This window comes from Diceros bicornis, chromosome 10 (assembly GCF_020826845.1).
Source record: "Diceros bicornis minor isolate mBicDic1 chromosome 10, mDicBic1.mat.cur, whole genome shotgun sequence".
NCBI lineage: Eukaryota > Metazoa > Chordata > Mammalia > Perissodactyla > Rhinocerotidae > Diceros > Diceros bicornis.
In genome coordinates, this window is record NC_080749.1 from 61,442,224 (window position 1) to 61,564,119 (window position 121,896).

Consider the following 121,896-nt stretch of genomic DNA (forward strand, 5'->3'; position numbering starts at 1 on the left):
CCTTTTAAGAACAGAATGGGAACAGGAGGTCATTTAACGTTAGGAATTCAGAATTTCAGATCACATCCTCAGACCGACCTGCTCTCAGAAGGCTCTGAATTTCTCTCGGCTACAGAGTCTTTGCCTTCATGAAAGCCTGTAACCCTCTCATTGTCAGAAGGAATAAGTGACGGTAAACATGGCTGGACAGGAGGCACCATGTGCAAGCTCGGTACAGAGCAGAAGCAAGAGGTAGACTTTTCTTTGGATCTCAGTTCAGCTGCACGTAACAGAATTTTAGAGAAGAGAAAAACCAAAGCTATTTCCAAGCAATGGTAAATGGGAGTCTCCATCGTTGTTGGCCAGTCGTGGTCACGGTATTCCTTATCTATTATTAGTTATCTACTGCTGCTTAACAAATTACCCCCAAATTTACATCTTAAAACAACACCAAACATGTATTATCTCACACAGTTTCTGTGGCTCAGAAATTCAAGCGTGGCTTAGCTGAGGTGGTTTGGGCCGGGGTGTCTTATGAGGTTGCAGTCAAGATGTCGGCTCACTCGCATGGCTGTAGACAAGAGGGCTCTGTTCCTCGCTGGCTGTTAGCAGGAGGCCTCAGCTACTTGGCACATGGGACTCTCCAGAGGGCTGTTTTTCATGGCGTGGCGGTTGACTCCCCCCAGAATGAACAACCAAAGGTCAAAGTGAAGCCTCAACGACTTTGCCCTAACCTTGGAAGTCACACTCTTTTCATGTCCACAATAGCCTGTTGATTACATGAGCCTATTTGTTACATGTCAGCCCTATTCAGTGTGGGAGGTAATTATAAAGGACAGAATTACTAGGAGTTGAGGACCACAGAGCCGTCTTGGAGGCTAGCTACCACAGTGGTTTATACACCAACATCAAAAGTTCTGCCACTTATACTTTTATTTATTTAATATTTTTCTTTATATGACCTTTTTTAACAAGCCCTTCTTAGGCAATAACATCTGCCAAATCATGGATTTGTTGTGGTCTTTATGCTTGTTTTAATGTAAGAATTTCCAAATAAACATATAACTATTAAAAGAAAATACATTTTTTCTTGTATCTTCCAATAGCAGCTCAGGCATCATCCATGTTATATGCACTACCTTTGGGAAAGCACCACTAGCCACAAACTCGGGCTGGTCTTGCTTGAAGGAGACCGTTATAAGTCTAGCGTTAAGTCAGGGGGCATTTGTTTCCTATGACACCCTCACTTACATTCCCTAGAAGTCTGAGATAATAGTATTCAGGGTGGCCTACGAGCTACAACAAAGTCCTTTTGCTACAGTCACTTGCCAGCTATCGTTTGTAATTACTTAAAACAGAAACAGTTTAAAGAATTGAACCATAAGGTTAAAGCAGATTGTTCTCTGGACATAAAACTAAACTCACCTTATCATGTATTGTTACACTGCTGTCCACTCTCATTACCAAAGGCCATAAAGCAATTTTAACTGTTCCCTGGAATGTCACCAGCAATAAGCGTTTTTCTTTACTGTTCTATTGAGCTGAATGTAATAGATTTTAGAACTCTTACAGCTGGGAAATCTAGAAATGCCTTCTGGTCTTTGTGAATTCATTAAAATATTTGGTTTGGGTAACCTTGGTGTTACCTTAAGTATGGTTGGGGAAATCATGTCATAATCACTGAATTTTAGCCACCAGCCCTTTTTAATCATAAAATTCAGTGTTCTGAAACCTAGAGCCTGTTCTGTCCGGTGCTGGTGACTTTATCTCTTCTCTTGGCCGTGTGTCCATGAGCCCTCATGAAGCTTTTCTGAGGGTGCTGTATTTACTGGAGTCCTTCGTGGCCAAAGGTGACGATACAGACAATGTACGAGTGTGGCTCATGGGAAGAACATCTATGCTGAGTTCACAGAGCAGCTCCCATCCTTCAGCACGGAAAGCCTGTGACCACGTGCAGAGTCGAGATTCTGTGATTTTATCACAGACCTGTCAGCTTTACATTTTTACTTCATTTGAGAAGAAAATAATCTCTTTTACTTTAATTCTAAATTCTTATTTGCATTAAGATAACTGTTAACGTTGTTGGGTTTTCTTCACCATCCCATTTCATAAAATGGGGGAAGTTGTGAGGAACTGTGAAGCAGTACATGTATCCACCTCGTGTATACCATTATTTTCCAGAGTATTCCCTCTTCCTTCATCAGTTTCCTTTTACTAGGGAATTTAACTTCCAAGAATAAGAGTTTTGCAACTGAAAACTATATATGCGCAGTCTCTGCTTCACTAAGACTAGGGAGAGAAAGATCAGCCTGGATTATTCTAGAGGCAGTTAATCCTTGTCTCTGTTATACTATTTGTAACGAATATATTTGAAGGTGATTTATACAATTATTATTTTCCTCTTCCTTTACAACCATACACCACACAAGTGCAGTGTGTCTTCATAATCAAAAACTCATTAAAGCTAAATTAAATAAAAAGAGATGTATTATAGGGCTATAAAGGATCATTGTGCAAGTGTCTAAGAAAAGAGACCAAGCAGAGCTGGGGCTAACGGTGGATCTGAAGGTCATGCTTAGGGGTTATTCTTTCTATCTCAAACACTGTGTGTTTTCTATCATCCTTGTTTCTCTCTTTACTTCTCTGCTCTCAAACAGCTTCCTTTGCTTGCCACTGGTCCCCCACCCTTACGCTCATGACTATTTCAATGCCAACTCTCATCTAACAAATATCTCTGTGTCTCCATTCAAGTTACAGAAAGAGAAAGAGATCTGAATGTTATTTATACTTTCCTTGTAGAGAAAGTATATATCATCTAAGGAAGATGATATTAATGATAATTCCCTGTTTATTGAATGGAATGAGGAATATGGAAATACCAGATTTCATAAGGAGAGAGATTTTAAATTGTTCTGGGACAGAGAAGGAAAAGTTGAGAGAGATGAATTGTCTTGGTAGCCAGTAAGAAACTTGATGAGTCATTGAGAAGGACATTAATGTTTAATCAGGACTTTTGTTGTATATTGTGTAATGTAATTCTCTTTTTCGTTTCCTCATCAAATCTTCTGTAATATTTATTTTTGCCAGCTTTTGTATGATCAAGAATGCCTTCTGGGGACTGTGATTAAGTGTTATCTCAAGGTAAGGTTGAGAGCAAAGAGGCTACACTCAGCGGTGCAGTCATACCTGTGGGACAGAAAAAGGACCCACACTCCTTAGTTTCCTGGCTCAGTTTTCCACAATTTAGCATATATCTACTTTTCCAGCTTTATTTCCCAAGTCATTCTCACGCAAAGTCAAGCTGGGATGAAATGGTTTCTAGATTCCCTTGTTTCTTCTTACTTCTGTGACTTTGCTTATGTTGTTCTACCTCCTCATCAAAAATTCATTTCAGCAATTCCAAAAGCTGCTCTACATCAAGACTCAACCCAGATGCTACCTTTTTTTTTTTTTTTTTTACAGTTTTATTTATTTATTTTTTTGGTGAGGGAGATCAGCCCTGAGCTAACATCCGTGCTTATCCTCCTCTTTTTGCTGAGGAAGACCGGCTCTGAGCTAACATCTATTGCCAATCTTCCTGCTTTTTTTTTCCCCAAAGCCCCAGTAGATAGCTCTATGTCATAGTTGCACATCCTTCTAGTTGCTGTATGTGGGACGCAGCCTCAGCATGGCCGGAGAAGTGGTGTGTCGGTGCGCGCCCGGGGTCCGAACCCGGGCCGCCAGCAGCAGAGCGCGCGCACTTAACTGCTAAGCCACAGGGCCGGCCCCCAAATGCTACTTTTTCCAGCTGACGTTAGCTTCTCCTTCTTCTCAACTCCTATAGAACTTGGTTTAGTACTCATAATATACTTTTATCACATTGTGCCTTGCACTAACCTTGCTGCTTGTATGCTTCCTTTACCCTAACAGAGTGGAAGCAACATCTTATTCATCTCTCAAATTCCCCACAGACGCCAGGCTCAGTGCATGGCACGTATGAGCACTCGAATTGAATAAAAAGGTCAGTAACTCAGTTTACCCTGTGGTTTGCACAGGGTGTGTTTTATCCAGATTTTTCAGTGTAGTACTAGAAAATAGTAGGCTAAAACACGTGTGCTTAAATAAATGCATTTTCGTGATGAAGATTTGTTGGCTTCTTGCAGATAAAGTAATGAGCTTTCCTTTACCTACCGCATAGTTTGCTCTGAAGAGAAATGGGAGCATGAACATGCAAACACTTTGGGAAGTAAAAACATGCTACATAAATAAGAGATACTGATTCTTTCTGCAGCTACTGTATGGAGTAGGATCCATATAACTCAGTGTCTCTCTGTACTATGGGTAATCGTGATACTTTAGGCTAATCTGAACCCTCCATGTCAATGCTACTCAAATTGTGAGCCATAGCCTGGTGCTAATCCTTGAACTGTTACTGGTCTATACTGAGACAAATGGAAACATTGGGAGTAAGCATTTTAATAACTTTTATAGCAATTTGACAGAACAATATGACTACTGAATTTAATAATAAAAATGTGGCTTATTTCTGTATGCCTATGTTTTATTAATTTTATTTTGCCAGCAATTCATTTTCATTGTTGTACAATAGAATTAATCCCCAACACATTGCAAACAAAAACAAAACATCACAAAAGCTAGTTCTTTAACACAGATAGTTAGAGAAAAACTGCTCTAAGTAATTCTCTCCAGAAAGGAAGATACCCACATTATCTCCATAAGAGTGCTGGGGGAAAAGAGGAATGTAAACTTATAGATATGATAAAATACTGGTATCAAAAAAAGTTGACATAAAAGAATGGTATAGTGAATGGTAGTAAGAAAAAAGCATCTGAAATGTGACAGTTCTGATTCGTACTGTTTGTTTTTTTTTTTTATTTTTTTTTTTGGTGAGGAGATCAGCCCTGAGCTAACATCCGCCAATCCTCCTCTTTTTTTTTTTTTTGCTGAGGAAGACGGCCCTGGGCTAACATCCGTGCCCATCTTCTTCCACTCTATATGGGACGCCGCCACAGCATGGCTTACCAAGCAGTGCGTCGGTGCGCGCCCGGGATCCGAACCAGCGAACCCCGGGCCGCCGCAGCGGAGCGCGCGCACTTAACCGCTTGCGCCACCGGGCCGGCCACCGTACTGTTTGTTTTAATCAAGGTCTGTCTAAAACCTCTTGTGCATTTCTAACAATCCTCTATGCGGACTCTTCTCTCTAGTAAGTGAGCTCAGATTCTGGAACTTCTAGAGAAAATAACATTCTCCCCTATTGTTAATTGAATTTGGGGGTTGTGTTTGCTTGAAGAAAACATCTACACACCCACTTAATTAGCAAATAATAAATAACAATAACTTCCCAGTTACCTGTAAGTCTTCTCCATGAAAAATTCGTTCAGGATGTCAGTAAGTCAATATGTCTATAATACAGCTGAGCTTTGGTAATAATCCTTTGCTTTTTCAGCAATTTGACATTGACATTTTATGGAAAGTCTTCTTAATGTGGATCAAGATGATATTTTGAGCAAATAATATGTGCTTCTCGTTGTCAGAGCATCCTGTTTTTCCAGACTACCAAGGTAATATGTTTCACAGGGGTTTAGAATATGTTCTAAAGATTTCTCATACTATTGAAAATAATATTTGCCAGTGTCTTAAAATTTCATAGTCGTGTCACAGATTTTGATTTGCGGAATCTTGGATTCATCATTTAGGTCACAAAATCAGAGGGCAGGGACTGGATTAGATGTCAGGTTTTATGTTGTGTTCTGCAGTAGGGTTGCTCAGAAGCAGTTCTTAACACTTAGGAGGCAGAGTCCTTGACACTGCAACAATCTAGGCAGAACAGGAGGGGTTTTTGGTCCATTTATAGTGTAATTTTAACTTTCCTATATTCCATTTCAGTTTTCTTTCCTTCTCCTTCTAGGCAAACCCGGCCCCAGGCTGCTCAGGTCCTTTATGCACTGAAATGAGAACCTGGGCAAGGCCTGTCTTGCGGTCCTCTGGGACCCAGTCTCCAGCTCTATCTCTTTCCTCCTGCTTTTCAGACTCTGATTTTCTTAACTCATTTTGCAAAGTAACCTATATTTCCAGCTTTTTCTTTAAAAAGAAATTGGAATGTTTTATAAAGCTGATGATGCTCCAATAAGGAGAAAATCAGCTTCCTGCTAACTAAATTGCTTCGTATAATACATTAATATCCAAATCTGTTCTAAATGACATGTATTTGAAATTACTTCTTGTGTAACTGTTGGTGGGGCAGGGTAGGATAGAGAAAGTCTAGGTTACACCCACTAGAAGTTCTGAAAGCTCTGTTAACTTTTAAAATTCTTCAGTTCAGTAAACATAGATTTAAATCCAAGGATACAATTTTGAACAGACGAGATGGCTTCTTGATTTTTCACCTTATCTTTGCTTCTTGATCTTGCTATCTTAGGAATTCTTGATGGCTCTTTCCTGAATGTCTTTCCAGTCTGATTTTGCTTGAGACTCTGATCCCAAACCATGCTATATCTTTAATGAACTTTCTTCAGCTGTGAATTTAGGAGCAGCTGCTCCAGAATGCTCTCTCCACCTATACACCCTTGGACCTACAGGCATTTCTAGCTTCCCCAGTTCATCAGGCCATCCCTCACCAGCCTTCTCATTCTCCTGCCTCAACTGTCCCTTCCAATGACAAATCTATCACTTTTGATTCTAGATTTTTCTCTCTACCTCCTTAGATATAATGTTTTAATCATATCATATCTTTGTCTCTGTCCTTGGTGAAAATTCAGACTCCCTAAACACGTAGTAGCTAGTTCCATCTCCACCATAACCAAGTTGTCCCTTTTCTTTTAAATTAATTTCCATGCCTAAACCCAGTTCTGGCTCCAAATGCTTGAGAGGGAAATCCAGACACCTTGAAATATTATTAACGAGACCCAGAGCCTGAGCATTTGATGATATCAGCAGTGGCCAACCTTTCTCTGGCTCCTTCCCATAGTTCTCTCTTGTCCTTGGTTAAATTGTGAGTTCTGTTTTGCTGAATGTAGTTGTATTAACAGCGTTGCTTTACCTACACCTGACCACATACTAGAACTTAAATAACCCTGGAAAATCATGCCCCAACAGAAGTGAGCCGAGGCAAGCCTGATGTGTCTGATTGCTTGTTGACATAGTGCTTCCAGTGTACTTCCATCATCTCTGCTTATCTACTCTTGACCTTTAAAAAAGGTACCAATTCAGAAACCCAAAATACCACTTCCCACTGCGCTTTCCACTTTCTGCCCTGTGAGTCTGATGTCTGTACGTTGCCCTAAATTACACTCCGCCTGTTGGCATCCGATGTGAGTATTTCACTTGGCACCAGCAGCAGCTGCTCCCTATGGCAAAGCAGCTGTGAAAGCTGATCAGTCAGGCTTTTTCACTTGAATCAGTTTAAACTGAGCACACAAAGATGTGGCAGACATAACTAAACACGTTGTCTAGCCATTTCTTTCAAATGTACCGTCTTAGCCTCATGCTTGGAGCAGTATGTTTGGTCTGTGCCTCGGGTATTAGGAGAAATACCAAAAGCCTCCCGTCGCCGATAACACCCTTTTCCATATTCGCCCTTTGAATCTCAATGGATTTTTTGAGAACAGCTAGAATTGACTTCCCCAGGGTCCGGCTTCTCTCTCAGTGGGTGACACTATAACACGTGTCATCATTTTGAAGTGAGCAGTCTGTCAGTTTCAGCACATCATTTCTCCTTTCCTCCTATATTTACATCTGTTGCCAAAACTGATTTTTTTGACTTACCAGCAGCTCTCAAAAGAAATAGGTCTTTTATCTATCTATCTGTCTGACTACCCACTTACCTATTTGTTTGTTTATTTAATATAGTCACTCCGTTATCATCTGTGTTTTGAATGATTTCATACCCTTTCTCTTCTACGCCCCCTGAACCTGTCCATTTGATTCTTCTTTCTTTCAACCTTGTGGCTCCTTTCCTGGCTTGCTTTCACCAGGCTACCCAGGACTGTCTGGCTCTGCAGCTCCCTCCCTGTGCGTCTAACATAACTCTATTTGAGTCTTTCATTTTATTATCCACTACCATGTGTGAGCCTCATATCTGATTGGATACCACCTCCCAGATGCCACTCCTCTACACCTAAGCAGATCTTCACTGTCAAAGGAAACAGAACTGAATCCTGTCTACCATTGTCTTCTTGGGAAAGACACTTCGGTATGATTTCCAGGGTCCCATATCTATGTTTACATTGTGCTTACACTGGGGAGGGCCATGTTCTAAGTGCTCCACCCACAGGGACTTATCAAATCCTTATAGCACCAGGAGGTATGGAGCATTGTTATCCCCCATTCACAGGTAAGAGGCACAGAGGGATAAGTGACTTGCTGGTCACACAACTCATCAGTGAGGAACCAGGGTTGACCAGGCAGTTTGGCCCCAGAGGCTGTGTTCCTATCCACCATGCCCCGAAACTGTGTTTCGGCATCTAATGTTTCTGCTTTTCATCTCTTCTCCAGGTCCCCTAAGTTTCTTCTACCATGTCAGGCTCCTCATCTGGCCACATTCTGACAAACCAGAAAAAAATAAAGATTCTCTCTTGAACTGATGAAATATCATGACTTCCTCTTTACTCACCACACTTTCATTTCTTTGTACAACTTGAATTCAATTACTTTATCTCCGTGGCTTTCCTCCAGAGACTTCCTTCCAACTCACTTTACTGAACATGGACAGACATTTGTAATCCTCTTATGGATGTTTCCTGCCTCGAGGTGCAGCTTCAGAAAGAGCACAGTCTCCTCTGGGGATGCTCACAGCCCTCCTCTGAGCTCCCAACTCTTGAGAGTCTAGAATAAAGTTCCTTATTTTCCTTTTTGAACGATTTGGTGACCATTACACAGTTTAGGTCATTTTGAAGCACAGAGGACTATTTGTAATCCCTCATCTTCTCAATCAGGGCTGAAATTCAAGGACATAATAAGGCAGACTCAACCAGAACAGCTGGTATGGTGGCAAAAGAAGGAACATAGGAAATGGCATGAATTTAAACATTTTAAATGACTGCATAAAATGTTTAATTTTCAAAAAGTGAACATTTGAACTTGATGATCCCTTAGCCATATGTTGTGCAAAGGTTTAGCGGCATGAACTGAAAAGTCTTGGCCTGATGTCAAGCTACAAGACTCCTTCTCCTGAAAAGTCCAGACCCCTCTCTTCTACTTTTCCTTTGTTTTTGTAGCAAGTGAGTTCATCTGTCCACCTCACCAACACACTCTGCCCAACTGGCCTGCTTTCTGTTCCGGACCATTCTCAAGTCATTTTTTCCTGCACCAAATATCACAAATCATTGCCTAGCCCCATCTCTCCCTCTCTCAGGTGTGCTCATACTGTTATAACAATGAAGGGTTACATATGCAGGGCAAATTCACACTGAGAAAAACTTGTCTTTTCCACTGACAACCCCTCTTTGAATGGGAGGAGCTGGTCTTTGGAGCCTTATGAGTATGAGCCATAAACAACCAGAAGAAAGGTTTAAAAAGGATTACTTAGCATCTGGTAGACAAAAACATCCTGTTATATTTTAGAAATCTTCTACACCAGTGTCTGTGAGTAGAGATTTCTTTTTCCTTTGTAACTAACTTGAATTAGATATCATATATTTATCATTTTCCTACTTCTTTGTTTCAGCATGAAAATATAATTGTTTTAGAGATTCTGCCATTTCAATGAGATGCTAGTGATCACTTCTTTTTGAACAACCATCAAAGCTAAGGCTGGAGTTCCATTGGAGGTCACTGCAGGATCAACGTAACAGTTGGAAGAACAATAAAAATTTCAAGTCTTTATTTCAATATCATATTACAAATACTTTTGTTGCTAGAAGAAGATTGAAATCATTCCATGTCAACCTTTAAAAATTAAACTCCATCTTTAACAACAATAGCTAAACTCTAAAAATTGTTCCAGTTACTTCCATGTAAACACAAGACTGGGAGCTTCTCCTAGACCCACGTTTCATGTTTCATCAATTCAGTCAGGAAATAGTTTTGGAGCCATTTCTACAACATGCTAGACCATGTTCAAGTCTTGAGAACAGAGCATGGAACAACTATGTTTCTCCTCTCACCCAGACAAAACTCTTCTATGATAATGAGAGCCTCTGCGAAAATAATAATTAGGATACTTGAGAGCACAGTTTTCCAGACTTGCTTGGTAATAAGACTTGCCTAATTGGCTTATTAAAAATACAGATTCCTGGGCTTGTCTCCTGGAGATGCTGATTGATGACATCTGGGGTGAGTCCTAGAAATCCATTATTTTACACATAGTCCAGGTTTATCTTATCAGGCAATTGTGGGAAGCATTCAATAGAGAATCCAGGGGTGGAAAGGTCTGGAAACACCTACCAAGGAGGTGGTGTTTGAGTTGAGGCTTGAATGATGACAAAATAGGAAGGAAGTGGATTCCAAGCGAAGAGAATAGAGGCAAAGGCCCTGAGCACAGCGTGAGGTTGTCAGGTTTAAGGAACAGCACAGCAAACCAGGAGGATCACAGCTTCCGAGTCAGGAAAACCTTGGCCAAAGGAGGTGTGAGAGGAAGGTAGGAGGTATACTAAGAAGTTTGGAAAATTTCCAAACTCAATGGGCAGCCATTGGATGGTTTTAGGTAGAAGAATGACGATCTGATAAACATTTCAAAAAGATCTATTCAAAAGGATGGTTCATCAAAAGAGACTTGAGAATGTACTTCAAAATCGCTTGGGATGATTTCTTTAAAATGTAGTTTCCTACTTCATACCCCACATCTTCTGAACTAAGGCCCGGAAATCTGCACTTCTACCAAGCACCCCAGAGGATTCCATTTTGCTCTGAAGTCTAAATCATACAGTCTCAGATTAGAAGCCCTGTGAGGGTGTGGACTGTATTTTATTTACCACTGTATATCCAGTGGCTAGCATTGAAGTATTGGGGATATTACCTAATTCCTGAGGATCTTGTGAAATGTTTTTAATGAATATATAAACAAATAACCAATTTTTTGGTGTTCAAAATCAAAGTGATTAGCTTTTTAAAAAAAATGAGATATTTTAAAAAGTGAGTAGCATAATCAATAAGATTGTTAGCAGTAATAACATATTTCAAATATTCCCTGAACTAATAAACCATAATTTAAGCTAGTGCTTTAATAATATTCATTAATATATGAATATTATATTCTGGTTCCTCTAATTTACCTAGGTGTGGTCAAAAAATCTGTCATTAGAGAAGATTATTAATGAGTAGATCATTGTTATAGGTTATAAAATGTAATAAAGCAATAATCGTGCTTGAATAGTTTTAGTTGCTGAACACTTAGTGTTTGGTCACATCTATGGCATCTATAATCTGTCATGGTTGAGGGGAAAAACATATATGAATGAAGGTAAAACCCCATAGTTGGAATATCAGCATTTTTTTTCTAATTTTTCTAAAATTCAGCTCATAGACATAGACATGGAGAGTTTTTGCATTTATATTGTAGTATTTGTTGATGATTGCAAATATTCTTTTTTTCCTAGGATCAAAAGAAATGTTATGAAATATAATAATCTGTAAAACTTGGAAGAAAATATAAATAATCAAACGTATGTTTAATTATGCTCTGGGTCATAAAAAGAAGAACATAGAAAGATATACTTTTCATAAAGTAAATAGGAGTGATGTATGAGAATTAGTGTAAATTATAACCAAAAACTACTGAGACTTTTAAAAATTCTTGGGAACAGCATAGTTGGTTTATAAAAAAATATTTCCAGTATGAATATACATTATTTCTATAGGTAATATACAGAACATTAAATGTAGCTAGATCAGTTACAAACCCAATCCATATTGGGCAAATCCCATATCTTACTCACTTTATCTTCAGGGATTAACACATAGTAGACCTTCAGTAAATGTTTCATGAATGACTGAATGATTGTCACAGTTGATTTGTATCATGAAGTTAATGAGACCAAGTTCATGTTCATTCAGCTGAGCATATCTGTTTTCTTGGCCACCAAGACACACTGTATCTTTATTTCCATCTAGAAATCCACTTTATCCTTATACCATCACCCAAGTTCCTCACGAGTCACAAAAGAAACTGGGCAAGAGAATGTTTCCAGTTTAATATAATCCACCACAACTTTTCAACAGGTGTTAATAGTGTCACCTTCATATACCAAGACCAGGATAAGTATACTTAGATCCAGATCTAAATTGATAGATCTAGATCTAAATTGATTGATACACACACACACTCACACACACATATATATACACACACAAAGTACCTATATATGTATATTTATCTATATATCTGAATATGTGTGTATGTCTATAAACTTAAAAGATGTGAATCAATATTATTATAATTATTATATAATAACTTGTTATGATTTCAAAGGGGAAAAAATTAAGGCTCATTATCGTAGGCCTGATACACATTATTGGATTTTGAGTGTGTGTTCCAAAAAGATCCTGTTTAAGAGCTAAAAATATTTAAGGCTAATAAAAATAAAAGATTTTTTGAAAAAAATTATATTGAAGCTTTTTACACAACCACTTTATTCTACTTTCTGTCAAAGCTTATGAGCTTCCAAGGGAGTACAGTACTTTGTGCATTTTCTATTTTTAAATCCTTCATTGTTCTAGTTAAATATTATGAGTGTATGCCAATTCCTAAAACAGTTATGCAGAGATAGTAGGTGTAATTGTGTTGTACTCAAAATAAATTCATGGTTAAAGCAAATATTTAACAACTGTCAAATACTGGATTGCATGTAGAAAAACTAATCCTGTATAGCTCTGGTAAATTAAAACTTTAAACCAAACCTTCCTTCTGTGCTTTATAATTAGAAAACCAAATGAGGAACTTTTCTGGGCAGCCTGGTTTAAGAAACCCACCTGTTTTCTCTTTTTAAAAATATATTTTTGAAGTTAATATGTTTAAGTAAAGGATTTCAATGGCTCAGAAAACTGGAATTGAATTGTACACTATAGAATAACCCTCTTACATTTAAACATTACTATGTATATTTGTGATGTACTGCAATTTGATAACTGGTTTAGGAGGTGTTAATTGTAAATAATATGTACTGAAAAACAATCAAGCTCAGGTTATGCAAAGAAGACATCACATGAAGAGTGGCGACCATCGCCATGGAAGACCCATCAAGCCTCATGTCCAAATACCCTTTATGTTTTTTCCACATCAGCCACCTACCGTCATGGCCTCACGCCAGACCTTGTCAGTATTCAGCTGACGAGCTATACTAAAATTTAAATTTGGGCATCGAGCCCTCTGATCCCCAATCCCATTCTATTAGCCCCACCACATCTATCTTCAGTCATTCAAGGACATTTAGTCTCTCGACTCCTCTCTTCTCTCCCTATCACTATTTCCTCTACCCTAATTAAATTCCGTGCTCCATTATTTCAAATACCCACTTCCTAATTCCTCAAACCTCTTCTGCTACTGCCTTTTAGTCTAGTACTTGGAAAAACCCAGCCTTGGCTCAATCTAATTCTTCACCTTTTCTGAAGTAATACCTACACTGCTCAGTGCCTCTGGAGAAATCTCATACAATCTTGCAGACTAACTGCAACTTAGTGCCAGCCTAAATGCATGATTTGCAAACTCAACTGGGTTCTCAAAGAGTTCTGACAATCTTATTTTTTTTTTCAAAATATTTAGAAACATCTCTTTTCTTCTTAAATCTCTGGTCCCATCACTTACTCTCACTTTCAAGTGACCTTGCTTTCAGCTTCACAAAGAAACGAGAAGCCATCAAAGAAGAATAGCCTCAATAGTGCCCATCATACTTTCGTCTTTCCCTCCTATGACTAAGGAACAGAGTCTCTGTCTAAGCCCAGTCCTTCTATTAGGGGGATCCTATTTCCTCTCAACTTCTTAGGGGACCATACTCCAGTTGCTAGCTTCTTTTTCTACTGCATCCTCAATCTCTATTTCTATATTGACTTATTCTCACAAATAATGAAATGATCAAGTTTTCCCAACATAAAAGGAAAAAAACATATAAAAACTCTCTGGATGTTTCTCTGTGGCCCCTACCCCTTCCCTCTGCACCCTTTAATAGCTAACCTTTTTGAAAGAATACACTACTTGTCATTTCCCTTTCCTCATCTCACATCTGTTATTTAATCAATCTGTAATCTGGCTTCTGCGTCCATCACACCACCGAAAGGACCCTCACCAAAGTCACAAATGATCATCATGTCAATCAAGATTCCAGCAGCAAAGAGATGGGACATTCAAGTTTGGATAATTTGAAAAGAATATAGTAAACAGGCTACTAAAAGCCATTAATAGACTATAGTGAACCTTCGAGGGATAGTACAGTACTCTAGAGCTAATAAACTCAGAAAGCTCTTTCCCACCTTAGCCCAAAAGGAGTAAGCAGAGAGAACTGCCTGACAGGTGACATTAAATCAAGGAATGGACAGCCTGCAGCAAATCCACAGAGAAGCAGCTGAGGGGAAAATATCCCCATTGATTCTCCTCCCTTCTTCCCTCCTTCTCATCTCCTGCCAGTCTTCACCATTGGTCTAATTCAAACAGAAGGGAGAATGCAATAGAGTTCATTGAGGCCATCCATACTGGTCAAAATCCTGGGTCATGAAGCAAGATGAAGAAGGATGGGGGCAAAGAGAAGATAACCAGCACAACCTCATTGCTAAATCTATTGTGCAGCTTTGGGTCTTTATCTTACTTAGGGTCTTAGTAGCACATAACAATATTGGTCTCTTCTTGAAACTCTCCTTTTTGTGACCCTTCTGTGTTACTGCAATCTACTTATCTTCTACCTCACCTTCTTTTGCAGAGTCTATATGCTATGTCTTCTTCTAAATGCTGATGCTCTTCAGGGCTACGGCTCTTCAAAGGCTGCTTCTCCTCTCATTGCCCCTTAGTGGCCTCATCCATTCCTGTTGCTTCAGTCACTGCCTATAGCTTCATGATTTCCAAGACTAAATTTTGAGGCCAGATCTTTCTCCTCAGCTTCAGGTCCACTTCCTCATCTATCAATTGTGCGTCTTCACTTAGAAGTCTTCTAGACACCTCACGATCGACAAGTTAAAAATTAAACCATCATATCTAACCTCAAATCCATTCTGTTTGTGTTTCCTATTTTAGTAAATGATATCATCATTCTTGCAATTGCCCAAAACAGAAACTTGGGATTCAAACTTGATTTACCACATTTACAATTAATTAGAATTCCTATCATTTTTATCTCAAGTATTTCTCAATTTCATTGATTTATATTCATCCTCACTGCCACTACTCAAGTCTAGGCCACCATAAACTCACATCTGGGTTCTAGAAGCATCCTCATACCTGCTCCTCTGCCTTTCTCCTTGGCCCATTCTGCACCCATCAGCCAGAGTGTACTTTCTATGACAAATCTGCTCATTGTATTTTCCTTCTTTAAGCACTTCCAATAGCTCTACATTTTTTGTAGACTAAAGTCCAAATTTCTTATCTTGGCTTGCAGGATTTATCCTCTTCTTTATTAGGCACCACTATACTACATTCCAACAGAGCAAAATTTCTCTCAGTTACTTAAATAGGCCATGCTCAATCTCACCTCTGGACCTTCACACATTCTTTGCTTTCTTCTTGGTGTACCACTTACCCACTCTTCACCTGCATAATTCCTGCTTTACCTTCAGGCCTCAGTGTAAATGTCTCTTTGTTTGAGAAGCATTCTTTGATCATCCAAGACTGGATATCATGCACCACTCGTATCCTATAGCATTTTGTACTTCCCAACATGAAACTCGTTTTGCTTGTGTGCATGCCCCTCTAGATGTGTGCTCAAGGGCTGTGTCTTTTATTTTCATTGCTGCATCCCCAACATCTAGCAGAATTTCAGGCATTTTTTAATGAATGAATGAAATTGCCTTTGAGGAGATGAAGGCATTTTACAGAATAGGCATAAAGGGTATTATTAACAAGGTTCACATAGGCTGCATCATAGATGGTGTTATAGTTCTGTCTGAAGTCTTATCTTTATCCCGAGGGCAGCGATAAGCCACAGAATATTCTTAAACAAAAGAGTGATAAGCAGAAGTTGTGTTTTAAGGGAGAGTAATTTTCCTTCTGTGTGTGGGATAAACCAAAAGAGAGGAGAACTTGAAAGTTGGGAAAACAATTTTGAAGACTGAACAAATTTGGGCAACAGGTGATACTTTATAAGACTACAAAGAAAGATACAGCTATGACAGCTGTTTGAAAAATAGGAAGGGTAACTCTTGGACATTAAGGACAAAGTAGAAGAAGTAAAATATGACTATGATTTTGATCCTAGTAATGAAGGAAAATAGTTCTGTCATTTACCAGAATAGGGAAGTTGGAAAGGGTAATTAATTTGAAGGAGACATAAAAAGAAAATTACAGACTGCAATAAGGTCATAACATCTAAGTAGAAATGTTCTAAGAAATGGGGTATAGGACAAGACTGAAATGTCTCTATGGTTTCTCAAGGGAGAACATCTTTTTTCTGACCCTAAAACATGTGTTCTGGCACCAAGAGAAGCACTCTAGGATCTGAGTTCTTTTTGTGAGCTGCTGCCTAAATTCTGAGTCCTAGAGAAGACTATTAATGATGGTGCACAGAAGACAGAGAGGTATAAACTGCATCAGGTATGTATGTCCCCTCTCTGATCAGAGGTAGTTGAAGAACAGTCAAGAAAATCTCAAATCCTTGTTTTTCTGTTGTAAATCACCACCTAGTTGAAACTCAGGTTTCTAATTACAGCTTTAGTTCTCTGCACACCGCCTTTAATGGATGCTCGCTAATTAATACAGATAATGCTCAAAACAAGCAGAGAAGTGCTCTTTAGTATTCAGATGTTGGGGGTCTGTGTCCATGTGTGTGATACATGGGCCAAAGCATTTTGTAAATAACCTCCGTAGGCTCTCTCCACGTGATAGGAAGGCAATTTCCACAAGCAGCAGTCCCCTGACAGAAGAATGCCCACTGCACGTAAAGATATTTGGGTGATTTTTAAAAACAAAGTAGAACTTATATTTACGAATTACAAAACAGCCTTATCCTTTTTCCTCACAGCCATGCAAAGCTGTTTCGCGGGGCTAGCTCTTTCCTTCCCCTCAAATGTCCATGATTTTTTAGTTCTCTGTGTTCGGCAAGTGCTTACAGTGACTCTTTTCTCTTATGGATATTTTCTTGGGCTCTTCTGAGATGCCTCATCAGAAAAGATGTCGATTTACATCTCTCCACTTCTTCAGCTAGTCACCTGTCACTTCTCCTGGTTATCTAACAAGTCACCTCCAGACTCTCTGCTGAGACCTCCTTGACCCTCCAACATCCTTGATGGGAAGAACCCAAGAAAAATCCAGATATCTCTTGTATGTGATCCCATCTGGGCCTCTGTCTGTAGGCCCTGTAGTTGCTTCCAAGAGCAGCACTCTCCTCTGTCACCATAGGTCACTTCAGCCAGCCATCTGTCCTTATGAGACTCTCAGGCATGACTACAGTCCACCATGCCCTCACAGTTCCAGGAGATACATATGAAACTCTGTGTGGCCTGCTCGAAGCCCCTCTCACTTGACTTGAGGTAACAAGGATACGCCTCTCAACCCTCTCCTCACCAGAGAGAGTCACAAGTACTCCGACGCCTCTCTCTAAAGAATCCTCCTGGAAACCCCTTTCTTGAGCTTTCCAAGCTTCTGTGTAAGCTAGAATCAGGTAGCTAGCTAAGGGTAGCAAAAGCCCTCTCCTTTACAAGTCCAGCTGAAGTTGGTTAGCACCTCAGGTGTGAGGTAGTAGTACATTTGTCACCTCTAGTTTGGGCCTCAGCTAAACGCAAACAGGAAGAGCCCTGTTTAACATCCTGTCACCATTGAGATGTAGAAATATATTAGACACTTGTCAAAATCATAAAATTAATATTTGACTGTAAGGCAAATCTGGGTAAATAAAGCCTAGAGAAGGCTAACGAGGAAAACTATGACTAGTAGGAAGACAGACAAAACTCAAGTGCACGGGCCATGTAAGACTCCTCTAACCCCACCTGTGGTGCATGTTTCCATAGAAACTACACTTTCAAACCCATATTGCACTTCAAAGGGGAAAATAAACTATACTCTACATCTATGAAGCATAATTACAAGAGAAATAAATGTCATATGATTTCCTTTCAGAATATTTACATGTGTGTTTTGTGTGAAAAACTAGAGAACAAATGAGGAATGTTTATTCCAGTAAACATGAAGTATGTTCCACAAAATTATTCAATGAATGAATAGAAAAAGACTACACATTTCTCTTTTAGATTTTTTTTTTTTTCTTTTTTAGTTTCTTTACATGCGGGAGGACCTACATGATCTGAGAAGAGACCTGACCTTTGAAAACCTCATTTCAATCTCAACATGTGACCTCAGAGAAACTCATTTGCTCTTTGGAAAGTTTTTAAGATTTACAACCAAGGCATATTCATGGAATGAATGATTCCTGAAGAACCACATTACTGTGGGTTGAATTACGTGTCCTCAAAAGCTATGGTGGAGTCGTACCCCCATCACCTATGAATATAACTTCATTTGGAAAAAACGTCTTTGCAGATTTAATCAAGTTAAGATGTGGTCATACTCGAATAGGGCAGGTCTTAACACAACACGACTGGTGTCCTCATAGGAAGAGGCAAATGCCATGTGAAGACAGAGACACACAGGGAGAAGGCCAGGTGATGACACGAGCAGAGATTGGAGTAATGCATTTGCAAGCCAAGGAACACCAAGGAGGCCAGCGTAGTGGCGTAGTGGTTAAGTTTGTGTGCTCTGCTTCAGTGGCCTGGGGTTCACAGGTTCGGATCCTGGGCTCAGACCTACGCACCACTCATTAAGGCATGCTGTGGCAGCATCCCATATACAAAATAAAGGAAGATGAGCAGAGATGTTAGCTCAGGGCCAATCTTCTGCAGCGGAAAAAAAAAAAAAGAACACCAAGGATGGGCAGCCACCACCTGAAGCTAGGAAGAGTCAAGGCAGGATCTTATCCAGAGTCAAAGAGGGAGCATGGCACTGCTGACACCTTGATTTCAGACTTTGAGCCTCTAGAACTGTGAGAGAATAAATTTCTGTTGTTTTAAGACATGTAGTTAGTGGTACTTTGTTAGGGCAGCCTTAGGAAACTAACACACACAGAAAAGAGAATTTCAGTTGCCAATGCAGAAACTATAAGGTAGTTTTCTTATGAGATTCAGGCCTCCACTGAGTAACTGCCTGATTGAGAAAGTTGCTTGGATTGATGGTCTTTTTCTGAAGGAGCAGTATTTCCAATTTTGGTGCTGATATATAGACCACTGTTGGAAACAGTTGTTTTGTTTCAGCAACTGGTCTTGTCCTTTCTGACTTGAGTATTGATCTAAACAGATTCCAAGCCCTGTCGCTCTTTAGCAGGAATAAAGGGAAACCATTTCATTTCTCAGAATGATGAAAGAGCGCCTTGTAAAATTATTTGTAGAGACATGAACTTTTAAATATTTGCTTTTTCCTCTCGTAGGAAAAAAATTCTTCAGCATGGGCAAATTCTGATGCAACATAAAAGTAATTTGGTTAAAATTTCCATCATTGCCATGGTTTAGCGGTACGCTCACAACAACCACATTTACCCAAAAATTCCATCAATTCAGTGATAACCAAGAATTCTACATATTACTCTGACTACAAAAATCCATGAATTAAATAATAACTGTTCACATTAGAGCATGTGTAATTATATTTTTACATTGTATTCTTAAAAAGGAGCCATTTATTTGTTCTTCTTTCACAAATTTAAAAATCAAGGACTTTTTCTTTATGGGATGATGGAAATATTCTAAAATCAGATTGTGGTGATGGTCTCACAACCTTGTAAATTTATAAAAATCATCAAATTGTACACTTAAAATGAGGCAATTTTGTGGCATGCAAGTTATGTGTCAATAAAGCTGCTTAAAAAACAAAGATTTTCCTCTCTTAGTAGGAAATATCAGTTCTGCAGAACTCCTTATAGAGTCAGGGTTTAGTAAATGACAATTGATGATGGTGTTTACATTGCTCTGGTAGTAGTCCAAGCAAAACAAAGATGCCTGCGTATGTTGCAATTTTCTCTTGCCCAAGGATGAACGTGGATGAACCAGGACTCTGTTGGATGAAAGAAATTCCAGAGACAATGGCCCTCCAGAGGATAAATAAGTGCTTTTCCTGTGGTGGATCTAGAGCCTGGGATTAATTAATCTTTTGAAGACCTTTCAAGACACTATCTTTACAAGAATTTGCACTGCCCCTAACTACACACCCCCTACCCCATGCATGTACACTGATCGCATAAGAAGGGTTTAGTCAAGCAACGATACAATCTGTCACCTTGGAACCAGTAAAGAGATGTTTAGATCTACAAAGGGTTCAGATCTATGAATCTGACCACAACACGTTGGCCTGTTCCATGACAAATATGTGGGCAATGTTAGTTCTCTGAGCAAGTGGATAGGGGAGAAGGAGTGAGTGAGGAGGCTGATTTTTTTAGGAATTAAAAGACGTCTCATATATTCAGGACAGAGGTGTCCTGCGTTCCTCCTTAAAGAAGTTAGGCTGATCAACAAACTGCCAAGATTTCACAAATCACCTCTCAGAAACATTGACACTGCTCTCCATACGCCTTTACTCAGTGATTTTTCTTTTATAAACCACTCTCAGACTACTCAAATTTTAAGAAATCTGAGTGTATTGGACAGTTTCACTCCTCCAGGCCCGTTCCATAGGCATCTCCATCCTGCTCTGGGTGTTGGTAGGCCAACTTCTACAGGCTACGTCCACTACGCCCCTGTCCTCTGGCTCTGGTGGGTCTGGGCCATTGGGAGGCTCTGGCAGGAGATTGGAGAGTGTAAGGGAAAGAAGTTGGGGATTTTATTCCATGGCAGACCATGGGCTGTCAGCAACTTGGTTCTCAACAGGAAAATCCTCCTATGGTGTAGCTTTCCATCAGCTCTGTCTCCCTCTCTCTCTGGGACCCAGTAACATAACTGCTTCCTTTCTTGCCTCTCAAGTCTAGTGGTGATACTGGCTCTCCACCGTTCCTTTTTACCTACCTGTAACCTTGACCGCACACTTTTAAGTAGTCCTTTGATTAATTATCTTCATTTACCCTTTTTGAGCATGCCATCTCATTCTTGATAGACTGAGGCCATCCTTTCCACAGAAAATTTCCTGTTTGCCCAATTCCTCCTTGGGCAATCGTTGGAGTTTCTTGAGCCTTTGTATACTTAGAACTCAGTCCACTATCAAATTATTAGAGATAACATCTTCAAGAAGGCCAATTGACTTCATATGTATCTATTTAGGAGGCCACAAAATATTTTCCACAAAATTACTATGTACAAGTAAACTTATAGCTCATGGATATAGCACAGCCACTATTCACATATTGCAAATAACAAGAAAATGCTAATCTAGAAATTTCCAAGTTCAAAGGCAAGCTTAAGGATTTTTTCTCAGACAGAAAAAATATCTGCAATTCTGGAAATTCTTCCTTATACCCACCCATCTAACCTCCACTGATGTTAATGATCCGCCAGGTTGGGAGGCCAATGGGCTAAATCTCCTTGGTGCCTTGCAAGGGAGGCACAAGAGACAAAGCACTAAAAACCACCTGTGACCCCGATTTATTAGGAGGAAAATGTGGTCTGAAAAAGTAGAAAGGTATTTACTCTATAAACCAGCAGGACACAAGGGTTGCTGTCTAGAGATCCTGCTTCATTAAAAGCAGCAACGGTTTCTAGTTTCCATATCAGAGGTCCAGCGGAGCGGAGCAGGGTGGCCTTTGTCGGTGCGGCGGTTACAGTGTTTGCACACTTCTCAAGAGCCTCAAAACAGTCTTCGTCCAGCGCTAGGCAGGGCGCTCTTCATTTGCTTAACAAGCTGCTCTCCTTCCTCCCCTCCTTTCCCTCTCCTAAAAGATAAGGCAAAAAAGATAAACAGTGCTCCAGGCCAAATTTGAATAATCACAAATTTTATATTAGAGAAGTCTGAAAACTATACTTTATTTTCTTTGTCCTTTTTGTTTTTTGCATATTTTTCAATACTGTGCTCACAGAAACCTTGTGTCTTAGCACAAAATAATTTATTTTATGGTGCAATTTTAGTGAATATGTAGAGCCTGTAGATTATCTGAAAACCATTTTTCAGTAATATTACCTAGAAAAAGGGCAAAGCACTTTCATAAAGCTTTCAAATCTATAATAATGGGCTCTCGACTGAAGTATTAAGAGCATGATCTTAGAATAACTAAAAGTATTATATTCTATTCTTAAGACATGAGTTCTGATATTTTATCTTTTTTTATTTTTAAAGTTAGTACTTTTGAATAAATTAATGAGTTTACAGGTTATTCTCAGAAGACTGATTTCTGAAAAGCAGGATATTTTAGAGTTAAAAAGTTAAACTATTTTTCAGAACAATATAAATATTTTCATCTGCTCGTTCTTCATTCACGTTTCTGCTCAAATTTTCTTTTTATTGCAGAATAGACAATGGTGCAGTTTATTAGTTAAGCTCCTGGATATGATCATTCATAAGGTAAACTAGTGTGTCAGTATTTCTAAATAGGACAATCAGTCAGGAATTTCTCCTTTCCCTTGATTTATGTTTTTGAGTGTGTTGCTGAATATTTTATACATTTTAATATGTACAATAATTAAGCAAATGCATCTAGTATAAGTAATTTCATCTGGAATATAAACAATGTTATATGTAAAAATCTAAAATCTAAATGTAGTATGCAATTTACACTAAGATGTTTGAGTTCTGCCAAGTAATATGTATTTTTTTTTTTTGCATCTAGAATAAAAATTCTTCCCTAACCTCCTCCCCCTGGAAGATAATCTATAGCAGAATCTAAGTGGATCTGAGCATAAAGCTGACAAAACTTCTTTCATTGCAATAAATAATCCATCATCTAAGATGTTCAATTGTACGTTGGTGCTTTCTTGCAAAGGAATTGCATGATACTTTGAGAAAGTACAGCATGAGATTGTCCATGATTAACGAAACTTAAAATTAGAGGCCGTATGTTTATCCCGTGTGTTTAATTCAGTTGGTGACTATAGACAAATTTTTATCGTGGAGGCAGTTTTTTTTCTTTTCTGGGCATTATTCTTAGTAAGCTGGGGCAATGTTGGGACTTGGGGATTGATTTTTAAAGAATTAGAGAGAATTAAATAATTTTGTAAAAGGATGGTCCTGGAACCAAGTCTCCAGTACATAAAGGTGTATTTATGATTCCATGGCTCTGAAGCACTTTCAAGATCAAGTCAAGAGACTCTGCACAGTGACGCTAAGGCAGTAGGCAGGCCCCACAAAGAGGGGCAATCCTGTTTCAAAACAAGGTGATGGGCTGAAGCAAGGCTTTTTAAAACTTTGTTTTTAATGGTAAGAAATATATTTTTGCACCACAACCCAGCACATATTAACACACACATATCCTCACATTTATGTACAATTGAAACTAAATTTCACAAAACAATACTTATTGGAATTATAGCCAAAGCACTATTTTACTATTCTATTCTATTCATCCTATTTTTTCTGTGTCAATCATGACCCAGTAAGTTATTCCATGTCCCAATAAAGAGTAGCACTCAGCATTTGAAAAGCACTGTAACATGTGTTATAAAGAATGACATGTATAGTGAGCAGCTGTTATTCTCTGATTTCCAAGTAGAGGAGGCCAAGAGAACATAAACTTTCTTTGATAGGTGCTTCTACAAATTCTTTCACTTTTAGCCTCACAAAGTCTGTGTTGGAAAATCTAAGGCAGTGCTCAGAAACTTTGAACTTCTAATTTATTGAGATAAGTAAATGGAAACCTCCGAAACCTCAGTTGAGTTACGCAATCTCATTAGTTAAATTTACTTACAGAGAGCAGGTAGTAATTCATATTTATTTATTTCATGACTGTCTGAAATGATAAATTAAACCTATGTTTCTCCAATTGAAAACTGGGATAATCTCTTACTTCTAGTCACCTAGAGAAACAGTGGCAAAGAGATGAGATGAAGAGCCTCGCCACCGTTTTGTTCTCTCTCTGTCTTGGAAGGGGCGGCTGAGCCCTGCTGTAGCCTGAGAATCTGGTAGGAAAAGATTCTTTCCTTTTCATACACAAGAGGAAGTCTAGCATTATAGAATACAATTGGACACACACTGGAATGGTCTGTGACCTTCTGCCTGAACTTCTACCAATAAAAAGTCCGCTCATTTGGATTTAGTCACAACTCTCAGGGAAAATAAGTACCTTTAGGAGAAGTAATGGCCTATAAGCATCTAAAAAATTGACTGAGTTTATCAAAGCCCTTTGAAAGTGCCTGATAGCTAAAAATAAATGCAACAGGACTCAGGACTCAGCAGTCAACCAAGCTGAGAGCGTGAAGGAAAGAATCCAGGACAGAGCACACACTCAGGTAGCTCCTTGAGGGTCCTGGTGAATGAGAAGTCACCATGAAGACAGAGCAGAACACAAAAGGGGAGTGGGAGGGCGCCAAAGATGGCTTTGACCCCTGTAGTCGTTAGTGTAAAAGGCTCAGCTGCTATAGTGCTATCTCGGCGAGTCTTAACCTAGAGCGACTCTCGTTTCTTCCTCACTTACCATCAATCTGGGGCAAGTAGGCAGGCTGCTAGGCTCCACACAGTCAGGCATCCAGGCTCCTTCCATCTTCCTTCTCCATTATCATCTGGGGTATTTCCCTTATCCCCGTAAGGAATGTTTCCTAAGGAAGCTTCCTTTACATAGAATTTGTTCCAGCTTGGTTGAGCGGGAAAATGCGTGAAGGAGCATATGCTCGGTGTTTTAAGACTCAGGACTGGAAGAGGCACACAACGCTTCCATTTATTTTCCCCTGGTGAAAATGAGGTCACGTAGCCATGTTTAGCCGCAAGGACTGAGGGGGCGGGGGTGGCAGTGCTAGAAAATGTAGTCCCTGACTTGGTGGTCAGATCCCTAGCCCGATCGAATTACTAGGGAATAACGGGAGAATGAACTCCAGGGGATAGCCAGCAGTCCCTGCCACAGCTGCTTCTTAGTCAGCCCTGGCTTATAGAAGATTTCTGTATCTACTGTCCAAAAGCAGACCGTGGTGTATTCAGGATGCTGTGACTATGTAAAAAGAATTCTTTTTTTTTAACTTAGGAAGGTTTGTTCTGAGCTAACATCTGTGCCAATCTTCCTCTATTTTGTATGTGGGTCACCGCCACAGCATGGCTGACAAGTGCTGTAGGTCCGCACCCGGGATCTGAACCCACAAACTTGGGCCGTGGAAACAGAGTGCACGAATTCAACCACTAGACCACAGGGCTGGCCCCTATAAAGCATTCTTAATAGTGCAAATTTTACTTGAACATTTATCATCAGGTCATTGACATAACTACAAAGCCTTTTGAAAAATAACCTCATATTAATTTTAAATCAATTTTTCTATTAGCTTGGAATGCTTTACACTGCTAATATAAAACTTCTGGGACTAAGGCCATAAGTTAAAAGTGAACATCTTTAATCAGTTCCAGATTTCCATTCTAACTTCTAATATAAATCTTGCTCCTTGCATTTAATATATAGTGTAAGAGACAAGGTATGATAGACAAGCCATGAGCTTCAAAAATATTGGTTTGAACAGAAATCAGGCTAAGTGTTAAGGTCTGACAATATCATTTGTACTCAAAATATTCTTGCATATAAGGAAAATTAATTTGTGTTCTTTGTATGTAAAACAATGCATAGCCTAGATAAAATTGTCTGCTAAATTTATAAATAATCTAGACTTGAATTTTAATTCTTAGAAGACTTTTTTTTGTGTGTGAGTAAGATCAACCCTGTGCTAACATCTACCAATCCTCCTCTTTTTTTTTTGCTGAAGAAGACTGGCCCTGGGCTAACATCCATGCCCATCTTCCTCCACTTTATATGGGATGCCGCCACAGCATAGCTTGCCAAGCGGTGCATCAGTGGGCACCCAGGATCCAAAACAGCGAACTCCAGGCAGCCACATCAGAGCGTGTGCACTTAACCGCTTGTGCCACCGGGCCAGCCCCTAGAAGATTTTTTTTTAAGGAATATTCCTTCAAATAGAATTTGAATGTAAAGGAAGGACCAGTTTTAGCTAAGTGGAAAACTGGAATTCAAAACCCAATACTTGGAGGACACCTTAGATTCTAATTCAGAGTATTTCTTTGTCCATTTAAATCTGTGATATTCTTTAAGAATCAGTGCCTATGTCCTAAATCTTTATAGGTGGCTCTCCCTTGTACTGATGAGATAATCCTCTGGTTCCAACATCAACAAGATCGTGTGGTAGATGTGAGAGGCGTCAGCAGAAGGCTCAGATGGGGGTAAATGGAATTGAAGGCATAGAACTTCAAAATCAAGCTTTGCAAATGCAACTTTTTAGCCTTGCTAACACTCAATGAATTTAGCCTCATCCCTGAGTTCAAATGAGATCAAAGACATCAACAAGGTCTTTGCTATTCAGAGTTTTCATTACGAAGGTCTCCAAATCATTTCTCCTACTCTGTAAAGTTCTTATTAAAAAAACCATCACCTTCTCTTTTAACTGGCTGTGATAATTTTCTCTTTTAACTTTATAGATTTCATTCATTCATTCATTCTACAAATATTTGGAAGCCTGCTATGTGATGCACTGTTCAATGTGCTGAGCATACAGAGATGGACAAGATTAACTCATGTTTTCATAACCCAGTGAACACAGAAGAAAACAGACAAGTATGAAAGTATATGACAAAAAAAAATCTATCAGAAAAATAAAGCAGGTATTCATAGAGCCTGATCAGGGCAGTTCTCCCTGAGGAGGTGACATATGAGCAGGGAATGAGGGAGCAAGTCATGTGAAATCTGAGGAAAGAAATTTCTGGGAAGAAGATAGAAGTCCCAAGGGCACATGATTAAAAATATATATATGTAGTCTGGTATTCTGGAAGAACAGCAAAAAGACCAGGACTAGAATGAACAGAACAAAGCATGAGATGAGGTTGCAGAAATTCACAAGGCCTTTCGGCCATGACCAAGGGGCTGGAGTTTATGCCAAATGAGATGGAAACCCATTGGAAGGGTTTGAACAAGGAAGTAACGTGACTTGATTTATGTTTTTAAATGATTACTCGGACAGCTGTGTGGAGAATTAATGGTAAGGGGACAAGAATGAGGCACTAGCAAAAAGGCTTTTACAGAAATGAGACAAGAGGGTGATTTGAATTAGTTTGAAATGGTGCAGGTGGTAAACGCATATTTTTGAAAATCACACATAGGCTTTGTTAGTTGCCTTCCCAGAAGCCACCCTCACTTTCATTCCTTGCTAACAGTGCTCTGACATTAATTTGGTGCACAAGCCCGAGGGGATGAATTATGGTTGGTCTAATCGTATCCTGACTATCCCATCCTCCTTGTTAGACATTCACTTGCCTAACACAGCTCAGAACATCCTGGTTACCCAAAAAGATTTCAGAGAGAGTCATCTGGTGACACTTCTGTGAAGGCTTTCCTCTTATTGAAGATAGAAGGAAAGAGATTCTGTCCACCTCTCCTTCAAATCAAAAACTTAATCAATATGGAAAAAGATAAAAAATGGAAAAGGGACACATTTCCCAAAGGGTACTCTATGAAAAAATAAATTTGAGAAACACTGTGATAAAGTGTAATAGATTTATTCTCAGAATTTTTCAAATATTTATGTGTTTTATGGATGTCCAATAGAGCTAAGAACCCAGATTTTTTCCAACTTATATAACCATAGAATTCCCATTTGGAGAATAATAATCTGGTTCACAGAATCAGTCTTCTTCAGAACACCATTATGTAATATTGGACAAAGGAGTGAATTTTGTAGAATCAAATAGTATTCTTCAAAATCATGGTACATCATTAATGTGCTCAGAGAGCCCACAGGAGGCTGCAAACAGCCAAAGATTTAAGTGTTCAAGTCTTCTGAGACAAAAATAGATCAACTACTTGGGAGAATCTACCAAAGTAGATGTTTGATGTTAAGATTCAGATTCTCAGAAATTTTATTCATTCTCAAGAATTAGAAGACTCATTCAAATCAAAGTTTCAATAAAGATACAGCTAGAAAATTGCTTCCTGGTTTTTTTCCTCTTATTAAATAAACTCATTATGAACTTTATGAGTTATTACGGAAGCTGCTAGCCTCTTCCCAAAAGAGAAGGAAGGAAGGGAGAAAGGATAGAAGGAAGGAAGGAAAGAAAGAAAGAAAGAAACAGCTAACTGTCTTCTTTCCAGATAGTCCATTTTGTCAGTATTAAAAAAGCATTTAATTTAAATAGAGAATCTGAACTACACTAGAAATTTTACCATGACAATTTACAGACAATTATAGGGAGAAATAGGATTTCTAACTATAATTCATTGAATCTGGTAGTAAAAGATAGCATGCTATGAAATTTTATCTCATCGTAAGAAAGGATTAATATGGCTTATAACTAAATGTCAAAATAGATTTTCATTACATAGTCTAATTTAATTTCTCAACCACAAGATGTTGGCAGCAAAGAGTGATTTACACTTAGCTGCTCAATTCAGATTTTCTTTGCTAGTATTTCTGGCAGTAGACTTTATAGTTTACCGGTATAACTGTGTAATGAAAATCAACGAAGAGTATTCTCTTAAAACCTTACTACTCAAAGTGTGATCCATAGCCTAGCCTAGCAACTTTGGCATCACCTGGGAACCTGTTAGAAATGCAGAATCTTAGGCCCCACTTCAGACCTACTAAATCAGAATTTGCATTTTAACAAAATTTCCAAGTGATTCATAGGCATATTAAAGCTTGAGGAGCACTGTCTTAGAAGACATTCTCCAGGTGTTTTACTATCACTGAGGATTGTTCTGCCACCACCTGGGGTTATCAGCAGGTTTTCCTAAGAATCTGACGCTGGGATTACAGTTCAACCCTTTCACGGTTTACCCACTGATAATGTAAGATCTACAATAGTCTGAAAATACTGTTTAGAGTGCAATATACATACCACACTTTGTGAGGATCTGATGTACAAATGTGGAATAGATAATTAATTTCACATCTTACCTGTGTAGTCTTTCTTTATTAGGGCACAAGTTTACAAAGCTTTGTGTGTGTGTGTATGTGTGTGTGTGTGTGTGTGTGTGTGTGTGTATGAGAGAGAGAGACAGAAAGAGAGAAAGTGAGAGAGAGAGAGAGCTGCCTTGACTCCAAGTTCACCAATTAGCAAAAATGCCAACAGCCAGGTCTTTAGCCACTGAATTTCCTAGAACAAGACCCTCACATTATTAGAAGTATTTGGCTTCTTTGAAATACTTCCACACTAGATTCTGAACCAAGTTTCTCTAAAATCCCCAAGTTTATTCAAAACTTAGCCCACTCTCAAACACATTATCAGACTACCTGGGTGGCATGAGCTCAGTTAAAATTTCAAGAAGCTCTGATCTTCTCAGAGCCTGAAATTCTCTGTGCACCAGACCACAGGGGCAGTGATACTAGGGAGATTTGGCATCTGACAATATGGTCTGGTGTGTTATGCTGAAGTACAGTCAGGTCCTTGACTGCCTTCATTCTGCCCCTGCTGAGCCCAAGACTTGGCCTTCCCTTGTAGACCCTCTCGCTCCGCCTCCTTTTCCAGTAGTCTTTGTTACAGCTACATTCTTCACGTGAGGTTTGCAAGCACTAAGATTCATATGTCCATCACCTCTTTCAAAGAATCAACTCCTCCTAATTTGAAGAGACTGAGGTAGCTGGAATTTGGGGCAGTGAAGTTGTTCATTGTTGTTCATAGTGGTAATCCTTAGTTGTCATCCTTAAAGGAAGAGAGAGGGAACTAAAAGTTAGGACCAAGGCTCAGGCTGATAGAGTGGAGATTTGAGTGAGGGCTTGGTATCTGGTAGCATCAGGAGAGAAAGAAGATGAGGCATACGTTGGCAGAAAAGGTGGGTAGGAAAATGAGGAAACCAGCTACTATATGGGAAAGCCAACATTCAGAGGGAACAGTCTTCCTTTCCCAGGACTGATTTTTGGCCTTAACGCTGGTCCTGTGTATAAACATGTGATGATCTAAGAGGGCCTTCACTCAGTCCTCCCTCTTGGATGGAGCAGACACATACTCCAGGGTCACCCTCAAGACCCATCTTTCTCACCCAGCTTTCCCCAGACACCCTAAGTGTTTGAAAGCAGTCTTATAAATCATACGTCTCCAAAGAGCCCCAAATTGTTAAATCCCCATAGTACTTGGCCTGTCACTCCCATTCCACATGTAGGACATTTTCTTCTTAATAGTCTCTACTCTTGGTCATCTGAGATATGACATTTCCCTGGTTCTCTCACCTCTCTGATGATTCCTTCATAGACCTAATTGTGCATTGCTTTTCTTCTGCCTGACCCAAACCTTTGGTATCCTCCAAGATTCTTCCCAAAGCTCTATTTTTTTTTCACTTTCCATATGCTCTCCATCATCCATCTGTATGATAATGATGCTACCAAGATGATACCTTTAGCACAGGTGTCTCTCCTGAATCTCAAAATAGTCTATCTAATTGTCTCTGGGACATACTCACCTGGATGTCCCTCAGAAATTCAAACTCAACACAACCAACCCTGCTGTAATTATCTTCCCATGCTAGCCTGCTCCGCTCCTTTACACCTTATCACAATGAATAGCAACACCCAATCACCTGAGAAGTGTGGATACCATGCTCAATTCCTCCCTTGCCCTCACCCCATCCTTCTCTACCTAGCCCTTCAAGACTCATTTAATTCAGGCTCTTGGCATCTCTCTCCTACACTAATATGTTAGTCATTTAACCAGACTATCTGCTTCTAATTTCCTATCACTCTGATCTCTCTAGACATGTTTTTCTACTGGATAAAATAATTTTTTCTGAATGTAATAAAAATTCACACTCTTTAGCGTGACATATGAGGTTTTTATAATCTAAACCCTGCATACCTCTTCTGTGTCTCTTCCTACTGCTCCCTGATCTATGCCAAATGCCTCAAGTTCCCTAAATGCACCATGTGCTTTCACGTTGTCCTGTTGCTCCACCACCCTATCCAGTAAGCACCTAATCATGTTGGAAGGTTCCATTTGGATGGCCCCCCTCAGATAAAGCTTTTCCTGACTCTCAGAATTGCCCATTCTTTTCTTTGTTCTCACATGGAATATTACACTTTTAGAAAGTGTAGTACTTGGGGTCAGCCCCTATGGCCTAGTGGTTAAGTTCAGCGGCACACTCCGCTTCAGCTGCCTGGGTTCAGCTCTGGGGCGTGGACTTACACCACTGTCTGTCAGTGGCCATGCTGTGGAGGTGGCTCACATACAAAAAGGGGAAGATTGGCGGTGGATGTTAGCTCAGGGTAAATCTTCCTCAGCAAAAAAAAAAAAAAAAAACCCCAAATTGTAGTATTTTATTTATGTCATACAATGTTGTACAATTTATGTATGTATACTGTAATTTCCTTGAGTGGGGGATCCTGTCTTGTTTGTATTTGTATTTGTAGCACCAAGCACAGTACCTGGCATAAGGTGGGTGTCAGTAAATATTCACTGAGAAGAAGGATGAATATATAAGCATGAAGTGAATTCAAGGAAAACAGGGAACTTGTCTGTAGTTTTCTTGCTGATGCCTAAAATTTATCATGACAAAGCCGAGTCTAAAGTGAAATGCCTCTGGTAGACTGAACAGCATTCACAGCATGGGCTAAAGGAATGACATCAGTGTCATTCTTGCGGTGGGGACCCTGAAAGGAAGCAGATCTTCTAAGGGTGTGGGCACTGACAAGTGGTCAGGGAGGTTCCAGAAGAAGAGGGGCAGATTTTATCTGTTAACAGATATCTGAGTTACAAATAAGAGGAGCATAAAAGAGCAAGAAAGCCTAGCCTCAGACAAATGTTTCTCTCTCCACTTCAATTCCCATACAGGAGACCTTTTGAAGTTGTTTACAAGTCAGACTATCATCTCACTTCAAACAATATCCGTAGCCTGTGTACACCTCCTATCTCTTTTAGCTGAGTGCTCTCTTGTGAAAAATGAGGAATTTCCCTAAATTGAAGTCAAAAGTCATTTGGAAGTCCTGTCTGTGAAGCTATGAAACCTGGGATTCTTTTTTTAAGACGGTTCTCCTGCCTTAAAAAAAATAGTCTGGTGCTACTGATAGTGTGGTTTAGAATGAGAGTCTGTTATGAGGGTAGTGGAAAAGGTTTAATCCTGCCCCATTCCTCTTCTGCTCTATGGTTTTTACTTTATAAACGGCCTAAGGGACTCAAAGTCTCTAAAATGTCCATTGGCAGTAACTACTGTCAATACAGACATTGATCCCAAAACAAGGATTCATTTCAGTCAAGCCACTAAAATTTCATTTGATTCAATGAAAATCTTTTCAGTGGCGCTATGAAAGCATTTTTGCCCATTCCCTAAACTATTACTAGTTGGAAACTGAATTGGATTCATAAAGATTTATGAACACTTCCAAAATAACTTAACAGCCAAAAGCCATATAGTAACTTTTTCCATGTCTGAATAAAACGTGAGGCTTGTAGAAGTGGCAGTTGTAAAAGGGCAGGGAGATTAGATTTGGATCATTTCCACCCAGACCTTGCTCAGTCTACTGCAAGGCCCATGTCTGCTGCCCTTAAAGTATTATGCAAGCTTGCTGAAGCCTTGGAGTGCAGTCTTTATACTATTAACTTATTGGAGTTCAATTAAATGTTAGTATAACCCACCCCCAATTATTGGCAAAAGTGTAGAAGGGTTAACTATATCTCAAGTGTGAATAACCTGAAAATTATTCTGAATAAGGGCTGAAATGGATTTATTTTTACATTTATACCTGCATATGGGTAGGTCAGGTGGCCCAGGAATTATTTTTAATGAAGTTTCATTATTAAGATTTAGCTTACGTGGATCTAGAAAGTCTTCCTGTTTAATTTCTTTCCTTCAACCTCATTTCCAGTGCTTAACTCTTATGCACGTGAAAAGCACTAGGCTAAGCAGAGTGGCTTCTCAAAACTGCCTTGATAGAGAGAGTGGTTCAGGGTTTGTATTCCCAAGGCTTCTTTAATTTACAAGGAAAAAATTGTGACTCTGAAATCGACTAAGCTAGGAATTAAACAAGTAAGTATTGTCAACATTTAAGGGCAAGATTTCTTGGAGAAATCATGGATGATTACTCAGAGTAGACTCATTTTCTGATGTCTTCAGATACCAAGCTTCTCTTCTCTACACACAGATATCATAGGCCCTGAGGTGTATTGGAAAGAAATAGTAAAAAATAGTAAATCTGAATAGCAGACCAGAACTTGAATCCTATTACAGTCACTTATTAATACTATAACATCCTCTCCAGGCAATCTCCATGTCTTTAAGACACCAAAACCAGTCTAGACCAGCCATTTAGCTCTGTTCACAGCAATTGCACAGGAACATTTGGATCTGCTCCTGTTTTGTCAGTTTCCACCTGTTTCCTGAACCTTAGTTTTGCGTTCTGTTTTCCCCCACTTCTGTTCTTCGGTTGACTGGATTAATCTTGGTTACTCTAACTCGAACTTGAGGAAGGTCTTTCTATTTTTTCCCAATTCTGTTCCCAGAGACCCAAGCCCTGGCATCCACTCTGATAGCTTTCCTTCAAGATGGGTCAATCCAGTCTCCTTGTAAGGGAATGTGAGAGAGTCAGGAATGCAGTCACCTGCCTTGAGGAAGCCACTTAACACTTTGGAAGCCATTGTCTCATCTCTACAATAAGAGAAATCATTCTACTTAACTCAATATTTTCTTCTAAGGATCAATAGAGTTAGTGTACATAAACCTGTAATATAACCTTTATTTAAGTAGATAGGAATAGGCCTTGGTAAGACAGCATTACCTCCTACCTAACTGGTAAGTATTCTAGGTAGCAGAGTACTGACTGTAATTTTTAGTTGAGATGCTTCTAGACCAGAACTCTACATATAATTAAAACTGGTGTCTCAGTACTTTGTACTAGTAATAAAAGCATCCACTAGGATTGACTTAATTCACAGAAGAACGTGAATTGCATGTAACTTATTATACTACTAACTTTTAAAAAAATCAGCTAGGGAGTAGACTTCTGATACTAATTTTCAATCTCTCCTCTTTGAAGAATCAATGATAATCTTTACTCAGTTTTGGCCAAGAAAATTGTTGTTAGCATAGTCAATGCTTTTTCTTATCTAGTCTCTTGACCTAGTTCCGGTACATCCTTCACCTCTATGCCCCAATTTGTACTGGTATCACGTTAATGTGACCTGGGATAGCACTCCCTTTTATTAGGAGTTATTCCTAAATATAGAGGCTTCCCAATTTTTTCACATGCAATTACTCAAAGCTCAGTCTGTCGTAATAGAGGTTCCAGTCCTCTCCAATTATGCTACAAAATCGTCTTTAATCGGGTCTGTGTTACTCCAGGAATGTTCTGTCTTTGCAGTTCTCCCTGTTCTTGAGATGTCTGTGATCTGTCTAGGTGTCTTTTGACATTGTGTCTCCGAGTTTTGCAGTACTTATCTTACTTGCTCACTTGTTGATGAGAAGAATAACTTCCAGATTAAGCCTAAAATGAAAATCATGTTCTCATTTTTTTTTTCAATTTAAAAATGTAGTCTTGGCTACCATGACGCATTTTGTATCATTTCCTTTTGCACCATACAATGTCCCTGAGATCTCAAGATTTACTGATAATTACTTCACATTTACTTTAGTGCAGCTGGGAAAATGTAGTTTGTAAATTGTATAGTTTCATACAAGTGAAATTTGGTTTTGGTCATTTACCAGAAGACCACATATATAAGAGTACAAAGGGACATGAGTCCTGGGGAAGGCAATTGTGAAACCCTGGTAAATGAAAAAACTGTTTCTTTTCTCTCCACTAATCACTTCACAAATGTGTGGGTTTTCCACACCAAGAAATTCTCTAATTCTCTGAAGACACCAACTTGGTGTCCTACGATTTAATTCAGTTCTGACACTAACCACACAGAGTTAGCACAGGCCTCAGGGGTTAAGGGCTCAGTCCCACAAAAAAGATGCCTTTCACAAGTCTGGGCCTCCTGTACTTCTGACTGACCAACTAAAAATCGGAGGTTCCCACGACCGCCTCCTCAGGGTCACTAATCTGCTGGAATGGCTCATAGAACCCAGGGAAAAACTACTTGTGTTTACTGGTCTATTATAAAGGAAACAACCCAGGAATAGACAGATGGAAGAGAAGCATAGGGCAAGGTATAGGGTCAGGGAGATGCTCAGAGCTTCCATGCCCCTCTCGGCTCACCACCCTCCAAGCACCTCAAAGAGTTCACCAACCCGGAAGCTCTCCACACCCCACCATTTAGAATTTTTTTTAGGAATTTCCATTATATAAGCACAACTGATTAGATCATTGGCCGTTGGTGATTGAACTCAATCTCCAGCCCCCTCCTCTCTCCTTGGAGGTAGGGGGATGGGGCTGAAAGTTCCACTCTTCTAATCACATGGTTGGTTCCCCTGGCAACTAGCCCCCTGTTCTCAGGAGTTTTCCAAAAGTCACGGTTATCCCTCCAGAGCTATTTCAGGAACTGGGGACAAAACCCAAATATTATAACAAAAGATGCTCCTTTCACCTTTATCACTTAGGAAATTACAAGGTTTTAGGAGCTCTGGTCAGAAGCTGGAGAGGAAGACCAAACTATGTATTTCTCATTATATCACAGTATCCCCACTAGAAAAACTGTTATTCAACATTTCTGGAAAGAAAAGTTAAACTTTTCTATTCTGCATATACTTAACTAAGCCAACATATAATAAGATAAATGATAGATAGATAGACAGATAGATAGATAATCTAGATAGATAAGATACCCAATTATAGATATTGACATATAGACATACAGATGTTGGCATTTATTCAAGATTCATATTTTTCTTCTCATCTCACCTTCTTGAATAGAGTTATTAACTGAATTGAATGCCGTTTACCTGCCTATCTGCCTATGTGTGGTTTCTGATTCCTGTTGCAGGCTCTGAAAAAACAGCTTTCTCTGGCTGTGTATGGTAACTTAAAACAATAACATTTTCAGAAATGGAAGTAACTTTAGTGACAATCTAATTGAACTCTTTTTATTTTAATAACAAAGAAGATGTAAAAATATAAGGGCAGTTCTAAAACTGGTTTTTATAAAGCTTGCCAATTTTTATATGAAGCATGAAAAGAGTAAGAAATATGTCTACAATCCACACACACAAAATGTTTATATTATTATTGTATTGAATTAGTATTACCAGCCTTTAGACAGTAATAAAAAGATAGGTCTGAAATTGATTTTTTCACTTTTATCCACAATTCTAATGAGTTCCTTATGAACAACATGTGGTTTTAAAACCAAAATAGTTTTTTTCAGTTTCTATAAACAGAGGAAATTTACTTTACTGAGTCAATATACTGTGCAACTGTTATAAACAAACTGATTGTCAATGTATACCAAAAATAGAACACCCAAGCTGTCTGCTGGTCTTCCAATAGATAGACATGAGATAGAGCTGAAATTATTTTTGTATTTATAGTATTAATCATCATATTTTACTAATCCAAATTAGAATGATTTTTCCAAAGTTCCTGTAGGATTTTAAACAATTTAGGAAATTTCGATGCATTAAATTATTTCTATTTCCCACTTTTGTCCTTACAAAGTGGTATAGCCTTTTTCCACTATTTACATTCTTCCTACTTACTGATGCTATTTTAGTATCTGATATTCTCTTATCTCTTTTATCTAGTCTACAAAGACTAATCTCTGTGTTACTCCAATGTGGTCTTGTTTAAAAAAGGAAAAGAAAGTTATATAAATGTAAGATTAAACTAAATTTATTTCCTTGAGTCCAACACAAAACATTTTGCTGCTCTGAAAGCATCACTGTTACACTATATAATTTGTGCTATGTTCACAACTTATTTGGTAAGTTGCTTTGAAATTGTTTTCTGGTTTCAAGTTTGTATGTGTTCTAATCAGATGCCAGCTATTCAAGAATAAGAACAGATCTTTAACTTCTTTTGTGTCTTCAAAGTGCTTGGGACATATGTACATAAATGTTTGTTGTGTGATATAACTTTACGCATGATTAACCAATTTTACACTGTTTATTCACCATGTCCCCTTCCAAAATGCCAAAATACTGTGTTTTTCAAGATGAGATCATGCGTATGAGAGGCTTCAGATAAGGCACTGTTGTGTAGCTCTTTATTTATTTATTTGTGGGGAAGATCAGCCCTGAGCTAACATCCATGCTAATCCTCTTTTTGCTGAGGAAAACCAGCTCTGAGCTAACCATCTATTGCCAATCCTCCTCCCTTTTTTTTTCCCCAAAGCCTCAATAGATAGTTGTATGTCATAGTTGCACATCCTTCTAGTTGTGGGACGCGGCCATGCTGAGGCGGGAGAAGCGGTGCGTCGGTGCGGGCCCAGGATCCGAACCCGGGCCGCCAGTAGCGGAGCGCGCGCACTTAACGGCTAAGCCGCGGGGCCGGCCCTATGTAGCTCTTTTATACGTGGATTCTAACCTCTGACAATAGAAGAGTGATACTATAAACTACCTATCTGTGTGTCTCGTGAACCTTTGAGATTCTGTGGGGACCAGTTGTTAAACCATTCCAGTGCACAAATCCAATCTTCCAGGTCAGATTACTTATGAGATAAAATGCTGTCACATAATAACTATGTGTTCTGAAGGAAGAATGGTTTTATACCAGGTTCTTTATACACTGTAACAAGAGAAGAAATTGTTTCTTCTTCTGAACTGAAGCATGAAATAGACTTGGTTTAGCAAGTTATAAAGTATCAGTAGTTTCAAGAGTTGTGAAAAGACTGGTAAAAAGCGAATTTTCTCAAAATTGCCCTTCTACTCCAGAAAAATTGCCCTGAACACCCCAACCAGAAGAAACCTCTCTGTCTGGTGAATTTCTCTGTTATGTACCATTTTGTATAGCATTGGGTACCTATTGGCTTAAATAGTTATTTCTTGGTCTGTTAATTTCCCAAACTAAAGGGAACACTTCTAGAGGGAAGAAAATTAGTTTGAGGCCAAGCATGGAGGGTATTAAGCCCCAGGCAAGACATTCTAATTTATTTGGGTTGAGTTAGAGGAGCCATTAGGAGTCTCTGAGCGGGGAAATAACATTCATAGTTGTACTATAGAAAAAAATCATCTGCTTATGAATGTCAATGTCTGAAAAGTGACAAGACTAAAAATTGGAAATATTTATTGAGTATTGTTTATTGCCTGGTTGCCCTATTGGAATGTACATCTAAAAGAGGATAAGAATCCCAAATCTGTTTACCGTGTTATGCACAGTATCTCTCAGTTACATATAATAGGTGTTCAATAAATATTTGTTGAATGAGTGAATAAATAAATGTAAGCAAATAGAGAAAGAAAATGCCTCATTAACTTAGACAACCGTCCACATATAAGTCACTGGCCCTGAGCTCAGATTTGCATACATAGATTATTTCTGTAGGTAGTTCATTTCTATATAAATTATATCGGTAATGATGATGATAATGAGAAGAAAAGGAGAATGAAGGAGAAAGGGCTACTATTGATTCAGTATTTATTACGTGTTAAGCTCTGTATTAAGTGCTTTACCCACACTCGTTTTCCCCATCCGACCAGAGAAAACTTAATATAAGAGGTTGAAAACCAGGTTTGAGCAACGCTAACAAACAGCCCAAGGTTTTGATTGGCTGTTGTGGCAGACGCTGTCGATGCCCCGCCCCCTGGGCTACCTGAGCTACCCACTGCTGGGTAGACAGTTCCAGCAAGTTGGCAGCTTCCCAGCGCCTATGTCTCTCATCTCCCTCTGAGGACTCCTCCCGTCCCTGGGAGCGCTCTTGTCTGCAAACAGGTGCAACCTGTAAGTGTGAGGAGGTTAACCCTCTACCAGTGGAGGACGAGTCCTTAGACAAATGCCCCAGCCTCCCGGTCTTGGCGGGGATGGGGGGAGTCCCAGGTGTGTTTCACATTTCACAGTTTCTCCGCAGAACACTTATAATTGAGGAGATGGTCTTGTTTCATATTTCTTTTAAAGCAAGCTTGTCATTGATATTTATATTCAAGCATCAGGAAATTTGGTCTAATATTATAGATCAGGGTAAAAGAATCAGAGCTTCTTGTTTCCTCTTGAAACTTCATTACTGTGAAAAAAATGATCTCCTATTGTCTTAGTTTAGATCCCCTAAGAACGGACCTTGAAACAAGCACTTGGGTGCAGTCAAGTTATTGGGGGGCAAAAAGGTGTCTCAGAAGTTTGGATTAGAGGGAGGCAGAGAGAGATTGTCCACATTTTCTTTATGAATCACTAATTGTTTTACATTTTACATGCTTCACTTTAGTAATTAAAAATATCTAATAGAGAAAAGTAAAACAAGCGACCAAATTTAAAAAAAAAAAAAAAAACCCCAAACACTACTTGCCAGACATGTCTATGAATGTTCCACCAACATCTCAGACTCATCTCTAAAACTCAGCCAGCATTATCCAAACACACTCTCCGTTTTCTCCCCATTCCAATTCTTTCTTCTGGTTGTTTTTTTTGTTTAGTTTTTTCACAGTACCACCGTTGTCCCAGTCACCGGCCTAAAAATGCCAGTCATATTTTAGTTCTCCATATTACCTGCACCTGACTACTCATGTCTATTTTTTCCCAGTGTATTTTATCAGTTCTTTCATTTTCTCTTCCCTACTCACATTTAGTTCTCAAGACTGCCCTTTATGCTGACACCATTTGTTAGCAAGCAATGTCTCTTCTCTTCCCAATGTATATGACATTCACATTTGACTCTATTGTCTGGTTCTCTAAGGCATATCACATCTCTCCTTGTAAATTACAAGCTGTTTGAGAGTAGGACCTATGTTTTACATATCTTTGAATCTGCCAAAGGACCAAACACATTGTTTTGCATATAATAATGCATAAACATAAACTTATAAATATCCAGATTTTTCTCAGTTTATGACATTAATGATGTAAAAAGTCCAAATCATTTAAGAGCCATTCAAAAATACTTATTGAGCACCTGCTGTGTGCCAGGCAGCATATCAGGTGCTGGAGATATAGTGGTGAACGACAGCTACAACATAACCCATGTGTTCTGCTCTTGTATTCTAGAGAGGAAGACACAATGAAAAAGTGAATACATATATGATTATACATTAAAGAGCTCTGAAGAGAATGAACAGGATTGTTTGTGAGAGAACAATATGGTGACCCATTTTAAGTGGATGGGCAGGAAAATCCTCTGTGAGGAGGAGACCTTTAAGGTGCGACTGAAGAGAGGAAGCATGGGAAAAGTCAGAGGTGTGTCCAGGCAGAGGGAACAAGATGGGCAAAGGCCCCGAGGGTGACAAAATCTTGATGCACTTGAGAAAATCAAGCAAGGCCGATGCGGCTAAAGCAAAGTGATCCTGGGGGAAGTGGTCAATGGTGAACAGGCAAAGCAGTCAGAGGCCAGATCGTAGAGTCCTTGCAGGCCACGTTAAGTGTGGTCTGTATGGGAAGAGCAAATGGGAAACTATTTAAAGGATTCAAGGGAGGGAGGGGCATGCATGATTTGATTTAGAATTTAAAAGTTCACTTTAGCTTCTGTGTAGAAAATTGATGGTGTGGGCGAGGGATGAGTAGGTAGCAGATTGTTGAACAGCCCAGACAAGATTACTGCCCTTGGAAGAGGGTGGTAGCAGGACAGAAGAAGATAAATAGGTGATCTTGAGATATATTCTGGGGGTCAAATTGATAGAACTTAATGATTGATGGATTAAATATGGGGAATAGGGGGAGGAAAGATCAAGGATTTTTCCCCAAATATCTGATCTGAACAACTGGGCAGATAGAGCGCTATTTTCTGGAAAGTGAGAGATTGGGTGGAGACATAGTTTAGTCGCAGGTAAGGAAACCAGAACTCAGTGTTAGATATGTTATGTGCACAGTGCCCACTAGACATCCAAGTAGAGACATCGGGTAGGCAGTGAAACATAAGAACCTGGAGCTCAGAAGAGAGGTCAAGGCTGGAGACATGGGTTGGCTACTCACAGTGGTATCTAATGGTATTATGTAGCTAGTATTTAAAGACACGGAAAATGGGTTAGATCTCCTAAAGAGGGAGGAGGGAAAGAGAAGGAAAGAGGGCTCAGAAGGGAGACCTCAGGCTTTCCAACACTTGTGGTGGAGAAAAAGAGCCAGCAAAGGAGACTCAGGGTGGCCAGACAGAAAATGAGGGGAGCTCAAAAAAGGCACTATCATGAGAAGAGAGGCTTTCAAGAAGGAGAAGTGCTCACTCTTGATAACAACTGAGAAGTTGCGTGAGCCCATAATAGAATCCTCTCTACTGGGGAAAACTTCCTACCAAGGATAGAAGCCACTTGTGTTTTGTCTTTTATTCTTATTTGAGTCCTTTTTGCAGCTCCTGGCACATAGTGGGCACTTGATATATAGTCGAGCGTCACTTAATGACGGGGATATGCTCTGAGAAATACATTGTTAGGCAATTTCGTCACGTGAACATCATAGAGTGTACTTACACCAACCTAGATGGTATAGCCGACTACACACCTAGACTATATGGTACTAATCTTAAAAGACCACCCTTATATATGTGATCCATCATTGACTGAAACGTCATTATGTGGCACGTGACTGTATATTAATCAAATGACACATATTAATTGAATGAATATTTAAGTTCAGTTGAGGGTGAGTCATAGGCATAAGTAGCTTTTAAAAGTCCTCCTCTTCTACACCTTCATGCCACACAGCCCCACACCCAGTTGTCACACTTGCCTACAAAAGCATTGACTAGAGAGAGAGCAGTATCTTCAGGCTTTGTGAAAGCAACATTAAACATCCTTTATTCTTACGGACTTAGGAAAAGTGAATTGTTCTCTAAGCCTTGAGGGAAGAAAGCTCAGGGCTAACACAGCATGTGAGGTAGTAAAGGGTGGCTGTTTCTGGAAAGGTGGTGAAATCATAACCATAACTGCAATCGTAGAAATAAGGTCCTGCCCCATCAAGAGCGCTACTGGCCGCTACTCGTCTTAATCACGCTATGAGAAAAATTGTGTTGAGTAGATTTCATTGTACAAGATCTTGGTGAAGGGAGGGAAAGAAAGAGGTAGGGTTTCAAATCAGTGGCTCTGACATTGTCAGAGTCTGGAGGGTGTGGGAGTGCCTTGATATACCTGCTTCCCCGGCCTCACCGGGAAATTTTGTGGCTGCAAACTAGAGGGATTGCTTGTTTCAGAGTGATGACAATGTGCTCGAGTTGTAGAACTGGGTTGAAATCAGCACATAGATCTACTCAGAAAGAAATACACCCTAAGTGGAAAAACAGAGCAGGACCATTCCCCATGGGCCCCAATAGCTACTTTTCTGGAAGCCATTTCCTTTTTACAATAGATGTATCACACACCATTATCTGACTTTTACTTTGTTGCAAATAATGAGAGGGTTACCTTCCTCCTGTTTTGTGTGTTGACAAAAGAGTAAAAATAATTGGGTGGGGTTTGGCTAGAATATTCCATAAACATCTCAAACTCCACCTGTCTAAAACCTAATTCATCAGTACCCTCCATCTGTACACATTCACACACACACACACACATGCATGCATAACCTCATTCCTCCAGTGTGTTTTTCTCTATGAATTAGCAACATATACCCAGATCCCAAACTCGGAACTTGGGCATCATCCTGACTCCTTCATCTCAGCTCTTCATTGGTATTTACCAATACTGTCACCGAGTTCTGTTGGGTTCTATCTCTCAGATATCTCTTGAATCTATATTTCCTCTATCCCTTCTGCTCTTTGCTAGTTCAAGCCACCGTCATCTCACTGCTCATGACTGCAGGAACCTCCAAAATTAGGTTTTCTGTATTCAGTCTTTTCTTCACACTTCTGAAAACCCACAGCTGACCAAGACAAATCCTTGAACAGCTTCCTGTCAGCCCCAGGATAGAGTTAAAAATTCCTAACCTGGCTTAAGAGGTTCACCATGTGTTCCTACTTCCCTGCTCAGCCTCCTGTCATGCTAACCTATGTGAGGGCAGCTCAATGCTCCACCAAGACCACCTCTTCCAGTTCCTCTACCTGGCCCTGCTGAGCCACACCTCACTCCTCCTCTCAAACTGCTTAGCCTAACTCAGCCCTCCTTGTCCTTCAAATCTCTAAGTGTCGCTAAAACATTCAGAACTTTCTCTAGTTAGTAAAACTTTGTCTCTCTACCACTTGGGTGAAAATTTTCCTGAAGGCTTCTCCTGCCTTCTTCACTGTGGTAATCTGTGGGCCTAGCAATGTGTCTGCTCAATGAATGTGCTGAATAAATGAGTATTTTAATTATGTGTCTGCCATTACAGCTTAAGACGTGCTATTTCAGTATCGTTTTAAGGCACACACACACATTCTTAGATGAACCCTCTTTCTTTCTTCTTTTGTGTTTTCATATAGCAATAATTAACAACTGGACCTGCATCTCCTGCAAATATTGGCCTAATCATCTAGGGCTGTCTCTCTGGTTGTTCTAGACAGCAACCTGAGCCACGTCTGGATTTCATTAGGATGCGAATCATCGCCCAGGTCAGGTGTATTGTGCTGTGGGTCTCCAGTGCATTTTCAGAGGCTGATTATGGTGTCTGTCTCTTGACCTCACACTGGGTGTACACCCCCGATGGCAGGTGTATCCGGTGCAACTGGGTGGATGTGTGGAAACGAGGAGCATTGAGAGCCTGAGAGAGGAATCCGTTGAAATGAGGCGAGTCACAGTGCTTCCTTAACCCAGCCTCGCTGTTGGACCCAGCAACGGCCTAAACCGCGTGCCATTCAGCCTGAGCGCGGCTGGTCTGCCTCCTCAGGCGGGCAGCCTGGATTTAAGAGGAAGTGTAGGCAGGAAGGAAGTGGGCATAGAAAGGTGCAGGGCTCTGAGTCTTGAAGTGAATAGCCATAAGGTCTTTGTCACCAAAATGTTCCTCAGGGAAACTCAGGGAGTTCCTTTTGTTTGTTTTTAATTTGTGCCCCCCCGGTTAATGTTTCTCGCGGTTGCTTCCGTCCCAAAAATCAGATACAGCGCTTAATTATCAACGTAAGATCGGATGGTTCCCCGCCGAAGTCTCGGTGCTCGGATTTGTAGCTGGCCTTTGGGCCATGCCGGGCAGGCCGCGGAGCCTCTGCGCTCATAGTGGGGTGCGCGCGGTGTCGGGTTGGGGCCACGCCGCTCCGCATCCAGGCCGCAACCACAGTTAAAAGGCGAAGCCCCGGGCCCCTTTCAGCTCCGCTCTTGCAAAGCCCCGGGAGCCCCGAAGCATCGCGCTCAGCGGGCTGGGAGGCCCCGGCCCGAATGCGCGTCCCGAGCAGCCAAGGTCCCCTAGCGCCCCCTACAGCCGTGCGCGGGGGCAGACGGCGCCCGGTCCTGCGACTCCGCACCACGCCCGGGACCCCACCCAGCGGCCAGCGCCCCGGGACCGCGCGAGCACCCGCACCTCCCGATTGCAGAACCCAGGCGTGGGGCACAGAGGGCGGGCGGCATCCAAGGCAGCCCCCGATTGCCCCGCCCGCGGCGGCCAGACTTCCCCTCCCTCCCTCCGTCCCTCCCTTCCTCCCGCCCTCCTTCCCCCCCGCCGGCTGGCGCCGGACACGCTGCGCCTCTTCTCTTGGGGCGTTCTTCCCCTTGGCCGACCGTCGCATCCCGCTCAACTGGGGACAGTGGCCGTTTGGTGTTGAATGTTTCCCTCCGAGAGCGCATGGCTGGAGAAGCGAGGCGCGGGCTGGGCCCCCGAGGGGCCACCGTCCGGGAGGCGGTGATGCTGCTGCTGTGCCTGGGGGTCCCGACCGGGCGCCCCTACAACTTGGACACCGAGAACGCGCTGCTCTACCAGGGCCCCCCCAACACCCTGTTCGGCTACTCCGTGGTGCTGCACAGCCACGGGGCGAACCGATGGTGAGTGGAGTCGGACTCGGGCGCTCTCGGCATCTCACAGCCGGCGTGTGAAGGGCTCCTCAGGGATTCCCTGCCTGATTCAAACTTTCCCCCCTCTGGAGGAGGCGGAAGGGGAGTGCTGCGACGGCCAGCTCGCCAGAGATCTGCTCTGGAAACTAACTTATCTTGGGGGTAGCAGCGCCCGGGGTGCGTTCTGGCGCGAGGCCCTGGAGCTGCGAGTTACGGGTGGCTGGTTGGGTGCGCGGGGTGGTGGGCGGAGGAGGAGGTGAGGGAGCGGCCCCGCTGCCAGCTGCATGTCTGTTGAGACCAAGAATTCAGTGGGCAGCACGGCTCAAGTCTCCGCGCACGTGCACATTTCTCGCTTTAGGCTCGTGGTGGGGGCGCCCACGGCCAACTGGCTTGCCAACGCTTCTGTGGTCAATCCCGGGGCGATTTACAGATGCCGGATCGGAAAGAATCCAGACCGAACGTGCGAACAGCTCCAGCTGGGTGAGTTGGGTCTGGGACCAGGAATGAATGACCTCCCACTTGTGGACCCCACCGTAGCACAAGTCCTGGAAGACCTCAAGTTGCCTGTTACTTCTAGTCTAAAGCGAATGATTTTCACTCTTAACTCCACCCCATCTTTCCTTCTTAACATAAAAGTGGCTTCCTTCTTTCTGTCAACATTTTTCTCCCTTTTGCTTATGACAATGATTGCAGTACCCTGACAAAACTATGTAGAGGAAAGTTCCTTACGATACATTGTCTATCGCCTCTTCCTCTCTCCTCCCGTGTGTAAAACACGTTTTAAAGTCTCTCAGCACATTAAGGACAGGATCCAGCTAAACCAAGACTTAAGAATTTTATTTCCATCTTTGACCTATTAACCTTGTTGAAGAACAGGCTAAGGGGCAGATCAGGACTAGCAGTTGGAATTGATCCCACATCCTGTCATTTAGCCTAAGAGCTTTCTAAAAAAGAAAATGATATAGCTTTACTTAGAATATGAAATGTAAAAAACGAGCACAAAGGAAAAATTGGCATCTCCATTGTTACTAGAATTATAGTGAGGCTTAAGGTATAATTATTAATTTTCCTGTCCCAAAACTCTCATGTTAAATGATACCTCTATTCACAGTCATTTCTTAGTGCCTCTTCTTAGATTTGTGACAGTTTGAAAAATGTGTTCTGATGGGGGAGGGGGGAAAGTTCATGTTTCAAAGCTAAAGCAAAAGCAAATTTGCTTCTCTCAGACACTGGGGGGGTCGGGGGAGTGGAACGGGAAATGGAACTAATGTCAATTCAGACCTATCTTGTTCCAGACACTGTTTTATTGCTTAAGTTTTTTTCCCTCAAAGCACCACTGGGTCATGATTGGCATTGTTCCTGCCCCACGTGAGGACTCTGTGACTCAGAGAGTTGCAAGTACGTTTTCTGAAGTTACTCAGCTAGTGAGTGGAAGATGGTATCCCAAGTCAAAGTCAGGTCCCCTTGGGTCTATAGTCCAAGTCCTTTCCCCTCATGTATGCATTTTCAATGCAAATAAAATTAAATGAAGAGTCCAATATGTTGTCTGCTGAGCTGATGAGTCATCTGTAAATTGTGAATAGGAGGTCACAATTGGTACTTTTTTCATATTTATCTTTGCTATCAATGGACTTTTGAGATTAGCTAGTAATTGCATCTTTATCCCCTTTTTCTTTTTACAAAGTAGTCTTTGCTTCTTCTCAAACTGGGAAGCTGGTTCTCTTCATTTAGAATGAATTCAAATAGAGTATGCACATAATGGAATTTTTATTTTTAACTCAGAGAGCATCCATAAAAGTCTAGGAGTTGTCTGTAGCATGTAGAATAAGCCCCAGTCTCTCATTAAGCGTCTTCCATCCCAAAAGACAGACTAGGAAAGCACAACATGTTCTCAGACCTATCCATTTAGAATAATTCTGCAAAGCATAATTTACATTGCATGGGAGGGTTGTGGGATGAAGAATTAGGGAGGGGAGCAGACAACTTTGTTCTGCCAGAGGATCTTGATGAGATCTCCAGAGGGAAAAATTTCATTTCTGTTGTCCTGTCATAGTTTCCTATCCCTGACATTATAACTACTGTTATTTAGCCTCTACTCCCTGTCTGGAAGGGCACTGAATCAATTTCTAGGTGTCTGTATTTAACTGGAAAGATCATGTCATAATATTATATAAAATTTAAGATAATTGTGCCTGTCAAAAGTGAAGGAAAACCTAAATTCTTTGGGCATGTGGAGCACAGAGATTGACTACAGAAATATCCTCAGAGAAATGTGAGCATGGTAGATGTGCAACAAACATGAATTAAGTGAAGATTTATTGGATAAATGAATACAAGCAAAGTGAAAGTTTGATTGTCATTAGCCTGAAGGGTGAATAAAAGAACTAATTAGAAATAGCAAGCCAAAGTGATTTTTTTTAACTTTCAAATTTTTGGTCAATAAAAAAGGTATTTACTGAGATGAAAGGCAAAAAGGAAAACAAGATTTCTAGTCCATCAACTGGTTGAAACATAAGAGCTGTAGTAATAGCTTTGAATATTTGCAAGAGAGGTGACAAGTTATTTCTCTTATAACATTTTAAACAATTTAACTTCTCTTCTTTATATAAAGAAACTGTCTATTCAGAACAAACTCAGAAATAACTTAAAGCTGTAAAATAAGGGATTGAGTCAAAAGTCTAGGAAGGAAACACTGAAAACAATAAATTGGTAACCAAAGACATTTAAAGATTCTCATGTTTGTGGAGTATGTACTATTATTCCTTATGATGAAGTTTCAAGAAAAAAAAATATATATATATACACACACACAATCTTCTATATAAAATGGCTTCGGTTGTCCTGTCTCAACTGTGAGTGACAATAATGTATGGAAAATGCTTAGCTCAGAACTAGACACATAACAGACATTCAAATAATATTAGTTTATGTCTTCTTATCTCTGTCTTCTACTTAAATCTATATCTGTGTGTTATTTGTTATAAGCAGATTGGGGTTAATAAATAGGAACAATTAATAAACTAAGCCAAAAGTTAATTGTATAAATCAAAAAGTAACAGTTGAAATAAAACACAATAAAAAATGTTTTCCTGTGGCCCAACCAAAAAATGTTATAATAACTAAAGATTAAGCTATGATTGCCATATGAGTAAGGTGTTTTCTTTCGTTTGAAGTGGCTTAACTTGCTTTCAAGGAGCTGACAGTAGAAGATCTCTTAAAATGGTGTCCATCTCTTACACAATTCCAAATACTATCCGCTTGGACTAGTCTTTAGGTCTCAGTTAGAATTTAGGATCAAAGTTTGATTCAGATGGAGTTCTCTCCTTAAAAGAGGAGATCAATACCCCATCCCTCTACCCGCTGTGGATAACGTTATGGCGTACTGTGGTATATTCACTGTAGCCATAATCAAAAGTGAACAGCAATGACCATTTATCTAGAGTGTTCAGAGTGTGAGATGTTGAGAGTAAGATACCCCTTTTAGTGAAGTAAATTGACTATAGAAGAGGTGCTTTTCCTCCTGCCTGCAAACAGGCTTCCTCCACCTCCATCCTGCCTGAGAAGTGTCTCTGCTCTCACTTCCTTGGTACTTCCCTCTATGAACCAAGGGAAGGTAGTTTCCCCATCAGGAGAGTCTGAGCCCTGACTTGTTCGTGAAGACTCCATGTCTGAGGAGACCATGTTGATTTCCACATATCCAGTTCTTTTTCTACTCAGGTACTCTGCATCCTTGCTGAGGCTTTTTAAAAGGAAACTTTGATCATGAATGCTTGCTAAATTAAGGCATCACAAATAATGACTCCATCACTATGCTTAATCATAGTCCATTCATGAATTACCAATATTCAAAGAATTAGAACATAATAAAACATGCTTGTAAAATTATAGTAAAAAGATTATCTTTATTTGGTTATTCAAAAGACATTCCAGATCTTTCATTACTTTGGAGTTGCCCCTAATAGCATCGCGCACACACACACACTTAAACTTATCTGGGTAATAGAGTCTAAAGTTACACAGTTACATGCCCAATACAGTAGCCAGTAGCCACAAGTAACTATTGAGCACATGAAATATGGCTAGTTTGCAGTGAGAGGTGCTGTAATGTAAATTACGTACTGGATTTCAAAACTTAGTACGCCTCCAAAAAGTAAAATATCTCATTAATGTTTTAGATATTGATTACATGTTGAAATACTTTAAAATTAATATTGATTACATATTTAAGTGATAATATTTTGGATGTATCAGGTTAAATAAAATATATTGTTAAAATTAATTTCACTTATTTCTTTTTAATGTGACTATTATACAATTAAAAATTTCATATGTGGCTTATATTATATTTCTATTGGACAGAACTGCTCTAGAGAAACACAACTTTTGTATGTAAAATAACACTAATTTTTAGCAAGTGCTTTCCCAGTGTCTATGTGTAAATGAATAGGACTTTCATTTTTCTTTTCCAGACCAAGTGTTGTATAGTTACCAGACCTTTAAACACCCTATTTGTGCCTCTCTTTTTCTTACTGGAACAAACAATGGTCCATCACAAGTTAGTCACCATTATTCCCCTTCATAGTTCTTTCTGGAAATTATATTACCTTAACCAGCCTCCAGGTTTATATTACATACCCTATCTGGAAAAGATGAAGTTAATTAGCACTGCATCATTAAACTAATGATTACCTCACTCTGACTTCTGCCTCATTTGCAGGAATTATTAGCTTGACATTAAAAGACAAACGTCCCACTGTTGAAACTTCAAATATGTTCTTGATAACTTTTCTTTTTCATTTGCAATACTCTTTAAATTGTAGCTTATGAAGTTGAGATTGATGTTGACTGGTCATTTAGAAAAATCATCCCTGAACATAGGTTGTTATGCTAATTATGCAGAAAATCAAGACTGAGAGCTTCATTAATAAACTATCATGTTAAGAGAATTAAGTTACCTGATTTCCAGCAATTTCCCAAACTTCATCTCTAAAAGAATGATTTCCACCTAATTTGAGAGATGAGATTTTCTAGATGCATTTTATTTTTTGCCTTAAGTTTACTTGATCACTGAGTGATATTCCTAATGACTAAAAAATATCTCCCCTTGGGAACAGTTCTGTGGCCAGATATGGTAATCCATTGTATATGTGGGTAATTTATTCATTCAGTCATTTATTGAGAGATGCTGAAGGGCCAGAACCCGGACATACAGAAGAAATATGGTCCTGGCCCCAAGGGGTTTACAGTCCATTGGTTAGGTTGTTATAGGAAAGTGTGGTGAGAAGATCTGCTCTAGCTAGGAGAATAAGGTAATGTCTTCCCAAGGAACTGATGTTAGAGTGGGGAACTGAATGAAAATCAGGAGTTAGCCAGAGGAAGAGGTTGTGGGAAAGGGTGCCAGGCAGAGCAAACAGTGTACATGAAGACCTTGAGATCTTTGAAAATAGGGCATCTTTGAATTGAAAGAAAGATGCATACAGTTGGACTATGAAGTGTGAAGTTGTTGGTAGGTTGGAGAGATAGGCAGAGATTATTTTTGGTACAACTTTATAAGCTTTCTTTAGGAATATAAATTTATCCTAAGGTGTTTAAAGCTGGGGAGTTATATGACCAGATTTGTGTTTTAGATAGATATTTCTGGTTGCAGGGTAGTGAGTGCTTTGGAGTAAATGGATCAGGACTGAAGGTAGGGAGACAGTTGTAAGAAGACTGTTATAATTTAGGCTAAAGATGATAGGGCTTATACTAAGACAGTGACAGTAGGAATGGAGAAAAACATAGAGATTTTATAGTTATTTAGAAGACAGATTCAGTAGGCCTTGGTATTGAATGAGAGAGATGAAGGAGAAGAAGGTTTCAAAGATATTACCCAAGGTCCTGACCTGGGCTGTTGGATGGATGATGTTGCTATGTCCTGTGAGATATGAATTAAATATCTAGTAACCAGTTGGATCTATGGGTCCAGTGATTAGGAGAGGTCTGTACTAGTAATTCAGAGTTGAGAGTAATTGACATAGAGATGGTAATCAAAGCCACGGAGGTTAGTGAGGTTAACCTGGGAACTCTCTAGGCTGAATAGATCAGAGGGCCCAGGATAGATGGCAGAGGATTCTTACAATTTGAGAAGTGGCTAGAACAGTGCTGTGCAACTCTGGGTGCAAATTAGATTCTCCTGCAGAGCTTTAAGAATACCAGTGCCAGTCCTCATCCCAAACTAATAAAATCTCTGGGGGTGGGTCTAGGTAGGTGTACTATTGTGATTTATAATAAGAAATATATGTTTGGTCTTCTTCACTGGAATTTTCTAAGTGATGAGAGTCATAAAGATGTCTTTTATTATGTTAATGAGGTGACTTTTGGACCCCACCTAAGGATGGGGACTGGTTGCCAGTGGAGCCAACCAAATAATCGGAGAGTTGAAACTTTCAGTCCCACCCCCCTGACCTCCAAAGAGGGGAGAGGGGCTGGAAGTTGAATCAGTTGCTATTGGCAAATCTTGCCTATGTAATGAAGCCTCCATAAAAATCCAAAAGGACAGGTTTGGGAAAGCTTCTGGGTTGGTGAACACATGGAGATTCGGGAAGAGTGGTGCACGGGGAGAGGGCATGGAAACTCCCGGCCCCTTTCGCCATGCCTTGCCCTATGCTTCTCCGCCATCTGGCTGTACCTGAGTTATATACTTTTATAATAAACTGGTAATCTAGTAAGTAAAATGCTTCTCTGAGTTCTGTGAGCCACTCTAGCAAATTCATCAAACCCAAGGAAGAGGTTGTGGGAACCTCTGAATTATAGCCAGTCGATCAGAAGCACAGGTAACAACCGGGACTTGTGATTGGCATCTGAAGTGTGTGTGTGTGTATGTCTGGTGGGGGAGGCAGTCTCGTAGGATGGAGTCTTTAATCCGTGGGATCTGACACTATCTCCAGGTAGAGAGCATCCAAATTGAGTTAACTGTAGGATACCCAACAGGTGTCGGAGAATTGCTTGGTGGTAGTGTGGAAACCACCCCCCACACACATACACACACACATTGGAATTGGGTACGAAACCCTTAGTAGGGCATCAGTATTTTGCAGAGGTCTCCAGATGATTCCAGTATTTATCCATGGTTGAGAACCACTAGAGAAAAGAGGAGGCTGGAAAAAAAGACTGAGAGGGAGAAGCCAAAGAGGTAGCAAGGATATCAGTTCAATGCAGCATTATGGAAGTGGAAGGATGAGAGACTTTGAGAAGAGATAAATGGCTGGCAGTATCAAAAGTTGCCAAGAAGTCAAACAAGGTAAGAACTGAGGAGGTTTCATTGAATTTAGAGAGACTTGGTTCATTAGTAACCTTAGTAAGACCAGTTTTAGTGGTGAAGGCAGACTGCAGAGGGTTGAGGAGAAGCGAGGAGTGAGAAAATATTGATAACAAGTGTCAACAACTCTTTATCTGCCTTCATTAATTAAATAAATTTTATAAATTACTTATGCTAGGTATTGGGAATAGAAAATTGAATAAGACATCACTGAAGCACTCAAAGAACTCAGTCTAGATGACAGGAGAGACAGGTAAACAGACAATTACTTATGAGAAAACGTAATAAACATGACAATAGAGACTCATACGGTGGGGAGAAGAAATTGTGTGGATGATGAGAGAAGGTCTCCTGGAAGAGGAGACGCTTGAGTAATTGAGCCAGTTCTGACCAGTTTTTGTTTTTGTTTTTGTTTTTGTTTTTGTTTTTGTTTTTGTGAGGAAGACTGGCTCTGAGCTAACATCCATTGCCAATCCTCCTCTTTTTGCTGAGGAAGATTAACTCTGAGCTAACACCTATGCCCATCGTCCTCTATTTTGTATATGGGACACCGCCACAGCATGGCTTGATGAGCTGTGAGTAGGTCCACACCCAGTATCTGAACCTGGGAACCCGAAGACGCTGAAGGGGAGCATGTGAACTTTACCACTACGCCACCGGGCTGGTCCCCAGTTCTGACCAGTTTTGATAGGCACATAGTAAAAGCTCAATAAATATAAAATGGATGGATACACTTCTCAGATATGGGTGGGATCCTCTGCTGCACACTTCAGCATGATTCCAACAGGTCTAGGCCAGCCTTGGTTTCAAAGACTGCCTACACTCACCAGGCAATCTAAACAATAACACCCACTCCCTAGAAGGGGAGCTTCGAACTGATCATCTTTAAAAACAGAGATTTTTTAATTTAAGGGTAGCTGGAAACATCAAATTGGAAATAGACTTACAAGTGACAGGACTGGGCTGAGAAATGCACTGTATTCATTCTGATGCTTTCGGTTTACCCCCCAAAATTTTTTTTAAATAGGGGTAATAGGGCACATTTGCATGGAGATGAATGACAATTAGTCTTTGGGTGGTGAACATGACACAGTCTACACAGAAATCAAAATATAATGATGTACACCTGAAAAACCAATGTTAACTTCAATTAAAAAAAGATAGAAAACCTTTTTCATATAAATTATATGAAATATCATAACTTACAATGAATATGTTCAGAAATAGTAAGACTGTAGATTTAATTGTCAAATCTCTTTTGTGGGAAATACTTTGTGAAGTGGATTAGACATGTCCTTTTTAAATTACACTCTAGGTGGAAGATTCTTGTCAATGTATACCCTCTGTTTGTGAAAGGTAGACCTCTTTCTAGGTCTACCTCACCTCGATACAAATTTTTGTTTTCTTGTGAAAGTTTTCTAGTATTCATTAGAATATCATTATTTTGACTGCAAATCATTGTCTCTGTAATGTCTTATTCCACCCTTTGAAGTTTGGATAGTTCCTCATCTCAGTCGGACCCTCTGTTGATACAGGACAATGCCATGGACTCCCTGACTGAGTTTTACTTCTCTCACACATTTTTTTTTTTTCTCTTGGATGATGTTCTTTTTTTTTTTTTTTAATTTTTTGTTTATTGCAGTAACATTTGTTTATAACATTGTATAAATTTCAGGTGTACATCATTATACTTCTATTTCTACATAGATTACATCATGTTCACCACCCAAATACTAATTACAACCCATCACCACACACATGTGCCAAATTATCCCTTTCGCCCCTCTCCCTCCCCCCTTCCCCTCTGGTAACCACCAATCCAATCTCTGTCTCTATGTGTTTGTTTATTGTTGTTATTATCTACTACTTAATGAAGGAAATCATAAACCTTGCTATCTTCCTGATCTCCTCTGTCCTACCCTGTGAATTCCAAAACCAAGCACAGAACTTCAATATCGACCTCCTAGCATTAAGGGAGAACAGGTTTCCCTGGAGTTCTTTTCTGTTTACATTTTTGTATTGTTCTTGTTTCAGGGACACTAAAAATGGTATCCATTTTGTGATAGTTTTTCAAATGAATCCTTAAGTCCAAGAGATTAATTGAAAACCATGGAAGTAAAGAACTTTCTTATTTTCTAATGCTGGAAATTAATGTCATAATATTATAAGAGTAGGTTATTATAGAAGTAGAATTAGTATAGGATTATTAATAATGTCAATATTTGGATTTTTTCCCTGCTTAACAAGGAAAAATACTAAGGGTAAATCCTTGTAAGATAGTGTAGGGTGGAGGTTGACAGTTTGAGTTTGAATCCTTCCTTCCTCCAGTTCTTAGGCGTGTGACTTTGGGCAAGATGCTTCATCTCCCATTACTTCAGCTTCTCCATCTGTGCAATTGGGATAATGATAATAATAATACTTACTCACAGGGATGTAATGAAAATTAAATAAGTTAATATATATGTTTACATATATTAAAAGTGTGCTCGGTACATAGGAACTATGTAATGAATATTTGTGATTATGGTAAGACTGTGTTCCTCTAAACTGTGCTCACCAACTATATCAGTTGTGGTATATTTTTCTGCTATAGTTAATAAAAAGACTTGTTTAAGTTTTCTGCGGGAATTTGAGGAAGTTTGGGCCTAGGGTCTCTGGAGGAGACCCTGAACCCAGCACCAAGCTCACAAGCGACCTGCTTTTCTAGAGCTCTGAGGCCGATTGCTGACTCAGGATCAATGCAGATTTATGAAACTGCAACCCTAAAACGTGGCACTGCTCCCTGGGACCTTTACCTCTATGTTGAACTCTCTTTCTGAATATAATAAAGTAAAATAAAGAAAATAAAATGATAAAGTAAAAGGGTATATAAAATAAAATGAAATGAATTAGAGGACTGAAATAACTGGCTTTTCAGGTCTATGATTATATGAGCTGTTTCTCACATAAATTAAGCATGATGATTAGCCCATATCAGATTTTGACTAGGAAGTCTGAGAATATGACATTTAAATACATGTTTTCCAGAAAGAAAATACTTTGAGAATGGTTTCTAATTTTGATCTTTATTTTGATATTTTGACTCTTTTGTGCCACTAGACGAGCTGGAAGAAATGGTCTTAGAAGTTTATTACTTTCGTCTTTTGCATCATCCCTAAAATTTGGGGATTTTACTTTTCATTACTCAAAATTATTACTATTGAATTCATAAACATCACTGTTATCTTTTAGAAACATCACTACCACGTGATGCATGGGAAAAGTACATACTTTAATACAGTAAACATAATTTAGTAGATTTAATTGTAATTAGAATTTGATAAGAAAAACTAAAAAAAGGGGGCCACTTGACTTAAAGAGCTGAAGGCTGCTGATCCAATCTCGCAGCACTGCGAACTCCCTCTGCTGGTGTAGCCCAGATCGACATGATGTGGGCGTGCTGGGGAGCAGAAGCATTTACCATTTAGTGAACACCTGCTAGGTCCCAGGCAGCCTCTCATGCACAGACATACATTTTCTGTTATCTTCATAGCCGTGCAATGGCAGGTCTTATAATCTTGTCATATTTGAATTGATTTGTTCCCTTTCAATCCCATATGTTTTTCTAATATCCTGAATTTACGTAGAGGAAGGAATTGTTTATATTATAAATTATAATTATGTTATATATATAATTATTTTCACTCAGTAGTTCTTTCTTCTACAAATAAAGATATCTTGAATGAATGATTCTTTATAGAACATAGAATAGAATAAAGGTCATTCATTTTTCAGGATTATTTGAGAAAAATTTAGGGGGGAAGAATTTGAAAGATATAGGATTCATCTTTCAACGGAATAGAACTTCAGCTTCAAAAAAAGCAATCGGGGGAAGTAAGGGCTTTCACTATTTTTCTGAAACTTGAAATTCCATCACATGTTTTGAAAGATCAGATGAATTTGTTGTCTCAGTAGCTAGAAAACGAGACTGAGAGCCTGAGCTGATGGGGAAGCCACAGCACTGTGACGCAGGCACATAGACGTGTCCTTGCACCCAAAAGTCCCAGGCTCCCTGCCCACAAAGTGTTTCACTCAAGCTGTCAGCAAGTTATAGAAAGAAGAACTTTGAGTCTGATCTTTCTCCTTGGTCCTTCCTCAGTGGAAATACCAGAGTACTGAGAACTGATCTGAACTGAGGGAAAGGGCAGGGCAAGACAGGAACCATGTAAGTGACATTTTTCTGGAAAGCTAGAAAGTTGACTGTACAGCCTGTGGGCAGATTTGTGATATTTTACACATTTTCAGCTGAAAAAAAAGATTTAGAAAATGAATTTCAGAAAAAAAGATGTAGAAAATGGATTTCAGTTAAGTGATAGTTCTGAAATATTTGTGGAGTTCCTTTTTATATTCTAGAGTAGCGAGAAGTAACAGATCTTTGCTTACGGACAAGTTTTGATTTTTGATTCTAATCTTTTCCATTTAGCAGCCCCATGGATTCAGGCAAGTTACTTCTTTCAGACTCAATTTTCTCATCTGTAAAATGGGATTGATAACACAGTCTGCAGCTACAGTGAGAATCAAATGTGTTAATGTGTATGATTAAGGCCTTACTGACAGCCATGTGCCACAAATATTTTATGGAGGAGGATATATGCCATCACATGTGCAGCTAAATCATATGTTTAGCTTGCTCCTTAAAATAATAATAATGTCAACATTAACTAACATTTGTGTGCTTTCTCTGCTAGGCTGTGGCCCAAGCACTTCATGCGTATCTCATTTACTCCCTACAGTCCTTGCAGAAACCCTCTGAGCTAGGCACCTCCTGTGGGTTCCAGCTGATTCTCAGTCTTTAATCGTCCTACTTGCATATCACACTTTGTAAAGATCTTCAAATCTGCAAATGCCGTTTCCCTTCAGACCATCTGTTACTATCTTTAAAACCTAAGGGAATAATATTTTGGAAGACAAGTAAGGAAGAAGAGTAGTGAAGGAACACATCTCCAAAGCTAAAATCCCTGAGAGTTTGGTGAAGATTTTGCAGTAATACCATCTAGTAAAGGATTTTTGAGGGGGTATAATATATTTCAGAATTCTCTCCCTCTGCAAATATGTATTTCATTCCTGCCTACTGCATGTAAGGCCCTGTTCTGTGCAGTGTGAATGCCACAGTCAACAAAATAGTCCATTTGCCCTCGTGGAGGTGACATTCAAGATTGAATATCTAGTCTTCCACAGTCTCTGTCATATTTTGGCAATTGGAGCAGTGACACTAAAACTGGTGATGTGAATAACAACAACAAAACAAGGTGGTGGTGGTAAAGAGTGTGCCTAATTGGCTCTGTGCCAACATCTTTTATATTCGTCTATTAAAATTACTGCTTTTCACATTTATATACACATGTATGCACTGATACAAAATCAGTAGATGGAAATAAAAAACTGAAGTAGTAAGCATACATCTTTATACTTTCTTTCTCAAATGAAAAAAAGTGGAAAGAGAAAGATGGGCTTAATTTTTAGTATAAGGGATATTGTTTTCATGTGGCTTTGTATTTTTAATGTCTAGTGGGTAAATGCATTCAACTACGCTATTAGTCATTCTAGTTGTATAAAAGCATGGAAAATGATCACATGTTAATTTCTGCTGACCTCTTTCTTGTTAAACTATGTAAAGTACTTTTTCAATTATGAGGCTGATTTGATTGACTAAGAGTTTAGATTAGTAACGTATGAGCTGAATTGAAAACTAGACTATAAATCATTTCAGCATGACATTTGGATAAAATATAAAGATAATCTGAGTTTATTTATGATGTTCTGTCAGAGAAATTCATGAGAATTAGCTTTCTCATGACAGTTCTAATAATCATCATTTCTGACTGAATTAGAAATACTCTATTTTGACATGAAGAAAATTTGCTTAACATTTGATATCATATTTCAATATCTAGCTGAAACCAAGGAGGACATAAAAGGTATGACTACTATTTTAAAAATGGAGTAGTCTCTTTTCAAATATGGTATAACGCAGGAAAAGGCATAACCATTTACACTGTGGAGCAGTTGTTCATAAGCTCAACTACACACTACACACAACCACCTGGGGAGCTTTTCAAAAAATTCTGATATCTGGTCTCAACCAACACCCACCAAATCTGAGCCTCTGGGAGTGGGGACCAGGTGTCGGTCTTGGCTCAAAACTTCCCCCAGATGATCCTAATGTCCAGTCAAGACTGAGAACCCCATATTAAAGGAGGGGACTCAGGAGAAAGCAAGGGTAATAGAAAGCTCTGGAGAAGGCCCTGAGTGTAAGTTGATGATGATGTAAATGTCTTCCCTCACTGCCAAGATTCTGCAAGCGTTACAGAAGAAAAGGGTAAAAAGTTCCTAGAAATGAAGAAAAGACCCAGAGCAGCAGTGGGGACTCACAGGCTGTTGTTTGAACTGATCCTGTCTTGTAACCAGTGCTGAAAGGACCTCACTGAATTGTATGTTGGTGCCATAGGGTGCTACCTATGGCAGAAGCAGTGTTAGGAAGTGGAAAGGAGAAATAAATCTATGTAAATGTGAGTCTGTGTGTTTGTTCACTTATGTGGACAAATAATTGTTTCATGACTTTATCGTTTTCATCAATTTTCTCTTTGCCTGTGCATTCATCCTTTTATACACGTTTCAAATTAAGATACAAAGCACAAATAGAAGATACTTAGTCAAACCACAATGGAAGCTTCGAACGGTTTTTCATTTATTGATCCTTCCATTTTCATCACGCATTTCTGAGCTGTGTGTTGGGGATGAGATAATGATGAACGAGATGCAGTACTGGGCAAGACGAATTAGGTCATTATTTACTAAGCCTTGGAAGTAGACAGGATAGTTGCGAATAAATAAATGTAGTTGTATTAGTCAGGGTTCATCAGAGAAACACAACCGATAGGGTAGGTAGGTAGGTAGGTAGCTAGATATGAGAGGAGATTTATTATAGGAATTGACTCCCTCAGTGTGGAGGCTGAGAAAGTCCCATTATCTGCCATCTACAAGCGGAAGAACCAGGACAGCTGGTGATGTAATTCGGGACAAAGGCCTGAGAAGCGGGAAGCGGTGAGGGGTGCGGGGAGGAGCAGGGAGTGTTGTGTAAGTCCTGGAGATCTACGAGGTACTCAGACTTGGAGAGAAAGATGTTTGAGGGAAGCGACATTAATAAAGTGGGGAAGTTTGGCTATGATGTGTGTGAATCTAATCGTGAGATTCTGAGCTGTGCTGACATTATGATGTCACCTGGTGGAGCTACAACTAAAACAGAGAGGATGCAATGTGGAATCAACCATCCCAGAAAACAGTTTAATAACACAAGAGTTTCTCTAGTCTTCATTTTAAAATGAGAGAGCTCAGCTAAGGAATAGACAATAACAATTCACTATTTTTGTGCATAAAAACTTCATGGCCATTTTCATCAAGCAATTTATATGGTATTTTGCAGTTCTAAACTATTGTATATTTCTATTTTTAAACTTTTGGGTGACGTCTCTACAATGGTAAATTTGTTTCTAAATATTGGGTGTAATCTTGATGAAAGTGTCCACATTTTATATATATAATATACCACATTTTAATAGACACAATGTGTTACTTGTGACCTCTGTCTTCTCCTTAATTTTCCTTCTGTTCATTTGCCTTAGTTAACTGAGTATTGACTATAATTTTAGAAAGACTTTGGTATTTTCAGAGAAGATATTTCATGGAAGTGTATGTTGTGGTATACAATAGGATCTTCAGCTTCAGGTAGATGGAAACTACCATTTATCATCTTTTTTTTGTGTGTGAGAAAGATCAGCCCTGAGCTAACATCCAATGCCAATCCTCCTCTTTTTTGCTGAGGAAGATTGGCCCTGGGCTAACATCTGTGCCCATCCTCTACTTTATATGTGACGTCACCACAGCGTGGCTTGACAAGTGGTGCGTCGGTGCGCACCCGGGATCCAAATCTGAGAACCCCGGGCCGCCACAGTGGAGCTCGCGCGCTTAACCACTGCGCCACCGGGCTGGCCCATATCATCTATTTTTGAGAGTAAAAAAAAAAAAAGGCGATTTTAGTGAAAAGTCAAACTGAAAATTGCATCACGATGAAAATTAAAATTTTTTTTGTAACTCTTTCACTTTCTTTTGATTATGTTGGCATCAAGTAGCCACAATAACAACTTGCTATATTAATCCTTACCCACCCAACACACACAATTGCCTTTCTCTCTCCCTCCTGCCCTCTCCCTCCTCCCTTCTTTTTTTCCTTTATTAATTTTAATATAGAGACCTTATATTTCCACCTGGACCATCCTTTATCAAGGTTTGGGCTGCAGCAAGATTCCCTTCCCATTCCAAGTAGACATTGCCAATCAACCCCGACATTCTTTTTCCAGATCTATCCTTAGTCATCTTCCTTTCAGTCTCAAGCTCCAAGCAGCCACTACGGATTGATGGGAGTCGTCATTATTCTACAAGAAACCTGATCAGAAAAACCTCGCCATTATCCACGTTCCATTTTAACGATGTTCCAGACCATGAGAATCACCCACGTAGTCAGGTGTTCACCTAGACTCATGAATCACTCTCCAGAGAAGGGCTAGGAAACTTTCTTCGGTTTAGCTGTGTTGAGGGTTTTGTTATTTCTTGTGAAGAACATTTTGGAGAACAAGCAAATATATATACAAACATCTTCCTACACTCCTTAAACAGACAAAAATCTCTCCTAACCAGGACATTTAGTGCAGATAATTTCACTTCCATAATATTAGCCTTATCTATGTAGGTATTCTGAGTTTGCCCAGGAAGCTTTATCTAGGGGTCAAGGTTATAGGAGACAAAGTGCCTAATGATTTAGAGAATGGTCACTGTACGTGTATGAAAACTTGGTATCAGTGACCGGAGTTCAAAATTAGATAAACCCAAGTTTCACATCCTTCTCTAATCAAATCGATGCAAATATATTTACCTGCCTTTGGAATTGAGCACAGGTGGAATAGAACTGTCACATGGCAATTGAAGAGGGTGAAAATCAAGACAGCAAAAGTAATCTTAATCTGCTGCATCTTATTCTCCCCCAAATCATTTATTTGAAATCACTTTAATACGGGATCCCTATATTAATAATCCTTATATTAATAAAGCGAAGAAGTCACTCTAACAAAAAAAATGATCACTGGGAAGATCACTTTTTCTTGTACAGTTTAGAAGTACTATATTGCCCATGAATAATATTTTATTTATGTTTGGCTTTCTGGCTATTCATGCATTTACCAAAGTGCCTATTGAATTTTTTTATTTACCACTGAAAGTATCTGGTTTTTCAAGCGTTTTTTTCTTTGTTGAAAACGTGTCACAATCCGCTAAATGTAAACCACAGGGCAGTTTGTTTTAAATGCTAGGATTGTTAGTATGCTAATTACACACAGCTCCTTTCCACATGCTCGATCATCACCTTCCAGCTTCGACCAAGTGTGACTTAAATGCTAAGGACTATATTGTAGTCTTTCTATTTCTAACGTCTCAATATAAGAAATGTTTTAAAAAGTGCTCTGGTAATGTTGCTTATATTGCTAGATAAATGGTCAAAACAAGGTGCAAATTCTTTGCCAAGCATTATACACGGCAGTTATATTTGCACAGCCTATGTTGGTTTAAACTGCCCTTCCCCCTTAGTCATGTTGGTTAGCTGTCTCCTACATCAAGGTCGTCTCTTCATGGTGTTACCATTGGAGGTCATTTCTACAAACAAAAATCACCTTGTGAGAGAACAGTTATGTTGGTACAGAGTAACTCATGGTTACCCCCCCACAGTGTGCACTGAGTATGAGATAGACAAGCAGGATACGAGGACATTTCACATATGGCTGAAGGAAAAAACATTAGGGATAAGCATGCATGTTTATTTTCTCTGCTTTCGTAAAATAACATTGTTTTCAAGATACATGAAATTATTTTCATATGCTGTAGGTAGCCCTAATGGAGAACCTTGTGGAAAGACTTGTTTGGAAGAAAGAGACAATCAATGGCTGGGGGTCACGCTTTCCAGACAGCCAGGAGAAAATGGATCCATCGTGGTAGGTTATTGGAATCGGTCCACTGATAACATCATGAATTCAGATATTCTTGTGTGACTTTCACATCATTTGGTCTACTTTTATGTTTTATTCAGACTTGTGGGCATAGATGGAAAAATATCTTTTACATAAAGAATGAAAATAAGCTCCCCACGGGTGTTTGCTATGGAATGCCCTCTGATTTACGAGCAGAGCTGAGTAAAAGAATAGCGCCATGTTATCAAGGTAAGGTATGATTTTGATTTTAACTGGATCAAGAGAAACAAGGGAATGCCTTTAAAATTTTTCTGTTTTCAATTTGGGATGTGCAGAGAGGGAGACCTTTGAAATAGCTATGTTCTTTTTTAACTACTCAAAGTATTCTTTCCTTTTTTACCCAACTGTACAAGTATTAGTTTTCAGAAATGTACTTTGTGTTTTTAGGAATAGAAATTCTACAGTTTAATTTGAATAATTCTGGAGTCTAGTTGATAATTACCCACTTCTGCATTGAATTTATTTTCAATTCAGTATATGTGACTTTAATGCCCCTCAAATATAAGACACTTAAAATCATTAAATCAGATTGAAAAGTCTGATCAGAAAGGAGAGAACTGTTTAGGTTTCTTGCTTTACCTTTAGCTTCCAAGAATATTCAGAAAGATTTAAAGTATAAGTGTAAGTAAATCTTTCCTACTCGCTATTTCTTTTTCTTTTTCTTCAAATTCATCTTTTCCTTGAAACAGCAAGGAATTGGTATCTTAAGTTTGAAAGATCTTTCCCATGAAAAGTCTAGGCCATAGGTAGCATTAGTGAGTACAGAGCTAGGACTTAACTGAAGTGAGCAGAGTTAGGAGTGAATGTCGATAGAGCATTAAAAATGAGATCTGTAACAAAACTAAAATTCTAAAAATATGTCTTTGGAAAACTAAGAATTAAATATATATGAATGCCAACTTCCCATTTTTCTAACCAAAACGTTTACCCCAGTGGCCAAAGCAAATTTCTGTTACCTGACAAAACTTTGACTAAGTTTGCAAATTCAGTTATTAATTTGATTAATATTGGGGTCTTTCCTCTCTGGAGTTTGACGTCACAGAGAAGTTATGTCATATATCCCTAATATTCCTTATATTTGCCTTTGGATACCAAGAAGCTAAAAGGTGAATTTAAAATTTTCAATTTCAGTGAAACTCAGTCTAGATTTCTGTATGTTTATTCTTTTTCCTAATGATTATGGTTTATGCCTTAAAACATTTTCACAATAAAGTTTTATTTTTGCTCAGATATATCCAGCCACATTCTACAAAAAATTCAAGATGGCATAAACCTAAGACACCTAAAATTATGGCAAAATGTATAAAAATTAAAAATGAAATAGGAGTGGGGAAAATATAAAAAGGAGTGAAAAATCACGAGAGGGAGTAGTAATTATAAATGACTTAGCAATTTAACTTTTCTGGTTAGCAAAGCCATAATGAAGATGTGGTCCTGATTTTTATTTTTGTAGAGGTTTACTTATGTCAATTCTTCAGGAGAAGCAAAGCTTTGTTCCCACAGTAAGTTCCGAAAGCATCCACTTAGGGAGACTTTGTAATAAGAGACCCCCATCTCCATGCAGATCTTGACTCAGTCTGTTATTTTCAACTGAGCAAAATCTAGGAAGCCTGTTTTAAATGGCAACCTGGACTGGAAACCACAAATCCTACCTCTGTCTTAGATACTTGGTAATTTTTTTTTTTTTTTTTGGGTGAGGAAGATTAGCACTGAGCTAACATCTGTTGCCAATCTTCCTCTTTTTGCTGAGGAAGATTGGCCCCGGCCTAACATCCGTGCCCATCTTCCTCTACTTTATATGTGGGATGCCTGCCACAGCATGGCTTGATAAGTGGTGCATAGGTCCACGCCTGGGATCTGAATCCTCGAACCCCAGGCTGCCAAACTGGAGCATGTGAACTTAACCATTACACCGCCATGCCAGCCCCTCGATAATTTTTTTGAGTGTACGCCACATGTTCTTCCCATGATAAAGAGGCAGGGGTAAATGTTTATTGCTATTTCATAGGGATATTTTGAAGATTAATAGGGAAGAAGTTTGTGACCTTAAATTTTATCAAAGTTACTATTATTTTTAAAATGAGATAGTATTATATATAGACCTTATGAGGTATATTTGTAAGGAGATGTAAGGTAAACAAAATTGTGCAGATTTTGTCTTTATTTTTAAATGAAATCCTGAATTGTTTTTCTACTTCATTTTAGATTTTGTGAAAAAATTTGGGGAAAATTTTGCATCATGTCAAGCTGGAATATCTAGTTTTTACACAGAGGTAATCGTCCAAAAATTAGCTGCTATGAATGTTTACATATAGAATTTTAATTCTTCTGAAGACTTAGAAGAGTGATACTGTGCTTGAAAGTAAAAATTGTATGGCACCTGAATAATATGTCTCTTAAATTTGAGAATATTACAACTTAATTTTCACCACTCAATGTTTCACATATACTTCGAGAAAATGTTAATAGCTGTGCCACATAACACCAACTAAAAGTTTATACTAATGAATATTAATTTTATCAAGAATTTAATAGAAATCAAAAGTAGCTATAGTTATTTGTTACCTTAGGCATTGAAAATATCTAAGTATGTTATTTTTAATTACTAGTTGAGGGGGGAAGGAAGCATATGAATCCACATTTTTCATAAAATTATGAGAATTGGGAGATTGAAGAACTTAATAATATCCTCTTAAATCAGATATATTCCCAAACTATTATTCTCTAACACTCTAGGATATACGGTAAAAGGTCACAGTTGTACTCAACCCCCAAATCTCCCAGTTTCTCTTAAAAACCCATTATGAATTTGTGAATGTTTTCTGAATCTATGTAGACAGTCTATATGAAGCCTTGGGTTAACAATTTCCACAAATATTACCCACTGTGTAAAAAAAATATGTAATGCTTTCTTGAGTTTACATTTAAGTTGACCTTTTTAAGTTCAGGATTGTTTAGGAAATTTAGAAGTGTATTAAATAGATTTGATCGCTGAAAGTTATTATGTTTCACCAGACAAGTGTCTGATCATTCCAACTTTCCCTCTATTTCCTTTTCCTAAATTTGTATTTATTATCAAATATGCCACAATTCCATTAGACATTTTTTTTTTCTAAGCTAACATTGTTAAGGAAACTAGTCAATGGCATTTTTCAAATTGAAGTAAATTAAGTCCACTTTTTACTCTGGCAACACATAATTATCTCCCTAATGAGCACTAATGAATTACCCAGATATGATTTACTTTAATAGAAACCACATTGCCTGTCTCTCAAATGCTTACTCTACTATTCAATGATTCGACCTTTGATTTTAAAGTCCACTGATGGTGTAAAGTGAGAGTTTCAGAGTTTCTTCTCTAAAATTCTACTTTTAGGTGAAAATTCATTAGCTAGCTCCTCTGGTGTTTTTTCTGATATGTTTTTATACACATAAAATTCTCAGATTTCAGAAATTTATTATAAAAATGTATTCTTTTCACTATTAAAATGTATATCTGGAGGAGGTTTTGGGTGGTGAGGTTAAACTCTTAAATAATGATAAATTGTTTTTGTCTTACAGGATTTAATTGTGATGGGAGCCCCAGGATCGTCTTATTGGACTGGCTCTCTTTTTGTCTACAACATAACTACAAATAAATACAAGGCTTTTTTAGACAAAGACAATCAAGTAAAATTTGGAAGTTATCTAGGTACTACAAAAATTGACAAACTCAAATTATCTCTGCCTTACAGATACTAGTAATTTTAAATAAGGGAAATTATATTTTCAAAAGATCAGAATGCCCAGTAGCAATTAAAGAGACAGTTAACTTAATATTTTACATTTACATATGTGACTATAATCATCAATATATAATTCTTAGACTAGAACCCCTAGCTTAGTTTACTCTTTGCAGTAAAATACTTGTAAGCTTGTATCTTTATGTAGTCAACATACTGTTAAATTGGTAGCATCTATTGAGTGCTTACTATGGTAAGCAGGAACCAAGAACTTTTGTAAGCGCTTGATGTGAATTAACTCATTTAATCATTTATGAGTAAGTGTAGTTTCTTAAAGGACTAACTGTAGGTCAATGGGTCTGTTGACAGCATTCTAGACAAGGGGTAACATTATGAAGCATGGATCTAAAAACGACTCATTGACCTTCACCTCATAAGTTCTTAGAATATTTCCCAGAGCTTAACTATTTTTATCTTCCTTCTGTCCTCCTGCTCCAACCCCGCTTCCCCCACACCCTCCCATACCCTCCTATCTCTATCTCCTCCCATTCCCTCCCCATCGCCTCTCCTCCCTAATAAGTTAGCAGTGGATGCTTTATAGTCTATATTTCTACAGAAACACAAGATTTTTCTGGCATTAATCCTGTTATAGTAAAAGGAATGCTTTTCCCATAGTTTCTTAGAAAATACAGATTTGTTTAAACCATATGTGCTTCACATGTGAGCAGCCTATATTCAGAAATAATTATAATAAGAAAAGGCAGTATTATTTTTTCCCATTCAGACAGAAGGAATTCATTTTCAAACAGAGGGAACTCATTTACAATTCAACATTTACTTGTTTATGGTTGAAGGGTATCTTGAAGTATTATGAAGAAGTGTAACTTGGTATTATGCTTTTTATCACGAAATAAAAATATTTTACCTTTGTATCATTATAAAGTTTTATCACAATAGGAGGATTTCATGGCAAAAAGTTGACATTTAGGAAGATTTTTTTTTTAAAAGTTTAAAATGTTATATTATAAATATTCTAAAATATTTCTGTTGTAATTCTAGAGGCTAACATGTCCTAATACTCACCGGTACTAACAAACTAAATGTGAAGGTGCTATCTTTAATTTCTAGAACTTGGAAATATAAGCCACGTTGACTAGTTTCATAACACACATATTAATGATTGCTTAAAACATAATAAATGACCAATATTGAATATTGCTATCCTAGAATTCAGTCTCATTTAATTCTATGAGTGGATTTATGATATGTTTTATCCACTGCAAATGATAATTCTCATACTTTTCTCCATTTTCTTGGAGGATACTCGGTTGGGGCTGGTCATTTTTGGAGTCGGCATACTACCCAAGTAGTTGGAGGAGCTCCTCAGCATGAACAGATTGGTAAAGTAAGAATTCCATTTTTATATCTATTTCTTTGCAAAGGTTCAAATAGACTGCATGAGAGAATAAGATATTAAAGGCAGAACTGCAAAAATTCTAAAGAATGAAAGCTAAAAATTATGAGCAGTGTGCTACAGTCAGTGGAATTGCTGAAAGTTGTATGGCTTTTAGGTAAAATGTAGCAGAAAATCCTGAAGGAAAACTAAGTCAAATGAGACTTTTCCTTCTTACGAGTAAGTTGTTTTTGAGATAGAATTATCTCAAGATGTCCAGGGAATGTATTTATTGGTTAACAAGTTCACAGCTGAAGGGAAATGGAGGCAGCTACATGTTTTTTGGTAAAACCAGAAGGAATAAGATGTTATTTCTGGTTCTGGTTTTTGTTATATTGTTATGTGAACGTTAGCCACTAAATTTTTCTGAGCCTTACTATGAAAAGTGAGGCCAACAACACTTTCTGTGCTCTCTCTCAGGATTCATAAGGTAGTTCCTGAGAAGGTAGTTTTGCAAGTAAGGCAAGTTGATGTGAACGTGGTACCTTAAACTTTTTATTTCACTCTTGAAAGGATTTTTAAAATATATTTGAGGAATTACAAGTTATGAAAATTGATCTTTTGATCAAACGAAAAAAATTTTTCAGTCTAACTTTTTCTAATTCTTTTCCCAATTGCAGGCATACATATTCAGCATTGATGCAAAAGAACTAAATATCATACATGAAATGAAAGGTAAAAAGGTAATATATCTCAACCTTTGGTATCCCTGAGGGCTTTTGTGAGTAGCCCTGCTTTTTTCTCAATGACCGGATCTGGTTTGCTTTGGGGCAGCTTGGCTCTTACTTTGGAGCTTCTGTCTGTGCTGTGGACCTCAACGCAGATGGCTTCTCAGACCTACTCGTGGGAGCTCCCATGCAGAGCATCATCAGAGAGGAAGGAAGAGTCTTCGTGTACATCAACTCTGGCTCGGTACGTCTGATGGCCTGCAAGCTGGAAGCCATTTATGGGTTTCTGATCAAAAGTGAAGCTGTTCTTATTCCCGAATTCTGAGACTATAGATTCTTAGGCTTATTTTATTGACAAAAGTCAAAATTCTGGTATCATACTGATGCTCTAGAAAGGAAAGCAAACCTGATGGTGAATGGGCACCTGTCCCTTTGGGATATTTCAGGCACATGAGATCAACTGTTCTAGAGTTTCTCTATTCACAGCTTGTATGTGTTCACTCAAGTAGTTGAAGTTTCTTCCAGTTTTATAATGATGTAAGTCTAATTTGAAAGAATGATTTTTATATATCTCTCAAAATGTGGATTTCTTTTGGTTTGGTTAGTGAATGTCCTTATATAATTCAATAATGATAAAATATTACTAGAAGTAGAAGATAAAGTATGAAATCTTTTCAGTTTTGTGATTTGAAAACAATCAGAAATAAGACGTTTTAATAAAATGTTAATTCAAACAATTCATATAGAATATATTCTTGATAAGAATATTAAATTGATGTAGTTTATTCCAAAGAGGATATAGTAGTTGTAGAAATAGATAATTACTGCTTGTGGTTGAGTTTGAAATTATGAGGGATATTTTGAAGTAGAAACTGACCACTTGACACTTCAATCTAAAGAGTTCTGCTGGCCTTATTTTGCCAGCCTAGTTTCTTTTCTTTTTTTTTTTGCTAGGGAAGATTCACCCCGAGCTAACACCTGTTGCCAATTTTCCTCTTTTTTTTTTGCTTGAGGAAGATTCACTCTGAGCTAATATCTGTGCCAGTCTTCTTCTATTTTGTATGTGGGTCGCTGCCACAGCATGGCTGAGGAGTGATGTAGGTCCGTGCCTGAGATCTGAACCCAGTCTGCCAAAGCAGAGTGCACCGAACTTAACCACTATGCCACAGGGCTGGCCCCCAGCCTGGCCTATTGACATTAAATCTAAACAAAGAACTGATAGAGCCTTAATGGGGTCTTTTTGGCTTGTTCCTTTGATTTAAGGGCAGGAACGGGTTTGTGAGAAAATTGGTTCATTTCTTAAGGATTTAACAAAGTCAAGTCTATTTCAGGAAGGTATTTGTAATCTTATTTAATCAGTGGTTTCAGAACATTTAATAAATTCCTATATTAAGCATCGGACTAAACTCTTTAGGATTTGAGAGGAAACATTCTAGTCTTATAAAGCTGGGAGATTCTCAAAGGTCCAAATATAGAGCAAGAAAGTTATTTATGCGTGGGGATTTCCTAGACTGTGTTTAAACCTAAATTTAATAGTAAAGGCATATCATCTACAAAGTGGCCATTAGTGTCTCATTAATAGTGATATCAGGCGTTGTTTTTCTGCCGTAGACATTTCACATTTCCCTATCCATTAATAGTCTTCCTTATACCAGCTATATCCTCACTCTGCGTACTTCTCTTTTCTTTCTCTTTACAACTAAACTTTTTGAGAACAGTTTAAACAACATATAAATCTAAAATAATGCAATAAAGGACCTTTTTTCCCTTTGAAATCTTAAGCATTCCCAATATGAAAAACAGATAAAAGTGGAGCTTCTTTGCTTAAAGGGGGAGGGGGGAGCCCTACCCACTAGGCTATCCTCTTGTCCTTCCCTCGCTTCTACCCTGAGACACCACTTGACCACTGGAGTTAGTTTCATACCTGACTTCAGCTCTTAAAACCTCTGACATAGATTATTCTTCTTTTGTTCCCTCCTAACTTCCTGTTTCTCTAAAATGGCACTAACCGCTACCTGGCGTTCTATTATATATTTATTGGTTTGGTTTGCTATTGTCTGCTCTTCTGCTAGAGTGTAGATGTCATGTGGAGAAGATTTGTCTGTCTTGTTTACTGCTCTTTTCTCAGGGCTTGAAAGAGTCCGAGATAAGTACATGCCCAGTAATTGCTTCTGAATGAACTCAGTGATGCTTGAATGAATCTGGGGCTTCCACTTACTTCTACTAAAATAGCTCTCAGGGGTCCCCAGCAAACTCTTGGTCACTATTCTCTATGACTGGAGAATACTTGAAGAGTGATCACCACTTCTTCTTGAAACTCTCCCCTGAAACTTCAGCGTCATTGTGTTGTCTTAGGTCTGCACCTTCTTGTCCTCCCTGGAGTTTCTTGTCCCCTCTGCTCTTTAAATTAGGTATTTCACTTGGACCTAAGCTCTTTTATCCTTTATTCCTTTGATAAAATCATTCACTGTGTTTGGCGCCAGTGATTGTGTCTACAGAGCTGATTCCCACACTTAGTTCATTTAAAAAAAAAATAATAACATTCAGTGAGTATCTGAAATGCAACAAAAACTATGAAAAGAGCTGAAAATAATCTTAGTCCTGACCTCCAGGACCTCGGAATCTAGAAAAGACACAAACGTGAGTAAACAATTAAATATAACATGGTAAAAAACACATTATTAGTAGATACAGAGTGGAAGCAATTCATTTTGGGTCCAGAAGGTTTCACAGAGAAAGTAGTATTTGAGCAAGACAAGTGTAGGAATTTTTTAATTGGAAAATACAAGGTGAAGGGCACTTCACAAGGGGAAGAACGTGTGTGCTTAGGGAATGATAGATAGACACGTTTGAGAAGAGGAAAGGATCTGTGATGAGTGGTGCATGGATTTTTTTTTTTTTTTTGCTACAAGGGAAATGACATGATCAGAATTTGTAAAGAGGTCTGGTAGCTGTTATTGCAGAAACTCATTACTACAACATTATTGAATGTCTTGTAATAACTCATCTTCTAATTTTAGAGATAGCAGTTGACCAATCCATGCCCCATTGCTGCTGGAATAAGGTTCCAAAGGCGAGCCTCAGTTGTGTCACCTCTCAACTCAGAAACCTTCAGTGGCTCCCTATTGTTCCCTAAATTGAGAATAAATTTCCCCCAGTATCTAAAGTCCCACACCATAAGACTCCAATCTGACTTTTTTTGTCTTGTTCGTTAAACGTACCATTCATTATAGCCACATTATTTGAGATTTGTTTTGCTGATGATTTTCTCTGTATTTCAAAGTTATGCCCATCCTTCAATAGCCACGTTGAATACCATCTCCTTTATGAAATCTCTCTTTGCTCTCACAATTACATATGCTCTCCTTGCTTCTTGATATTGCAAAGCGATACTTCTAAGTCATTTCCAGCTTGTGCTAAGCCTTCCCTGTAACTGTGGGCTTCTTCAGGAAAGGGAGTGTGTCTTACACACACAAGGCCTTGCCCATTATTCCTTCACTCTTTGCACAGTGCATTGCTTTTAGTAGGAAGTTGATAAATATTTGTGAAATTGAATTATTGAAATGATTTATTGGGTTTTCAAAGCTAGAGATCATGAGTTTGACAATTTTTTTGTGTCCTCTGAGCTCTAATCATACTATTATGTGTTGACATACTTGATAAATATGTATTGAATTGAACTGAGATTTGTGTACTAAGCTCAGCCTGTAGTTTGTCCAACTTGTTTGAAGCATTAGAAAAAAATCCATATCCAATTACAACAGTAAATCATGTGTAAAGTCGTCAGGGAGTGTTATAATGACACCTTTTCTTCTCCTTTCTATCTAGGGAGCGGTAATGAATGAAATGGAAACAGAGCTCATTGGAAGTGACAAATATGCTGCAAGATTTGGGGAATCTATAGTTAATCTTGGCGACATTGATAATGATGGCTTTGCAGGTAATTAAAAGTATCTAATTTCGTACTTGATTTCCACTTTTAAAATGGTACATGGAAAAGAACATGATGGGATTTTATGTTTGCTTTTCTATAGAAAATGGAGCCAGGATGGTGCACTGTTTTTTTCTTTTTAGTGTCACACCTAACTTCTCCTCAATTGTCAGCTATTGATTCTTACTATTGTTAATATAGGGTGATAGTCAAAATACCTTATTTCACTGATTCTACAGCACCATTGATTATAAGTTGCATCATTGTTTTATGTGCCTCCAAAACTATGGTACCTATTGAACTGTGACCCACCATTTTTCTGTTTTAAGAAGGATTCTGATTTCAGAAATGTGAAATGTGAAAAAAATGTGTATTGTAGACTCATTGGACCATAGTATTTAACTATCAGTGCAGTAAAGACACTGACAAAACCCAACAGAGGCTGGCTGCAGAGCTAGAGCAGGGTTCTGGAAGCCCCCTGCTGTTCCAGGCATTCCTTGTTCAGCTGCTGCTTTGTGGGGGGATTTGGGGGATCCCAGGAGAGAATCCTGAGCAGTATTGAGGGGGCAACTGGCAGACTCAGGGACAGTGGCTATTTACCAACTGATATGGAAGCATTTCAATAATGGAATAGGTGGTGACTATTGCCTGGATATCAGCCCTGTTATTGAAGAATATATCTCCACCAGCCTTCCCTCTTAAAATTTGCTTTTTTCAATCTAGTTCTGAGTAGTAACCAAGTCTGTTAACACTGTGCATAAAATGATGAATGAGGGGCCAGCCCGGTGTCATAGTGGTTAAGTTCACACACTCTGCTTCGGTGGCCCAGGGTTCGTGGGTTCAGATCCCGGGCGCGGACCTACACACTGCTCATCAAGCCATGCTGTGGCGGCATCCCACATACAAAAAATAGAGGAAGATTGGCACAGATGTTAGCTCAGGGCTAATCTTCCTCAAGCAGAAAAAGAGGAAGATTGGCAACAGATGTTAGCTCAGGGTGAGTCTTCCTCAGCAAAAAAAACAAACAAAAAAACAAATGTCAATGACAAAGCTGAATTATTCTTATAATTAGGTTGAGTTGTAAAAGTGTCACGGACAGTAGGCAAGTTCCCTTATCAAAGTCACTCCAATACTTGGGAAGATCCCAGGCAATTTTCCAGTGTTGTGACAGACAGATGGAAAGTGTTCTGTCTGTGAGACTTAGGAAGAGGAATTGAGAGGGGACCCACAGGGCACGGTGCAGTCTTTCAGAGTTCATATAAGAACCTGGTTTCAGACAGCACTCTTTGTTTTGCAGTCCTCAGCACTCAACTCGTAAGGGTAATGTCTTTATCTTTGGAAGATAATTATTCAAATGATAGTTTTCAATATTTCAGCACATTTTTGTGCTATTTATAATTCCATTTATAAATCACAATATATTTACATTTAGCGGCCAGATTAATGCTGATTCACTTCAGTTCATATAATACCATATATCTTTTGCTACTTTGTCTAGTTTTAATTTTTTCTTTTTTCTCAGTTTTATTGAGATATAATTGACATATAACATTGAATAAGTTTAAATTATACAACATAATGATTTGATATATGTATATATTGTGAAATGATCACCACACTAAGTCTAGTTAACATCTATCACGTCGCATAGTTACAAAATTTTTTTCCTTTTGGTGAGAACTTTTAAGATCTACTCTCTTAGCAACTTTCAAATATACAATACAGTATTGTTAACAGTAGTCACTATGTTGTACGTGAAAGCCCCAGGACTTATTTATCTTAGAACTGGAAATTTGTATCTTTTGACCACCCTCACCCAATTCCCCCGCTCCTCAACCTCCCCTCCCCCACCTCTGGCAACCACCAATCTGATCTCTGTTTCTATGACTTTGGTCTTTTTCAGATTCCACATGTAAGTGAGATCATACAGTATTTGTCTTTGTCTGTCTGATTTACTTCACTTAGCATAATGCCCTCAGGGTCTGTCCGCGTTGTCACAAATGGCAGGATTTCCTTTTTTTAGTGACCGAATAGCATTTTTATTTTCCCCATGAGTAGGCGTTTTCTACATTTTAAATATTAACAAGACCATGCTGCTTTGGAAGTAGCCTCAGTGTGTTCTCGTTCTTCACGGAGCTCTCTCATTCCATTCTACCACATCTGCCTGGGTGAGACAGCAGGGCATCTGCATTTTATTTTTCATTATGTGTTTCCCTCTTCCTTTTTCTCATCTTCTGTCTTAGTTTATTTTCCTGGGATAATGGATGACGTTACTTCGTGTTCATGGCAGGGCGTGTGGGATTGTATAGAAAAAAGATGAAAACCCCACCTGTTCTTTTTCCTTGCACCTCCCATCTTAAATGCAAATTAGACTTAATGTCCCTTTACTTTGCACAATTTTGTGGTGCTTTGCATAGCAGACCTCAGTTATTTTGGCATTCATCATATCGTTTTCTTTTTATTGTTCTTCAAAAGGAAGAAATCAGCTTATACTTCTTGTGTCCTTAGAAAAGAAAAGCAAGCCATTTTCTAAGAAGATAACCAATCAATCTGGCAAGAGTCCAGTGTAAAATTCTCATCAAATGTATGAGAAAGTTACAGAATAGGTAGGTAATAAATAGACAGACCTACTCGACTGATGTGACGAGACAGACAGGCAGAGAGATGGCATTTTGGATTTCAGCCATAAAATAGATTTGGCAAGACCACTTGTTTTTGGTTTAGGTTTTTCACCTTGAGCCTTATCACCTGACTTTTAGACTATATGTTTGAATATTTTTTGAGCAGAACCGTAATAAAGTTCTACAATTTTAAATTAAGATGTATTATTATTTTATGTGCCCCTGAAATAAATATTGATATATTATCAAATCAATAACTGAACACTTCTTTGACACACAAGAGCAAAAGTTGCGAGGAGGGAGAACACGGGGCATCACCTCTATTGTCACTGATTTATAGAGCGTGGTGATGGAGCCCACAGGCTCTGGAGCCAGGCTGCAGGGTTAAATCCCAGCTCCACCACATCCTGGCTCTGTGACTTTGAGCACTCTGTGCCTCAGTTTCCTCATCTGTAAAAAGTGGGGATCAAAAAGTATTTGTTTAATCAAAAAGTATTGAAAGTTACGCAAGATACATGGGTAAAGCTCCTAGCACAGTGTCTGCATTGTCAACATTGTTGAAGGGTCATAATCCCTTTTGTGACAAGGGTCACAAATATTATTAATAATAATTGTTATGATTTATACTAACAGAATGAAATAAAATGTTCAGATGAAAGTAAAAACAGTTGTCAAATATCTTGGTGTTTGTTCTGTATGTTGGTCCCAAATTGAGTTGCATAGGCGTGGAAAAACATTACTTATTAATAAGTATTTTCCTCATTTCTATAATGATAGCTAGAACTTGAGTATGTTATATAATAGATCTAAGTGTAATCCTAGGAAGTAAGAGTTTGGCTCTATATATAAGATAGCCAAAGACTGGATATACCCATATGGCTTCTGTGTGGAATTAAATGGATCTGGGCCTTTTTAATACTTCAGCTGAAAAAGCTTATCTATATTGTTTCAAGACGTTTGCCTTAATATAGATTACTAGTGCTAATAACTGATAGTGCAAGAATTTCTGTGTATCAACAACTTCATAACCAAGATTTCTTATCTTTTCCTATATTATCATCAAGAATCAAGGTATAGAATTCTAGTTACTAAGGAGTAGCCACAATGGTTGAAGTATAAACCTAGCCCTGATGAATGAAGTTGCTAACTGATCTTGTTTTCAGTGGCTGCAGGATACTTCTTCTCTCTTCCGCTCCCCTTCTCTCTTTCTCTTCCTTCCCGCTCCTCCCCCTCACGTTTCTGTATGTATTTAGTCTGCGCATATATGGCTGCAGCGATTCCAGATTAGTTGTCATCTTCCTGTGTGCTGTGCTGCCTCTTGCTCCCCTGCTAGTGCACAGGCTGTTTCCTCTGTGTCAGGTGCCTTGTCTCTTCCTCAGTTGAAGACCTGGCTAAGACCTATCAATACTTTAATCTCAGCTTGGGCATCATCCCCTATGAGAAGTCTTCCCTAACTCCCACCACCTTCTCCTTGCATACTGTCTTATTATTTTGTTTTTACTTGCTGTTCTTCCCCATAGACTATCAGTTCCTTTTGTGTACTGCCCTGTATTGCTAGCTCCTGGCAAATGCCTGGAATACAGTAGGTACTCAATAGTTGTCCACTGAATGAATAAATGAATAGGCGTATTTGTATATGAAAATTTAAAATAGTTTGCACAAGGCAAAAGAGGCTAGCCTTAGTATGTCTAAACAAAATCAGTATAAGGTGTGTCTATCATTTAATTTTAGATGCAAATAGAAAAGCTTTCATGTTTAAAATTGTATGGCATTTGGCATAGAGTTTTATATCAAAGATGTATTTATTCCCACTGAAATCACAGTCAAAAATTACTATTGTAGTTGTTAAAAAGGTTTTAGATCTGATAAACAGCGATAAGTAATGAGTACAATGAAAGCAAGCTTTCTGTATTTTAGGTTTATATTAAAGTAATAAGAAAACATTGCATACGAAGAAATGTGTGAATATAATCAAATAAACATAATACTTGGTAAAAATAATGAAATACTCTTGCAACTATAGCATATTATTTTTCTCCTACTTGTTATATATTTATAGCACTTAAGCAACCATGTCATTCATAGTTTCTATTTTCTCTTGATTTCTTATGTGAGTTGCTCAAATCTATTTTTTCTCCTGGTGTCATAATCTGATGTGAATCTTAAAGTCATAAAGGTGACGCAGTCATTATTTTACAGAATAAATTAGTTTTCTGAAACCTTGTGTGTGTGTGTAAATATAGATATCCTTAACAAATTCCTTGATCATATTCATTGGAACAGGAATTAATTTGGAAGTCATTTTGCAAATAAAATACAGCCTAGAGCTCAAAATAAGGATTCTTGTGTTTATAATATTCATAGATGATAATAACTCATTATGTGCTACGTACGCTCTATGTACTTTACATGAGTTACGTCCTTCTATGCTGAGGGTGGGTACTCTTCTGCTCCTGTGCTGCAGGTGAGAGAATCGAGACACAGAGAGGTTAAGAAATGGACCCAGTGTAGCACAGGTGGGCACGAGGGCAGAACTGGGGTCAGGCCCCAGCTGTCTGGCTGTAGAGCCCATGCCCTTAGCCATTCTGTTAGACTGCCTCTAAGACCAGTTCACTCTGCTTCTTCCGCACACAAACTATTCTGTACAATTCTGTATATCATGAAGAAGATAGTATTTTGTAACGTTTTTTCTGTCTAATGGGAAAACTGTTAGTTTTTGATAAGAAGCAGTTTTCTTATATTGTACGATATGAATTAAGGAGCACGGAGGTTAGTTTTGAGAGTTGCCTTCTTTGTATCAAGAATTTATTTTTCTGCCATTTAAATTCATGAATAGATATTGCTATTGGAGCTCCACAAGAAGATGACTTGCGAGGTGCTGTTTATATTTACAATGGCCGAGCAGATGGGATCTCTCCAGCCTTCTCACAGGTAGGGTGCTATTATATTTTCAAAAGAAGCGCTGGTAGCAAAAGCTTCCTTAAAACTTCTGGTGTTAATGTGGACTTATTTTTCTTAATTTGCTCTTTCAAATGCTTAATACTCGATTTCACCGCTTTCTTTTAAGTAGATGGTCTCATTTTTAGGGTCATTAACAACTCTTTGAAACCATTTTTCTTTTCATAAATAAGAGTTCTAGTTCACTTCCATTCAAGTTTGTCTTTAACCTATTAAATATTTCTCTCGGGGCCGGCCTGATGGCGCAAGCGGTTAAGTTCGTGCGCTCTGCTGCGGCAGCCCTGGGCTTCGCCGGTTGGGATCCCGGCCGCGCACCGATGCACCGCTTGGCAAACCGTGCTGTGGCTGCATCCCATATAAAGTGGAGGAAGATGGGCACGGATGTTAGCCCAGGGCCAGTCTTCCTCACCAAAAAAAAAAAAAAAAAAAGATTTCTCTCTCAATTTCATGAAATTTATGTTCTGAGGGAATATCCATACTATTCCAGATAAACCCATTTGGATTTGATTAACTGTGTTTTGTCTTGTGGCTAAAGCTGCATATTTCATGGAGATTGCACAGCGAAAGAAACACTCATATGACACTGTGTGTTCCTTCCAGTGCAGAGCAGTAAGACCATCGCACTTGAGCCAAGGTCCCTGATCTAACTCTGACTTCGCTTTTATCTTCTGAAAAATCAGGGCATTTCAGTGCATAGAAAAAACTACATACGGATGTAGAGAAGAAAAGTTTTCCCAAAGGTAGTTTTATGGAAACATTAGCTAATACTGTTATTTTTGATTAGGCAAAAATAGGCAAATGGTTGTCTTATTTAACATGAAAGATATATACTTGTCTAGTAAACAATACTGATTTTCAAGTATGGATAACAGCCTGATACTTATAAATCAGTGTCTGGACGTGAAATTGGACACGTGAAATGGGGAGCACATATCTGACTTGAGTTGTCCTTGTCAAATGCTAGGAAGCTATCTGGCTAAGTAAGGTGCCTTTCATCTTAAACCTGAGTAGTAGGCTCCACTCAGTTGTTACCGATGTCTAATTTCCCAAATTACTTGTTTGGTTATTGACGTTGGTCAGGAAAATAAATACAGGGCCTGAGAGAAGACTGGAGAGAGGGAGACAGGACTGTTCTAGAAGATCTATACCACATAATTTTCCCTTTGCTCACAAAGTAAAGAAAGTAATTTTTTTTCTTGTCATAAAATGTCAACTGCCCACTTCAAGCTGGCAACTTTTGTTTCTCTTAGACACAAGTATTAGACTTAACTACAATGCATTTTGTTAATAAATGTGCCAGGACATGGGAAGGCTCATTATTTAACTAAATCACTGCTTCTCTGGGATATTAGGTGTTCAAAATTGCGTCCCACTCAACTTATCTATTTTTCAGAGAATTGAAGGACTTCAAATCAGCAAGTCGTTAAGTATGTTTGGACAGTCTATATCTGGACAAATTGATGCAGATAATAATGGATATGTAGGTGAGTTAAAATTGACTGTATTTTATAAATGGGATGGGCTCTACTGTGGGCGTTGCTTTATTGTGAAGCACATTACGCTAGTATGGAAGAGTTTTAACTTACTGATTTTTTTCCCTTCATTTTTAAAGCTCTTTTGAATTCAAGGATGGCTCAGAAATGATCAAGGAATTCCTGAGCTTTACACTGGTAGTTACTTAAGGTTTTAGTCCTTGTTCTTGAAAAAATGAAAAGCATCCGTGAAAATAAATCAAACATATAATGATAAAAAGAAATTTTTTTTTTTTGTAATTTGAAAGGATATTTCTGGGTGAATATTTTTAGTCCAAAAATTGAATTTTGTTTTAGTAAACCTATCTGTATAGTATCATAAATTTATATCATAAAGTTTATGTTATATTACAAAGGGATGAATGTCATTGTAAATGAGTAGATTCAGACGAATATGGAATGAATCTTAAGACGTAAGCATATCTTTGCTAATTTTCTATGAATAGTGTTTTGATATAGTCAAAAGGTGATATGTAGTTAGGTATTTATGGCTGAAAAGTAATTTTCTTTGACTAATGGTGATGATTAATCTGCGTTGTTTTTTATCCTTCAGATGTAGCAGTTGGTGCTTTTCGGTCTGATTCTGCTGTGTTGCTAAGGTGAGGGTGATAGATCTCACTGCTTAATGACAGTTGGGCTTAATTGTAAATGATGGGAGGCAATTCTTAAAATCAGCAGTGGTGGTGACCTCATAATGCTCTTTTTGGTATTCTGAAATTTAATTATTGAACGTTAGGGTACTTTTCCCACTTTACATAGATTAAAATTAAACAAATCATTAAAGTCAATATTTGTAGAAATTTAAATGAAAATTGCTCTTCCAACTACATGGAAATGTAATTGAGTATATACGCACATCCTATTAATAAAGCAGTTCTGTGAAATTACTTGATCAGTGGAAACTGACAAAACAAATGCAATTGCCTTCTTAAGGGAAAATAATTATGTAATTAATATTGCTAATTTCATTTCCTCCTTAGGACAAGACCTGTAGTGATTGTGGAAGCTTCTTTAAACCATCCTGAGTCAGTAAATAGAACGAATTTTGACTGTATTGAAAATGGATTGCCTTCTGTGTGCATGGATCTAAAACTCTGTTTCTCATATAAGGGCAAAAAGGTTCCAGGTTATATTGGTAAGGGTGCCCTTACAGAATTAACGCCTGAAAGAATGTGCACTTCGCTTCACTCATTAATCTCCTAATCATCTTTGGAGCCCTCACTGTGTTGCACCATGGAGGTCTTCTTTAGGATAGGAGAGAGCAGCCACCTGATAGTGCTTTCTTCCTCATCTTCCATATTCTCACATTGTTCTCACCAATGAGTGGAGCCCGTTAAGGCTCTAGTTGTTTAGAGGTTATAGCAAGATGCGAAGCAAGAGTATCACTTGCTATATTATTTGAGGTGAATGAACTGGGCATACTCTGGTCTCTTTAGAACAGAAAGAACATTACCACAGCTCCTCCTCCATTTTACTGGGCTCCTTAAAGCCTGGAGCTGGCTTAAGCTGGAAGGCCTGAGTGGGAGAAGATTCTTTTCTTCATGTCTTATCCTGTTTGAGTAATTGAAGAAGCTTATCCAGAGTCTACACCCTGATTCTAATTCCGATAAATAACACACATCTCTTAAGGATTTACTATGACTATCAGCTCCTGAGAGCCATGCCCATTTCCCTATGCATAGGCAACTCTCAATTATCTGCTCTGGAGAAATAGCATTGATATGGCTCATCTAAAACTGTGGTTAATCCCAAATCACATATATGTGACTTGATAAGTATTACATTTTTTCTAGCAGGTTAATGTTCCTAATTATGTTACATTTAAGCTAATATTAGAATAACTACTAATGAAACTAGCTCATGGTAGGAGAGAGGTATACCTGAGTTTGTCATTTGGACGTTACTAATTCACAAAGTTCACGAGCCCCACAAGACCTATCAAGAGATGATTAGTCATCATCTTAACATCCTGAAGGACAGCAAATACTTATTGAACCAAACTAAGGATATGTAACAGAGGTCTCAGTCTGAATTAGCCTGTAATGAGAAGTACAGAATGAGCCTGGTATCTCTACTTTAGATCAGACTCATTTTTAATAGTGCTCTGCAAAAGTCTTTTGTTAAAGATGCAGTGATAGGACAGTGGGCAAAACCTTCATCTGGTTATTGATTGGAGAAGTGGCAGCTGGAGAGCGTGACCCCAGTAACACAGACAAGCTGATAGATTATCTGAAAGATGCATGTTAAATTGATAGGATAATTTCTCTTTATGTAAAATCTGTGCTTATTGTACTACCAATTCCATTGTGACCAGATAGTTTTTAAAATGGTTGAAAACAAATATATGAATCATAAATGATCACGGCATTGTTACAAAAACATGCTTTATAGTTGTCATAAAATGACTCCTTGGGAGAAATAATTCACATGGTAAGCCTATTTAATAAAACCAGGACATTTTGCCTCTTACTGTGAGTGGATTTTTATTCACCCTTTTTTCATTTACTTTTTGCCTGAAGTCAGGGTGATGAATTTATAGATGGCTATTTCAATTGCAACTCTATCTCCGAGGCACGGAATTTCAGTTATTGTAATTTTGAAGCCAATTGATTTGGACTTTATTATTTATTTTCTAAATAAAAGAAAGGTTGAGAGATTTATTTAAAATTTGTAGGAGTAATACAGGTTTTATACTTATGTTTCCTTGAAATAAGTAGATAAAATCCTTCCAGAAGAGTGAGTTACTCCTAAAATGTAAACGAACACTTGAGGAATTATATAAATTCTTTAAAAACCACTTATAATTATTGCTCCTATATAATGAATGACATCTCAGAAGACTATTAGATGTAGCTTGCTTTGCAAAGAATCCTTTTTTAAATTTGTTTATTGAGGTGTAATTGACATACAACATTAAATAAGTTTTAGGTGTACAACATAATGATTTGATATTTGTATATATTGTGAAATAACTACAATAAGTCTAGTTAACATCTGTCACCATACAGAGTTCTAAAAAATTTTTTTTCTTGTAGTAACTTTTAAGATTTACTCTTGTAGCAACTTTCACATACGCAATACAGTATTGTTAATTATAACTAAGCTGTAATTACATCCCCAGAACTTATTTATATTAGAACTGGAAGTTTGTACCTTTTGACTCCCCTCTACCCATTTCGCCCACCCCTACCTCCTGCCTCTGGCCACCACCAATCTGACAAAGAACCCTTTTAGATTCAAGAAATAGCTCTTACTTTCTTGGTAAGATCTGGCTTGGAGTTTTTGATTGCTTGTAAATTTCCATTATTTTTTTGCTTATTGAAGGTCTTCTTTAGCAGGTGATTAAATTTTTACCGAACTGCCAGAATATTGATTGAGAGAATGTCTATCTATATTTGTTTATTTTTGCACGAATTAACACTAGAAGGTCAAACTAGAAACCAGTAAAAACATGGAGGAGAAATAATCGGGGCATAGGGCTGGAGAGGAGATGTCTGTGAGTCTACTGTTTCCATAGATTTGACTTTTGAACCATATGTTCACTGTACAGTAAAAAAATATCTAAAGAAAAATGACAACCCCTCAAATTGGAAACAAACAGAAATTAAAGAATCTAACTATATATGAAATTAGTTATGTAACCACACAAGATAGAATTATTCTAAGTGATGTTTGAGCACAGTACTCTGCCTATACTTCCTTAGTGGAACGTTCTAAAGACAAAAAGAACTCAAAGAAATCTGAAACTTTATCCAGGACTTTTATTATTAGTAACAATTTTGATATTGTACTTTTGAAATGTTCATATATAGGAGGATTAAGCAAATAACTAAAGATGTTAATATTAACAATAGAAACCTAGAGAAAAGTTAATAAATCTTTTTTAATTTATAAAAAATTTTTGAAATTTGTAGTTTTAAGTTGTTCCCTCTTTCATATTTCAGGTTAGTTTTTAAAAAGCTATTTAGTGAAGAGAATTTAAGACATTTCCAGTATTCTATATAACTTTGACTATTATCACTTTGAAAATAATGAAGTAAATGCCTTTAGATAATTATTTATATTAATTGAATTTCTTTCTACATTTTTGCAGTTTTGTTTTATAACATGAGTCTGGACGTGAACCGAAAGGCAGAGTCTCCATCAAGATTTTACTTTTCTTCTAATGGGAGTTCTGATGTGATTACAGGAAGCATAAGAGTATCAAGCAAAGCGGCTAGCTGTAGAACCCATCAAGCATTTATGCGGGTAATGTAAACTAGTTTTTTTAACGAATATGTAAACTTCAATATTCTCAATACGCTAAAAATCTTATTGCGTTGGCATCTTCTTATAAAATGTTGTTAAAAGCAAGTGTTATCCCCTCCTCAACTAGCTGATCTGTTGTTCCAGAGTCAAAATGTTAGATAATCCTGTCACCTGGATAATTCAATGTCTACTTTTTGTTTCACATTTATCACATTTTACTGCATCACTATTTTTAAAGATTTGCCTTTTTTTCCTACAATTGCTGTTTTCCTATCCCTGTTTATATACTTGCCTAGAAATGTACATATTGAGTAGCTCTGTGGAGCCTCAGATCTATTCTCCCGTAGGGTTTTTAGGGGAGTGGGCGGGAGGTGGGGAAGTTGGTTTGTTTTTCATGTGACTCTGATGAAGCTGGATCCAATATGACTGCTTTTGGATTATGTCTTTGTCTCCGTGCCAGCATTGTCAGTGGTGTCAGTGGGAACTTGCACAGTTGTAGCGTGGCGGGGATCATCTGTGGGCAAGGACCTCGGCTCTCATGATGGTTTGGGGTGTGTCCTGCCAAAACATAGCTGATTTCATGTTTCTTTTATTAAAACACTCATTCCCAAACTGATCATCACATTCCTTGCACTGGTCAAATTTTATTATATGGAGCAGTGCCAGGTCTTTTTCATTAGGGAATGGTGTACTTCATCAGAAAATCTATTGTCACAAAAAAGCCAAACTATTCCCAGGAGCCCTTTCTGGGATTTTAAATGGTAGCCTCAGCTTAGAACTTAATTTTCCCTTAGATACTTATTCCAAGCGAATGCAAACTAGCATCAGGACTCCAATGCACTATTAAATGCTAAGAGCAATAATCCCTATGCTATTCCCTCATTTCCCTTAACAGTTTTTATCATTGTACTAGAATTAAGCTATTAGATAGTTGAGAGCCAAAAGTATAGGATGATATTAAGGTAACCATCATTTAAATGGTAGAGATTAAAGAGGTTCTTTTTGTTTAACCCTACATAGTTGTGATTTTATTTAGGTTGATCAATTTTAGACTAACATGGAGACCATTTTGAAGGTAATAAAAAGGCCAGCATTAGACATTCACAAAGAGACATATTATTTTGAATTTGTATAAATGGCAACAAATTGATCTGATTTATTTAGTCCTGTTTCTTGGCATTATTCCTATGACTAAGGGTTCATCAAAACTGTACACTTTCTTTGGGATAAATTTGTAGTAGAAATGACCGTTTAGCAGAGGTTTCTGTGTTTGTTGCACATATACTTGTAACGTTACCATGGTGTCAACGGCAGCGGGTACAGCCATTGACTTTAGGCCTCTTGTCAATGTCAAACAAAAGCGCTTAGCTCTGGGGTTGGCACATGGTAGGGACTTTTTAAAAAAGTGATTGTTTCTTCCAATATTTTTTCCCCTGTCCTGAATTACCTTGCTTTTGTTTGGCACATTTTAAAACTCATATATAGAAAGACAAAAGGCGACTCCAACCCTCTCACTTGCAACAAATCCATGGTGGATGTAAGAACCACAGAAGCAGCTGCCTCAACCTTGAGTTCTGCCAAGGAGCTCTAGCTGTCCTTTAGGAACGTGTGGGGATATAATGAGTGCATTTTCCACCCCTACCAGCATGGTGCCCGAGGCATTCAGAAACATATTAACACTGTGATGCTTCTATAGTCTGGAAGAATAGAACAGCAACCTGAATTTTCTTCTATCTTCCTAATAATAGAAGAAAAGAGGGACAGTGGTCAGGATGCCTGGATTTTTCCTTTGTTCCGTAAAACATGTCCAGGATCAGGAATGTTAATATACATATGGATTCTACCTCGGCACCCCTTACAATGAAATGAGGTGACACTTCTTTATTATGCACTTAGGCCTGCAGCCCCCACCTCTCAGAGGGCTCCCTGCCTGCTAGTTAAGCATGCTTTCCTTGTATAGTTGTTCTTATTGGCTATACCAATTAAGCTCCATTTATCCATCCACTTAATTAATTCAAGAGGTATTTATTGTGTTAGAATCTGTTTGAGACACTTCTGTAGATCAGCGAATGAAACATAAAAAGATGACTACCCTCATGGAGCTTATAGCCTAGTGGTGTGAGACTAACAATAGCATGACAAGAATTAAATTTTATGGTATTTTAGAAGAAGATAATGATGGAAAAATGAAAAAAGAAGGCAGAGTACAGGGAATTAGGGAGTGCTGTAGAAGGAGTGAAGAGCGCAATTTTAAATGGGGTGGTCAGAGTTGGCCTTATTCAGAAGGTGACATGTAAGCAAAGACTTGAAAGAAGGAAGCGAGTTACCAGTATAGGTGTCTAGGATAGTGGTTCTCAACTTTAGCATTCAACAGCACCACCTAGAGGGCTTGCTAAAACACCAATTACTGGGCCCCACCCTGGAGTTCCTGATTCAGTAGGTCATCAGTGAGGCCTGAGAATTTGCATGTCTACAAAGTTCCGAGGTGATACTGATGCCTGGAATCATACTCAGAGAATCTCTGATCTAGGAGAACAATATAGAAAGAAGAGCTAGGTAAAAATCCCTCAAGACAAAAATGTGGCTGGTGTTTTAGGGAACAATGGGGAGGCAAGGATGGCTGGAAAAGTGCCCTAGGGGGAGAAAGAGTCAGATCATATAGGACCTGTGACTTTTTCTCTGAGTGAAATGAGGCTCTATTGTAGAGTTTTGAGCAGAGAAGTGACATGGTCTGACTTAGTAATAAAAAGGAATACTCTAGCTGCGATGTTGAGACTAGACAGTACAGGCCTAAGGGTTGACACAGGGAGAAGAAAATACTGCAATAACCCAGGTGAGAGATGATGGCTCCAATGAAGGTGGTAACAGTGGATATTGTGAGAAATAGTTGGAAGACAGAGCCTACACAATTTGCTGACAAATTGGAAGTTTGGCATTTGAGAAAGAGAGGCTCCAAGATGACTCCAAGGTCTTTAGCTCAAGCAACTGGGAAGAATGTAGTTTTTATCAATCAAGACAGAATATACAAGAGAAACAACTTCTGGGTGGAAAATTCTGGAGTTCAGTTCTGGACCTGCTGAGCTGGAGAGACCTGTTTTACTTTCAAGTGTAAATATCAATTAAGCATTTGTGTATACTCATCTGGAGTTGGAGAGAGGCCTAGAGCTGGAAATATAGCTTAATGCCTCTTCGGCATATGGATGGTTTTTAAAGCCATACGAGATGGCTGAGGTCACCCCAGGAGGAGAAGAAGGCCAAAGTCTGCACTCTGGATACTACAACGTGAAGAGGTTGGAGAGAAGAGAAGGTTTACAAAGGAGAAGAGAAGAACCAATCAGTAAGTAAGAAAGAAAACCAAGAGCTTGTGGCATCCTGGGAGTGAAGCGAATAAAGCAGAGCAAGGAGGAGGGCATGACAATGTTCTCAATGCTGCTGCTCTGTCAGATAAGATGACGACTGAGAACTGACCATCGGGTTTAGCAATGTGGAGGCTCTTAGTGATCATGACAACAGCATTTCAGAGGAGCAGTAGGGGAAGAGGAGGAAAGGAATTGAAGATAGAGAGTATAGTTATCCTTTCACAAAGCTTTGCTCCAAAGGGAACCAAAGAAATGGAGTTGGGAGTCAGTAGCTGACAAGAGAAGTGGAGTGAAGCGTTCTTTTTTTTTTTTTAAAAATAAGAGAAATAGCATGTTTTTATGCTAATGAATGGCCTACAATAGAGTGAAAAAGTTATGACATAGATGAGAGGAGAGAATAGCTGGAGCAAAGTTCTTGAGAAGGCAAGAGGGGTGGGATTCATTGTACAAATGAGAGGCTTGGTTCCAGATAGGCACATGTGTAGTTTATCTGTGTATGGGCTTGCAGATGCTGGGTAGATGTGGTGGGAGGACTGTGGTGTCCTGAATCGTAAAGCAAACTCTTTCTGATTGCTTTAATATTCTCAGTGAAGTGAGAAGCAAAGTCGTTAGCTTGAGTAGGGATAGGAGAAGTGGTATTTGGAGTTTGGAAAGAAGATATGAAATCGTCTTCTCGGAAAGTGGGAGAGTAAGGAAGTACACTGGTTGTGAGATGGCATTAGGGTATAACTTGCACTCACAGTCATAAAGTGAGATTATCAGTATGACTGTGGTTTTTTCCAGTCACATTCAACCTTACAGGTGGGAATAGATGAAGAGTTACAATTAACCAGGGCTGTGGTTTGCCAAGAGCGTGAAGCAAAGGAGGGGCAAGAGTCGAGGGAACATGCATGGGAGTTGTTATATTGTTGGCCATGAAGTTTAAGCAAGGTAAGGCAAGGAGAGAGGACATTGAGAGAATGAAGAACGGGGTAAAAAAAGTTGAATTGGATGTCCCAGTGGGATCAGCAAATTGTTAGAATTGAGTATTAAAGGGAATGAGCTGGAAAGATCTCATCAATATTACAACACGTAAAAGCCACTGGGGACCTGAAGGTGAGGAAAAGATTAAATTTTCTTTTTATTTTTACTCATAATTCCTTGATTATCTCATGCAAATGAAAGTCTTTAAACCTATTTGTATTTATAAAACCTTTCATGTTTTTTGACTGTAGAGTATTTGGCTGTTAAAAAAACCCCAAATCTCATTACCAAACTTGAGCTTTTATTAAATCCTTCTCTTTTAATCATACATTCTCTAATTCCTTGCTGGATCTTCTAGGAATATAGGAGACATTTTTAACAACCTAAAAGCATCTATATCACTAGCAGGTACATTTTCTGGTATGTTGTTTTTCTGAGAATATATGGTCATTTATCTGGTTGGTAGGCACATCAGTTTTCTCAAGTCTTCTCAATCTACTCATAATTAAAACAGTCTCACAGGATTGTTTTACTTGAATGGTCAAAATTTGTTCCTCAGAAAATAGAAAGGAAAGTAGAAATTATTTTTTTCTTAAAAAACTCTATCATATTTTAGTTGTTTATAGTTATGTCAAGCTTTAAATTTTGCTGTTAGAGGCATAAAATTATTAGATTTTAGAAAAGCAGAACCTAGAATTTAGAGTTGAGAGTTCATAAAAGGTTTCTAGGATGTAAGGGAAATGGTTAATTTTTTTATACCTTATAGTATTTTATCTATTGAAATTCTCTTCTATTAGTCATCACTTTTCTCTCTATGAAAATATATTTCTCCATCCACGTAAGCATATGAAAATGAATCTTTGTTTTTGCCGTATTCAAATACACAATTTTATTAGATCTTAGAGATTTCTTAGGACAAGATCTTAGGACAAGGGATAATTTTGAGGCTGTTTTGATTTAGGGAAACCCAATCAATTACAGCAGTTTTTAGATATGTTGGAGCAGCCATGGTAGTGAGACTTCCCTTAAGGTTTTTATAGATGATATTTCTTGGTTGATCTTGATGGAATCTCTGCATCAAAATACTCACTGATATTTGAGAAGAGAAGAAGGGTGCTACATTGGGATAACAAATGAAGTAACAGCATTCCCTTCCTGCCTACAACATTTTCAACAAAAGCTAGAAATAGTGTAGCTTAGTCATTGGCCCAGGAATGCCTGTCTATTGATATTCTGAGATCCAATGAGTTCAGTGGCCTTAGCATGTTGTATAAAAATCATGAAATCAACCTGCCTACCTGTATAGTAGATTAGTTAATTTTTTTCTTTCCCTTGGTTTCTCTAATTTCTGGATTTTGGATTTCTGAAGTAAAGGAATTTTATTTTGTTATATGGGTCTTTAGATGACTTCTAAAACCCATCTGTTTCAGTAACAACTTCAAGCAAGTGAAAGTGTATTTGATTAGTAAATATATTTTATTTGTATTTTTTATTTGCTTATATTGTTACTATACAAGCACATAGTTTAATGGAGCACCATTTGCTCCAAAGTGGTTATATTTTAACCATAGCACACTATGGACTGATCCAGATATGCATACATTTCTGCTGAAAATCTAAGTGCAAGCAAACTATATAACTATACTGATATCATGGTATTCTAGAAGTGGACTGATTATTCCAACATGTGTTAATTCTTTGTTCGATTGCAAGATCTTTGAAAACAGGATATTATCTTTTGCGTGTTTGTATTCATCTTAGAGCTAACACAACTCATTACATAAGGCAGAAGGCCAATAAATATTTAGTAAATTTATGGATGATATGTTCTTGGTGTTATTTAAAGAATTCTGTAAGAGAAATTCTGAAAATGTTCCACTGGTATAATGGTTAAGGCATCTGTCTTGGTGTTGTCTTTTCTCAGTGGAAGTGTCAGATGTTTGACAGTTCTCCATCTTCTGAACCAAGCTTACTAGATAAAGTGATTACAATTACACATGGTGCTGCTGGCTCAGGTTCCAATCTATGCCTTAGTCTTACCTTCTCCCACCCCAACCCATACTCCACATTGGCACTAGAGAGGTATTTCAAAAACACATACTTAAACGTATTCCTTACACTTTCCCTTTCAGGTATTGATTAGGTTGCCCTCCTTTTTCTGTACTTGTGTACACATATATCAGAACACTCAGCCCCCACACTATATGTGTGGATTTACGGGTTACGGACTGTGACATAGGTACTAACTTTCAGTTTTGTATCCCTAGAGCCTTCCTTGCACACAGTAGACCCGTGAGTAGATATCTATGTTTATACCTCAACATCATTTTTCATTCAGTAACACTTTATAAATATTTCTGGCTCCACCCTTTAAATAAATTCCTTCATTACATAAACACAAAAGGACATGGGCCTAAAACTCTGTTCTCAAGTTGGCCATAAATACAAATTTCTATGAAAGTCAAACAAGAAGGCAGACTTTGTGTAATTTCAGGCATGTGCTAATTTGCATGCTTCTGGGTGCCCTATATTATGTAATTGTCCATAAAAATGTGGCACGGAATCTTCATTATTTTTAATATAGATAGCACATGCCTATCCAAATTAAAAACTTTAAGCAAATCTACTTTTTCTCTCCCAATACTTAATTAGTCACTTCAAGACATTTTTGGTATTACAGCTTTTGTGTTTAGGTGGAGCTGTTAAAGTTAAATAAGTGTGAGTATCTGTCAAATACAGTTCTTGCAAGAGTGCACGTACATTTTATATATTGTGAGAAAAGCATAATTAATAGCTAATTAGGATAATGAAAGTAATATACACCAGATGTAGAGAAGACCTTGTGGAAAATTAGTATGAATTAGATAACATGTGATTTGGTCAAAGCAAGCTTGTTGAGAAGAACTAAAACAGTGGACATGTGGAGGGACAATCAGTGGCTGTCTAGTCCCACACCTAGGGAATAATTTAATCAAGTTTGCTATTGTAATACTCAGGGCTTCAAGCTGTTCCGTTTTCATAAGTTGATAACTTGGGATTTGGGCCTTGATTTTCGGCATTCCTGTTTGGTCAAGGTTTCATGTTGAGATGATCACTTATCAAGGAAATTAATAAAATCATCTCCATGTATAAGAATGGAAAAATAATGAGAGATCTTGAGTACTCTGGTTCATGCTCCAACTCTTCCAGGTACCTCTTAATTAATACACTTCTAATACTTGTTGCATAACTCATTTTCTATTTAATGTTCATTGGTTGGCAATAGTCTAAGTTTCTTTTTTCTTATTCCTTCCAAATGTTCACCAGAATTTCTTATTATAAGAAACTGAAAGTCAGTAATTCCTTGGTTGGCTTATATAGGTACATTTTGAAGCAACATACACATAATAATGATAATATCTAAGATCTATTGAGACCTTAACAAGTGCCAGGTATTGTGCTAAGTGTTTGACAGACATCATGCCACTGAATCCTCACAATAATAGGTGTAGGCATCATCACCATCATCATTATCACTATTCCCATTTTCAAATGAGGTAACTGAGCTATAGACAAATTGAGTAATTTGCCCAAGGTTATAGAGATAATAAGTGATGGACCTGAGATTTGAGACCTAGTAGTCTACGTCCAGATCACTTGTTTTTAACCACTGTATACGTATATTGATAATGTTGTAAATGACAAGAAAAGAAGAAAAAATTACATCCTTTTTAAATAATTACATAAAGACATAGAATAGATGTAGGCTTTTATGTGATATATGTCATCTTTATTAATTTACTTCTTTGATTTTTATCAGAAGTTATTATAAATGGAAGTAGCATAGCAATAATCTGTATCATAGGTATTTTTTTCTATCCATTAGGGGTTATTAATCAAGGAGCTTTGGAAATCTGTTCTTTACTTGCTTTCCGGCAGTAATGTTTAAGCCATATTCCAATTGTGAGATGTCTATAGATGAATAGAAACCTGGTCGACTGACATTACTCACTAGAAGGTCTGTCAATTACTGTCATGGAGCTACTGAGGAACTCCCCAAGTTAATATAAATATAAACCTAAATTATGATGTAAGTTACTATGTCTAGCCCGGATGGAAACACTTGAATCTCTTTCTTTAATGGTCAAGAGGGATTTTGTTGAATCTATTTTTTTAAATGAGAAGAACCTGTAGGTTGAAATGGGCATATGAAAAGTGGAGTAAAACTCAGATTTACAATTAAATTGTGAGTATGAGAGACATTCAGGCGTGTGACCAATTCTTCAAATATCTTCCAACTATAGTGACAATTCTAATACCAAGAAAAATACAAACTGCATAGTTCCTGTATAGATGGACTGTATCTGCTGACTGTGACTGCCCTCTCAAATCCTGAGATCATTTCTACCTTCAATTTTTGTTGTGCTTAGAATACTTGTTTTATAGATTTGCCATCAACATGTCTTATTTCATGTAATTTAATTAAATTGTCAACCGAATTCTGTTATAAATCCTCATGGATTACTTTATAGTAAAATCTTATTTGCCCACCCTCTTAGATAAGCAAAGAAAAAAATAGTCTGTTTTGTTCAACACACTTTGAAAATCTCATTTCCGTCTAGGGAAGGCTCAGAAAAGTGCTTTCTAAGAGATGCCATGTCTTATATCTTATGTGAGTCCATATATATATATATATATATATACGTGTATATATATATATACACGTATATATATATACTTTTTTTTTTTTTTTTTTTGCTGAGGAAGATTTGCCCTGAGCTAACATCTGTTGCCAATCTTCTTCTTTTTTTGCTTGAGGAAGTTTCTTCCTGAGCTAACATCTGTATCAATCTTCTATTTTATATGTGGGTCGCCACATGGCCACTGACAGACCAGTGGTGTAGGTCTGCGCCCAGAAACCCAACCCAGGCCACCAAAGTGGAGCATGCCAAACTTAACCACTATGCCACAGGGCTGGCTCCCATATATTTTTTTCATAGACTTGAGATTCTAGAACACCTTTACTATCGAGTGAAGGGCTTCGTTAATTGTATGCCAAGTGCTTTCGAAGTTACTTTCTTGTGGATTATTTTACTGTTTGTGCATATGTATGTTAGTAAATAATTTTGAAAGTAATGTATATCCCCTTTTAATGAGGAAGCTAGCAAATAATCAAGTGAATAGATAAAATAATTTTTAAGTTCACTGGAAAGTGTTTTCAAAAAAGAGAAAAATAATGCCTGCATGTAGAAATAAAAGTTAAAATATATGAATTGACAATCAATGTAATAAACTCGAGCTGTTTCTTTGAGTGCAAAACACAATACACACACAATAAATCTAATGATTCAGAAAGACTTTTTGACCACATATGAATAAGATTAGGAATGAGAAACACTGTGTAAAAATTAGAGTGATATTAAATTTAGAAGAATATCATACAGAGCAGACTGGATTCTGAATGGGGTACAATTCCTGTGTAATCAATAAATAAATCCAAGAACTCTTTCTTTATAAAGTGTAAAAGCACAATAAACCTAGAAAAACAGCAACAACTAGTAAGAAAATTCAGTAAAGTAACTAGGATTAAAGATTAAATATACAAAACAAATAACTTTCCTATGTGCCATTTGTAACCTGTTAGAAAATGCAATTGGATGTGTTTCATAATAAATATGAAATGAATCAAATTGAATCAAAAGGTTACTGAGAGATATAAAAAGAAACCCTGAATAAATTCAGAGAGAGATCATATTTCCACACGTCTACTACAGGGAAATGTGAAATAGAATAAAATGTTGATTAGCATTTTGAAGTGATTTACAGAGTTTATAATGGAAAATGCTTATGTTATAATGTCAAGTTATGAAAAGTATGCATAGAAAATAGCATGAAAGAAAATATGCTTAAATGTAGACCATTATAACTATTATTGGATGGTTATAGTTTTTCATTTTTTTATACTTTTTGTGTTTTTTCTAATAAACATAAGTGCTGTTGTGAAAAAATATACATGTTCAGTTTTATCACAATTTAGATTAAAAGATAAGGATTTTCTTTGGCTTCCATGTGTTGTGTCTGGCCTTATGTAGGAAAGGAGGAGCTTTTGTATTTTATTTACATGCTTATTTTTATTATTAATTTATGTGGTTTTAAATTTCCTTAGAAAGATGTACGAGACATCCTCACCCCAATTCAGATTGAAGCTGCTTACCACCTTGGTCCTCATGTCATCAGTAAACGAAGTACCGAGGAATTCCCACCCCTTCAGCCAATTCTCCAGCAGAAGAAAGAAAAAGACATCATTGAAAAAACAGTAGGTATATTTTTCTTTATTCACAACATTATGTGACATATAACTAAAGAATTTTTTTTTAAATATTGCATAATTCTGGGGAAATGAGTTATCTCTGAATTTTTTAAAATTTTTTATATATTTTCTAATAAAGAGATTTATGATATATCTTATTTTCCATTTTTCTTTATTTTTTATATTCCCGTTAGGATATTGAACTGAATATTTTAAAATATGCATTTAGTCATAGCAGTGGTTTCCCACATACATAAAATGTTAATTTTATCTCCTCAATGCATTGCCAGTGAAGAAACTATATTACTAGAAAGCACTCAAAATGGAAGTGAGTTGGCTTCATGAGTTGGTTATTCAGTGTCGTCATCTGTGTTCAGTTCCTCTTTCTCATTTTCTGTCTCCTTCTCTCTCATTTTGTCTCCGTCTCACTCACCCTACCCACGGATTCACTCGTGTCTTGTTAGTCAGATTCCCTTGCTAGATTGTACTCATTTATAAACATATGTATTTATGTTACATAACAATTTCTCTTTTTAAATTTAACTTTGTGTTTTTCATCCACATCCCAGGATCAATTGCATTTTGAGATGGATCCTGCGTTCTAACCAGTGAACTGCTTTTTCTAATTTATCCCAAGATATATCAATTTCACTGACATTGTGTTTATTCCCAGGAGTCTGGTTGTTCAGACCTTTACTGTCCAACAGCACAAAGACATAGTCAACAGGATGTTTTGGGGCATGGTAAAAGCATTCATTAAATATTTGCTAATGGCACACAGAATGTTAAAGATGAAAGGGACATTTAAAGGTCTAGTTCATATCCTGTCCAGACAAAATTGCCCCTTGGTCACTTGAAGATATTTGAGCTTACAATCACCACTGTCTTGTCTACAATACTAGATTGAATGAAGATAATAACTTCAGAGCACATTTTCTCTATGCATTTAGATGAAAATATTGATGAAGTCCATTTTTTTCACTCTTCTGTTGAACTTCAGTTTTCAATATCAACTATTTTTAAATGTCTTCAATAATGGAAATCTCAATATTGTAATTACACAAGCCAAAACCTTAGCAATTTGTAGTTATATTAGAATAACCTAATTTTGATTCTTAGAACAGCCTGATTTACAAATAAGACTGGTAGGCCGGCTAGTCCGGTGGCACAAGCAGTTAAGTGCACGCATTCTGCTTCAGCGGCCCAGGGTTCGCGGGTTCGGATCCCGGGCGCGCACTGACGCACCACTTGTCATGCCATGCTGTGGCGGCGTCTCATATGAAGTAGAGGAAGAGGCACAGAAGTTAGCTCAGGGCTAATCTTCCCCAGCAAAAAAAAGAGGAGGATCAGCATTGGATGTTAGATCAGGGCTGATCTCCCTCACACACACACACACACACAAAATAAATAAATAAGCAAATAAACAAATAAGACTGGTAGAAGAAAAATCGTATTTACTTAATCACTTAGAGAAAGATTTACACTTTCCGTCAGCTCCCCAGGTAGGCAGTCTGTGGTCTGATGTGCTGTTTGGCAGCTCACCGGTCACTTCCCATTTCAGGTGCCTGGCTCCTCTGACTTTCTGGATTTCTGTTCCTGCATCTCTCCCTCTTCACCTATTCTGCTCAGCTTTCTTCATTTTTATCTCTCTCCATTTTGGCTTTGTCCAGCTTATACCTGAGGTCTTCCCATGAACCTTAAAGTATCTCTGAGTCCTATTAAAATGCTTAGAGTTAAATAAATTCTGGAACCTTTATGATAGACTATCATTTAATCTTGTTCAATATATCCTAAAAATAAAATTTCTAAATTTCTACATTTTGTTATTTTCAGTGAATATAAAATCACTGTCCTACCATCTGCAAAAATTAAATGCCATGCTTACGCGTAATAAGTGGGATCAGACTGCTGCATTACCAGAAAATTGAGAGGAACTCAACCAAGAACGTCTTGGCAGCACAGGTTTTAAACTCTTACATAGGTTACTACCGCAGTTTGATTCAACTTATTTTTCTACACAGCTGTTATGAAATAAAAAATCATTTTTTCTACTTAAAAAATTTAGGCTTTAAATGTACCTATTGGAAGAACTTAGTTCCTTTAGCCCTGCTGCAATTATTTGTCACTTGAACCTACTGACTAATTTTCAAATTGAACTCTTCAAATGGGATAAAATAAGGAGTTATCAATTTGATTTATTAATTTCATTTTTCTCATGTATCATAGATGTCTTACTCTTTAAAAAACACGGAAATATACCTACTGAGTTGAACTAAAATAAAAAATACTGTCATATTTTATTTCCAGATAAACTTTGCAAGGTTTTGTGCCCACGAAAATTGTTCTGCTGATTTACAGGTTTCTGCAAAAATTGGATTTTTGAAGTAAGTATAGTTTATTCTCTGTTATTCATCAAGATGGGTTAATGGGTGTGTGCATGTGGGTTCTAAAGAGAAAAGAACTAAGAACTAATCCTCGGGGGTTAGTAGCATTTAAAGAACTGGAAAAGAACAACATTCTACTGTAAGAGATTAAGTGATCTATACATCATTCACATAAGTATATACTCAAAGATTACCACTTTGTGAAAGAAGGCTTTATGAGGCATATTTTAATCTTTTATTGATAAGTCAAAAGCTATTTCAGGATTTAATCGTGCCTTGGGTTATCATTATTATAATTGTAGCTATGTTTTAGACATATGTAAGTGCCTGTTAACAGAGTTTTGATGGCAAAATGAGCTAACCTTCACTACATTAATGCTTAGTTGTTTTTTTTGTGTGTGTGTGTGAGGAAGATCAGCCCTGAGCTAACATCTGCCAATCCTCCTCTTTTTTTGCTGAGGAAGACTGGCCCTGTGCTAACTTCTGTGCCCATCTTCCTCCACTTTATGTGGGATGCCACCACAGCATGGCTTGCCAAGCAGTGTGTCGGTGTGCACCCAGGATCCAAACTGGTGAACCCCGGGCCGCTGCCCTGGAGCACGCGCACTTAACCACTTGCCCCACCGGGCCGGCCCCAATGCTTAGTTTTTTATCACCCAGAAAACTGGTTACATAATTCAGACTGATGTACAAAACAAAGAATTCCCTCTCTCTATATATAAACAATATTTGAAAAGGGATAAACCATCTTGTTCTTCTAAATTCACAGAAGGTGCAACAGCAAAAAGAAAACATATGTAATGGGCTTAGAATAGCACCTAGCACATAGTGAAAACTAGATAAATGTTGGGAATAAACCATAGTAATTTTGTAACATATCTAAATCCCCTATACTGAAATTGTTCTTCATATCAGAGGGAAGATATGAAAATGAGGACCAGAGAGACAGAATTCCTACTTCAGGTTGAGGGATGGTTGTATGTGGGAAGTGAAGGAGGGGAAGGAAGCATCAGTGACAGGGCAGGAAGATGGGAAACTATTTGGGGAGGCAGGAATATAAAGGAAGGAAGTTTAGATTGGGGTATGTTGAATTTGGTAAGACTTCTCTCTGCAGCTTTCCACTTGAAAATCTAGTTCAGGATTGTATTTGGAAGTCCTCTACACATTGATGACTTGTGAGAATGCCCAGGGTGGCAGTAGGGGGTAGAAATGTGAATTTCACCGAGAAAAGAACTAAGGATCAAATGTTGGGGGGACAATTTTATTTAAAGAGCTTAACAAGAATAGGGAGTACCTGTAGGAGATTGAAAAGAACTAAGAGGAGAACCAATTCCATAGTGAAATAGCCAATGGAGAATATAAAAAGAGGGACTTAATATCGTAAAATTTTGTAGAGAGATCAGATAGCATAATAACTGAGGAAAGGTTATGGGAGTTGGCATTTAAAATGTGACTTGTAGGTAAAAAAGGGTGTCACTGGCAAATTTTGAGATAGAAATTTCAGTGCAGTAGCCAAATGACAGGGTTAGTGATTAAGGGAAGGAGAATATACTGCGAATAAGTAGATTCAACTACAGAATTTTTATGTATTTATCATATGTTGTTATTTATTTAATCATGGGAAGACATAAACAAGTGTGAGGGTCAAAGGCAGGGAAAAGAATAAATTGGAGAGAGAAATTTTCTACTTAAATCCAGGGGGCATTTTTCAGATCCTATTTGAACTCTTCTCTGAAGCATTTGACAGCTTTTCACTTCCTCTTTTGAACAATGGCTTTTGCTTTAATTTCCTTGATACCATCCTACTCCTATTCTCCTCCTACTTCTCAAGCCCCTCTTTCTCAATTGTCTTTGGAGGATCTTTGATTTGGGCTCTACTGGCTCCCTAAATGGTCCTTTCTCATCCCTTTCTCACACTCCCATATATTCCCCAGATAATCTTGTTCCCAACTCTGTCCTCACTTGGCCTGCCTACACTGCTGATGCCCAAATCAGTATCTCTGAGTTTCACACCCACACATCCAGTTGTCTCTTAGACATGTCCTCTTGGGCGCCCAGTCTCTATCCACCAATGACACCGTTAGTTAGTTACCAAAGCCAGAAAGCTTGAGCTCAACCTGCATTTTTCTTTCTTTATCCTTGATATCCAATAAATTACTAAGTCGTATAATACTACTACTTATGTATTTTTTATCCATCATACTTCTCTATCTCTACCACTGTTGCTTCAAGCCGGGAACTCAATATACTTCCTTCATTGAGCTTTCCTGCTTTCTGTGCTACTGGCCTCTGATTTTGCATTATTCTAATTCCTCTATCATGATGTTTCCAGAGTGAGCTTTCTAACATACACATCTGATAACAATGTTTCAGTGGCTCATTATCACTTTAAAATCTAAACTCCTTAGCGTTTTTTCTCGCCGATTCCGCAGGACTTCTTTCCATCGATGGCAGACCCCTTACAGTTGCTTGGCCGTGCACGCTCTCCTGAGCCTCTGTATCTTTTCACTTGTCTCACTTACCTACTTGACTAACTTTTATTTATCTTGTAAATCTCAGCTGTTTCCTAAGTGGAGCCCCCTTTGTCTCCTACTGTGCCCCTGGCCCCACTACCCTTGCACGCTCACCACCATTACTGTCTGTCTCCACACTATCCTGTAAGCCGTTTCAAGGCAGGTTCCTGTCTTTTCATCTTTGTGTTCCCAATGCCTAACTCAGTGCCTGGAATGCTGTAGGCAACTAATAGATGTTTGCCGACAACGTAACAGAGGAATCAGGGTATAATGGGATCAGACTCAGGTGGAGGAGTTAGCCTTAGAAAGAAGCTAAGATTCTCCTTATCTTGAACCAAGCAGCTCTGAAAAGATGCTTAACATTAACAAATTTCAATGTGGAAGGAAGGGGAATGTAGAGAATTCATGGATAGCCAGAAGAAAAAGTATGTTTATATATGGAAAGTGAGGGCTTTGAGGATGGGTTTGGAGACTTGAAAGGAATGGGAAAAGATTCAAAATAGCTGTTATGATAAATGGGATAGGGAGTCAACTAGGAATGAGTAAATAGGTTGACAAACAGTGTTGAGTACCCTGCTGGGATGGGATCACATATGGCAGAGAATAAATTAATTCTTTTCACTTATGCAATGCCAGTATAGCCTTGAGCATCCACAGTTGAGGGCCAAGAAGCCCTAACCTATTTGATTGATAATTGGACTTTATACTTAAATTATCCAGATTGGCTGCTCAGATAGTCCAAAAACAATGACTACTAACTACTTTATATTGCAGCGTATAATGTGGTGCCTTTGTTGATTTATTAGTTGAATAATTTATAACCTTCCCATTCATGTATTTATTTTCCTCCCAAAATGCTTATTTTTCTTGGTATTTTTGCTGTCATGAGCCTTTGATAAGAAGAAGAGTTGTGTGTGGGAAAGCTTATCTAAGCTATAAATAAGTAGTGTTTACATTTCTTAAATTGGACACTCCGCTGTCACCGTGTCATCTTTCATTGCAATCCCTCTGGCCTATGAGAAAATGGGACTTTGAAATGTGTGAAAATATTACCAAGAATTCTTCTTTCCTGAAGAATGAAAATACATCTTGTTGAATTAAGATATGGAATTATTAATTTAATTGAATTATTAGTTTTTCTTCATTATATATTTTCTCACAGTAAGATACTGCATTATCTACTTTACATTTTTAATTTGAAGTGATAATATTTTTTGTAGTGTAAATATCAAGTCCATTAGGATTTTAAATGGCAGCCAACAGAGGGTAAGGTAGTGTTTCTCAAGATGTGGCCTCTGAGTCACCTTCATGAGAATCACCTGGACTGCTTGATAGAAATGCAGGTTCCTAGGTCCCAGACTATCCAGATCAGAATCTATGGGGACCAGGCCAGAAATATTCATTATTAATAGGGCTCCAAGTGGTTCTTATCACACTAAAATCTTGGAACCAATGGTGGTTAAGGGTTCCAGATTTGAAGTTAAACTAACCTGGTCAAGTTCTATAGCTACCGTTTATTACCTGAATGACCTTTTTAGAGAAGCCTTTTAACTTCTGTAAACCTCTTTCCTCATTTATAAGTAGGTAAAATAATACTTACTCTGTAAGGTTGTTTTAAAGATAAAATGCAATAATGCAGGCCAATATATAGCACAAAACCTGGTACATATGAAGGCTTGATGAAAGTTATTTTTCATATTATAGTTGGAATATTTATGGATCGTGATACAAAATAACTTTAGTTTGGTTATAAAATGAAATTTTGCCAGTGAATTCCAAACATTTTTTGCACATTATTTGCCCAGAGTTTATTGTTTTTTTTGTGTCCCAAGAGTGCTGCTGGGACATAAAGAATGACGGGTCAGCAGATTTCAGTTTCGTGAGGTTTGAAGTGGCATGAACACCAGTGTAAAGTGTAAGCCCCACTCTTTTCTATCAGTTAGGAACGTTACAGGCTCTCCCTCTCAGGTAAATGACAACTTTGAGGACTTTTCAAACGAAAACTCTTCTAATGAATTTTCAGGCCCACAGGAAAGGTTCTGACAGACTGTTTTGCATTTTTAGTAAATTATACTCTATCAGATAAAAATATGCCTTTCCCACATAGGTGTCCTGTCTCCCTTCTCAGTAATAGTGGGCAAATTGTGACCATATGTTCTGCGCATTCTCCTGACTATAACTCCACTGGCACTGATGGTGTTGATGTGTCCCAGAGCTACAAACCTGCTTTAGGTAAATGTGTTTACTCAGTAAAGAACATGAGTTTCTGAAGACTGCAATAATAGACTGCCGACAGCAAACTAAACCATGTTTATGCACTCCGCCTCATGTTTTCATTAAGTTGAGGCTTCCTCCTGAATGTGTAAATTCTCAGGACAATAAACCACATCCAAATGGACTTACACTGCAAAATACAGATTAAGAAATACGACTATCAAGATTATAAATATAATAGCAGGTGTTAGCCATCACATAGGCAGTTTAAAATCAAGTCTTTCGTAGTGATGACTGACGTAAATGACACCACTTGTCTTTTGTACCTCAGACATGCTTCCAGTGAACGTGATGTAGAGTTTTCCTGAACAATTGCTTTCATTTCAGTTAGGAATGATTTTAACTGCAAGTAACAGAATACCTGACTAATAGTGACTTAAACAATAAAGGCACTTAATTGTTTTGCATAATAAGCAGGCTGAAGGAAGTGCTTGCATGTTTAGTGAGCAGCTTCCCAAATCTGGACATTTGTGGTTACCTTTCCAGTTCTCTTGGTTTTTCCCTCATGGTCACCAGGTGACTGCAGCAGCACCAAGGTTCCCAGCAAGAAAAACGGAGCAGGAGCAAAATTCTGTGTCCTCTGGAGGCTGCCCTTCCAGAAAAGGAAGTGCCTTAGCAGACTTCTTATTCTGATTAACCAGATCTGTGTTACCTGCTCACCTCTGAATCTATCACGGTTGAAGGAGGATGGAGTCATCATGATCATATTAGATCGATCATAATTCATTCCCTGAAGCTGAACTAGGGGCTTATCTTCGGCAATATCAAGGGAATGCTGCCTACTGCCTGAATAATCTGGGGTTCTGTTAGCAGCTAGGAAGGGAAACCACTGTTGGGCAGACAGTGAGCAATGTGCAGCATCTGCTACGATGCTGTTAGCCCCCCACAGAGCTACTCTAACAAAATTGTCCATTTTTAAAATGGAGATAGTAGGAATATATGCCTCACTGAGCTCATAGAGTTTGGGGAAGATGAATTATATGCCTTATACACTAAAACATGCTAATTCCTAGTTCAGGCTTCCGAACCATGTTCTTCTGCTATTGTAGTCTGGAGCTCAATGAGTTTGCCTTTATTCGATAAACTCTTAAATGTCAGGCAACTGATGTATCCCAGTAGATGAGAATTTTCCAGTATTTTTTTCCCTGAAGTCAGTAGAAAAAAAAAAGGATAAAATTTTCCTTGGGCCTGTAGGCCACTTGCCGTAGGCTACTTTTTTGTCATAATAGTGACTCACATATCTTGACGCAGGTACATATAAATTTACATTATATTTTGTTCTAGCATCTTGATTAAAAACAAGTTAGCTAGGAAGCACTAATTCATTTTATCAAGGCAAAGCATATTCATTATACTAAGACTTGGGGAGCATTTCCTGCAAAATAAAACAATATCATTCACTCAGGAAAAACATAGAGCCTTGGTGCTGAATACATCATTTTCCTATTTTTCCTCTTTCACTTATTAAGTTATGATTCTGTATGTACACAGTACCTTGATTTGTTTAAATTACGTGGATTCTAGGCTGCTTTGTAAATTTCAAGTCTGCATTATGCGTGTTTTAATGAAGAATGAACTATGATTCCCTGGGAAATCTCTGGTTCAGCCTTGTCGCACTTCCAGATGTGCACCTGGTCCTTTATTATGTCTCATGTAAAAAGCTGGTGGGTATCTTTCCAATGGCACCTTGTTAATAAATCAAGGTACAGTAAGATATATATCAAAACAAAAGAGTAAGATTTAATTATGATAATGTAGCAAAAGAGCTTAAAAATGGAAACTAAACCAGGAGTCTGGCTGCTGAAATGTGAACATTGTGTTTCTCTTTAATTTGCTGTTGTCTTGGAACCTAGCTGTTTATGCCGCGCTTTCACCTTCTGTTGCTTGTCTAAGTGCCAACTTCTTTCCCAAAGGTGTTCAGTGACTAATGCTTTGGTTACAAGCCAGAATATTTTATAAATGTCTATTTCTAGGCAGCTCTTCTACAAGTCTTAATTAAACTTTAATGTCAAGCTGAAGTCTACTTTTAGAACCTCTTGGTTCCTTTAGTAGTAACATGATTATAGAACAGTAGGGGGAATGTAGGACAGCCATGTGTCCGCACATTTCCTCCCTGCCATTTAACACAGTGCCACCAAGCAGATGCATACTTATGTAACACACAGGTTTACAACACAAGAATGAGTAAATCACAGCCATTCCCTAAAATATTGGGAGAAATAGCATACTGTCACTGAGTCAGATTCTTCCACCCTGAAATGATAGCCATGGTTTAGAATTACTGCTTTCTTAGTTATTGCACATCCTTCCAGAGTTATCCAACTCCTCAAACCCAGGGATCAGAAGCTAGAGATGCTACATATGGACATGTCCTTTATTCCTTTCTCCTCGATGTCTCGAGTACCAACCAAGGAACTATGAGGTCTGAGGGATCGTTTTCTCTAATGCTGCATCCTATGCCATCTGAAATAATGAAGCCTCTATTATTGTCAGAATAATATAGATTTTAAATATAGTAAGATTATGTGGTATGCTTATTTCTAAACTAATTATACTCATCAATAAGACTGCTCTATGGCAGAGCCGGCAAACTTTTCCCATGAAGGGACAAATAGTAAATATTGTAGGCTTTGTGGGACAGAGATCTCTGTCTCAAGCACTCACTTCTGCCGTCATAGTGCAGAAGTGGCCACAGATGAATGAGCATGGCTGTGTTCCAATAAACCTTTATTGATCAAACCAGGCGGAGGTTCAAATTTGGCCTCCAGCAGTTTATGAACCCCTACTCTATGGTATGCTTGCTTTTTATATAACAATTCTGTAGTACTTTATTTTATGTTATTTAAATATAGTTCCATACAGTATGTTTTGTTATTTAAATATAATTTGCTAGTATAATTTAAACTGGTTGCCAAATTTAGCCAGATTTAGAAATTTTCAGGAATTAATCCTGTGTTAACAAGCATAACGATCTACTCATAGATAGATAGACAGACAAACAGACAGACTGACCAACAGAATTACATAGATATATTCACCAAAAGACTATAATAGCTCCAAACTAGAGTTGCCAGAATTCCCAATGACTGTTGAATGGATAAATAAAATATAGTATATTTACAAAATGGAATATATATACACCAATGAGAATAAACAATTTACAACTACATGCATCAATATAGATTAATCTTACAAAGAAAATTTTGAGTTAAGAAAGCCTGATACTCAAAGGTTACATACTCTCTGATTCCATTTATATGAAATATAAAACTGGGCAAAGCCAGTCTATACTAGAAAAAGCAAGATAGCAGGTGGAGGGCTATAACTGGAGGGAAGGGAGCACAAGGGTATTTCTACGGCGCTGGTAACATCTTTTTTCTTCATCTGGGTGCTGGTTTCACATGTGTATTTGGAAAAGTTTGTAAAAATTCACTGAGCTGTACACTTAGGATATGTGCATTTTTCTATATGTATGTTCTACTTTGATAAGTAAGTTTAAAATGGAAAAAAAGTCAGGATAAGAGGGGAAGAACTTTTAGGCATTAAGTGAACAGTCCAGTTTCTTAGAGCTATGTTATTGGATGCATAAAAGTGGGGAGAAGTGTCCAAAATTATAATTTTGTTTACACATTCCGAGGTTCATAAGAATTAATAATTTGCTTCTCAAACTATACCCTCTTTCCAGTGTTGATGTACCTATTAATTTATTGGTCAATTCAGTAGTTATGTTGCAACTAAAACGTTAGGTTATGTGGGTGGGGCACACGTCACATACATGTGGTCGTAGTAGATATTTACTTTCTTATCTTAATGAAACATTTGGAATTTGTATACCATCACAGAACAAACATGGCTATAATTTGATAAAATTTATAATGATGAGTTCATGAACTTTTAGCAATTACTTATCCAATAATTCTCCCAATTTTTCTCATGTGTTTTGGTGTGACCCAACTCTTTTTAATGTTTGATACAATTATACATAACATATATTTTTTGAACACTAATCGTGTTGTTAGGCTCTGAGCAAACAATGATAATCATAACCCAGCATCTTCTCTCAATAACTTATTCTAGTGGTGAGCAAAACCAGACAGTATGAAAATGTCACATTTATAGGGGTGCCCAATGTGCTTTGGGAGAGGGAGAAGCCACTTTTCTTAGGGGGAATGCAATGCTGGGTGACAGGGCTTAGCAATGAGTATCAACTGGAAGAACTTATAAGAACTCTTAACATCGACACGTAAGCTGAATCTTGAAGAACAAGTGAAAGTTAACTAGATTCATGAAGGGCAAAGATGTTCAAGACAGAGGATAGCTTGAAATAAGATACAAAACACAGGTGTTTGGACACCTGTTTGTAGGTAACTATGACTAAAGCAAAGGAATGAGTTGTGCAATGGAGAGAGAGACAGGGGCCAGCTCTTGAAGCCCTCATATGCTGTGCTAATGAGTTAGAACTATTTTTTTTTCCTTCCAGCTTTGTTTTTTATTATTTTTTAAATTTTTTTGTATTGACATAACATTGGTTTATAACATTGCATAAATTTCATGTGTATATAACTGTGTTTCGACTTCTGTATGGACTACATCATGTTCACCACCAAAGTCTAGTTTCCATCTCTCACTGTACAAATATCCCCCTTTACCCTTTTCATCCTCCTCCTACCCCCTTCCCCTCTGGTAACCACCAATCTGTTCTCTGTATCTATGTGTTTGGTGGTGATAGTGGTGGTTGTTTTATCATCCACATATGAGTGAAATCACACAGTATTTGTCTTTCTCCATCTGACTTACTTCGCTTAGCATAATACTCTCAAGGTCCATCTACGTTGTTGAAAATGGCAAGATTTCATCTTTTTTTAAGTTGAGTAGTATCCCATTCTGTATATATACCATATTTTCTTATCCATTCATCTGTTGATGGGCACTTAGGTTGTTTCTAAGTCTTGGCTTTTGTGACTAATGCGCCGATGAACACTACAGAACTCTATCTTGAAGGCATCAGAGGATATTAAGCAGGAATGTGATGTTATCAAGTTAGCTTTCTGGAAAATGACCTTCTCTGGCAATGTGAAAATTGGATTGGAGAAGGAGGACTTAAGAAATCAATTAAGGGTAAAATCCAAGTTAACTTAGCTTGAATCATGAAATTTTCAGAACTTTTTTATTTAAAAAAAATTTTCAAATCTTCATTCAGCTCAACCTAAATAATTAAAATAGTAGAAAAGCAAGAAGCAACATGCCTTTGCCATCCACAGGCAAAAGCATCCACAGGCAAAAGTGGTTCCCTACCCTAGTCTCCCAGAGCCCTTCATTCATAACTCTTTCCCATGTATTTATGTAACATTTGTTTACATTTGTTTATAAATCTGTCCTTTACTATATAAGCTCTACAAAGGTGTGAATTTTTTTGTATGTGTGAGGAAGATTGGCCCTGAGCTAACATCTGTTGCCAATCTTCCTCTTTTTGCTTGAGGAAGATTAGCCCTGAGCTAACATCTGTGTCGATCTTCCTCTATTTTGTATGTGGGATGCCACCACAGTCAGGCTTGATGAGTGGTGCCTAGGTGTGCACCCGGGATCCCAACCCGCCAATCCCGGGCCACCAAAGCAGAGCGCACCAACTTAACCACTACGCCACCAGGCCAGCCTGTGGTGGGAGTTTTTTTAAAAACTATTTTTGCATCAGAGAGTAACGAACATAATGATCTATTATACAGGAGCTTTCAATTATAGTCAATCAGTCATTCATGCATCTTTTGAGTAATGCTTAAAACATAAATTTTGAGGGCCAGCCCCATGGCTTAGTGGTTAAGTGCACGCCGCTCTGCTACTGGCAACCTGGGTTCGGATCCCAGGCGCACCGACGCACCACTTCTCCGGCCATGCTGAGGCTGTGTCCCACATACAGCAACTAGAAGGATGTACAACTATGACACACAACTATCAACTGGAGCTTTGGGGGAAAAAAAAAAGGAGGAGGATTGGCAATAGATGTTAGCTCAGGGCCGGTCTTCCTCAGCAAAAAGAGGAGGATTAGCATGGATGTTAGCTCAGGGCTGATCTTCCTCACACACACACACATAAAACATAAATTTTGAAACTTGTTCTGTCCTTAAACACTTCATCTTAAATCAATTCACAAATAACTACTAAATGCCTACTATGTGCTTAGCATTTCCACAAATAGTTTATTCAAACACTAAGCTTCTATACAGATGTTGAATAGAATGAAACAATGTAAATATTATTGAAGAAACTTTATAAACTCTAAAGTTCTAGGTGAATGTTGACCTTTCTTATTGTTATGATTATCCTCACTCGATATTTTGCTTTGGGTCACATTCTTCTATGGTTGAACTAATTTTTCTAAATTTTAAATTATTCAATATCTAAGAACATCTTTGAGGAAAGCTTATAGAATCATAACATTCTGTAACTGAAGGTTTCTTTGAGCTCTTCTAACCCTCTAATTGGTAAAGAGAATGGGCTGTGTAGGCGAAGAGATTTGCGTTTGCCTTGAGACTTGAGAACATTCTAGCTGTGATATCTTGAATAAGTTTCTTAAGCCTCAGGTTCCTCATAGATAAATGTGTTGTTCTGAGGATTTCATGGAATGTGCATGAGCCAAATCTTCACAGAATGGTAGTTGTTATTAGTACAGATGGGGTGACTCAGGCTTAAAAATGCTAAATGACCTCCCTTCAGAAGAAGTGGAGCCAGAGCTAGAACTTGAACTCACTCTTAAAAAGCAAACTAATTAAAAAACAAACTTTTCTCGGGTAATAGTTGACTGAATTTATACGAAATAAGAGAAATTGAGTTCTTTTTAACATGGATTTGCATCTACTTGCATGGGGTCAACTCCCATGTTGTTTTCCCAAATTAGTATTTTAAGTTTGGGATAAATAAGTGAGGAGATGGGATTTTTATTTCCCAAACAAGAACTAAATAATATTACTTAATTTTTAGGCCACATGAAAATAAAACCTATCTTGCTGTTGGAAGTATGAAGACGTTAATGTTGAACGTGTCCTTGTTTAACGCTGGAGATGATGCCTATGAAACGACTCTGCACATCAAACTACCCACTGGTCTTTACTTCATTAAGATTTTAGATTTGGTAAGTGTCAAAAACCACAATAGCATAATATTTTAGCCAGCCCAGTAGTCTAGTGGTTAAGATTTAGCACTCTCACTGCTGCAGCCAGGTTCATTTCCCGGCCATGGCACCACACCACTCATCTGTCAGGTGTCATACTGTGGTGGCTGTATGTTGCTGTGATGCTGAAAGCTCTGCCACCGGGATTTCAAATACCAGCAGGGTCACTCGTGGTGGAGAGGTTTTCAGTGGAGCTTCCAGACTAAGACAGACTAGGAAGGACCTGGCCACACACTTCTGAAAATATTGGCCATGAAAACCCTATGAATAGCAGCAGAGCATTGTCTGATATAGCGCCAGAAGGTGACAGGATGGTGCAAAAAGACCGGCCAGGGTTCAGCTCTGCCGTGTACAGGGTCACAATGCCGTACACAGGGTGCTAGGAGTTGGAATCGACTTGACAGACACTAACACAAAACATATTTTACTTAGTTTTAAAAAAATCTAAATGGTATAATTACATCAATTTGAGGCCTAAATATTTGGGGTATATTCAGACTTATCACTGAGGCTTCCAGTGATTTTGAGACTTCCTCCATTCTCCTGATCAAAATGGCAAGTTCACTGGGATCGGACTGAGATCAAAAGAGGCAGCTTCCTGCCTCCGAATGCTACAACGTGAGAGAAGCGATTGTCCAGTTGTCCAGGCAAGCTGCTTGGGTGCCATTGCTTTTCTCACTCATACATGCTCATCACGTGCTGTGATGCTGCTCCTCTTGGTTGGGGTCCCTGCACAAGCAATACTGACCCTCCTTGCTGGGCTCCAGTGTTACTGCTCTGCGTTTTAAGTTCACACGCCTAGTCTTGTTCCCAGAGAATTTCCAACAATCCAACAACAAGCAATCTTCCACAAACCCCAAGACCTTAGTGTCAACCACATCGCAGGCAAGTTCTCTTCTCCTACACGAGTTTGAAGCACCTGGAGACCTTCTCTTACTACCAGGCCTGAGTCGTGAACACTTAAATCCATCAGTAAGGTATTAATAAGGCTGAATTTCAAAGAGAAAATCTTCAATCACTTTCTTCTTTGATGTTTCTCTATCCCTTAGCAAATTTACTCATCCCTATCCGGAGACCATCTCCTCACACCAAGGGCATTTAGAGATGTCTTTGACCTCTCACAAATATCTATTACCCTCATTCTCTAGAGCATCGGGAGCCTATGTGCAATAGTAAGAGGGAAAACTAAAATATTCAGGGCAATATACATCTATATAATATACTATACTGAGTATTTGAATATGTATATCCTATTGCGATTAGTTATTGCGATTAAATACCTTCATGTTCACATCCCAGATGGAAGAGGGACAATGAAATATGGACCTTATGAATTCCTTGCTTTATGATTTTTCAAGGAACTGGACCTTGAATTAACTAGGGAACACACAAACATGGATGAAAGCTACAAGTCCAGGAATTATTCTGTGGAGAATTTACATGAATATTAAAATAAACCTATACATATGCACACATATTTATATAATTTGTTTATAGTTCTCTTTATTTATCCCAAAAGTAAACAGAAAATACTCTTCCAGGAAAGTAAATTCTTTGGGGATGATTTTTTTTTTCAAAACCATCCTTAAACATAAGTTACAAACTTCTTGTTCCCTTCCTACCCAAACCAGTTGTTTCATTTTTCCTTTTAGGAAGAAAAACAAATAAACTGTGAAGTCACAGACAGCTCTGGCATAGTAAAACTTGACTGCAGTGTTGGCTATATATATGTAGATCATCTATCAAGGGTAAGCATTTAGCATTTATAGTTTTTGTTTACTAACATGAATATAAAACATTTTCTATTTTTCCTATATTATGCTGCATACAAATATATAATTTATTACTATTATTTTTTGCTTAAGGTAAGCAGCTAAGTGATGAAATAAAACCAAAACCAACTGAGCTTGAGATCTTTGAGATTGTGTTTATATTCTTGGCAATGTTCACTGGGAAAAAAAAAAAGTGGGGGGGCACGTGTTTATGTCAAGATGGGCATGTGAATGTGTCAATCAGAATTCTACTCCCTCATCTCACCCTTCTCCAACACTCCCCCCACCCCACCCCACCCCAGGTGGTCCTGTCTGCCAGGCATGTTACCTCTGCTATACAAAAAGGTGTTTCTGGCAAGAGTCCTCACTCAACTTGTGAAATCATCTCTAATTTTGTCAGTCTGGACCTGCCTGTCTTTACATTTAGACGAGGCTTTGTCTCTGAATGTCATTTTGGAAATGCTGGTGCTTTAAAGTTGCCATAAACCCAAAAGCTTCCCCGTAGCTCACTGCTCGAGTGAAGGGTAGCCTATGCTTCTAGAACATAGTTTCCAATTCGCATTACACAGAACATAAACTCTTAAGAAAAATTAAAATTCAGATTATAAAAAAAATGTTTTAGATTATTAACAAATTGGGCTTTCCCTCTGTGTTTTACAGATAGATGTTGGCTTTCTCCTGGATGCGAGCTCCCTCAGCAGAGCAGAAGAGGATCTCAACATCACAGTGCATGCCGCCTGGTATATTTCCTTGTGCAGAATAATTGTATTAAAGGAGATGGACTGCTGACCTTGGGTGGGGGGGGACTTCAGGGGAACTATGGAGCTGTGTTCCATTGTCTACAGAAGAAAACTTCTCTTATGTGATCTAAGAAACAAACAAAAAAAAACCCCTCTAACCAGCTTGGAAGCAAATAACTGTAAATAATGAGAGCAAATTTCTGCCAACCCTGTCATAAAAATTTCTTACCACCACTTCTACTTTTATCCCCACTCCTCAAAGAGCATGTAAACCAACCTCCAAGTGTAGTAGGTATACACAGGATGTAATTAGTTCTAAGATGATTTTTGTGCTGGATGGATTCTAACAGGGTTTTCTATTTGCTTCTGTAGTGAAAATCAAGGGGAAATGGACAACCTGAAGCGTAACAAGGTGACTTTAGCACTACCTCTCAAGTATGAAGTCATGCTAACTGTTCATGGGTAAGTAGAGATTGAGGCCTCCTGTAAGACTGAGACCTGATTTTAAATTCTGTTGCTTCTTACATTACTGATCAAAACCATATTTTAAATATTTTTATAAAAAGATCCTGTGCTGTTTCTGTCTTTTAACAATTACCTTGGCGCTGCAATCCCTTGCTTAGATGTTCATTATTTTGATCTTTATAATCGTCACTGAGACCACCTCAAACTAGTGCCCAGCTGGAGGAGATTTCTTACTGGAAGAGCCCGATCAGCCTCTAGCCGGCCACGCCCAGCCTGTCAGTTGTGCGCTGTGCAGGCCAGGGGCCCCAGGAGTTGGGTAGCGTGTAGTTTGCATGATCATACTTAGTGGCCATGGCAAATGGGAAATTCAAAAAAGTATGAGCTTGGTAAAATCACTACTCTCTAGAACCTGTGTCTGTGTATGTGGCAAATGGCTTGAGGTACGAGCTAGCCAACTGCAAGGTGTCCCTTGTCCATGCTTTGTACCCGTGAATTACAGAATTCCTCAGCCACGGCCCTGGGGCCAGTATTCACTCATTATTTAAGTAACTGAGCGGATCCTCCTCTGTTTCAAGGAGGAGATGTCTGAAGAAAGAATGAAAGGAGTGTTAAGAAAACCTTTAATGATTTGAGTGGAAATTATTCAGGCTATTAGTCTTTGTTTAAAACCATATTTTTCAAGCAATAAGAGATACAGAACAAATAGACAGATGAGCTCTTCTTGTTGCTCTAAAGATAAACCATCCCCAATCATTTTTAACCACCCATTACAAGCAGGGGGATAAAGGAAGCCATTTGAGGGAGAGGAGGACCTAGAGAGTGAGTGGGAAGCAAAGAAAAACTGGTTGCATGTTTCCTGGTTTTGAATGTTTGTCTTGCCTCCTCCCCTTGATTTTCCTTTGATGAGTGTCCCCCTATTTTTCCATTATCCACATCTTGTTATTTTGGGCAAGGAACGCTCTGCAAGTATTAAACTGCCTAAATCTACAACATTTGAATATTTTTCTTTCCTGTGCAATGGGTCTCTAATCTGTAGGATTTCATATTAGCTGCCAAGTAGGAGCAACTTATGGAGTCAGGATTTCCCTAGGAAAGTATTTTTCAAAGTTAATTACTGACCATACATGTGTCTAATTACAGGTAAAAGAGTGACAACCTTGTATTCTAACAAAATTTACCATACTTAGTGATATTTGAGTTGTTCCCCAGACTTGGGGTTCATTACAAATAGCCAGCAAGAATTAGGGATGGGAAGAAATAACTCAAAAATAGGTATGATAGACTGAGGTATGGGGGATATTGGAGCCACAGGGAAAAGCTAGAATTTATCTCATATTTGTCGATTTACATGAATCATTTGAGGGCTGAGAGAGAAGGAATGGTTGGCAGAATGAGCCAGGCAGTCTTGGGGAAGGCAAGCAAAAGATATTGGTGGGAAGAGATACTGTCACCAAGTCAGAGCATATGGCTTTCTAATTTAATTACATTTTCACTAGAATTCTTATATTACCAAGAAACCAAAAGTATTCCAGGGTATTTAGGAGGCACCTATAGTCTGGATTAGGGCATATCTAGGCAATATGTTCTAATCCAAACCATAGAGAAAGACTATTTGTAATACCTTATCAAATAAGACAGTTAAGTTTGAATTTGTTTCTGTCAGGTTTGTAAATCCAACTTCTTTTGTGTATGGACCAAACGAGGAAAATGAGCCTGAAACATGCATGGCAGAGAAAATGAACCTCACTTTCCACGTAAGAAAAGTTGATTGTGTTGATATGTGTAACAAATGGAAAGAATGTTACTGATGATCGCTCCAGAGGACACCAGATACATGTAATGTCCCTCAGGCCCCGGCTGGCCTAGGGTGAGCAGGGACTGGAGCACGGGCACTCACACTCTTTCTTCTTGGGCTCCCGCTCCTTTTTTCTCATTTGTCTTGTCCCTGTTGCTCAAGCCCACATCTCTTTACAGTACAGGTGGGAAAGAGCAAGCAGAAACATCGGTACTGCCTGAAACTGGCCGAGGAACTGAATGTACTAGAGATGCATACGGAAAACAGGATAGGCCAAGGGAAGGCATCTTTGGGTACGAATCAGTGAAATCTCTTCTTGGTTCAAGCTTTATAAAAGCTCTAACATTATCTACCACGCAAAGAAAGCTCTTACCTCTTGCATCTCCATTTAAGGTGTACTTGGTCAGCCTTTCAGGCCATAGGTATATGATCTGTGACAAGTGATGCACCATTTATTAAATAATCTTGTTAAAAAGTAAAGAGTATTATCATTATCCAGTATTAATATACTAATATAAAGCTAAAAATTCTTTTAAAAAATTTTTACTGTCAACTGAGATTTTTGGTGTATCACAGATGTTGATTATAAGTAAATAATTGGAGATAATGTCCACAAAAATATTTTTTGAACCAAAAACAATGCCCAAATATTCTTAGAGCTATATAACAATCTATAGAATGTGAATGAGTCTGGATTAGACTAGGTACATTATGATATTTTGTAAGGCAATGCTTTTCAAAACGTGTGTCAGAATCACTTGGGGTGCTTATCCAAAATGCAAATTCCTGGGCCCTGCCTCAGAGCTGTGGAAGAATGACCTTGAAATCCTATTGATTCTATTGAGACTCCTATTGAGTCTATGTATACTCAAGTTTTTGTAAAACTAGTATACACTAGTGTTGAAAAAATTTAGCCCTCTACTTTGAAGTCCCAAGAAGTGGTCCAATCAGAGCCCCCATGGCAGGTTGTGCTTTGATAAACAAAAACAGAAACTGAGATGGACTCTAGAAAACTTATTCATTAATTCACAATTAATAGCTAACAAGTATTTTCTAGTTAAATTACTATAGAATGTGACTGGAGATACTTTCAGTCTGTTGGTTTGGTGAATCTGTCCAAGTATGAAGATGTTCTTGGAGGTCTAAACGTTATTAGGTGAACAAGGACGAAGACTATTGTAGGTTAGATTGATTATTTGCTGGCATCAGGAAGACCTTATCTAAAGGTCTGGACACTACTGGGTACCCATTGCTGATACTGCCTTTTGCAACTGCCCTGTGCTTTATTGCCTAGCAATTACCACCTGTCCCAAAGCCAAGGACACTCTGTTTCTTCATCTATGTCATGTGCATTCAAAAAATTGAGTCTGTGAGTCATGCTATTTCATTCAGATATCGTGGCACATCTCTTTTCTGACGTATTGTATTGGTTTTATAGTTAAGCCCTCAGGAGGCAATATTTTGGCCCAATTTCCTTTTTCAGAGATCTGTAATCCCCAAATTTATCAATAAAAAATCATTCCCTTATGTATTAAAAACCTGTTGTATTTTCCCTAAAACCAAATAACCTACCCCATTTCTGATTTTCTGAGTGCATCAGCATTATAATTATCCTGAATTAAAATAGATTTTTATTCACTAACTGCTGATGATTATCCTCTCAGCACAGAGTGATTTTGTGAAAACATCATAGGATTTAGAATTAGAATACCTGGGTTTTGGTCCCAATTATTGTCGCTTTTTAACTTTCATCTTGGGTACATCATTAACACCTCCTAGCATTTTCCTTAGCTGGTGAATAATAAAATATCGGCCCACTTCATGGAATAGCTATGAGGACCAACTGATCACGGTTTTTTGAATTCATAATATGCCATACAAATGTATGTTATTTCTGTCTCTTTCTTTAGACTATTTCTGCAATAAACCATCAGCCTGGATATATTGGCCCAATCAATACCAAAAGGAGAGGGCTAGGAATAATAACTAGAGGCTACAATTATTAGCAAACTTTTTTAAGTTCTGACTGAATATTCTGTCTCTCTTTGCTGTGCAGCTGCTAATAACAACCCTTCACCAGTATGAATGCTGCATGGAACATATGGGTTCACCTAAAAGTTCATTGACATCTCTACTTACATTTCTGAAAAATATTTTTAAGTTGTTTAAAATTTTTTCCTTCTTATCAGGTTATCAACACCGGCCATAGCATGGCTCCAAATGTTAGTGTGGAAATAATGGTACCAAATTCTTTTATCCCCCGTACCGATAAGCTGTTCAACATTTTGGATGTCCAGGTAAAAATGTGTTCCTTCCTTTATTGTAAGTAATATTGCTAAAATGGAGATTGCTGTTATTTCAGTCACAATTAATCTAAGCCATGAATTCAATATGAATTTATTGAGTACACTTTGAATATTATACATGCATTAGAACTGTAGGAGTATAGTGGCACCTCTGCATTTAACTTATTCATTTACAGAACAATGCTCTACCATCTTTGGTACATTTTCTTTGTGATGTGGACCTGTGAAAGTAATTTAATTGGTAGAATTATCCATTAAGATTGAGACCACTGTTGAAAAATCAGTACTTCAGCCTTTTTAAAAGAATATTCAAATAATTAAGAATCAATATTCTTGTTTTGATGATTCCATCAGAATTGTTTTTACCTTCCCAGTTTCAAGACAAGCAATCAACAAATAAACCTACTAAGTGGATTTGAGATCTAATTTTTAAAAATCTTACTTGAATTTCAGATTTAGATGGTAGGACATGCTGTTATAACACATAGTTTTGTGTCTGAAGCCAAAGAAATGTTTAATTTCATTCTAATGTTCAAACATCCATTTTTCACATTGCCCTAATTTCTGTAAGGTTAAGGCCATTTGATCAGTTTAGGAAGTATATCCAACTCTCTAAAATTTTGCTAGGTTTTTGTGTGTTTGCCACAGAGATTTAATTTTTCCCAAATAAATCTGTCAAAAAATATTTTCATAATTCCAGAAGTACTTGATATATTTTAGAGAAGGTAAGCAATTGGATCTTTTCAAACCATTTAACTTCTGTTGTTCTTTCCAATATTGAATAAGATTTTTCTTGCTTTCTATCTTTCTAGACTACTAATGGAGAATGCCATTTTAAAAATTATGAAAGAAACTGTGCATCAGAGAAGCAAAAAGGTGCATTGGAGACCCTGAAAGACATACTCAGATTCTTGTCAAAGACTGATAAGAGGCTATTGGTAAGTTTCAGTTTTTCAGGTCGTAGTTTTTGCTTTCCAACATATAGAACTGAAATACTTAAAACCAGGAATCAATGGGTTTGAGCTGTTAACCCACATTAAGTGTAGGAGAGAAACGAGTTCAGGTAATATTCTTGTATGTGAGGAACAGGCATGACTGGAGAGTGGAGATAGACCCAGGGCTAAGTATATACAATATACTGTGTCATTATTTATCTAACAAATGCCCATCTTGTGTCAGGCAGACATTGCTCCAGACCCTTTAGGAGGCCAAGATGCTGTCTTCGGCTCAGCAGCCTCTGTGGCATGAGATTAATTTCCAATCTTTTTATTTTAGTGAATTTATGAAAAAAAAAAACTGAGGAAATAATTTTACCCTTCAAACAATCCAAGTTTTACAAGGAACATGTAACTTAGCAAGACTCTGATTAGGAGGAGTCTTTCTTTTAATTTTATCCCAGAAGGTTAAGTTCATAAGAATAATGAGAATACAGGCTCCAGTTCAAATACTTTGTTTTTGTTATAATTTACAAAACAAACATTTGTGTTTTGTTTAAAGCAAGCTAATTTTTTAAATGCCACTAATGAAGGCAGATCTTTAATTCCATGTTTACAGCAAGATAATTTTTATGAACACCACTGAGGGGAGCAGATTTTTAAATCCACGTAAAATATTTTAGCCATCATTTTAAAAAATGTTGACATTTTAACATAGCTCTTTTGTATTCTTTTCAAGTACTGCATAAAAGCTGATCCATACTGTTTAAATTTCTTATGCAATTTTGGGAAAATGGAAAGTGGAAAAGAAGCCAGTGTTCACATTCAGTTGGAAGGCCGGCCATCCATTTTAGAAATGGTAAGTCTAAAATACAATGACAACTTTCTATAAGGATAAGTTCATATAGAATCTACAAACTCAATTATCTTATATAGCTAGGCTGCTTTGTAAGGAGGCATTCAACAAATTGAGAAAGTATGAATGAAAGTAAAATTTGGAGTGTAACTCTAAAATCGTTTCCATTTATCACTTCAGCTAAACACTTGGTCTAAATGACATGGCTTTACTAATTAAAAGGTAATTATTCCATAGTCTTACTTTACAGTCTTAAGGGGTTTATTTTAGAAAGCATGACCAACTGCTTGTGAACCTCGATTAAATCAAAGAAATCGGCTACTTTAACATTTCATATAACTGTAAAGTTCTTTCCAAAGTCCTTTAAATTATGCTTAAAAATTTAATATTTAATAAAGCTAAGAACTAAAATGAAGGCTTTCATAAAATCAAACTAAAACATCAAAATTTATCAACACCAAAACACAAACATACAATAACAAACTTTTAGGAAGATGAACTTTGAAAAGTTGAATTAAAAATAATTAAATATATCTTGGACTTCTTAGATAAGAGTATGCATATTTATGAGAAGCACTTTGAAATAAAATGGGTTTTATGTGGAGTTCTGTTCTTCAGTTTCCTTATCTGATAAATATGGATAATATCTCCTTTGCAGGGAGGTTGCAGATTAAATGAGATGATTTTTATAAAACACCTACTAAAACTGCATGGCACATAGGAAGCCAAAGGAAATGGCAGGTATCATGTTTTGTTAAGAGGAACATTTGAGGTTACCACACAGTGGTCAAGAGGAAGATGCACCAAACAGGGAAATAAGAGATAATCTGTTTTAGTTCTAGTTGTGCTGAAAACTAAGTCCCTGGGACCATCAACAAGTTATTTAAACTTTTGCAGTTTGCCTTCTCATACTCTCAAGGTCCAGGTTTCTCAACAGTAAGCACTATTGGAACTTTGGACCAGATAATTCTTTGTCAGGGGCCGTCCTGTACATTGTAGGATATTCTGCAGCATCACTGGCCTCTACCCACTAGATGCTGGTAGCACCACCTCCCAAGTCCTGACAGTCACCAATGTCTCCAGACATTGCTGACTGTCCTCCGGGGATACAATCATCCTGTTGGAAACCACTGCTTTAGATGAAGTATGTAGTTTATTTTTAGCCCTAAAATTCTACATGTTTTCTCCAAAATGTTGAACAATCTTTACACAGTAGTTTTAACTTTTGAAGGTCATAGACCTCTTCAAGAGTTTGATTAAAGAATATATTCTCATCTACAACAGTGAATGCACATATGAAAAAAATCTAAATGTTACATACAATTTCAGAAGGTGCTTAGAGTCTGTGGAGCCCATCCACAGATTCCCAAGCTCTGTGGATTCTGGGTTATAAAGTCCCTGCATTAGACAGCAAAGGTCTGTGTTTATCTACTGATTTTATATTTGAATGCTATAATTATTCATACCAGATTTTTCCATTACAATATTAGAATATATGTATTTGATTAGAGCAGCAAAATACAACACTATTTAGACAGAAAAAGAAGCCCAAATAAAATGAATTTGAGGTCATTTATCAGGTGAAGAAAGTCTTGTTTGAGGATAAAAATTCAATATCCAGGAAAAAAATACATTGGTAACTATCAAATGATAACTTGATTTATATATTTATAATATTTAATCTGCAAAGTAGCCATGTTTAATGAAAGGGTTTCAATAAAATGATGCCATATAAATTAATACCAAGCCCATGCCTTTGGAACCAAAGAAAGCACTGCATTGCAATTAACTGCAAATGGTGAAATAAATTGGGGAAGATAAATTGTGAAAACCTCTATATAGAAATAATTTCTCATGATCCTTATCTACTATTAATGTCTTCATGAAATAAAACTATGAATCAGGCTACAGTGATCTTTCTTTTATTAAACAGGATGAGACTTCAGCACTCAAGTTTGAAATAAGAGCGACAGCTTTTCCAGAGTCAGATCCAAAAGTGATTGAACTAAACAAGAATGACAATGTTGCACATGTAAGATTACCTTCTTAACTGAAACATTAAAATTGTAGGGAAAAAGTATTGCTAGGGTATTTGAGTAGGAATATAGATTTTGACTATCATGGAGGGCCGGAGATACTTTACTGAGAGTTGACATTTTCCACAACTGGCAGGAAGGAATGACAGAGGTCTTTCAGGAGGTAAATTTGGCAGCATGATTAGAGGAAGAACCATGGATAAAGCCCATTCTGTTCACTGTTTCTGCTGAACAGTTACCAATGTTTCCTAGGTTTCTGTTAGAGCCAGCCAGAGAATAGGGTGGGTTATTCTAAATACAGATGCGGATCGTGGAGGGGCTTCAAAGGAAATAGAAGCAAGTTTTTAAACTGGTGATTCTTTATTTTGGTTAATTTATGTAGGTTTTCCTTGAAGGACTACATCATCAAAGACCCAAACGTCATTTCACTATAGTGATTATTTCAAGTAGCCTGCTACTTGGACTTATTGTACTTTTATTCATTTCATATGTCATGTGGAAGGTAAGCGTTTGATAATTACTAATGTTAAACCACTCAAAATGCCATTCTTGATTTTCTCAAAGCCAACGTGTGACTCCCAAGTTATTAGATTTATACATAACATTAACTTTTTAAATTCCTAAGTGAATATGTAGTACTGATCTCATTTCTCCAAACTTTACTACCCAAGTCTTTCTAGAGAAATATGCCTTCCCAAAGATAACTTATTTTCAACAAATGTTCAAAGTGTAACACTAGTTTTGAAAAACGTTGTTTTTACAAAAGCATTTGGAATGATGTTGAATGTCAGTTTTGGAGAGAGTGTGCATGCATCACTGAGAAGTTCTGCAGTAACATGAAAAAAAGTTCTTTAACCCAGTTTTTCCCAAACTAATTTTTACTGACTACATGGGACACAGTTTAAGAAATATTGGCATTGACTGTTTAGATATTTGGCATGAGTGTAATATGTTCAGAATTACACACTAGTAATTATGCAATGCTATTTTCAGGCTGGCTTCTTTAAAAGACAGTACAAATCCGTCCTACAAGAAGAAAACAGAAGAGACAGCTGGAGTTACGTGAACAGTAAAAGCAATGATGATGATTAAAGACTTCTTTCAAATTGAGAGAACTAACAACAGACTCAGGTTATACTAAAGAAATCTAAGCCACTGTTTACAAGAAACCATGAATTTTGCTCAGATTCCTCCATGTACTTCTTTTACTCATGAGCTTGTGACGTATTATGTCTTAGCGCAAGTGAAAAATCCAAGCAACGATTACTCTTTGAAAGAAAATAGTTGCAAAGGTATTATTCAATATATCCAAAGATAATCTTTCAGCTCTTAAATGGATAGAAAAACACTAAAGCTTTCAATTATTCAAGATAAATAATCCCTCAAAGATATCTTGAAATGAAAGCACATCTGAATTAAATCATATTGAGGAAGTAAACAACTCAACTGGAGAAGTCTTGGACTTGAAATATCATTCCTTTAAAACAGATATTTACCATATGTGCTTGCTTCAGTAAAATAAATTCCACTGAATAGGTATTCATTTCCAATAGATCTTTGAGACTTGCTTGAAATATGTTCTTTAAAAATATTTACCAGGATTTTTCAAATAGCTGTTCCCAAATTTTTTAATGAATAAAAGAGAAGCATTATTATTTTAAGGCAGATTTTATCTTTAAAGACATTTATTTGTAATACATTTCCTATGGGTTTTGATCAACAGCCATTCATTCAGTAGTCTGTGAACATTATGGGCCTGAAGAGCACACTTCAGACTGAACTTATACACTGGTTTGAGCTTAATGGGATGACTTCTGGATAATTATTGTTTATATGGCTATGGATTTTTTCTTCTTTCTGTATATATACTTAAGTTTTTAAAAGAATATATGTTTATATAGGTATAAATCCACTAGTCTTCCTATAACACAATTTTATCAAAGGTACCCAGGAATAAATTTTAAAAATCCATCTTTAGTCAAATTTTTGTTTATAAAAACAACAGTACTTAAGAATTCTAATTTATATTCTGAAACAGATTGTGAATGTTGCACTTTAGCTAATATTTGAAATATAAATACACTGATGTATATATAAAATACGAAAACTGTACCTCACTAATGATTTTTTAAAAATCAAAGCTCTGCAAAGACAATGATTAGGGGCCAATATTTCATACAAATTAGATACTGTATAAAATATTGACTGTCAAGCAAATACTTTTTAGATGTTACTCTTTTCTCTTTAAATGTAAATAAGAGCATTCTCTTCTGCATGTTAATAGAAAAACAAAATTCACAAATTTAACTGTAAATTAAATAATACCGATTTAGCTTCTATGTAGTGAATAATAAATGTGACATCAAAATTTCCATGACATGTTTTAGTGATAAGTGAAATATTTTAAGTTTTTTGTTGATGTCGTCTTAGATTCTTTTTTATAATGAAGTTCTTTCTTTCTGGGTTTTAAATAATT

The 121,896-nt window shown here is 37.9% G+C and overlaps 1 protein-coding gene across 2 annotated transcripts; it reads left to right on the forward strand.

Moving 5' to 3' along the window:
- Positions 1-44,541: 44,541 nt before the first annotated feature.
- Positions 44,542-121,087, forward strand: ITGA4 (integrin subunit alpha 4). 2 transcript variants are annotated; one of them, XM_058549359.1, is made up of 28 exons: positions 44,542-45,017; positions 45,385-45,506; positions 62,293-62,399; positions 62,495-62,624; positions 64,641-64,708; positions 65,997-66,126; positions 67,477-67,562; positions 68,231-68,293; positions 68,385-68,522; positions 72,107-72,218; positions 77,667-77,761; positions 79,182-79,272; positions 79,874-79,919; positions 80,301-80,455; positions 83,414-83,568; positions 94,036-94,185; positions 96,487-96,563; positions 108,326-108,476; positions 110,168-110,263; positions 110,948-111,027; positions 111,400-111,489; positions 113,156-113,246; positions 115,477-115,584; positions 116,406-116,531; positions 117,268-117,387; positions 119,318-119,416; positions 119,803-119,922; positions 120,414-121,087. In XM_058549359.1, exons 1-28 carry the CDS (start codon positions 44,821-44,823, stop codon positions 120,510-120,512), a joined length of 3,102 nt encoding a protein of 1,033 aa, XP_058405342.1. In that variant the 5' UTR covers positions 44,542-44,820; the 3' UTR covers positions 120,513-121,087. The 2 variants fall into 2 exon arrangements, with proteins under 2 accessions (XP_058405342.1, XP_058405344.1); XM_058549361.1 differs by lacking the exons at positions 77,667-77,761; positions 79,182-79,272; positions 79,874-79,919; ... (13 more) ...; positions 119,803-119,922; positions 120,414-121,087 and having other exon boundaries at positions 68,231-68,285; positions 72,107-72,206.
- Positions 121,088-121,896: the final 809 nt, after the last annotated feature.

Excerpts from the sequence above, each read along its gene's own strand:
- ITGA4 (XM_058549359.1), top strand. The coding sequence starts at position 44,821 with ATGGCTGGAGAAGCGAGGCGCGGGCTGGGCCCCCGAGGGGCCACCGTC. Across the intron at positions 45,018-45,384 it reads AGCCACGGGGCGAACCGATG|GCTCGTGGTGGGGGCGCCCA; the intron begins GTGAGTGGAGTC and ends TTCTCGCTTTAG. Across the intron at positions 119,417-119,802 it reads AGAATGACAATGTTGCACAT|GTTTTCCTTGAAGGACTACA; the intron begins GTAAGATTACCT and ends TAATTTATGTAG.